At 38.3% G+C, this 135,422-nt stretch overlaps 2 protein-coding genes and 1 non-coding gene across 3 annotated transcripts in view; 1 reads left to right on the forward strand and 2 right to left on the reverse strand.

The window, feature by feature from the left end:
- LOC145992183 (serine/threonine-protein phosphatase PP1-gamma catalytic subunit B) overlaps positions 1-191 on the forward strand; it is a 15,117-nt gene extending 14,926 nt beyond the window's left edge. Inside the window, exon 7 of the mRNA XM_083128503.1 lies at positions 1-191. This exon is cut by the window's left edge and continues 888 nt beyond it. The gene's annotated coding sequence lies outside the window, so the exon portion shown is untranslated.
- A 3,913-nt stretch (positions 192-4,104) lies between these two features.
- On the reverse strand, positions 4,105-105,906 carry Parp1 (Poly-(ADP-ribose) polymerase). The gene is made up of 20 exons (XM_083128504.1): positions 105,737-105,906; positions 101,354-101,495; positions 99,144-99,286; positions 91,768-91,964; positions 72,805-73,009; positions 67,815-67,897; positions 66,143-66,268; positions 65,688-65,774; positions 64,284-64,447; positions 60,231-60,376; positions 59,363-59,420; positions 52,970-53,177; positions 30,847-31,045; positions 29,015-29,137; positions 25,516-25,722; positions 23,525-23,755; positions 18,794-18,913; positions 17,659-17,819; positions 14,784-14,963; positions 4,105-5,219 (listed from the first exon to the last, which is right to left on the reverse strand). The coding sequence occupies exons 1-20, from the start codon at positions 105,857-105,859 to the stop codon at positions 5,147-5,149; spliced, it is 2,976 nt and encodes a 991-aa protein (XP_082984630.1). The 5' UTR covers positions 105,860-105,906; the 3' UTR covers positions 4,105-5,146.
- Positions 53,252-53,377, reverse strand: LOC145993025 (small Cajal body-specific RNA 8). Its single transcript, XR_014442237.1, has one exon.
- Positions 105,907-135,422: the final 29,516 nt, after the last annotated feature.

The raw sequence follows: 135,422 nt of genomic DNA on the forward strand, positions 1-135,422 counted from the left end.
GTATGAAATAAAGTGTAGAATATAACGGTGGTTGTTGATCATTGGTTAATATTTGCATTGTACTTCTAGCATGGTGATAAACAATCTAGAAATAAGCAAATTGTTAATTATAAGAGGCTTAGCTCTTCTGAAAATTTCTGATGGCATAGCTGTAACATTTTTTCTTTGTAATGAAAGGAAAGCTAATTGGAGACTCATTGCATAATAGTTTGCTTTAAACTGTAGGTCCAATTATCCTATTTGAGCATACAGTGAACTTAAAAACAACTTTCTAATAGAAACTAAGGCAGCTTTCACACCTAAATGGCAAGTGGCATATAACTCAGACTGGACGTGCTTTGTGTCATCTTGGTCTGTTGGTAGATTGGTGATGCCAATGTTGTTTGTCACTTAGGCCTGAAAGCTCCTTAACTGAAGTTTGCACAGGCTACAACATACTAAAATTTTAATACCCAAAAACAGACTATGTAGTTATTAGAACAAGGACTTACAATGCAGTGGCATATTCTGAAAAATTAATCTGCTTTGCTGCAACAATTCTTATTTATTGTATATTAATTAGATACAATAGAAATAAAACACCAACACAGGCAGTCTGACAACTTCAAATTTTATATATATATACAGTAGGCACCCTCTAATTCGGCTTCGGTTGGTTTGGCGTGCCCCCACCACCTTGCTGGCGACAAGTTTTGTTTGTCTAGCACTGGAAAGTATTGTGCTGTACAGATCAGTCGTCTACAGCTCTTGCTCTTGTTTTTTGTACAGTAAAATACACTTAAACGTGGTTTAAAAAACTCAATATGCTGACCAAGGCAGAAATTAATTTTATTATAAAACCTAAACTAAATGTTATGTTTAGTTTAGTTTCTTTTATATTAAAATAAATTGGTCAGCATATTGAGTTTTTCATATCATGGAAACAAGGCTTAATGGTGTTATGATGTGGTTTAAACTACCATATAACTAATTTTAATGTATGGCCGTACCAATTATAGGATTTATCGGTCTTTTTTGCATTACTTCGGTTCGGTCCCGAGATGACCGAACTAGAGGGTGCCTACTGTATGTATAAATGGATAAAAGCAAGGAGGGCTAAATAAAAATCAAAAAAGGAGAAAGGACGCACACACTCGCCAGAGAGTAAGAAGAAAGAGATGGAACCGGAAGTTGGAGCCCAGCAGGGTTGCCAGGTCCCGATCGAAGAGGGAGCAGTGCGTATAATGGAAAAAACACTGTTCCGTCACCAGACTCATTGAAAACTGTGTGGGATGGGAAGGAGCTTTGGATGAGGTGGGGATGTTACTAGGTGGCCTTGTTCAGGCCAGGTGGAGTGGTTGCACTCATGGCTGATGTATAGGCCCTCTTCCATCTTTTGCAAACAGAGGTGTTGGCTGGTTGGGGTAAGAGATGGATGATCGCAACCCAGAAGCAGTTGAAAGGGATATTGTGGGTGGAGGAGCAGTGGTTATTGATGCGGAGGTTGAGGGCAGTTGATGTTTCCCCCAGGTAAAACTCACCACAGATGTTGCAGGTGAGGATGTCGATCAGCTTTGAGGCGTGGCAGGTCCCTTTGGGGTGGAGGGTAAATTTGCCAGTGGTAGTGTGCACCTGGAGGGTGTGAGGTGATGAGGATGGGGCAGGTTGCATTTATGGGCAGGGACCAGGAGGTTTGGGGGGCATTTGAAAACAACTCTGGGCTTGTTGGGAAATATGTTTTTGGTTTTAGGATCACTGTGGAGAATGGGGAGAGGAGAGTGTAGTGTGAGCCTGATTTTGCTGAGGTGGGGATGAGTGCAGGTGAGTTGGTGGTAGTGGTGTGTGAGGCAGCTCGCGATATTGGTTTGGTGACCAGGATGGAGGAATATCCACGGTTGACCAGGGCTTGGTTTAGGTGGAGGTTATAATTCTGGCAGGTGGGTGAAGTGTTGAGTTGCTGTCCCCGAGGGCCAGGGAGAATGGAATGGCTTTTTTTGTGTAACGGGTGGGAGCTGGAGAAGTGTAGGCAGTGCATGTGGTTGGTGGGTTTTATGTGGATAGAGGTTTTCAGATGTCCTCCCTTGATGTGCATGTCCACATCCAAGAATGTGATCTGGTTGCGGGACTGTGTCTAGGTGAATTTTATGGAACTGAAGTGATTAAGTTGGTCCAGGAAAGCTGATAAGGATAGTTGTCCATGTGTCCAGAGCATGAAGATGTCGTCGATGAAGCAGAGCCAGAGGAGGATTTGGGTATCCAGGAACTCATGCCAAACTTTGCCCATGAAAAGGTTTGCATAGGATGGGGCCATTCTGGTACCCATGGCTGTACCTCGGATCTGTAGGAAATGTTGGTTTTCAAAGGTGAAATTGTTATATGCGAGGACAAGGTGGGTCAGGAAGTTGGTGCTGAGGTTTGGGTCTGCTATTGAGGTAGAATTCTATGCAGCAGAGACCATGGGAGTGAGTATGTTGATGTAAAGTGAGGTCGATTGTGTTTGGGGGCAATGGTGGAAGGGTGCTGATTTTCTGAAAGAAGTTGGTGTCACGGAGGTAGGAGGGCAGAGCTTTCACAAGAAGCTGGAGATGGAAATCAACAAAGGCTGAGATTCTTTCTGTGGGCAAGATATAGCTGGAGACATGATTCAGAAAAGGAAGAGCTTATATCATGATCTAAGATATAATATTCTGTGTAATAGTGTCTACCAGGGTTGCCAGGCTTGTGAATTTTAGGCGAATTTTACTTATGGTAAACAAGATAACGGGTGGGGAACATACGCAACTGCTATGAGAAATTCATTTCAAAATGCCCACGTATAGCATTTAGATATACTTAGCAGAAATCTTGCATCACAGTGCTGTAATTCATACACCATAACACATCCCACTTCACGCCAAAAGAAGCAAGTAAGAAATCTTAAAAGAAAAATTATGAACAAGGCATCCACCTATCATACAAAGTGGGTACCTGGAGGAAACTGGGGAGGAGGGGGGTAAAGACAGTCAGGTGCTGATCACATCACCCCCATCTTCGGTCCTGATAAAAAAAATTTAGTCAATTGCAAATATAACTAGTGAAATTGTCCACTGCTATTTTAACATTTTTATTCTACATCCTATGTTTTAAGGAATGAAACTGTTTGTTCAAAGCAGGCATTGTTCTCTGCTTATTGACATTATTTCAATTCATTATAATCCCATTGTGTAATAGACCGAATGAAAATGGTGGTGGACAATTCGCCTCTCTTTTGCCATTGGGTGTACACCTTCATAGTTTGGTGCAAAGCACAGGGTACTTTTAGAGATATTCTATAATAGTGTGTCAAATACATTACAGTGGAACCCAGATTTTACATTTTCCCACATTATACATTCAGTCTTCATAGTCCCAACGTAGCAAAATGTTATAAAATTTTCCCAGATTTTAAGTTCTTTCAGCTTGGTCTCCTGAAAAATGTAAAATCAAGGTTCCACTGTATATAGAAATCGGCTGGTGTAAGTCCACAGACTACTAAGTACCCTGCAAAATGAATGACTAATACACTGGGTTTCACAAAGTTACTTGTCTATATCATATACAGTAGGATGCAGAAATATTGCTCAGCAAATTGTACACTGCCATTTTTCATTACATTTTCTTTCATCCTACATATTTTTAAAGGATTACATACACTGGTGAAGAGGTTCTCAGCAGCTTGTCATTTTTTTTTTCAATTCCTGAAGTGCTCACGGACAATGTGCTTGATATTACTTATGCATCATGCTGTGCAGTCCGACACTTCTGGGTTGTAGCACATCTATTGACTTTCCATATGATCATTACAGTGTGCAAGACTATTAATCATCTGCACAGGTGAGCACGTTACCTGAAAGAGTCCAGTGACAAAGTACTCTAGATGTGACAGTTGCAATGCTAATAAGGCAATTTCCGTAAACAAAGTTCCTACCATGGTAGAATTGCTGCAGTTCAAAAGATGGGGATAAATATATGAAAACACTGATTGCCTGAAACCTATGGCACAGTTTCTTGGAAGTTTGTCCCCAACATTATGCAAGGAGGAAGAGGATTTAGAATCTGGTGTGTATTTTTCTTCCCCTTTGCTTACGCTTTGAATAAAATTACTGGTTATTACTTGACATGCTTTATTTAACATCTTCAAGAGCTGCAGAAGCATTTTTTATTAACAAAATGACTCATTTCTTTTGCATTTAGCTGCAAATAGCAACCTACCATGTTCACAAATTTCTTCATGAAACCACATTCTGACAAGAGTCTTATGAAAATATATTTTCTTGGTTTCATAAGAATATTTGTAATGAGCACTCATTGAAAGATTACATAAATTACACTATCAAAATATAAAAATGATTGTAATCATGCATAAAAGTGCACAAATTCTCATTCTGCATACACTTAAAATTACTTTAAAGCAACTCCAACTTGAATTAAATGTAATTTCCGTAAAAATTACAATACATAACCTGATTTAAAAACTATCCAAAATGCAACATTTATGGTATGGAGGTTCAAAAACAAAATTCAGATAAGGAAGAGCTTATATCATGATCCAAGATACAATATTGTGTCTAATAATTTAACACAATCTGCCTTTTATCCAATATTTGAAATTCTGTCATTCTTAAACCAAGGCACAGGGTATTTTTTGCACAAAAATTTAACAAAATGAACTAAAACAAAGCATGTAATTTGGATGAACTCATCTTTCCGCATGTGTTCAGGTTTTTCTCTTTACGTAAGACTACATAAGCAGTAGTTTGTTAACAGCAAAATTATAAGATATGCCGCAACACAATTCTACATAGAAAATTTAAAATATTTATTATGAAATACTAATTTGTGATGCAAACATACATTTACAAAAGCAGCAACAAGTAACAATGCCACATCATCGAATATAAACCAAATGGACAAACGTGACTTCATAACAAAACCATACTGCTGCGTTTATTATGAAAGACAAAATATCTAATAAACACATGTAACAATTTTCTTTTGAAAAACATTCAAACAAATTTAGGCAACTAATAAAATGTATACATATATGAAACATTACATTTTATATCATGTGCTCAATATATCACACACACGTGCATACTGTTTTGAGATTACAGTAGTAAGCAAGCAATACTGCATGGAATGTTGAAGTTTAGTATTTGTACTTGAAATTCATCTTCAACAAATATTTCATGTTCACTTGTGCAACATCATACACGATGTACCTGAAATAATGTTAAGGAAATATACATGAAAAAACTTTCCTGAAAAAAGGGGCTGCTTTGATTGTGAACATAACAGCATTAAATGTTTGGAAACATCACACACGTGTCTCTGGAATTTGTAGGGCAAGGCCACAGGCACAAGAATAGACAAACCAAGTGGGTGGAGTAAAGCAGTGCACTGCTGCAAATGACAGGTAGCTGCACTCCTTGAATTCAGTTCCCCTCACATATTCATTGGTTGAATCACTACTATACGGAAATGTGAAAAAATATGAAGTAGAATTAATTCTGAATTGTATGTTTTCCAGAGGATTTTCAGGCAACAGAAGTCACTGCCATCATGATCCATCTAGCACTAAAATCTCCCTCTCATAAGGCATGTGCATGAAAAGTCTGCCATTATATAATTTAATTTGCCCCCTGAATGAAAGAAAAGATCATAATAAAGTTTTACCTCTTTTGTAACATATGTATATGCAAGTGTCCTTTCTGATAAAGATCATTCACTTTTAAAAAGTTAGGGCAGCTAAACAAATACAGCCCTACGGAACGTCAAATTAAACAGTTCATAATTCTGTGCAAACTGAAGGGAATTTTCTGATTGACCCTGATCCTTCTGGAAAAATAATAAGATACCATGGAAGGGTTAAAACATGGTTAACCTTTTCAGTCCCAAGGCCATTTTCACAAGTAAGCCTCTCTGTCCCGAGCCAATTTTGAGCAAAATGCAGTTTCAATTAAATGAGTGTAGATTGGAGACTAATTGCCCTAGAGAGATGAGTGATATACCGTTGTACGCGGAATGAACCAGAGATTCAGACTATATGAAATTTATGCAAATTCGGCACATATATGTGGTGGGGGAGGGGGCTAACTCTCAAAATTCCAAAATTTCGGGAAAAAAAATTTGGTTCCCCCACCCTCCACCCAAGAAAAAAGTACATGACAGTGTCGACATGCAGGAACACACAAATATTTGCATTATTATCATATGACCAATGTAACTTGAGTTGTACCCCCAAAAGGAATGGTCGGCACGCCACTGATTCAAGCTTCAAAATGCAGTGGTACCTTGAAATGACTATAGCTCAGAAACTAAATGCCCTAGAGATATAAAAGATATACCATTGTACGCAGAATGAATCACAGATTCAGACGATATATAATTTATGCACATTTGGAATACATATGGAGGGGGAAAGGGGGGAAATCCCCTCAAAATACTTTTCTTTAAAAAAAATTGTGTTTCCCCCCTGCCCCCTTGAAAAAATGTCAAAATGCAAAATTTATGCAAATTTGGCATATATATGGAGGGGGAAAGGAGAAAACCCCCAAAAATTATTTTAAAAAATTGTCACTTCACCCAAAAAATGTCCTTGCACTTGGGCACAAAAGACACCTACGCACAACATTCACGGACGAAAAGCTACAACGCAGTGAAAGATGAGCGCCGATTCTTGCAGCTGCTTGAAATTCTATTTTTAGACAATGCAGGGTAACCCCTGTCGGAACTTGTGCTAAAAAAACAAAGGTTTTCTTCAGCGCGCTTCGAAATTCCATTCTCACAACGCAGATTCAACAACCAGTATTCCCCCTCCCCCCACCCCTGCTTGCGCCCTCACGGAAAACTTTCATTTTGACATCGGATACTGATAAACAAGCTTCCTTCGAATGCAGTTCAGTCGGGAGTGAAAAGCATTGCCTTAGAACTAAAAAGCTGGTCTTACTTTGTCGGCAAAAATTTGACCTTGAAAAGAGAAGTCCCTTTTCCTGCCTTTTCCCTTCCATTTTCATGAAGACAAAAAAAAAATAATGAAAAAAAAAAAAACATTTCTGTTAAATACATTGTTAGGAACAATATAAAAAAAAAATAAATTCTAGCCAAAAATAGAAACGTTATAACGTAAAAACTACGACCTTGACACAGCTTACTTTTGGGTATCTCGATCAAGACACTTGGGACTGAAAAGGTTAAAATACTAAACATGGATTTAAATTATAGAAAAACTTGATGTCTAGGGCTGGAAAATGGTCAGTAAATTCTCTATCGCCAGAGGCATGCAAATTTCGTTTTTGACAAAAACACGAAATATGTAATAACATGTTGTAATGTTCATTTTTCATGTTTCTGAAAGGTGTGAGGTGCATTTTTCTACCTGTTTTTGTCACGAAATAATGTGAAATGAACTCTTAAACACGAAATTTACCATTTATATACAGACACGACCCTTTCTGAAGTCTGAAGTATCCTGTGAGTTATGTAATTCACGGAAAATTAATTAATTCTGCTGTAAATATTTGATATCCAAGCACTTTACACAGGAATAAACTTAATACTCTGATAACTACATAAATGTGCTATTAGAAGTGAAATGTTAATTCTGTGGAATAAGTGTAGTTTTTAAATCAAATTTAGGATTATATTCACAATTTTAAACCCTAAATGTCTTTTTATATACCACTTTTCATCCAATTTTTCACCGCTATAACACCGAAATTTTATTTTATTTACTGCTTTTGAACCTGAAATCTACTCGTTTTTGTACCGAAATTTTGCTTTTTTATTTACCAAAAATATGTGCCTCTATATATTGCATAAGTAGAGGCATGCAAATTTCGTTTTTGACGAAAATATGAAATAACATGCTGTAATGTTCATTTTTCATGTTTTTGAAAGGTCTGAGGTGCATTTTTCTACCCTGTTTTGTCACGAAATAATGCGAAATGAACTGCAAAATGCAAAATTGACTCTTAAATACGAAATATACCATTTATATACCGACGCGACACTTTCTGAAATCTGAAGTATCCTGCAAGTTATGCAATTCATGGAAAATTGATTAATTCTGCTGTAAATATTTGAGAAGCAAAAATAAACCCCTTTACACAAAAATAAACTTAATACTCTGGTAACTTCATAAATGTGCTATTAGAAGTGATAAGATTATTTTGTGTAATAAGTGCAGTTTTTAAATCAAACTTAGGATTATATTCACAATTTTAAAACCAAAATGTCATTTTATATAGCACTTTTGATGTGAATAAAATTTTATTTTATTTACCACTTTTGAACCCGAAATGGACTCTGTTTTTGTACAGAAATTTTGTTTTTTTTATTTACGAAAAATATGTGCCTGTATGCATAAGAGACCAAGGTTTATCTTGTTAATATGACAGGAGCTCTTACAGATGTCAAGAGCAGGTCATGTTCATTACAACAAAATTGTGATGAGCAGAGTGCCATTAAAGACTATGAGCACAGGGAGAAAGAACTGAATGACTATGAAAAGAATAGTATACAAGAGAAAAAAGCAATGCTGGGACAAGAACAGAATGAGAAGAGTAGTCACCATGGTACAGTACAGTGGGATGCATAAGGATTGCTTGGCAAATTGCCCATGACTACTTTCACTAATTTTTCTCTTGCATCCTACGTGCTTTAACCTTTTGTGTCCCAAGCATCTCGATCGAGACACTGTGTCAAGTTCGTAGTTTTTACGTTATAACTTTTCTATTTTTGGCTAGAATTTCGATTTTTTTTATATTGTTCCTAACACATGTATCTAACAGAAATATTTCTTGCACCTTCTTTTTTCTTCATGAAAATGGAGGTGAAAAGGCGGGAAAGGGATCTCTCTTTTGAGTCTCTTTTCAAGGTCAAATTTTTGCCGACAAGGGAAGACATGCTTTGTCTCCCGCCTGTTAACTGCATTCGAAGAAAACTTGTTTATCAGTATCCGATGTCAAACTGAAAGTTTTCTGTGAGGGCGCAAGCAGGGGGTGGGGGAAGACTGGTTGTTGAATCTGCATTGTGAGAATGGAATTTCGAAGTGCGCTGAAGGAAACCTTTGTTTTTTTAGCACAAGTGTCCACAAGTTGCAACAGGGGTTACCCTGCATTGTCTAACAATAGAATTTTAAGCAGCTGCAAGAATCGGCGCTCATTTTTCACTGCGTTGTAGCTTTTCGTCCGTGAATGTTGTGCGTAGGTGTCGTTTTGTGCCCAAGTGCAAGGACATTTTTTGGCTGAAGTGACAATTTTTTAAAATAATTTTTGGGGGTTTTCTCCCTTCCCCCTCCATATGTACGCCAAATTTGCATAAATTTTGCATTTTGACATTTTTTCGGGGGGGGGGACACCATTTTTTTAAAGAAAAGTATTTTTGAGGTGATTCCCTCCCTTTCCCCCTCCATATGTACGTCGAATGTGCATAAATTATATATCGTCTGAATCTGTGATTCATTCTGCCTACAATGGTATATCTTTCATATACCTAGGGCATTTAGTTTCTGAGCTATAGTCATTTCAATGTAACTCTGCAGTTCGCTCAATTCCGAAGCTTCAGACAGTGGCGTACAAGCCTTTCGTTTCAGGGGTACAACTCGCGTAATATTGGTCATATGACAAAAATGAAAATATTTTTCTGTTTCTTACATGCCAGCGATAATTTCTATGTGCATTTTGAACTTTTCATATCCTTTTTTTGGGGGGGCGGGAGGAGAAACTCCATTTTTTTTAAAAAAAAAATCTTTAGGGGATTTCCCCCCTTTCCCCCTCCATATATACGCCGAATGTGCATAAATTATATATCGTCTGAATCTGTGATTCATTCTGCGTACAACGGTATATCGTTCATATCTCCAGGGCAAATAGTCTCTGAGCTAAAGTCATTTCAAGGTACCACTGCATTTTGAAGCTTGAATCAGTGGCGTGCTGACCATTCCTTTTGGGGTACAACTCAAGTTACATTGGTCATATGATAATAATGTAAAAATTTTTGTGTTCCTTACATGTCAGCGATCATTTCCATGTGCATGTCGACACTGTCATGTACTTTTTTCTTGAGGGGAGGGTGGGGGAACCAATTTTTTTTCCGAAATTTTGGAATTTTGAGAGTTAGCCCCCTCCCCCGCCACATATACGCCGAATTTGCATAAATTTCATATAGTCTGAATCTCTGGTTCATTCTGCGTACAACGGTATATCACTCATCATTAGTCTCCGATCTACACTCATTTAATTGAAACTCTGCATTTTGCTCAAAATCGGCTCGGGACAGAGAGGCTTACATGTGAAAATGGCCTTGGGACTCAAAAGGTTAAGGAATGAAATTTATGAATGCTGGTCTGCATGTTGTTTCGTTTCAACTCTGAAGCTCTTGAGTGCATAAAACAAAGTGAATATTAAACATGGGGACAATTTGCTTCACAATACTCATGCATCCCAACTCTACATCTAATGCAGGAACGGGGAAAGCAATGGAAGAAGAGAATGCATGCCGGTCTATGACATCATATATATTACTATCACCTGATCGTATTATGTGGTCAAATGGACACACGGGAAAGAATTTCCGTTTGTTGGTTTAATTTTGGACATTAGTGTATATACTCTTCTCACCTGAGGTGGGAAATCATCGAACCAGTTATGGGGTGATGATTTCCCACCTCAGGTGAGAAGAGTATATCAGTTATGGGGTGACCCCACCTAGTGGTTGCATGACCTTGTAGTTGGTGGTGGGGTTTGCGTACTCTGATGATCCACTAGGCTATACCAGCGGTAGCATAGCTACTGGTAGGGTCTCCCATGCTGGGCAGGCTAGTGGTAAAGAGTCAGACTAAGAAGCAACCTACTGGTCAACGGCTCCAATGGCGGAAGAAGATGGATGGCCATCTCAACGGCGAAGGAGGCAGAAGAACCAGGAAGCAGGAGGAGTAACACCTCTTTTTCTTAAAAAAAAACTTGGGCCATCTGGCACCGGCTGGTAGTACCTTGTAAGGGCCCCTTGCCAGGGTTACGGTGTAGACCTCAACGGCAACTATGGCGGAGAAGGAGACCTTTGGAACGGCATAGATGGCGGAAGAGGCACTCATTCTCATTCTCATGAGAAAAAGCCACTGTCTTGTGGAGGAGGGATCCTAAAAGACTAGGGGAAAATACCCCGACAGAAAATTAGCCTGCTTGGAGGCTCAGGTGGCAGCCCCATCACCAAGATCGGGTGCTGTGGGCCAATAACCCGCACACTTTAAATCACACTATTAAAGAAACACCAACAAGAGAAAGCCGAACTGATTCTAAGGCGACGACATTTGGCCTGAAAAGGACAATGAGAATTGGAATATGGAATGTAAGAACCCTGTGGGAGTGGAAAACTACGGCAGGCAGTGGCCTGCATGAAGAGCTATTGTCTGAGCATCCTAGGTATAAGTGAAGTCAGATGGTCCGAGTTTGGAGAGGTAAATACTCATGAAGGAGTTACATTCATATATTCCGGAAGACCTGGGGGTGAAGGTGTGAGTCGTGATGGTGTGGGTATATTGATGGACAAGGAAGCAAAAAGGAGCCTTATTCAATGGTATCCAGTGTCTGCGAGGATAATTGTGGCACATTTCAAAACCAATATCAGAAACATCGTTATGATTCAGTGTTATGCACCCACAGAAGTAGCAGAGCCCGAAGATAAACAAGAGTTTTATAGGCAGCTCAATGAAACAATAAAGAAGCAAAAAAGGAAGGATATCATAATAATTGGAGGAGATTTAAACGCAAAGCTTGGGCAGGACAACGAAGGCCTTGAGCATGTCATGGGTAAACATGGTTTAGGAGAGCGAAATGAGAATGGACAACTTTTTGTGGACTTCTGTGCTAGCCATGAATTAGTTATTGGTGGTACTATATTTCCTCACAAGAAATGCCATAAGGTAACGTGGGTATCACCAGACCATAGAACAGAAAACCAGATAGACCACGTGGCAATTGGACGGAGGTGGCGACGTTCGCTACAGGATGTAAGAAACAAGAGAGGTGCGGACATTGGGAGTGATCATCATTTGGTAGTGGCTAACTTTAAAATGAAAATTCAAGCTCAGAAGAAGAGAATGGAACAGACAAGGAAGCGGTATGATGTTAGTAAGTTGAAGGATAAGGATCTCCAGGAAACCTTCAGGATTGAACTGAGAAATTGGTTCCAAGTATTGACCGATGAAAGTGAGCAGAATGAAACAATTCAAAGAGAATGGACAAAAATTCGATCTGCCTTCGCAGAAGTAAGTGAAAAGGTTCTGGGCTTTAAGGATAGGAGGAAAAAAGATTGGATGTCTCTGCAGACCTGGAAAAGGATTAGTGGGCGAAAAGTAATTAAGGAGGCAATGAACTCAAGCAGGACAAGGGCAAGGAAGGCAGAATTGCAAACAAAGTAAACACAGAAGGATCGAGAAGTAAAGAGTAGTGTTCGTAGGGATCAAAGAAATTGGGTAGACAATCTGTCTCAGCAGGCAGAGGAAGAAGCAAAAAAGAGGAATCTTAAAGAACTATACAACATGACAAAAGTTCTGTCAAGGAAACAGATGCAGCGAAATCGACCAGTGAGAAGTAAAGATGGTACCCTCCTTACGAATACTGAGGACCAACTGAAACGTTGGAAGGAGCACTTCTCTGCAACCCTTAATCGCTCTGTGGATGCTCAGATAGACCAGGGGGAAGAGGAAGATGATAATGATGGTGATGTTGGCCCCAGTGTAAGAATTAGGACGGATGTTCCAACAGTAGGAGAGATTAAACAGGCTCTGAGAGAGGTACGTAATTGTAAAGCAGCTGGTGTCGACAACATACCATTGGAAGTGATGAAAAGTGATATAAGCACCACAGTAAATATGTTGCAGCCCTTATTTGAGAAGATATGGATAGAGGGAGTGATGCCTAAGGACTGGAGGAGTGGCCTGTTGGTGAAGCTACCGAAAAAAGGGGAAGTGTGACAACTGGAGAGGTATAGCACTTCTCTCCATTCCGAGTAAGATCTTCACTAGAGTTATCCTAAACAGAATTAAGGAGCATGTTAACTTGAGACTCAGAAGAGAACAGGCAGGGTTTCGACCAAATCGCTCCTGTATTGATCAAATTAACACCTTGCGGATAATTTTGGAGCAATGTATAGAATGGTCATCTCGTCTCTATACAGTTTTCTTTGACTTCGAGAAAGCATTTGACTCGGTCAACAGAAATGCAATGTGGAAGGAAGTGAAACGATATGGAGTGCCCACAAAAATTCTTGATCTTATCCGAGAAACTTATCGTGATTATACATGTAGAGTTATACATGAAGGCCGTGTATCTGAACCAATAGATGTGCAGTCTGGAGTGAGGCAAGGTTGTATATTATCACCTACAATGTTCCTGATCGTGATCGATGCAGTGATGCGAAATGTAATAGGAGGGAAAAGACGTGGTATCCAATGGGGATTGAATAACAGACTAGAAGACCTTGATTTTGCAGACGATTTGTGCTTCTTATCTGAAGCACATGGTGATATGCAAACAAAACTAGCAGATCTGATAGAAAGTGCAAAAAAAAGCAGGACTTGTGATATACCAAGAATACCAAGGCACTGAGGATTAACTCCACAAAAACAGACCCTTTTAATATTGGTGAAGAGATTATTGAAAATGTGGATAGCTTTACTTACCTGGGTAGTGAGGTGGCAAAAGACGGAGGGGCTACACAGGATGTTTCTCAACGAATCCAAAAAGCAAATGGTACCTTTGTGAGGCTCTATCCAGTATGGAAAAACAAGAAGATATCTATGAAGACCAAACTTCGTATTTTTCGAAGTAAGGTTAAGTCTGTACTGTTGTATGGGTCTGAGACATGGAAAGTAACAAAAACGATTACCTCTAAATTACAGACCTTCATCAATCACTGCCTGAGAAAAATTTTGAATATCTTTTGGCCAGAAGTGATTCAAAACCAAGAACTTTGGAGAAAATCTGGAGAAACCGAGGTGTCCACACAAATAAAGCGGCGAAAATGGAATTGGATAGGTCATACATTGAGGAAGGAAAATGAGGCTCTTGAGAAGGAGGCACTAGACTGGAACCCGCACGGAAGAAGGAAAAGAGGGAGGCCTAGACAGATGTGGCGAAGATCTGTTCACGCTGAGGCCTTGGAGGAAGGAAAGAGCTGGAATGCAGTGAAGAGAATTGCCGCCAGTAGGACCAGGTGGAGATGCTTTGTTGATGCCCTATGTTCCACAGGGAACAACAGGAATTAAGTCAAAGTAAGTCAAGTTATGAGGTGAGGTGTGGTCAGCACGATGAACCTCCAGTTGTCGTAGGTTTTCATGACCAGGTTATGCTACCCATTTGTAGCTCCCAAACTTTCCCACAATGGTGGGCAGCCATCAGTCCCATACACAGGCCAAAATCTCAGAAAAGTTGTTATGCTTCCCCGAGAAGACTCAAACCTGCACGTGTCTTATAGTCAGAGCACAAAGCATGATGTCTTAGACCGCATGGTGTGGGACTAACAACTAATGTGTCAACTTTTTTTAGACCAGAAAAATGTATGCTAAACTGTTACGAAGAAATGAGTAGATTTTGGACTAACGGATATTCAATTTTAACATATATTCACAAGTGTTCAGTGCATCATAATCTTGCACCAAAAATAGTTTACCTAGAAAGAAATGATTTTTAAGTAACGGTGATACTCTGATATATCAATCCATTATTATCGTGTGTAAAAAAAATAAAATATTAATCCTAAACACAATGCATTCAAAAGGATACTCATTGTACAACAGAGAGACCCCCGATTTATTTGCAGATATGCCTTTCCCAACAGGCACCTCCACTCCATCAGGTAACTTAACAGATTGCTTTGGATCAGGATGTGTCATTCCCAAGCCTTTCACGCTGTGTTTTCCTTTGGGGAGTTTCGCAATGTAATCAGCATGGGGTCTTTCATACCTGAAATGAAGGACAGCAGGGTAACATTCCAATTTAACAAAATAAGTCTATAACAAGCATATATATCTGTGTGTGTGATATAGAGTGAATGAGTGTGAGAGAGGGAGAGAGAGAGAGAGAGAGAGAGAGAGAGAGAGAGAGAGAGAGAGAGAGAGAGAGAGAGAGAGAGAGAGAGAGAGAAAGAGAGAGAGAGAGAGAGAGAGAGAGAGAGAGAGAGAGAGAGAGAGAGAGAGAGAGAGAGAGAGAGAGAGAGAGAGAGTGTGAGTGAGTGATAATGTGTGGGGGGGGGTGCAATATTGCTATAACATTTACACGTGACATATTGGTAATATTTATAAAATTTAGAACTGATAATGATAACAGGATGGCTATTCACCGGAAATTCCTAGAATTCTGCTTGAAATTTTCTCTGTAAACGTGAAAAATTGCAACTTTTATTAATCCAAATCCCATTGGATTTATACATATTTATAAATGCCCTGAGGCAAGTTTTTCCCAGTTTAGCTTTTTTTTTTCCGAAAAGTAAGAAAGCTGTGTGGAAAATAAAACAGAAGATTATTGCAAAATAAGATATCTTGAAGTTGATTACGTAAATTTGAAATTCTTACTCAATTAACAATTTTTAATAGATTGCCATATTTCATAACATTTGTGACTTGTGTTGGTAGATGTATTTCTAGTCTGTGTATGTGAAATGGCAAATGTAAACTCCACACCTTAAGTTAAAAATATATACAGTATACAGTTCAATTGAACTGAATTAGAAATGTTGGATACATTGGAATTGCACAGACCCTTTACATCGTTAATATATTTGAATGTGTGTGTGGGGTTGGGGGGCAGCGAGAGGGGATAATACCTAAGGTTGAAATAGAGAAAACATCTTATTGCTAGAGGCATGCAAATTTCGTTTTTGATGAAAACACAAAATAACATGCTGTAATGTTCATTTTTCATGTTTCTGAAAGGTATGAGGTGCATTTTTCTACCCTGTTTTGTCGCGAAATGAACTGCAATATGCGAAATATACTCTTAAACACGAAATTTACAGTTTACATACAGACGTGACACTTTCTGAAGTCTGGAGTATCCTGCGAGTTATGCAATTCACGGAAAATTGATTAATTCTGCTGTAAATATTTGAGAAGCAAAAATGGACCCCTTTACACAGAAATAAACTTAATACTCTGGTAACTACATAAATATGCTATTAGAAGGGATAAGTTTATTTTGTGTAATAAGTGGTTCTAAATCAAATTTAGGATTATATTCACAATTTTAAAACCAAAATGTCACTTTATATAGCACTTTTGATGCGATTATTCACTGCTATAACACCGAAATTTTATTTTATTTACCGCTTTTGAACTCTGTTTTTGTACCGAAATTTTGCTTTTTTATTTACCAAAAATGTGCGCCTCTACCTATTGCACCCTTGAATTTTTGGAAAGTTTGCCTTGAAAACCGGGAATTATAGTTGAATTTTATCATGGTACTAGAGTAGCCACCTTGGATTATTGTTAGGTCTTGTGTGCAACCAGGATGCCACAGCCAACAAGAACATCCCACGGAGAATAAATATCTACCGAAGTGCAAGTAACAGTTAACGACACACCTGAGTAGTAACTTAACTGTGTACACCAGAAAAACAATCGTTCACTGAACAACGGCAACAGCAGACTGAGGAGACATTACACAGTATAGAAAATATGCTTGTGACAAGTGATGTCCGAGGCATTCCAGTGTGAATGAAGCCATGTTTTTTTAGCAGAACTTACAAAGTTCACACATATTCTGCTCGACACATTTATTGAAATTGTAACATATGGACTTATGGTTATACATGCTGGGACAGACAGCAGTTGTCCCAGCCGGTTGTAGAGATTAAACTGTAAGTCTGTAAAACTGTAAGAGTACACGCCTGACGAAGTCATCAGACAGGTGGCAGAATCGATCGCGAAAGAAATTTACGTGGAAAAATGAAAAGTAAGTTTATCAGAGTTAATTACCTATCTCCGCGTAACCGCCAAACAGATACATTTAGAAACAATCTGTAAGTCTGTTCTGGATTAGCCTATCTGAGCATAAAGTGTATTTCAGTCAAAAGTTTAAATTTTTACAAAACTAGGGTGTATAAATTATACTGCCATATTCATAAAAAAAATAGCAACGAAGTGGTGGCCAATATGTTCACTAAGTTAAAGATACATCACACTGGCAATTTAACCAATAAACCAGTTGATGTTAAGAGTACTGGAGCATAGTACAGATCCCTACACTCTAAATAGCATATGTTTAGACAAAATGTTTAACTTTAAATCTCTCCCTCTGCATTCCACATTTGCTATTCTCTGTCCTGGGAATCTCTGGAGCAAGGAAAGCAAGTGTGACTCGAGAGGGCTCGACCAATGAACATGTGTGAGGGAACAGAATTACGTGGAGGGGGAAAGCAACTGCAGCTTTCAGCTGTTTGTATCAGAATGTACTACGCTTCGCTGTGCCCACTTCCTTCCTATCCTTCTGCACAGCCTTGCTCCAGAGATTCGCAGGATAGAGTGTAAATGTGAAATTCATGAAACAAGACCTTAGAAGATCAGCTGACAGGCCACTGAAACTGACCACGAACAGCTATTCTTTGATCCTACTAACACAAAAAAAATTTCATGCTACAAATGTACTTTTCATGAATACTTACATATCTCCTAAAGCCACTTCACAGAGCAGCATCAATCCAGTTGGGTTCATAGAAGATGTAGCACAATAGTTTGCAGACTTTGAAACCATGTCTGCAAAGTATATACCTTTGCCAAACATGTAGCCTGTCACTGGAGCTTCTGGTGGAGCAATTCGGAGACCCTGCAAGCATTCATAACACGTTACTTGACAGCATCAGATCTGGTAAGACTGGTTAACATGTATAAGGGTTGGCCAAATGAAACTAAGACTTTTGTCATAGCGTCGTAGCTTAACTACATACAGTTGCCTCACTTAGTAGTGCTGCAGTCTGCTTCTTTATACAACATTTTTGTCCAATGTCAGTGGATCCACTTCGAACCAGCCACAAAACGGATGAGTATGGAATGGAGACATCCCAACTCACCATGCCCAAAAAAGGCTCATTCCTCCTTCAGAGCTGGAAAAGTGATGCTCACTTTTTACTTTGACGAGAAGGGTCCACTGCTTTTGGATTGACTGGATGCAGGTGGCACTGTCAACTAAACTACATACTGCACTACCCTAAACAAACTGAAATCGGGTCTCAAGAGTAAGCGACCTGGCATGTTGTCAAATGCGGTTCTTCTGTTGCACGACAACGCACACCGTCATGTTGCACAGGTGTGCCGTGATCTGCTGCGGCATTTCTGCTGGGAAGTCCTGGGCCATCCTCCCTGCAGCCCCGATCTCTCGCCCTGCGACTACCACATCTTCGGGCCACTAAAAAAACATCTGAAGGGCCGCTGGTTTACCAATGATGCTGAAGTCCGTGACGCCATTGAAGATTGGTTCCGCAGACAACCACGGACGTTCTTTGCTCAGGGTAACCATACCCTTGTGACGTGCTTGGACAGTTGCTTGAACAGACAAGGTGACTATGTGTAGACGATATGTCACCCATGGATCACTTTTACTTCCTGTACGTTCATATATTCCAACCAATAAATCATTACAAAAAAAACGAAGAGTCTCACTTTCATTTGGGCAATACTTTATACTAAACGAAGACTACAGACTTGCAAACAAATAATGAATATTAGGGATGGACTAACATGATTTTTTTGCCAATACTGAGGATAAATCTACAGTGAAGTGAATATATAAAACGATCTTACCTGAGATAAAATTCCAGCATAATTTGTAACACGGGAACCATGCCACAACAGTTTTCTATTGTGCAGAGCTCTAAATGGCTTGAATCGTTTGTCTTCACCATGACGTTTAATTTGGAATGCCTGGGGACGAAAAAAATAAAAAGTTTTAAAATCACACATCTTTTCTGTCAAAGTTAATGTATCAAGTCCACAACTACACTACAAATTCATAATTGGTAAAGAGAGATGCTGAAATTCGCCGACTGTCTCACACGAGCAACAACAAAGAAATAAGACTGGAAACCACTCTACCACCTGCTAGGTGGGAACATGCAAAGGATAACATCAAATACACGCTGCAAATCTTGGAAAACCACAAAACGAGGTCTCTCCGCAACAAACTTCACCACCTGGGAGGAACATGGCCAAGTGAGAATGTGATCAACCAGGATGGCAGACAAGGAAAAACATCATAAATCTGTCGAATCTCTCGACCCCAAACAAATTCAAAGAACTCCTTGCCTACGGTGATAAGTTTAACGTACAAAACAGTAAGCCCCCCCCTCGACCTCATATGTGAGGCAGAAAAGCAGCTTGTTTTGCCCCCAAACCCCAAGATAAAGAAAATATCAGAATGTCAGCAGCCAGAATTCTTCAAAAGTGATGAACAACAGTGAAACCAGGAAACCTAATCCAGTGCACCAAGAAATCTCTTCTGTTCTCTCAGAGTTTGGCAAATTGCTGAACACAAATGAAGTTTGGTGTCTAAAATCTGACAAAACGAACCAGTTTGTAATCACGCACAAGGGCGATTACTCTACGAAAGTAATAGACAAACTAAACAGTGACTCGTAGTGTCATCGAAAAGGACCCCACAGACAGGTACAATAGAATTGTGAAAAATGCAGTGAACTCTAGTGTCATAGTCAGTGAACAAGACCACAAATTCCTTTTCAACCCTCACCCTTCACCTGCCATTGCCTTTGGCATTCATAAAACTCATAAACCTGGAATATCCATGCACTTCAATTACCCCACGGTCCACCTAACAAACTGGCTAAAAATCAAAATATCTCATTTCAACCACAAACTAACATATGTGTTCCGCAACAGTGCCGATGCTAAAAATCTTCAATAGTGCAAGCTGACAGTGCAAAATTAGCCAGCATTAAGAGTCGCGTTACTTTGTAACCGAAACCTGTACATACATAAGTCATACACCAAATGTTAGCCCTGTCCAAGTAGATATTTTTAAACATAGAAACAACAAACGGGGTGCAGTGTTGTTCATGCAGTGTTGCCAAATGTAAGTGAAAGTGTAAATTTATTTTTCCACAAAGCATGGAAAATTGCATGTCAAACATTCATACGGAAATTTGGACGTCAATTTCCACCTTGGGTAGGTGGACTATTTCGCCATCTATAGTTCAGAGAAGAAAACCGATCGTTTTCGCGTATAGCCAATTCTGAAATGCCTCGTAAAGGCGTACCGGTCCAAATGGGTGTTTTAAAAAAATTATGAGGTATAGTGGCAACACTGTTGATGTTTGAAGGCAACAAAAGGTGTGTTTAGTGATGGTCTATGACATGGAAATACTGGAAACAGGAAAAAAAGAAAATGAAAATTATGGTGAAAAAAGTGTTACTTACCTACTCCTGGCAACCATGCAATGCGATAAGAGCGCCCACCGAACGAGAACAAAAGAATCAGTTAGTTGTGTACTCAGAACTGTTTGAGCCGTGCATTTCGCATTGTTCGTAGGGGAAGATTAGAATTGTTCTGTGAAATGAAGTACTCTTTGGAAGAGAGGGTGTTCATTGTGGAACATTATTTTTGTTCAAAATCGTACGCTAGTGTAAAAACTGTGTTTCGCGAGAAATATCCGAATAACAGTGTTCCAGAAAATTCGACGATATATCGACTTGTTTCCAGATTTCGTGAAACAGGATCAGTTAATGACAAACCCTACCACAGACAACCACCAGTTTTGACACAAGGTGTGCTGCAGGATGTGGAGCAGAGAATATCACAATCTCCCAGGAAATCTGTTTGTAAACTTGCTGCACAGTCAGGTGTATCAAAAACAACAACTCACCGAGCGTTAAAACAATTGCACCTACGTGCATATAAGGTACAGGCTGTGCAAGAACTGAAGGAAGCAGACAAAGGTGCACGTGTACGATACTGCCAGTGGTTTAGAAATTTTATTAGAGACAATGGTGTGAATATTTTGGATAAGGTTTTTTTCACGGATGAAGCATGGTTCCACTTAAATGGATATGTCAACAGTCAAAATTCTCGACTCTGGTCAAGTAACAATCCCCATTTGTTACATGAACAATCACTTCATCCACAAAAGATCGGTGTGTGGTGAGCGATTTCGCGGAGAAAAATAATCGGTCCATTCTTTTTCAACACAACAGTTGACGGAATAGTTTATCGTGACCTTATTACACAGTTTATTTCTCTGTTGGAACGTGATGAACGTGATTGTTGGTTTCAACAAGACTCCGCAACATGTCACACATCTAATGAAACTTTAGACATGTTGGCAGAGTTTTTTGGCGATCACATTATAAGCAAAAACTTATGGCCCAGTCACTCCCCGGATCTGACGTCTCCAGATTTTTTTCTGTGGGGTTATTTGAAACAAACAGTTTACATTAATAACCCAAGAACACTTGATGATCTAAAAATAAACATTTGCACAGCCATTAACAATATAAACCAATCAACCTTGCATAAAGTTGCTTCCAACATGATAAAACGTGTTGATGAATGCCTCAGGGAAAATGGTTGTCATTTTCAACATCTTTTGTAAAGCTACACTGCCTGTTACGCGCATTGCATGGTTGCCAGGAGTAGGTAAGTAACACTTTTTTCACCATAATTTTCATTTTCTTTTTTCCTGTTTCCAGTATTTCCATGTCATAGACCATCACTAAACACACCATTTGTTGCCTTCAAACATCAACAGTGTTGCCACTGTACCTCATAATTTTTTTTAAAACACCCATTTGGACCGGTACACCTTTACGAGGCATTTCAGAATTGGCTATACGTGAAAACGATCGGTTTTCTTCTCTGAACTATAGATGGCGAAATAGTCCACCTACCCAAGGTGGAAATTGACGTCCAAATTTCCGTACGAATGTTTGACATGCAATTTTCCATGCTTTGTGGAAAAATAAATTTACACTTTCACTTACATTTGGCAACACTGCATGAACAACACTGCACCCCGTTTGTTGTTTCTATGTTTAAAAAATATCTACTTGGACAGGGCTAACATTTGGTGTATGACTTATGTATGTACAGGTTTCGGTTACAAAGTAACGCCACTCTTAATTCCCAGTTGCGCCGTTCGTGGGACACCCTGTAGATATGTACAGTTCAATCCCCATAGATCTAGCGCTGCGTTCAGTTGAAAGATGGCTGACAACAAACAGAATCCCTGCTCTAGAGGTACAAGAGATAACCAGGCTATTGGAAGTTTCTCTAGAACACAACTACTTTCAGTTTGAGGATAAATTCTACAATCAATCCGAGGGCCTTGCGATGGGCAATCTGCTATCAGCTCCTTTAGCCAACATCGTCATGCACCTGGCTGAAAAAGAGATACTCCACACTCCAGAACTACAATACATCCGATATGGAAGGTACGCGGATGACACAATAGTCGTATACAAAAAGACAGAAGAACTCAACCTTCTAGCGAACAAGCTAAATAGCATCCACCTCAGGCTGAACTTCACCGTAGAACAAGAAAAACATGGTAAAATCAACTTCCTGGACATCACCATCAGCCGTACACTTAACAAATTCACAACCACTGTCTACAGAAAACCGAATGCAGGCAACCAGTACATACATAAAATAAATTACAGGTAATTAGTACTGTCATAGACAGTGGTGGCGATTGGGTTCCAAAATTGAAGGGGCAAGGTGTCAAAACTTGGGGGAAGAGGGACAAGGACCGTTTACTTTCCCTTGGTAGATAAGGTTTACAGTAATGCAAGGGCAAAAGTGGCAAAAAGTGTGTGTGTGTGGGGGGGGGGTAACTGCTCCCCATAACCCCCCCCCCCCCAATTGCTGCCTCTGGTTGTAGAATAAGCAATCAAGAGCCTGACTGGACTTGATGTCCCATTCCATAATTTAATTCACAATAAAGAAATGGATATATCTGAGAGTTTTCTGAATTTTTGTAGTTTATAATAATTTCCATATTATTAGCATTAGTACTAATTTGTAGTACTAACCCACCTACTAAGAACATGTTACAAATGGAACTTGTATTGTTAAAAATGTGGCTTTTCTGCCACTTTTGGCTAATTGCGACGATGAGGATGAGTGATGATTGGATAAAAATGATGAAGGGGACACTTCCAAATAACACCTATGCCCTGGCTGGGACTCTAAACTTGGGAACTATCATTTAATGCGTTCGGTCACAGAGCCGGCAACATGTCCAGTTACACTTCTCACAAATGTTTTCTAAATTGAGTGGCTAGGGAGTTAAACGTGATAAGCCACACTCAGTTTGAAACCGAGTTAACATGGATGCAGTTGCTGCACAATGGTGAACAAAGTTTATTCAGTAGCTGGTGATAGAAATGCATGCTAACATCTGTACAACCACTACGCCACAACGTCATAGATGAACTTTTGATTGCTTTCCTTCAGTTCCACACTTTCGTGGGTTATCAAGTTGTACTCCCGAGCCGCTCAATTAATTTGTTTTCTTTCTTTACCTCTTCAATCTCCAGTTCATATGATGCATGAGTTTTGGCATGGGTGTTCTTAACATACTTTTGCAGGAGTGCAAACTCCGGAGATTTCTTATCCAAAACTTCGATATCAGTCTGAAGTTTCCTGTAGTTGACATCACATATATGCTCATCTCCACCCTCCTTCTTCGTCGACTTCATAATGCTGTAGGCTATCTCAATCTCCAGTAAGCTCTCAAGCATTTCTATCTTCAGCTAGAAGCAAACAAGATCAATTAGAAGAAACTTAAAAATTCACAGAACATCAGATATGGTCTACTTCTGTTGTATGAGTCATATTTTTTTTAAAGTTAAATTGTGGTACCATAAATTGATTGTATGTCTTGGAGAACATGGCACCAGTAGGATGTGTACATGTCACTAGAGGACAGTGGGATGTACAGTTACCCCACAACGGTAATTCATAGAGGCATACATATTTTGATTCTGACAAAACCACAAAATGTGAAATAACATACTGCAATGTTCATTTTTCATGTTTCTGAAAGGGTGCATTTTCCTACCCTGTCTTATCACGAAATGATGTGAAATGAACTACATAATGCAAAATACTCTTAAACATGAAATTCAGAGTTTTTGACGCAACACTTTATACAGTTTGAATTATGCAATTCACAGAAAATTCATTAATTCTGTTGTAAATATTTGAGAAGCAAAAATGGACCCCTTTATACAGGAATAAACTAAATACTCTGGGTACTACAAAAATGTGGTATTAGAAGGTATATTATTTATTTTGAGTAATAACTAATAAGTGCAGTTTCTAAATCAAATTTAGGATTAAATTCACGATTTTAAAACCAAAATGTCATTTTATATACAGCTTTTGAAGGGATTTTTCGCAGCTATAACACCGAAATTTTATACTATTTGTTGCTTTTGAACTCGAAATTGCATTTTCGTATCGAAATTTTGCTTGTTTTATTTACCAAAAATATGTGCCTCCTAATTCACTGTTGAGGCAATTGCCATGCAGAATAGATGTGACCAGGCATGAACAGAATTCGTATATTTAAAAAAAAACAGCCACTCTTCAAGGAAGAAATAGCAGAGAATGCCACAGGGAGCTGGTGGAAGCTGTGAAGGCCTACTGTTTCTTTTGTTCCTGTAATGTTAATGTATAATTTGCGACTAATTAACAAATGTTGTTAATGGTTGTTTACTTGCTGCCCTGCCCTGCACCTGGTACACATGATCTGCATTGCTTATACATTACACAGTACAGTGGGATAGATAAGTATTCCCAAGCAAATAATCCACTGCCATGATGAGATCTTCAAGAATTGAAACAAAAAGGCCAAACAAGCTGCTGACCAGCAGAAGTAAAAACTCAGTCCTTAAAAACAAGCAGGATGCAAAACAAAACTCAATGAAAATAGCCATAGTCATGGACAATTTGATGGGCACTTGTGCATCCCACTGTACCATACACTGCCGCCTTCCATTTGTATATTTCAAATTCCTGTGCTGACCATGCTTCTTTTTTTTAAAAAAAAAGGTTGCCATGACTTTTCAGATATTTTTACTGAATAGGTATCTCTCTCAAGTTTTTTGAAAAAAACACAATACATGAAATATTAACAGACACTTGAACATCATTTACCACAGAATAATTAGAAAAATATTTGGGCATCTATTGTAATGTAAATGCAAATTGATAAGTGAAAGAAACAAAGAAAATTGAAATTACACGTTCATGTTTCCTGCCTATTTTGATGCTTCTTTTACTTTGTAATGCCTATTTACATTATTTATTTATCATTCGTCACTAGAAAAGCTTACTTTATTTTTGTGCATATTTGCCTATTTCAGAGGATTTTAGTACCTATAAATGCACCCCCTGGTGATGATGGAACCCATGCAGACTGCAAGTTGAACTCGGAACATTTGGTGGCAAGATCATGAGCTATCCTTTCAAACTTGAATCTCAAAGCAAATAATTGTAACAAACTTACCTTAATAATTTCTTCATTGTTCAGTATGGGTGGTGTTTTCATTCCAAAATCATGAGGAATCAGGGTATAGAAGCGGTTAGATGCATCTAGAAACTTTGAATCACTCCCACCTGACTTTATCAAATCTTGAAGTTCAGTTAAGATAGTATATGCCTGTTGAATCTGTTTCTTGCTCAGTTTGCCCAGAGGCATTTTCTGAAGGTCAATCTGAAAAGAAAAAGTTACTCAAGTAAGGATGAAAGTAAAACAATTACTTTGATATCACAAGGAATTAAGATCTTTAGCAATAAACATTTGGGTCATGTCTAGATGTCAAAATCAAACTAATACAGTAAATGTAAGCATCTTAGTGTAGGAGATATGACTGTTGCAAATGACTGACAAACTGATCCAACAAGAACTAGAACTATATTGTGTGGAGAAACTGTATTTTGTCATTACATAAGAGGTATTTTAATACAGTGTAACCTCGATTTTACGTTTTTCAGGGAACCAAGCTGAAAATGTAAAACCAAGGAAAATTTTATAACATTTTGATATGTTGGGCCCATCAAGATTGAATGTATAATGTGGGAAAACATAAAATCGGGGTTCCACTGTATTCTCATCTAATTCTTCAATATTTTGAAGCAAAAAAACTGATAAAATGATGCATACAATTGAAACAAAATGCTTGCACACTAATATTAATCAATATTTTTAACAACCTTTAATTATGACAATTTTCAAGATAGATATCACTGAGAATCAGCAAGAATTTGGGCATCGGTTCAGCCATAATTAGGACATATATATGTAATATACATATACTAGAGGGTTATCCAGAAAGTAAGTTCTGGCGGATTATTAAGAAAAAACAAGAATATTAATGTACACATGAAACATGCTTACGCATCCGTATACAGTAAAAACCCAGATTTTTACGTTCCCGCATTATAAGTTTTCCCGCTTAATACGTTCATCCAGTCAGGCCCCGCCAAAGGGCCATGTTAAATAATAGGACATTCACCTCGATCTTACGTTCGTTCTAACTCCCGTTTCCTGCTCTATATGTTTTCCGAGCCGTGACGATGTCTTAAAATTTGGCAGAAACCTGTTCTGTTGACCACGAGAGTTCTTTCTCCCTCAGTTTTCTTCCTTTCGAAGCTGTTTCATCCCCCACACGCAACCTTGAACTTCTAGATGTAAGGCTTTCATGCGAGAGGAGGGAGCAAAGAGGCATGGTTCAGTGAAAGGTGGGGGGGGGGGGGGCAGTGCACAGCTTGAATTTGTCGCACCTTCCTTGACAGACAGGAAGGGAAAATGGCACTTCTTGCATTCCCGGTAAAGATACAATGGGCCGATTCTTCTGCCTCAGGATCAGACAAGTGCACTGTTGCCAAACAGATTCTCGCTAAATGGTGCCTGCCTTACAATTTGGACAACGAAAGTTAGCCACTTCTTTGCCCACAAAGATTTGTGGAATTCTTCCTAGTTGACGGGAACCAAAAAGGAAAGCAAGAAGGTGGCTTGTTTGTGAAAACGTTTCCTTTCTTCTTGTCTGCAGCGGTGGACTAGAAAAAAAATAAGAAGGGTTTGCCAATCTCCGCCATCTGATACTGAATAAGAACTGCACTTCTCTAATGGGAAGTTGTTTAGATTCCTAAAGCATTTGGATACCATTGGATCTAGTCTATATCTGACTGTAAATTATTTTTAATCTGAAGTTTTTACACAAATGCTGTCATTTGGTCATCAGAATGAAGCTGAAGCTAACGTGATTATTTTTTTCTATGGGTAGATGAGCGATATTTTACTCACTAACAGAAAAATATTCTTGTCAAATCAATTGTTTGGGGGAGGGGGTGAAGTTCGTACACATGTATTATTCTGCATGGGGCAGAGAATGGATTATTTTATGCAGATTATGTCACTCGCGTGTTGTACAGTGACGGAGTCGGGTAAAAATGAGTGGATAAACGAGGGGTGTGTCAATATTCTCTAGGAGCAGTAAAATTTAGTGCATATCTAAATACCATTAAAATGCTTATTTGGGCCAAAAGATCATATATTTATTTACTTTTTCTCATTCGCTGGGGAGCTGTGTACAGCATCTTGACTGCCGCACTGGATTGATTGATTGATTTAGTTGGTGTTTTAAGTCCACTTTATGCACAGTAAGGCTAATCGGGACTGGACGTACAGTTTAAAGTGGGATCTGAACCACTTGTGCCTCCACCGGGTATTGAACCCGGGACCCCTTGGACTGTCGCACTGGAAACCCAGGTTTGATTCCCAGGGTGGGTGATCTAAGCTGCCTCATAAAGTGGCTCTGGAGCTCACCTAGCCTCAAATAAATGAGTACCTTGGGGCAATCCTGGGGGATAAAGGCTGCTCAAGCATGGCGCTGACCACATCACCTCCAAGTTGGCCGAGATCGAAGAATAGGGAGGGTAAAGGTGGCCACAGCCTGATTTAAATTTGATGAGTCTTTTTTAAAAGAATCGCTGATTTAAATCACTTTAAAGTAAAAATTTATAGAATAATGTACAAAAGGAATTTGTAGATATCAGAATTACTTTTGCTGAAAGTACATTAATCTCGTCATCATTGAATGGTGTTTATTAGGATCTAAGAAAGGAAACAAAATATATGCACGGATGGGGTGAAGCTCATATGAAATGAAATTAAATGTATTGTGAAAACTGTAAACACATTTAAATTTCTCTATATTTAAAATTCAATAATTCTCATACGTAAAAATAGCAAAAAAAATTGTGTAGAACAACATACAAAATATTTTTCATGTTAAACTGTAAATAATGTCATTATCATTAAGCCGTAAATAAACATGGCAGCAAACCTTCATTCAAAAAATCACCAAAATGCAGCTAAAAAAAACTATATTTATCCAGAATGTTTTACTTTCACTGGAAGAAAAGTTACTGAAATTATTATAGTTTCATTAACACACTCAATAAAGATTTTCATAGTAGGTTTATATATACAGTATACGAAACAGAAAAATATTTACATATATATTTTTTTTTATTTCCTTTAAACAAAGTGTTCATATATTTTAGAGGGCTGTTTACTAGAAAAAGTCTTTCTATAAAAAAAAGATACATCTATATGTAGTGTCAAAAAACATACAAGAAATTTTAAGCATGTTTTATTAAAAAAAGACTGTTATCGACCCTGGTAAAAATGGATGTGTGATGGATGGTAGTGCAAAGTTGTAATATTTTAACATCCATAAGTATTAGATTTTTTTCCCAAAATGTAAAATAGAAGATTAAACTGTAATTAACAACAATGTCTTGTTTACAAGAAATAGTGACTGGAAAAAACACAAAAAACAACAGTATGGCTAAGCCTATACTAGTAATCGCAGTATTTGATATCATGGCAAATACTTCTCACAGAATACATTTTTTTTCCCTTATCCAAATGAGAATGCTCGTGCATGCAAATCATTTTCAATTTTATAAAAAGTTGAACAATTCCTAAGTGGACTCACCTCGAATTCCTTCATCACATTCTGCATAGCTTTTTCATCAAATATCAAATTTACGAGATCTTGGATCACTTTCTCGAGCTTTGACTCTGCATTGGATGTCTTAACATCTGCATCAGTTTCATCCTGAAAGAATTTACAATAAAATGATGTAGGGCAATTTTAATATGAAGTACAGTCGGTAAATTCTTCTTTATTAGGGATGGACTGACAAGAAAATTTTCTCAATACCAATTAACTATCGACAGACTTACGGCTGAGCAAAAACCGATACCAGCCAATACAAGATGTATCGGCACTCAGAAGCACTCACCAGAAGTGTATGTGTCTTGCAGAGTCATATGACACTTTCTCAAGAGTCTAAATATTATGAAAATATGGCAAATGTTCAATTTAGTCCAATTAAGAGTGAACATTGTGTGGTGTAAGTTGACTCCTTACAACTGTTTGGAAGCAACAGTTACTTTTTGTAAGTTTCAAATTACGGTTTGCTCAAAAAAAAAAAAAGTTAAATTTCACGTGTTCTCAAGCAATATAAAGGTTCACTTTAATTTTTTTGCCACTATAATTTTCACACAAATATTTGAGAATTATTATAATTAAAATTAGTGGAAATTTTATATGGTCATTAGTAAAAGAAAAAAAAGACAACCCGTTTGCAGTACAGATGGCCATAAAATCCGGATAACAGATATCCAATTTTAAATTATCCAATATGTATTTGAATGCACCAGATAATCTGAATATCTGGATAATTTGGATAGTACAGACTTGATGAAGGATTTGTAGAAAATGTGTACAGTGAAATAACAATATGAATAGAACATAAAAGAATATGTGGATAGCCTGTAAAATGGATAAATGATAAAACTGTACAGATATTGCACACATATCTGGAGATTTCGGATAGCCCGAATATCTGGATAAAATTGTTTGAATTTGGCCTTGCTAGTTTGCAGTTGACACATACAACATGGTCTACAAGCCACCTTGACGAAAAAGCAACTGTAACAGAGTTCCATTTAAAAAACAAGTTAACTCCCAAACACTGATCCATAATTAAAGACATCTATTACCTACGTGAAGTTTCGTGTTTCCACGTTGCATAATTGGATAGCGGGAGAGCTCCACTCTGGATGCCGTACCCTCAGTAAATGAAGGCAGTGAGCCTTCGAAAATAATTTGAAATAACTGTCCAACTGTGCAATGCAAAAACACAAAACTTCACGTAGGTGACACTTAAACTGCGTTTACCGCATCCATGACATCTGTTATAATAATTATTATCTCATGTAAACCCACGGATATTATTAATCTCAACTCTAAAAAAGGTAAAGTGTTCCCCTGTGCATAGCACCATGCCATGAAGGCGTATAGGGGGTGTGGTGGTAACGCCCCACACTTTCTTGATCCGGTCGTGAGTGGGGGTGATGTGATCAGCATCACGCCCCTGACTGCCTTTACCCCCCAGGGTTTCCCCCAGGTACCCATGTTATTCGACGCTGGGTAGGTGCCGGGACTGCTTCCACCGTTAGAAAAGTTCCCAGATTTGAACCGGCCGGGGATCGAACCCGGGACCTTTAGCATGGTAGTCAGACGCGTTACCGACTGAGCCACCGCGGCCACCTTAATCACAAGATGGAAATGGTTTAGTTTAGTGATGAAAGCAAAACATGACATTTGCATTCTGTTTGCATACTCAATGCCAAGTTTAAATTGTTAGTGCTCACCTATTGGTGGGAATCGGTGCAAGTTTAAGCAATGGTAACAGCTCACGCTTTCTAAAAAGTGGTAACAATTACAAATTAATAAATACGAAAAATCTTTCTACAAACCTCTCCATAATCAATGTCCATTGGAAAGAAACGACCAGGCACTTTGACAAAATTCTTCCTGTTGCTCCAGCGGTTGCCCGTTTTCTCCTCATACAAAGATTCAAACTGTGTGATGGCATCCCTCTTATCCTCCATGTTCTCCAATTTGTTCCCCCCTATAGTAGTGCCAATTCTCCCCCACGATCTGAACACCCAATACCTGAAAAAATTTACAATAATGATTTGTTGAGATAAATTAAATCTTAATGCACAATGAAGACATAAGAGAAATACAAAATAGTAATTATGTTGCCAAACCATGCAAAATATTAGGGATGGGCCGATATGAAATTTTGGCCGATACCGATAAAGTACCGATATAAAATTTACCGATACCGATAACCGATATTCTACCGATCCGATATAAAATTAGACATGGTCTTTGAAGAACCTGAAAGGTTCATTGCCCTCTTTAATAAATGTGTGTTTCAAGGCAACTGCAGTGCAAAAGAAGTTGCATATTTAGACATTTACTTTTAGAAAGTAAGGCATGGCGATTATCCATAAAAATTACAACAAAATGGCAGAATTTTGCACTAAATTATCAGATATTTATCAATATATCGGATCGGTAAAATAATCGGTAATTTTACCGATACACCGATATGCCTATATCGGCAGATACCGATAAGAGTACCGATTAATCGGTCCCATCCCTACAAAATATGTACAAATAATCTCTGAAGTATGTAAAAAAAATAGAGATGAGATTAATTGGTACTGTCGGTATCAGCCAATATGGGCATATCGGTGCATCGGTAAAATTACTAATAATTTTACTGATTGGATGTATCTATATCTTACATTTTTATAGATATAAACATATAATCGCCATCCTGTACTTTTCTTAAAAGTTAATATCTAAACATGTGGATTCTTTTGCACTGCAAAAGCCTGTTTCATCTAATAATATTAATTTATTAACCATTTGTAATATTATTTGGAGTGGTAGAATATCAGTTTTGGTATCGGTTAATTTTATGTCTGTATGTTATTGATATCAGCTAAAATTTCATATCGGTCCATCCCTAATAAATATCTTACAGTTTAGTGCAATATTCTGCCACTGCATTATAATTTTTATGGATATAAACATATAATATCCATTGCCCGCTTTTTAAAAAGTCAGTGTCTAAATATGTAACTTCTTTCGCATTACAGTCATCTGGTAACAAACATTTATTAAGGAGGTCAGTGAACCATTCACGTTCTTCAAGGACCATTTGACATTTTATACTGGATCAGTGTAATATTGGTTTATCAGTATCAGTAAATTTTATGCCAGTACTTTAATCAGTAGAGGCATGCATATTTCTTTTTTGACAGAAACACAAAATATGAAATAACACACTGTAATGTTCATTTTTCATTATAACCAACCAAAGGTTGGGTATACATCCCCAATACATACAGGCAGCACTCCACTCCAACCAAAGTACAAGGCCAATTCAATTCAGGTAGAATTAATAGGAATAGACATTCCAAGATAGGTTAAGATTAACAGAAATTAGGCCTAATTAGTAAAAGTATGATAAAACATCAAAATATTAAGTAAATAATAAGCCCCAGACCAAAATTCATTGGTTATAAAAAAAAACAACCTTTTGTTGATTGATAGAATTCAGAGAGCACATGTTACTTTTCATGCAATTTTTTTATTAATACAGATATTTTCAGGATAATATTTGTGCAAGCACAAATTAACTTGCTTTCCCTGAAAATAACTGCAAGTCATAATTATTAGTACAAATAAACCACAAAAACATCAAAAAATCGATGTTTTTGGACAAAAGACAATCGGTCTCACAGCACCAGAGCCATCTGGTGAGAGTCAGTGGAACTAGCCCTGACTAGACTGCCATCTATTGGGCTTCTCAAGGTACTTGATAAAGGCAAGTAACCCAAGGTGCTGTGAACCAATCAGAGGGCCTCATGGGCGTGGCTACCAGACAATGAGTCTGAGATAGCTTTTAACATGAGAGGAAGCCATCTTGATTTCACTTCTTGCTAACAGTTGGTACAGTTAACATCGCTCCAAGTTTTGGGCCAGAGTAGGCCAGTGGAGAGAGGACAATGGAGTCACCATTGTGTGAAATATCTAATAAGTGCTTGGGAATAGTCCTGTAGTGTATAATATGGACGAATTACAGCACTTGAAGTGCCTTAAAGTGCATGGAACCAATATCCATGAAAATTCTGAAATTCTCAAAACCACATGGTGAGGACAATGAGCCCTCAGGAAACCATGATGCTTTGTATCCAAAGACATCCATAATTAATAGGCACATCCTTTGTCTTACAGCTCCCTGAAACAGTTCATGTTCAAGCCAATACCCATATGCATTAAGATAACGCTATATTTTTAGTGCAAATTCATTGAAACCCCCCATTTATAGTTGGAGTGACAAGTGTGTGCAACAAGGCCCAGGTGTGATAAGGTGAATGCAGAATATGTAAGTACCATGTTTTTGTTACCCATTTGTTGGTTCCATATGTAAAATCAAACCTATAAGTTTGTGCAGTGCTTGTATATAGTTAAATGTAACAATACCCCGAATATTAAATGTGTCTTTCCAACATCTTGATTTATCAATTCATGTTTGGGCGGGTAAGTCCGGGAAGCGTACCTCTCGCTCCGGAATAACTAGGCTGAAAGTCCCTATGATAAACCAGCAATCATTCCTCGGAATGGATGTTGGTCTACTGGGGACATCCTCCATGTTAATGGTCACTGGAGGACAGCGTAGAGCTGCACGGGGATGGGTGCATCCAGGTTGCACAGCAGAGTAGTTTCATAGGTTCAATCAAGCCCAGAGTGGGTGAGTAGGTTAGGTTAACCTATCCTATCGTTCGGCAACGTAACCTGGAGGCACGTATCCCTGGACCAGCCGCGTAGACGAAGCCATTCGACTCCCGAATATATCATCTGTCTTTTGTCTCTCTCGCTCGCGTGGATCGCAAGATTATGAGACTCAATACCGGCACTCCCCAAATATGAATACCAGATCAAGGTCGTTGGAACGGCCAGCAGGTCGTGGGTTCCCACCCAACAGTAGTGCAAGTACCAGTAGTAACCCCCAACTTGACCTCATTGTGGCAATGCTCCAGGAGCAAGCGAAAGTCTCTGAAAAGGTTAGTCAGAAACTTGATGCGCAGGGTCAGAAACTTGAAGCGCAGGGTCAGAAAATTGATGCTCAGGGTAGGGAATTTGCCAAGGCATCGGCGGAAGTAAATAGGAAACTTGAAGCCGTAAGGACGGAATTCCAGGCCAGACTGGACTCCATCCACAATGCCACCACGAAGACCTCAGAATTGTTAACCAAGCAAGTAGCGACCAACACCAATAGAATTAACCAAATAGAGATCCAATGTAATGACTTAGAGTTAAGGTTAGAAAGGGATTTTACACAAGTGTCAGGCCAGATTTCGCAACTGAGGGAACTCGTTGGCGAAGTGCAAGGCGGTGACAATCAGACCACCACAGCTCAGATTCTAGGGAGGTTAGATGCCCTAGAAAATATATGCAGAGAGCTCACTTGCAGTGACCACATGGTCACGATCGAGAACAGGGTTCTCGAGCAAGTGAGGAAGGAAATGCCGAACTGCCAGGCAAGTACCACCCACTTGGTAACTCCCCGGAATCCAATTCCGAAAGCTCGGACGCCGAAGTCCGCAGCCAGAGGAAGAGGAAGAACCGGAGGAGGAACAAGAGCAAACCTAGGGTTAGGTTTGCTGATCTCAAACAGCTCCCAACCTTTAACGGGCAGGGGAACAGGCTGGCCTCCGATTTTGTGCAGGAGCTTGAGAGAGATCTCACTCTCCTGGAGGTAGATTTGGCGGATGCCCTCCAAATAATCTCGTTCTGTCTACGGGACGAGGCAGGGCAGTGGTACGAGAGGAACGAACGAAAGTTCAAGTCCTACTCAGATTTTAGAAGGCAGTTCCTCTCATATTTCCAAGGAGATGGGTGGAGAGCTTCTTCCCTGGCGAAGGCTCTCAATGAAAGGTACAACCCATCCCAGCATAGATCAGTGCACAAATATTTCTGGCGCCAAGTCAAAATGATTAGGCTTGCGTTGCCAGAAATCGCCGACAACCAGGTTTTCACCCACGTTGTGCAACAGCTGCCGCGCAGCTTGAAGGACCAGTTAATCCTGGCTCCCTTCATCTCTCTTCAGGAGGTGGCCAACTCCATACTTCGGTATGAGAGTGTGCAAGTGCCACAATATCCTGAGAGGGAAGTTGCAAGGCCAGCACGACCCAATTATGGGAAAACCACGACTCGCATTAACCGGACCTATGTGAGTCGTGGTCAGGGTGAAGCGAGCGGTTCGTCCAAAAAGGAGGACGCTCACATGTGCAAATCTGCGAGGGGCTCCCGGCCTAAGGAGTACCCGAACAGAAAGGTAGACCGGAGAAAGGGTGGAACGTCCCAGCGTAAGAGTTCCGCCAGCTCACACGGGTCTTCTGAGCATCTCGCTGAGGTGCATCCAAATGTGCACAACCAGGGAAACTAGGTAGGCAACGTCCTGACGTGGGGAAGGGCGATGCCAAACCTAAACCTATCCCACAATGTTCAGATTCATGCAAGCACACTCCACTGATAAATCAATATCAGGCAGTAGGTGACTCAATGTTGTCACGTCTTGCGCAAAGAAAATTCGGGTATCCTGTCCAAAGAGACAGTGATGGTAATTACCACATCGGACTTTGCATATCTGGACAAACCTCAGCGCAGTTGCTCAGTGCTTTGAGAAGGGAAAAGTGTGTTCATGAAAATGTGTTATTAATGGTATCCACAAATGATATGCTCCGAGGGAAGGACACCAACCAGGTGTTCCGGAACCTCCAGGATATCATTTACACCCTAAAGAGGAAAGGTGCTCAGAAGGTCATTGTTCTGACTCCTCCACCAGTTCCCAGGTTAGCCAATGAGAACCGACACAGGTTCTGGGCCATGTATGACTCACTAATTGCAAAAATATTATCCCTTGATGATAATAGCAATGTAAGGGTTCTGGATTCCTCATCGAAATTTGTGCACAAGGGCCAAGAAATGAACATGTCGCTGTTCGAAGAAACCATGGGTTACGGTCAAAACATGAGACCCGACCTGGTTCACTTCAGCCCACGAGGTATGGATACCATACTCAATGCACTCGATGAGGTAAAATGGTTCACCAAACCAGGTCACACACCCAAGGGTAAACAAATGGGATCTCAACAGAGTGAGATGAATGCCATTCTGCCCTACGACCAACCCTCGGGAAACTAGCCAGTGCTGCTCTCGCAGGGGGTGATGGTGGCCAAGGTGTAACAAATCCTCCTAGGTTAGTAAATATAGCATTTTTGAATTTGGATGAATACGACTCAATAGAGAATGAGTTCTGTAGCTCCAGTAACAATTGTGTAGTCCCTATAAATAAGCATAACAATAGGTATGGTACGGTAATACAGGTGACTCTGGTGGATGTACCTACCAAAGCGCTTGTCGATTCTGGAGCTGAGGTATCTGTGCTGAGTTCCAAGATGTGGAAACAGATCACGCACAATGCATCCCGGCCCAGACTCATTAAGTGTGACAATATCAAGTTAGTAGATTATTCAGGTGCTAAAAAGCAAAAAATCCTAGGAACTGCTTCAGTAGGTGTCATTGTCGAAGGTACGGAGATTTGCGTAGAGTTCGTGGTCGTAAACGAACTCAGCATAGACTGTATTTTAGGTTTAGACTGGTTATATGGGATTAATGCACAAATAGATTTTCATCCCACCAATTAATGTTCAGAAAAGGGTCACACTCCACGATCACTAAGTTCTTGCCGATAGGTCCCGATGCAAGTCAAGACGAGGAAGCACAGATCCACAAGCTGGATATATTTCCCCTGGATACCTTCCAGAAGTCTGACATGGCATCCATACCCGAGATACGAGATGTCGCAAACAATGCAACCAGTATCTCCCAAGCTCAAAAGGAACAGTTGTTTGAAACACTGTGTCAAATGAGAACTGTTTTCAGTGACCGCCCAGGCAAGTGCAACATTCACGAGCACAAAATTACCCTCCACAAGTCTGAGTATGTAGCTAGAAAAAACTATCCCATCCCTGTAAAATACAAAGATGGTGTAGCGGAGGAAATCAAACAGCTCATTGAATGGGACATAATTGAGCCCTCAAATTCTGAATATGTATCCCCAGTTTTGGTAGTACAAAAGCCTAATGGATCTCTACGTCTCACGTTAGACCAACGAGAGATCAACAAACTTATCCTGCCTTTAAAATTGAAACCCCTCAACATGGAGGAAATTTTCACACAATTCCAAGGTAAAAAGTACTTTTCAACCTTAGATATATCTTCTGGTTTTTGGCAGATAGGCCTAGAAGAGGAGTCTAGGAGGTACACTGCTTTTACTTTCAATGGCAAGATGTACCAATTTAAGCGACTAATCTTTGGTCACATCAATAGCATGCAGGTGTTCATTGAAGTAATGAATAAACTGCTGAGTGGTACTGAGGAGTTTGCCTTAGCATATGTCGATGACATCACAATCTTCTCTGCCACCTTTGAAGAACATTTAGTCCACATTAGTAAGGTACTTGCCATTTTTCAAAAGGCTAACATGACCCTTAAATTGTCCAAATGTTCATTTGCCAGAGAACAAATTAAGTTCCTAGGGCACATAGTCAATTCCAAACACATATCCATGTGCCCGGAATATGTGGAATCCATATCCAACCTGCAACCCCCTTGCTAATATCAAACAACTGCAGAAAATATTAGGTTCTTTCGGGTGGATTCGTAAGTTCATTCCCAGCTATAATGAATACACCCAACCTCTTTACGACCTGCTACGAAAAGGATCCAAATGGCAGTGGGACGAGAATGCCCAACAGGCATTCGAAGCACTGAAGTCAGTAGTCCAGGAGGACTGCAAACTATTTCACCCCAACTTCTCAGAGAAGTTTTACCTCCAGACAGACGCCTCAGGATCAGGGGTGGGGGGATTCTGCTTCCAATATTGCGAAGGAGAGAAGAGGCCATTGGGATACGTTAGCAGATCTCTGAAGAATTACGAGTTAGGATATACCTCCACAGAACTCGAACTCCTAAGCATCGTATGGTGCATAGAGAAGTTCTCATTTTTATTGCAAGGTCAGACCTTCACCATCCTATGCGACCACAAGAGTCTATCGTGGCTCAACTCAGCCTATTCATGGAACGTACGCCTCACCTGGTGGTTCCTCAAACTCCAGAACTACAAGTTTGATGTGGAGTATGTGGCTGGTCGTATGAACTGTCTAGCGGATATGCTATCCCGCATCCCGGAAAGACAGCAAGAGATGGTTAGACGTGTCAACCGAATTCAAGTGTTACCCCAACCCATAGCTAATCTGTCCGGAGACGATCTCCAGAGAGAGCAAGAAAGGGATCCCAGGTCCAAAGCAATCATAGATTACCTGCAGGGGGGGGAACAGGATAGCAATCCTAGGTGCAGAAATTGGAGCAAGCAATACCAAATGGTCAATGACCTGCTAGTGGTCAAAGACTTTCACTTTGCCGATAAGTTCAGAATATACATTCCCGAATCTTTAGTTTCACAGGTGCTCACAGCATATCACAATGATGATGGGCACCCAGGAGTAGACAAAACACACAATAAGGTGTTCCGTAGTTTTTTCTGGCCAGGTATGAGGCGAGGAGTCAAGGCTTGGGTGACTGACTGTGTTCAATGCCAGCAGGTGAAACCGAACCTTCATCCCCCTCGGCAAGTCTTGCAGGCCCACCATGTCAAACAGTTAGGAGCAACCCTGTTCTGCGACCTCGTAGGCCCACTCCCAACCAGTAAGCGCCAAGAGAAGTACATCTTCACCATTCTCGAAGGGTGCTCAAGATATATAATGGCATACCCACTCAGAAATTCCACCACTCCGTTAATATTGAGGAAACTCATCGATATATATTTTGTACATTTTTCACTTCCTCAAAGAATTGTAGTGGACAATGGTCCCCAGTTTAGGGCCAAGCAATTCACTCAAACCCTTGAAAATATGGGAATTCAGGTTCTGTTTATACCATCGTATCTCCCATCCGCCAATCTAGTTGAGAGGACGCACCTCGAGATGGGAAAGCTCTTAAAGCTCATGTGCAATGAAAACCATAAAACATGGTCAGATAAATTACCAGCAGTGGTTAGCATTATCAATCACCCGATCAATGACACCACTGGGTACGCACCAGCAGAGCTTAGGCTACATGTTTCACTCAGGAACCCCGTTATGGAACACTTCCATATTCCTACAGGTGAACAAACCGAATGGGATCAGCAATTGTTCATGGCTGTATCCCGGACGGCCGAAAGGCGAAACAAAGCCAACAATAAGGTAAATGAATCACAGCAAAACAGGACTGTGATCAAAGTGTATGATTTAGTTTTTCTTAAATCCCATCTCCAAAGCAAAGCTCTAGAGGGACAGACCCACAAATTGTTCCACACCTTCTTCGGTCCATTAGTTTGTAGTGATCAGGTGACGGATAACATATTTAATCTTGTTCATTGTGTTAGCGGTAAGAGCCTACCCAACCAACATGTCAATAACATGAAGTTGTGGAGGTGTAGCTATAAGGTGTATAGTCATTACATTGAGAAGCTCAGACTACTACATCCGGTGTTAGCATCGAGAGTACCTCAAAGAAGTTAATTCAAGCCAAGGGGCCTCTGAATTCAACGAGGACTCAACCTCAATCCCGACGGGGTGCAGCCGTTTCCCTACGACTTGCTTTGTCTGTTGGTAAGACGAGTAACTGCGCACAAATGGCTCCACCCTCGTACCCTTGTGATACTTCCCCATGGAAACTGTAGATGTCTGCTCGTCAGCTCTACGTTTCTTCCTAAACCCGATATCAGTAGGACCTAGGAGAGAAGTACGCGACGGTACGGCTCCTGCGCTATAGTATTAGTCGCATAAGAGGTATTGGTATCCCTCTAGTGCATCCAGGGTAAGACGCACGGATAGGAGTGTACAACAGGTACAAGATGAGGAGAAAAAGCTACACATTTTTTGAACACTAGTATTAATATATGTTAAAGGTCAGAGGTTTTGTGGATGAGGTTCTGTCTGGTCTGTGACATTCACCCATTTGTACATAGGGTAGAAAAACTTTTGTCAAGATCATGTAAGGGATTATTTTATCATTGTATGCAAAAGTCAATTTCATTGTTGTATGCAAAAGTCAATTTCATTGTTGTATGCAAAAGTCAATTTCATTGTTGTATACAAAAGCCTATTTCATTGTTGTGTACAAAAGTATTATTTCATTGTTGTATACAGAAGCCTATTATTTCAGTATTATATGCCAAGGCAATTTCATTGTGGTATAAAGGGTAATTTCATTATTGTCGACCAGGGCCATTTCGTTGTTGGACACAAAAGTGAGTCCAACCGTCATATAGAGATTTATTTCCCTATGAGTACAAATCTAGGCTAGATCACTCACTACCAATCAAGCAAAATATTGTTTAGCAATCATTGGGTATTTGCACTACCGATAGGTTAGGTTCGACCAAGCCAGGGTTAGCGGTAATAGAAATATGCAAGCACCCCCAAACATATAGGGTTGTTTATGAGGAACAACCCAAAACCAACAAGGGTAAGGTCAAAGCCTGCGTGTGAAGTGGGGCCAGTGAGTACATCACTCCAACTCCCCCTCAGTGTCACCACAAAACCCCGGAGCAAACATACAAAAGTGCATGGTGTCATGGGCAGCAGCAGACCCCCAAGCATATTATACCAGGAACTAGAGACAATCTTTTCAGCGTTCCAGCAATATGGGGAAGCAGGGAGTGTGTCAGGGGTTCGTAATCGAACATTGACATCCAGAAACGAACCACCATGACAATCCTACAGACTTCACAAAATGAGTGCATTCCACAGATTGTACACAATCCCAATGGGCAGCCAGGTCGAAGCATTGCTCGGCCAAGCGAGCAACAAAGACTTTTGATGGCAACGCAAAGTGCACAAAGCCAGGCGACAGGGATCTCCACCTAAGGAGATATTGAAGAACAATTGTGAGGTGATCAAATGTGGACAACATACCAAGGTGTATGGTGAACATTTTTTGAAGGTACTGCACCCTCAAGTGAATGAGGGGCAGATACATTAGATACGTACCTAAAAACTACTAAGCAATTCAGTTCGAATACAAAAACTGTATTCAGTGCGACAAAAAGCAGACATAACATGGATAACTAAAATCATTTATTGAAAACTTTTAAGTGTGTGTTATATTAACCATGTATATACCGTCTAGAAAATCGTTCGATATATCGAACAGAACAATATCTCAAACATATATCCAAGTGACGGGCAAGAATAATTGCAAATTTATTTTTCTTTCATGTATATGTTCTTTTCGGACCAGCGTGGTCATAACGATTCAGTGTGTATATAAATATTTTTGTGTATGTATTTGGGTATAGTGTAGTAAAGGGTAAAGAAAAATGATCCGCTTCACGTATCCTTTTTCTTTTCCCGAGGGCCCGGGATATGTATAACCAACCAAAGGTTGGGTATACATCCCCAATACATACAGGCAGCACTCCACTCCAACCAAAGTACAAGGCCAATTCAATTCAGGTAGAATTAATAGGAATAGACATTCCCAAATAGGTTAAGATTAACAGAAATTAGGCCTAATTAGTAAAAGTATGATAAAACATCAAAATATTAAGTAAATAATAAGCCCCAGACCAAAATTCATTGGTTATAAAAAAAAAAAACCTTTTGTCGATTGATAGAATTCAGAGAGCACATGTTACTTTTCATGCAATTTTTTTATTAATACAGATATTTTCAGGATAATATTTGTGCAAGCACAAATTAACTTGCTTTCCCTGAAAATAACTGCAAGTCATAATTATTAGTACAAATAAACCACAAAAACATCAAAAAATCGATGTTTTTGGACAAAAGACAATCGGTCTCACAGCACCAGAGCCATCTGGTGAGAGTCAGTGGAACTAGCCCTGACTAGACTGCCATCTATTGGGCTTCTCAAGGTACTTGATAAAGGCAAGTAACCCAAGGTGCTGTGAACCAATCAGAGGGCCTCATGGGCGTGGCTACCAGACAATGAGTCTGAGATAGCTTTTAACATGAGAGGAAGCCATCTTGATTTCACTTCTTGCTAACAGTTGGTACAGTTAACATCGCTCCAAGTTTTGGGCCAGAGTAGGCCAGTGGAGAGAGGACAATGGAGTCACCATTGTGTGAAATATCTAATAAGTGCTTGGGAATAGTCCTGTAGTGTATAATATGGACGAATTACAGCACTTGAAGTGCCTTAAAGTGCATGGAACCAATATCCATGAAAATTCTGAAATTCTCAAAACCACATGGTGAGGACAATGAGCCCTCAGGAAACCATGATGCTTTGTATCCAAAGACATCCATAATTAATAGGCACATCCTTTGTCTTACAGCTCCCTGAAACAGTTCATGTTCAAGCCAATACCCATATGCATTAAGATAACGCTATATTTTTAGTGCAAATTCATTGAAACCCCCCATTTATAGTTGGAGTGACAAGTGTGTGCAACAAGGCCCAGGTGTGATAAGGTGAATGCAGAATATGTAAGTACCATGTTTTTGTTACCCATTTGTTGGTTCCATATGTAAAATCAAACCTATAAGTTTGTGCAGTGCTTGTATATAGTTAAATGTAACAATACCCCGAATATTAAATGTGTCTTTCCAACATCTTGATTTATCAATTCATGTTTGGGCGGGTAAGTCCGGGAAGCGTACCTCTCGCTCCGGAATAACTAGGCTGAAAGTCCCTATGATAAACCAGCAATCATTCCTCGGAATGGATGTTGGTCTACTGGGGACATCCTCCATGTTAATGGTCACTGGAGGACAGCGTAGAGCTGCACGGGGATGGGTGCATCCAGGTTGCACAGCAGAGTAGTTTCATAGGTTCAATCAAGCCCAGAGTGGGTGAGTAGGTTAGGTTAACCTATCCTATCGTTCGGCAACGTAACCTGGAGGCACGTATCCCTGGACCAGCCGCGTAGACGAAGCCATTCGACTCCCGAATATATCGTCTGTCTTTTGTCTCTCTCGCTCGCGCGGATCGCAAGATTATGAGACTCAATACCGGCACTCCCCAAATATGAATACCAGATCAAGGTCGTTGGAACGGCCAGCAGGTCGTGGGTTCCCACCCAACAGTAGTGCAAGTACCAGTAGTAACCCCCAACTTGACCTCATTGTGGCAATGCTCCAGGAGCAAGCGAAAGTCTCTGAAAAGGTTAGTCAGAAACTTGATGCGCAGGGTCAGAAACTTGAAGCGCAGGGTCAGAAAATTGATGCTCAGGGTAGGGAATTTGCCAAGGCATCGGCGGAAGTAAATAGGAAACTTGAAGCCGTAAGGACGGAATTCCAGGCCAGACTGGACTCCATCCACAATGCCACCACGAAGACCTCAGAATTGTTAACCAAGCAAGTAGCGACCAACACCAATAGAATTAACCAAATAGAGATCCAATGTAATGACTTAGAGTTAAGGTTAGAAAGGGATTTTACACAAGTGTCAGGCCAGATTTCGCAACTGAGGGAACTCGTTGGCGAAGTGCAAGGCGGTGACAATCAGACCACCACAGCTCAGATTCTAGGGAGGTTAGATGCCCTAGAAAATATATGCAGAGAGCTCACTTGCAGTGACCACATGGTCACGATCGAGAACAGGGTTCTCGAGCAAGTGAGGAAGGAAATGCCGAACTGCCAGGCAAGTACCACCCACTTGGTAACTCCCCGGAATCCAATTCCGAAAGCTCGGACGCCGAAGTCCGCAGCCAGAGGAAGAGGAAGAACCGGAGGAGGAACAAGAGCAAACCTAGGGTTAGGTTTGCTGATCTCAAACAGCTCCCAACCTTTAACGGGCAGGGGAACAGGCTGGCCTCCGATTTTGTGCAGGAGCTTGAGAGAGATCTCACTCTCCTGGAGGTAGATTTGGCGGATGCCCTCCAAATAATCTCGTTCTGTCTACGGGACGAGGCAGGGCAGTGGTACGAGAGGAACGAACGAAAGTTCAAGTCCTACTCAGATTTTAGAAGGCAGTTCCTCTCATATTTCCAAGGAGATGGGTGGAGAGCTTCTTCCCTGGCGAAGGCTCTCAATGAAAGGTACAACCCATCCCAGCATAGATCAGTGCACAAATATTTCTGGCGCCAAGTCAAAATGATTAGGCTTGCGTTGCCAGAAATCGCCGACAACCAGGTTTTCACCCACGTTGTGCAACAGCTGCCGCGCAGCTTGAAGGACCAGTTAATCCTGGCTCCCTTCATCTCTCTTCAGGAGGTGGCCAACTCCATACTTCGGTATGAGAGTGTGCAAGTGCCACAATATCCTGAGAGGGAAGTTGCAAGGCCAGCACGACCCAATTATGGGAAAACCACGACTCGCATTAACCGGACCTATGTGAGTCGTGGTCAGGGTGAAGCGAGCGGTTCGTCCAAAAAGGAGGACGCTCACATGTGCAAATCTGCGAGGGGCTCCCGGCCTAAGGAGTACCCGAACAGAAAGGTAGACCGGAGAAAGGGTGGAACGTCCCAGCGTAAGAGTTCCGCCAGCTCACACGGGTCTTCTGAGCATCTCGCTGAGGTGCATCCAAATGTGCACAACCAGGGAAACTAGGTAGGCAACGTCCTGACGTGGGGAAGGGCGATGCCAAACCTAAACCTATCCCACAATGTTCAGATTCATGCAAGCACACTCCACTGATAAATCAATATCAGGCAGTAGGTGACTCAATGTTGTCACGTCTTGCGCAAAGAAAATTCGGGTATCCTGTCCAAAGAGACAGTGATGGTAATTACCACATCGGACTTTGCATATCTGGACAAACCTCAGCGCAGTTGCTCAGTGCTTTGAGAAGGGAAAAGTGTGTTCATGAAAATGTGTTATTAATGGTATCCACAAATGATATGCTCCGAGGGAAGGACACCAACCAGGTGTTCCGGAACCTCCAGGATATCATTTACACCCTAAAGAGGAAAGGTGCTCAGAAGGTCATTGTTCTGACTCCTCCACCAGTTCCCAGGTTAGCCAATGAGAACCGACACAGGTTCTGGGCCATGTATGACTCACTAATTGCAAAAATATTATCCCTTGATGATAATAGCAATGTAAGGGTTCTGGATTCCTCATCGAAATTTGTGCACAAGGGCCAAGAAATGAACATGTCGCTGTTCGAAGAAACCATGGGTTACGGTCAAAACATGAGACCCGACCTGGTTCACTTCAGCCCACGAGGTATGGATACCATACTCAATGCACTCGATGAGGTAAAATGGTTCACCAAACCAGGTCACACACCCAAGGGTAAACAAATGGGATCTCAACAGAGTGAGATGAATGCCATTCTGCCCTACGACCAACCCTCGGGGAAACTAGCCAGTGCTGCTCTCGCAGGGGGTGATGGTGGCCAAGGTGTAACAAATCCTCCTAGGTTAGTAAATATAGCATTTTTGAATTTGGATGAATACGACTCAATAGAGAATGAGTTCTGTAGCTCCAGTAACAATTGTGTAGTCCCTATAAATAAGCATAACAATAGGTATGGTACGGTAATACAGGTGACTCTGGTGGATGTACCTACCAAAGCGCTTGTCGATTCTGGAGCTGAGGTATCTGTGCTGAGTTCCAAGATGTGGAAACAGATCACGCACAATGCATCCCGGCCCAGACTCATTAAGTGTGACAATATCAAGTTAGTAGATTATTCAGGTGCTAAAAAGCAAAAAATCCTAGGAACTGCTTCAGTAGGTGTCATTGTCGAAGGTACGGAGATTTGCGTAGAGTTCGTGGTCGTAAACGAACTCAGCATAGACTGTATTTTAGGTTTAGACTGGTTATATGGGATTAATGCACAAATAGATTTTTCATCCCACCAATTAATGTTCAGAAAAGGGTCACACTCCACGATCACTAAGTTCTTGCCGATAGGTCCCGATGCAAGTCAAGACGAGGAAGCACAGATCCACAAGCTGGATATATTTCCCCTGGATACCTTCCAGAAGTCTGACATGGCATCCATACCCGAGATACGAGATGTCGCAAACAATGCAACCAGTATCTCCCAAGCTCAAAAGGAACAGTTGTTTGAAACACTGTGTCAAATGAGAACTGTTTTCAGTGACCGCCCAGGCAAGTGCAACATTCACGAGCACAAAATTACCCTCCACAAGTCTGAGTATGTAGCTAGAAAAAACTATCCCATCCCTGTAAAATACAAAGATGGTGTAGCGGAGGAAATCAAACAGCTCATTGAATGGGACATAATTGAGCCCTCAAATTCTGAATATGTATCCCCAGTTTTGGTAGTACAAAAGCCTAATGGATCTCTACGTCTCACGTTAGACCAACGAGAGATCAACAAACTTATCCTGCCTTTAAAATTGAAACCCCTCAACATGGAGGAAATTTTCACACAATTCCAAGGTAAAAAGTACTTTTCAACCTTAGATATATCTTCTGGTTTTTGGCAGATAGGCCTAGAAGAGGAGTCTAGGAGGTACACTGCTTTTACTTTCAATGGCAAGATGTACCAATTTAAGCGACTAATCTTTGGTCACATCAATAGCATGCAGGTGTTCATTGAAGTAATGAATAAACTGCTGAGTGGTACTGAGGAGTTTGCCTTAGCATATGTCGATGACATCACAATCTTCTCTGCCACCTTTGAAGAACATTTAGTCCACATTAGTAAGGTACTTGCCATTTTTCAAAAGGCTAACATGACCCTTAAATTGTCCAAATGTTCATTTGCCAGAGAACAAATTAAGTTCCTAGGGCACATAGTCAATTCCAAACACATATCCATGTGCCCGGAATATGTGGAATCCATATCCAACCTGCAACCCCCTTGCTAATATCAAACAACTGCAGAAAATATTAGGTTCTTTCGGGTGGATTCGTAAGTTCATTCCCAGCTATAATGAATACACCCAACCTCTTTACGACCTGCTACGAAAAGGATCCAAATGGCAGTGGGACGAGAATGCCCAACAGGCATTCGAAGCACTGAAGTCAGTAGTCCAGGAGGACTGCAAACTATTTCACCCCAACTTCTCAGAGAAGTTTTACCTCCAGACAGACGCCTCAGGATCAGGGGTGGGGGGATTCTGCTTCCAATATTGCGAAGGAGAGAAGAGGCCATTGGGATACGTTAGCAGATCTCTGAAGAATTACGAGTTAGGATATACCTCCACAGAACTCGAACTCCTAAGCATCGTATGGTGCATAGAGAAGTTCTCATTTTTATTGCAAGGTCAGACCTTCACCATCCTATGCGACCACAAGAGTCTATCGTGGCTCAACTCAGCCTATTCATGGAACGTACGCCTCACCTGGTGGTTCCTCAAACTCCAGAACTACAAGTTTGATGTGGAGTATGTGGCTGGTCGTATGAACTGTCTAGCGGATATGCTATCCCGCATCCCGGAAAGACAGCAAGAGATGGTTAGACGTGTCAACCGAATTCAAGTGTTACCCCAACCCATAGCTAATCTGTCCGGAGACGATCTCCAGAGAGAGCAAGAAAGGGATCCCAGGTCCAAAGCAATCATAGATTACCTGCAGGGGGGGGGAACAGGATAGCAATCCTAGGTGCAGAAATTGGAGCAAGCAATACCAAATGGTCAATGACCTGCTAGTGGTCAAAGACTTTCACTTTGCCGATAAGTTCAGAATATACATTCCCGAATCTTTAGTTTCACAGGTGCTCACAGCATATCACAATGATGATGGGCACCCAGGAGTAGACAAAACACACAATAAGGTGTTCCGTAGTTTTTTCTGGCCAGGTATGAGGCGAGGAGTCAAGGCTTGGGTGACTGACTGTGTTCAATGCCAGCAGGTGAAACCGAACCTTCATCCCCCTCGGCAAGTCTTGCAGGCCCACCATGTCAAACAGTTAGGAGCAACCCTGTTCTGCGACCTCGTAGGCCCACTCCCAACCAGTAAGCGCCAAGAGAAGTACATCTTCACCATTCTCGAAGGGTGCTCAAGATATATAATGGCATACCCACTCAGAAATTCCACCACTCCGTTAATATTGAGGAAACTCATCGATATATATTTTGTACATTTTTCACTTCCTCAAAGAATTGTAGTGGACAATGGTCCCCAGTTTAGGGCCAAGCAATTCACTCAAACCCTTGAAAATATGGGAATTCAGGTTCTGTTTATACCATCGTATCTCCCATCCGCCAATCTAGTTGAGAGGACGCACCTCGAGATGGGAAAGCTCTTAAAGCTCATGTGCAATGAAAACCATAAAACATGGTCAGATAAATTACCAGCAGTGGTTAGCATTATCAATCACCCGATCAATGACACCACTGGGTACGCACCAGCAGAGCTTAGGCTACATGTTTCACTCAGGAACCCCGTTATGGAACACTTCCATATTCCTACAGGTGAACAAACCGAATGGGATCAGCAATTGTTCATGGCTGTATCCCGGACGGCCGAAAGGCGAAACAAAGCCAACAATAAGGTAAATGAATCACAGCAAAACAGGACTGTGATCAAAGTGTATGATTTAGTTTTTCTTAAATCCCATCTCCAAAGCAAAGCTCTAGAGGGACAGACCCACAAATTGTTCCACACCTTCTTCGGTCCATTAGTTTGTAGTGATCAGGTGACGGATAACATATTTAATCTTGTTCATTGTGTTAGCGGTAAGAGCCTACCCAACCAACATGTCAATAACATGAAGTTGTGGAGGTGTAGCTATAAGGTGTATAGTCATTACATTGAGAAGCTCAGACTACTACATCCGGTGTTAGCATCGAGAGTACCTCAAAGAAGTTAATTCAAGCCAAGGGGCCTCTGAATTCAACGAGGACTCAACCTCAATCCCGACGGGGTGCAGCCGTTTCCCTACGACTTGCTTTGTCTGTTGGTAAGACGAGTAACTGCGCACAAATGGCTCCACCCTCGTACCCTTGTGATACTTCCCCATGGAAACTGTAGATGTCTGCTCGTCAGCTCTACGTTTCTTCCTAAACCCGATATCAGTAGGACCTAGGAGAGAAGTACGCGACGGTACGGCTCCTGCGCTATAGTATTAGTCGCATAAGAGGTATTGGTATCCCTCTAGTGCATCCAGGGTAAGACGCACGGATAGGAGTGTACAACAGGTACAAGATGAGGAGAAAAAGCTACACATTTTTTGAACACTAGTATTAATATATGTTAAAGGTCAGAGGTTTTGTGGATGAGGTTCTGTCTGGTCTGTGACATTCACCCATTTGTACATAGGGTAGAAAAATTTTTGTCAAGATCATGTAAGGGATTATTTTATCATTGTATGCAAAAGTCAATTTCATTGTTGTATGCAAAAGTCAATTTCATTGTTGTATGCAAAAGTCAATTTCATTGTTGTATACAGAAGCCTATTATTTCAGTATTATATGCCAAGGCAATTTCATTGTGGTATAAAGGGTAATTTCATTATTGTCGACCAGGGCCATTTCGTTGTTGGACACAAAAGTGAGTCCAACCGTCATATAGAGATTTATTTCCCTATGAGTACAAATCTAGGCTAGATCACTCACTACCAATCAAGCAAAATATTGTTTAGCAATCATTGGGTATTTGCACTACCGATAGGTTAGGTTCGACCAAGCCAGGGTTAGCGGTAATAGAAATATGCAAGCACCCCCAAACATATAGGGTTGTTTATGAGGAACAACCCAAAACCAACAAGGGTAAGGTCAAAGCCTGCGTGTGAAGTGGGGCCAGTGAGTACATCACTCCAACTCCCCCTCAGTGTCACCACAAAACCCCGGAGCAAACATACAAAAGTGCATGGTGTCATGGGCAGCAGCAGACCCCCAAGCATATTATACCAGGAACTAGAGACAATCTTTTCAGCGTTCCAGCAATATGGGGAAGCAGGGAGTGTGTCAGGGGTTCGTAATCGAACATTGACATCCAGAAACGAACCACCATGACAATCCTACAGACTTCACAAAATGAGTGCATTCCACAGATTGTACACAATCCCAATGGGCAGCCAGGTCGAAGCATTGCTCGGCCAAGCGAGCAACAAAGACTTTTGATGGCAACGCAAAGTGCACAAAGCCAGGCGACAGGGATCTCCACCTAAGGAGATATTGAAGAACAATTGTGAGGTGATCAAATGTGGACAACATACCAAGGTGTATGGTGAACATTTTTTGAAGGTACTGCACCCTCAAGTGAATGAGGGGCAGATACATTAGATACGTACCTAAAAACTACTAAGCAATTCAGTTCGAATACAAAAACTGTATTCAGTGCGACAAAAAGCAGACATAACATGGATAACTAAAATCATTTATTGAAAACTTTTAAGTGTGTGTTATATTAACCATGTATATACCGTCTAGAAAATCGTTCGATATATCGAACAGAACAATATCTCAAACATATATCCAAGTGACGGGCAAGAATAATTGCAAATTTATTTTTCTTTCATGTATATGTTCTTTTCGGACCAGCGTGGTCATAACGATTCAGTGTGTATATAAATATTTTTGTGTATGTATTTGGGTATAGTGTAGTAAAGGGTAAAGAAAAATGATCCGCTTCACGTATCCTTTTTCTTTTCCCGAGGGCCCGGGATATGTATAACCAACCAAAGGTTGGGTATACATCCCCAATACATACAGGCAGCACTCCACTCCAACCAAAGTACAAGGCCAATTCAATTCAGGTAGAATTAATAGGAATAGACATTCCCAAATAGGTTAAGATTAACAGAAATTAGGCCTAATTAGTAAAAGTATGATAAAACATCAAAATATTAAGTAAATAATAAGCCCCAGACCAAAATTCATTGGTTATCAAAAAAACAACCTTTTGTCGACAGATAGAATTCAGAGAGCACATGTTACTTTTCATGCAATTTTTTTATTAATACAGATATTTTCAGGATAATATTTGTGCAAGCACAAATTAACTTGCTTTCCCTGAAAATAACTGCAAGTCATAATTATTAGTACAAATAAACCACAAAAACATCAAAAAATCGATGTTTTTGGACAAAAGACAATCGGTCTCACAGCACCAGAGCCATCTGGTGAGAGTCAGTGGAACTAGCCCTGACTAGACTGCCATCTATTGGGCTTCTCAAGGTACTTGATAAAGGCAAGTAACCCAAGGTGCTGTGAACCAATCAGAGGGCCTCATGGGCGTGGCTACCAGACAATGAGTCTGAGATAGCTTTTAACATGAGAGGAAGCCATCTTGATTTCACTTCTTGCTAACAGTTGGTACAGTTAACATCGCTCCAAGTTTTGGGCCAGAGTAGGCCAGTGGAGAGAGGACAATGGAGTCACCATTGTGTGAAATATCTAATAAGTGCTTGGGAATAGTCCTGTAGTGTATAATATGGACGAATTACAGCACTTGAAGTGCCTTAAAGTGCATGGAACCAATATCCATGAAAATTCTGAAATTCTCAAAACCACATGGTGAGGACAATGAGCCCTCAGGAAACCATGATGCTTTGTATCCAAAGACATCCATAATTAATAGGCACATCCTTTGTCTTACAGCTCCCTGAAACAGTTCATGTTCAAGCCAATACCCATATGCATTAAGATAACGCTATATTTTTAGTGCAAATTCATTGAAACCCCCCATTTATAGTTGGAGTGACAAGTGTGTGCAACAAGGCCCAGGTGTGATAAGGTGAATGCAGAATATGTAAGTACCATGTTTTTGTTACCCATTTGTTGGTTCCATATGTAAAATCAAACCTATAAGTTTGTGCAGTGCTTGTATATAGTTAAATGTAACAATACCCCGAATATTAAATGTGTCTTTCCAACATCTTGATTTATCAATTCATGTTTGGGCGGGTAAGTCCGGGAAGCATACCTCTCGCTCCGGAATAACTAGGCTGAAAGTCCCTATGATAAACCAGCAATCATTCCTCGGAATGGATGTTGGTCTACTGGGGACATCCTCCATGTTAATGGTCACTGGAGGACAGCGTAGAGCTGCACGGGGATGGGTGCGTCCAGGTTGCACAGCAGAGTAGTTTCATAGGTTCAATCAAGCCCAGAGTGGGTGAGTAGGTTAGGTTAACCTATCCTATCGTTCGGCAACGTAACCTGGAGGCACGTATCCCTGGACCAGCCGCGTAGACGAAGCCATTCGACTCCCGAATATATCGTCTGTCTTTTGTCTCTCTCGCAAACGCGGATCGCATCATGCTTTTGAAAGGAATGAGGTGCATTTTCCTACCATGTTTTGTTACAAAATGCAAAATGAAGTAAAAAATGTGAAATAAACTCTTAAACATTAAATTTAGAGTTAATTTACTGATGTGACACTTTCTGAGATCTGAATTATCCTGCGACTTGCGCAAGTCATGAAAAATTGATTAATTCTGCTGCAAATATTTGAAAAGCAATTGACCTTTATACAGAAATAAACTTGACATGTGCAATACTGAATGTATTCAAATATTATTATAATCCACAGCATACAGCCCATGCGGGCCAGTGACTGCCTGCCTACCGACCTCACTCCCACCAGAGGTGGACAATCATCTAACCAGTTACAAGGTAACATGTGGTCAGCATGACAAACACCCAGTCATTTTGTAGGTTTTCTATGACCGGGTTATCCTACTCATTCGTAGCTCCCCAATTTCCTCACAATGGTGGGTGGCCACCAGTCCTACATAAATGCCAACATCTCAGGAAAAGTTGTTTTGCTTCCTCCAAGAAGAGACTCGAACCTGTGTCCATCCCATAGCCGGATCCCCAAGTTTGCACGTTAGACCGAAGATTGGATTTAACTTAATAAAAACAAACTAACAAATAACTGTGTGAAAAATTGTTGATCTTTTGAACTTTCTTCTGAGAACAATTCTAAATACAGGTGCAACAATATCTGAAAAACATTACACAAAAATGCAGAGAGAGCAGAGTTACAGTAACACCCTGAGCTTCATAGTCATAAGTTTCTACCCACTTTAGAAGAAAACAGGTACCAAGGATTGTGGCTCGACTCTACTTACCTTTTGGCATAGTCTGCTTCAAGAATCTGGAGCTTGTAATAAGAATTCTTCTTGCTTTGCAAGTCAACTTGATTCAGGACTACATTATAGATATCTCCTCTCTCTTGAAAAACATGAGCGGAGTCATCCATTCCCGAATCAGGATCAACGGCTGCTCCTCCCTTCACTTTCAACTTCACCTTTGATGGAACGTTGCTTGTGAACACACCTAATAAAATTGACAAAGCTTAGCATGTAAAAATATTTAGTACTTGGTTTACACACAAGATCAAACTTATGTAGCAGTGTTAGCCCCGTATCTGTCTGTAAACAGGCACTTATCATATTACAGTCATCAGAAGGCTGTTGATATTGGGAGACTTAGTGTCAAGCACTACATTCTTTACAGTGCTCGAGTATCTACTCCCACAATACAAACTCACTAGTATAGATATTATAAACAGCAAAGAAACAAATACAGTAAAATCTCGTTAATCCAGACCCCGATAAGCTGGACTTCGCTTAATCCGGACAGGCAAAAGGCCAAAAAAGAAGAAGAACAAAGAAGAAGAAGCAGAATGCGTGGCTACAAGTCAACAAGAGAACTTTCGAAAGAAAAGGCAGTCAACCGCTGATGAAATTCTGTTTCCCGCAAACTTTGTACTGCACTGCATAGTGTATTTACACCTATACCTTTAAATACTTCATAATAAATGTGTTTTGTTGCTATAAACGGAGTTTTAATGCACTTTCTACTGTTCTTTTAGGTTATTTCAGTTAATCCGGACTTTTGTAAAACCAGTCAACTTGTCCTGCCTTTAGTCCGAATTAATGATGTTTTACTGTATTATGGCCAATCATCAGGGGTCAAAATTATTGACTTGCTTAAGGTGAGGAGGTACAATTTCGAAACCAGTTATGCATTTATTTAAATAAAATGGGCACTGCTACTAAAGAAAATCCACGCATAATTTGAGAGTATGAATTTCTCCCCATGTTGCAAGTGGAAGCGGTTTTTAAAGTTGATTATTAAGCTAGATACCATGTTTGAAAAATGTGATGAATACGTATTTACAGAATCCCATGTATTCCTTATGGACATAAAACTTCAAATTGAAGTTACGGCTAAACAAATGGGAGTTTAGACTATTTCTAGCGCAAAGATCATCTTCAATGGATCCTTTACCCGATCATATATTTTTTTCCGCCATCGGAAGCTTGATATCTCCAAGAAAACGAGTAAAATAATTCTCCTATAAGCGTAATGCATTTCTCCTTGCCTCCTACAGCCATCCTGCCAGTGTTGCCAAACCTGATGTCCATAAAAGAGCTAAATTTCACCTTAAATTGAGCTAAGTTGACTTTCAAGGAGATAGATTTACGAAGGCTGGACAAAGTGCCTCCCATGGTAATTTTAGTTGTCAAGAGGGCGGGGAGGGGGTGCTGCTATTACCGGTAACTTTAAAGTGATGACAATCTATTCTTAGTTTTCACCTTCTAGATCTGACGGCATCACCCATCTTAAAAATAGACCGATGGTTGTATGAATCAAAAATAAAGGATTACCGGATAACAATATTGTCATCTTCACCTCAGTCAAGGCACTATATAAAAGTAGCTGGGAGGTAAGAAAAGGGGGGGGGGGGGGTTGAGACGACGCAGCCAATATAATAATATCACGTCACGTGCATGGCAAAATTTGGTCTATGTCCGGGGCTAGTGATGCATAGTGGGACAGGGGGCGGGTGCCACAGTTCACAGCCAAGCGAGTGCACGAAAGAGCCAGATCTGGCCTCAAAAGACGTAAGTTGGCAACAGTGCTTGCAGCTGCCTCAGAGAGAAGGGCCTAGGGGAAATTGTCCCTCTCCCCCTTAAACAAAATATATACAAGGGTTGATCAAATGAAAAGGTACAAAATGACACTGTCGGTGTAAATGAATACTTTATTCAAAGTATCCTCCATAGGCCTGAGCACATTGATCCCATTGATGAACGAGCCAAATTATTCCTTTTTCCCAGAATTCCTTTGGCCGTGACGCGACCCAGTCCTTCATAACATCCTTGAGTTCATTGTCCGAGGTGAAGCGCTTTCCTTTGAGATGCTTTTTCAGGGGACCAAACACATGGAAGTCACAGGGGGATAAGTCCGGACTGTAGGGCAGATGGTCTAGCTGCTCCCACTTGAACCTGGCCAGTTCCGCGTGTGTGACCCTGGAGACGTGTGGATGTGCGTTACCATGGAGCAGAACCACACCCTCCGTGAGCAGCCCCGTCGTTCGCCTTCCCCGTAAACGTTCACCATCCGGCGATGAATATTGGCCGGTTTAACACCTTCAGCTGTCAGAAAATGGATAACACCTCGCTGCTCCTCAACAGTCGAATTTGCCAATGTTAACGCCATCCTGTCCGAACACGCACTGCCGCGTCACTTGGACGGCACTCTGTATCGGAGCCTCTGCTCTCTCCTGCGCATGCGCGTTCCCCTGCATGCTCCGATGCCGCGTGGCGACTCCAATCTCACCCCTACATATCACGCTACGTTCTCCCATCGCGGCATCGGTATTATATAAACGATTCCGTTGTTACGATGTTTCATACCTTTTCATTTGATCAACCCTTGTACATGAGGGGCATTCCATTTTCATGAGTGGGACACCCAGACCATATTTTTTACATTAAAGCAACTATTCTACTGATAATTAAGCAACATTTATCTTATAGTTTCTGTGCAATGAATTATGAAAGTGAACAATATTGTGTCATGGGTGGAACAGATAAAATACTGTCTCTTTACTTAATAAGAAATTTATTTTAATTTCTGTGAATTTTCACATTATGAGAAATAAATTATTTAAGACAAAGAGAGAAGGCAATTGACCTCCCAATATTCTAGTGGAGTTGAAGGAAAAACGTAACAATAAAAGGATAAATTAATTGTATTTGGTGTCACAGGTGGGACAAAATACGAAAACATTTTGTGAATAAAAAAGTTAAAATAACACAACAATATGTAAAATACATTCTACCTTTTAACTTATTTATGTATCATAAAACAACACTCTTGAGTACAGTTTACCACAATGAATAATACCAAATCACGGTGACTCAACATATTTTAATGGTTATTTCCCTTGTAGTCTACGGTTATTACAAGCATAAGAAAACAGTTTTTCGTTGTGACGTTTAAGAACACACACTCCCTTCATCACACATTTATTTTTAGTTTGATTAAAGATACAGTTATAACAATGGTTAAGAATTTTTTAAATAAAAAGAGAGAATCCGTTATACAATGGATGTTGTCAATGTTACATTGTTATAATATAGCAGCATAACTGTGAAAAAACAAGCAGTCTGTTTCATTTTTATTTCAGATAAAAATTTTGAACACATTATTTTTATTAAAAAAATATTATGAATCCCAAATATCATCAGGCAATTCAAAAACATCATTGCTTTCACAGAGCTTCTTGATGTTTTCTGTTACATTAAATTTTAAAGATGGTGGCATACTCCACTTATGAAAAAGAAAACTCCATAGTGAGTCTATGTTACTATTTTCATTATTTACTTTATCCCAGTGTTCTTCTGCAATAAACGAAGCTTCCCAGACATTCATATCTATGTTTCCCCTTACTCTTTTTATAACCCTTCTCTTCGATGATGTGAGCTGACAAACCTGTTCTTGGGTTTAGATTTATAATGTCTAAATCGTGTTCGTGCCATCTTATTGCCATTTTCCTTGCTGTTTGTCCTACATAATCCTTTGAACATGAACAACTTATATTATATATTCCTGTGGTTTCCACATCTGGTAGAGATTTTGTATTCATTAAATGTACATTCCAAACTTCTTGGTGATCTAAAAGCAATTTTGAAATTAAATCTAAAAAATTTTTCAATGAGAATCCCTTGTGGAATGGAATGCACACAAATTTATTTTTAATAGATAACTCATCTTTGTCCATATTTCTCTTTTCCTTTAGTTTTCTTGAGACTTGTTTTTTTATTTGATTTTTACATTGTTACAACTGTATCTTTAGTCAAACTAAAAATAAATATCTGATGAAGGGAGCGTGTGTTCTCCTGAAACATCATGACGAAAAACTGTGTTTTTATGCTTGCAATAACCATAGACTACAAAAGAAATAATTCTACAATGCAAGCAATACGTACATACAAGAAAAACTAATATTTTAATGGTACCGGGATCGAACCAAAGGATGTACAATTAACATAATCTAAACAACACTGAAATGAAAGGTGGCACACACAGATTGGTTTAAATACCTTTACGACTGAACCAGCACAGTCATTTTCAATAAAAGGGTTTACCTGTCTCTTGCAGTAGGTTTTATCAGATGGCTGGTCCTTAATCTCACACACACAGAAAGTCTATTTAACTGGTTGTTGATAACTTAACTCCAAATTACATCTCCCTGTTCTCAAAATCGTTAAGATTCTAAAACTGAGTTTTCCTCCTGAACTTTAAATGACAGACTCACTCCCAACTTTTCCGGAAGATCAACTTTTTCTCCCTCTCAATCTCCAAAACAACAACTGATCTTCTCTCCAAAAAAAAAAAACACCACTTCTTAACCTCTCCTGCTCCAAGCATTCTGTCATTCCCCTCAATTAAATTCTCCCTTCTCCTCTTACCATTCAACGCTCCTAACAATGTACAATGCCTCCAATCTTAGTTGGCACATTCTTAACTTTTCTGCCAGCTGCAGGACTGAACTACATAGGAATGTTTAAGGAAGATATGGTATAATACCGGATTTTTTATCCAAATGGAAGTTACAGCATTTATTTTAATTTCAGAAATTGAGATTCAGGGGCACTTTTGACATGGAATGTTCCATATACAGGGTGGGTACAGTTGCTTTCCCCAATAAATGTATTTCTTCATTTATTGGGGAAATTGACTTTGTGCCCACCCTGTATATAAAAAAAGCTGACTAAATACTAAGAATGGGACCGATTAATCGGTACTCTATCGGTATCGGCTGATATAGGTATATCAGTGTATCGGTTTATCGGTAAAATTACCAATTATTTTACCGATCCGATATATCGATAAATATCTGATAGTTTAGTGCAAAATTCTGCCATTTATGTTGTAATTTTTATGGATAATCTCCATGCCCTACTTTTTTAAAAAGTATATGTCTAAATATGCAATTTTTCTTGCATTGCAGTCACTTTGAAACACATTTTTAAGGAGGTCAATGAACCTTTTAGGTTCTTCCCGGACCATTTCTAATTTTATATCGGATCGGTAGAATATCGGTTATCAGTATCGGTAAATTTTATATCGGTACTTTATCGGTATCGGCCAAAATTTCATATCGTCCCATCCCTACTAAATACCAATTCAATTACAGTTTATTGACAGATTAGCACAACATCAACATTAGTGGCGTATACTGAATCCAAGATCTGGACTATCTCACTGTCACGTGGTCCTAGGCTATGAATAGAAATAAGTTTACCAGGTCCTAAGAAATCAGGGTGCCAACTCATAGGAAATCAGGGTGCCAACTCATAGGAAATCAGGGTGCCAACTCATAGGAAATCAGGGTGCCAACTCATAGGAAATCAGGGTGCCAACTCATAGGAAATCAGGGTGCCAACTCAGAGGAAATCAGGGTGCCAACTCAGAGGAAATCAGGGTGCCAACTCATAGGAAATCAGGGTGCCAACTCATAGGAAATCAGGGTGCCAACTCATAGGAAATCAGGGTGCCAACTCAGAGGAAATCAGGGTGCCAACTCATAGGAAATCAGGGTGCCAACTCATAGGAAATCAGGGTGCCAACTCATAGGAAATCAGGGTGCCAACTCATAGGAAATCAGGGTGCCAACTCATAGGAAATCAGGGTGCCAACTCATAGGAAATCAGGGTGCCAACTCATAGGAAATCAGGGTGCCAACTCCAGAATCACCATCATCATCTCACCGATATGAATCATTTTGATTACAATTTCTGATCAATTTTTCTCCTGTATTTTATTCTCTAGACTCCAGGCTTCGCAGACAGCCTACAATATATGCTCCTGATCAACCTCCAAATAGTCAGTCAGCCGAAACTACCTACTGACTACCGGCACCACTCCCACATGCCTAAGCAGACTGGGCAGACAATCTCCAACCAGTTACAGGGTGACATGTGGTCAACATGACAAACAACCAGTTGTAGGTTTCTCTGACTGGGTTGTGCTATTCATTCATAGCTTCCCAATTTCCTCACGATGGTGGGTGGCTGGCTACCGGTCCCATACACTTGATGAAATCTCAGGAAAAAAATGTTGTTACACTTCAGGATCAGGATCGATATTGGTTCAAAATGGTTACTTAACGGTTTTCTAACAATACATTAAAGTAATATATTTGCAACAAAATGAATACTTACTACCACTTTTCATGCTGCTCTTCTTGGCTTCTACAGCTTCAAGTACTCTCTTATGAGGCTGAAAAAAAAAGATTTAAATAAATCCACTTCAAAGAAAATGCTAGAATTTGTCCATAACCCCACTTACCCCATGGTACAAAAACACACTCTTGATGCTTGAAAAATTATTAGGCCATTTTAACATGTCATGCGCAACAGAACTTACTTATATATATATATATATTACAGCGAAAGCCTACACACCTGTCTGAAGAACAAAATAGACATTTTGGGTGAAATCCATGCTCTAAGGATCCTACAGAATAAGACAGCTTTGTGTTTGTAGAAAGTTAAAAATTAAATAGACATTGTACAAATATATTTTAAATACTACGACTGAGCCAATACAGATTACAATGTATTATTATCAGCCAATATTATTATTGTTATTGACAGCCATGAAAAGATGCAGGTATGGCATACCGCTGTGTACTACCACAAAAAAGGACTGGTAATACCAATATAAGTATGACGTAGATAGTTATATTATGGTAACACTGTTTAGCCTTGTTTCCATGTTAATAAAACATTAAAATGCTGACCAAGGCAGAATTTATTGTGAATCTTCGTCTGAAGACCCTGTTAGAGGCTGGAAATGTTACTTTTTAGTGTATATTTTTATACAACATATTTTGCCATATTTTGTCAGCCAAACGCAGCATTTTAATGTTTCATAAAGTTATATTATGTATTTTCCTGTGAAATTCAAAATTAAACATGCAGTTCCCATGTTCGACATGTACAGAGGATTTAGTAGTTACATATTTCCAATAGTGAAGTATTCTTTAAAATTGCATTAAATGGTCAGGTTTCCAGCTGATATACTCACATCGGAACCCCAGCTGCAAATATTTTTCTTTGTGATCATCAAAATTGCTCCTCCATTTTTCACTTCCTCCAGATAATCTTCGGAAACAACATGAATCTCCAATTCCTCAGCATCCTTGATCTTCTTGCTCATTTTCTCTACTTCATCTGCAAGAAATTAAAAACACTCACTAGAGTGCTGCAGTGAGGGATTTTTGCTCAATCGTCTAAGAGTTTGGAAGGATGCTAGATAGCTTACAGCAGTGACAGCTTCTTCCCACAACTGAATAACGTTTGAAAAAGCAAAATGATCGGTACCCGCTCGATGCCCAGTAGTTCATGTATAACAGTAATTTGTCTGTAGTAGTTGGTCCTCATATATGGATCGTGGATTTAAACACAGAGTGAAATAGCAATCTAAGCAAACACAGTCATCATATCCATGTTAAAATGTATTTTAATCCATCTTACCAATACATGAAAATGAAATAGTTGATTATGGGCTGAAACTCACAGGGTGGATTTTTATATATATTTGTATGATTATCGTCAGATTGAAATGATATTGGATTCTATACATTCAAATGAAGCATGCTGTGCACATTCTCAGATTCACATCTGGAACTATCGAAGGAAAGATCGCAAGTTCAGCACCTTCTTTTCTCCTTATTCCGCTTGCATTTTTACCTTTCACGCTTTAAATACACTATGTATTATCATTAAAACTTTCAAAAAACAGTTGTTAGTATTTTTCATGCTTTCATTAGTTGAAGAACATGCAAAATTTATTAAATATCTCATGAACAGAAAGGTGTAGAACATGAATCAAACCAACTATCAATATCAAATACACCTTCACCAGACTCACTATGCCTCCAAACCAAAAAATATTTTGTGTACATTTTTGTCACATTACTTGTCGTTGATCTCGTTATAATTTGTACAACATGATTGTTTCCATGCAAAACTAGTTTTTATACATTTTTCCCACTTAACTTTTCAGGTTTTTAATTGATACATCATGATTGTCTCGATATCACAACTGATGAAAAAATAAGTTACATGCAGCAAAGCAACATTACAAATATGAACAAACACAGCAGGCAACACACAAAGAAAAGATCAGCAATATTTTTGCACCAAAGTTCCCACGGAAGTAGTATTTAGTGATTTCAAATAAAGAAAAAAAAATATGACAATTTGTCAAAATTGTGTTCTAAACCATTCTGTCATAGGCTAATTCATTGCTATAACATGATAATGTGAATTACAGTCCAAAAAACATTTACAGTACAGATATAGAATTCCATATATTGTCTACCATGGATAATAGAGGAACTCCAACTTTATGTTAGATTTTACATTTTCCTGCATTATGTAAGGTGCCATCAAATGAAACGGTCCATTTCCATATAGAGTATATTACTGACATTGACTACACATATTCGCCATATGAGGTAAGGCACTTATCCCGCTTGAGTACCAACTGATGAATGCCTTGGTAGAAGAAGTCCTTAGGTTGTGAGGCAAACCATTCTGTCACTGCCACCTGCAGATCTGCATTCAATGCATAGCATTGTCCTCTGAGGTGTTTCTTCATTGGGCCGAAAATGTGGAAATCACATGGACTCAAGTCAGGACTGTAAGCAGGGTGGTCGAGCACTTCCCAATAACGAAATTTAATGGTCCTGTGTTTGATTGGCAACATGGGGACGAGCATTATCGTGCAGTAAAATTATGCCTGTGCTGAGCTTGCCGGGTCGCTCATGCCTTATACGATGCACGACGCAGTGTTTCGCAGTACGTGTCGACATTAATGGTGTGTCCTTTTGAAAGGAACTCCACTAGTAGGTCATTGAAGAATACGGTCACCACGATTTTATGACCAATCAAGGATTGGCCATACATTCCCAAATACAAAGCACCACACTATTCCATTCAAGTGCAAGACTCAAGGCTACCATGACAGAATGAAATGGGAAGCCATTTTGTGTAGTACCAATATTAGCGGAAATTAAGAGTAATGCCTAAAAACCCTAATAAACAGCTTAAAATCATGTTAATGGCCAGAACAAAATAAGTTGTTTCCAACATACCCAAGCCATTTTGCATACATTTTGCGAACATTTGTGCAGGTTCAGAATAACCCCCTTTCCTTGAAAATACCATTCATTTACCCCAGTTATAATAACTGGGCTTAAGAAACCCCAAAAATCAATGTTTTTTGGAGTAAAACAATCGAGCAGTTAAAAAGCTCCATCCTAATCTGACACCTGGTGGCCAGACTTGGAACTGCTTGAACCAAGCTGCCCATGACTTGAGTTAGCCAATGGAAGCCCTCCCAGCCACAACGTCATGGCCTAGATGGAAAACTTCCTTTATTAAGTGTGTAGGAAGTCACCTTGAATTTCTATTCTGTACTAGCTGACACCTGGTGGCCAGACTTGGAACTGCTTGAACCAAGCTGCCCATGACTTGAGTTAGCCAATGGAAGCCCTCCCAGCCACAACGTCATGGCCTAGATGGAAAACTTCTTTTATTAAGTGTGTAGGAAGTCACCTTGAATTTCTATTCTGTACTAGCTTTCAAGGAGGAAAGATCGTGTCCAAGTAGCGTGTTATGTGGATGCATAGTGAGTGAGCACAATGACCCGGAAATCACGGGGAACTGCCGAGATAGTGATTCAGAGTCCCTCAAAGGCCTAGTATGGGCTCAAATGGCAGATAGCAGCCAGGAATGTTATCCATGCCAATAAACGGGATTCGGGCATGCTAAAAAGTGACAAAAACTGAAAATGCTGATTTTCTTTGTCACGAACATTCCGTGCATGGCCACGTGGCTGTATTAGGTGAACAATCATACACTTAGAGACAGGAATCCATCTCAATCAAAGAGTGCAACACCCATCTATCCTCACCAGTACCCTAAATAGCTTGGAGAAGGTTCAGGAAGCACGGGATTGTGTGTTTTGGTGGTGCCAGCCAATTAGGTTTCCCCCCCACTAAGCAGAGCCATCATAATTCAAAAAGTGTGTGTGTGTGTAACAAAGGGTCCAAAGTCTGGTTTAATGTGTGTGTCACCATAACAAAGATGAGTTCCAGATATAGTAAGTAAAATGCTACAGTGCTGTGAGCGTAAACATGTATGTAAATGTTTGTTTTTGGTTGCGTAAATTCAAGATGCTTGTTCCAAGCCCAAATGAACAATAAATTTGTCATTCCAACGAGTTGGATCTAATTGCATCCCTGACTGTGATATACTGCGAGTGCTCCACTAGTATAACCGTTTAGATTTAGACAAAGTTCCTACAGATACCAACGAGTCATCTTCCGAACACTCGCTGCTAACTGGGAACACCACACATCGCACATGGGAGATGTGTGGCTGCGTAGGGTAACTTAGGGAGACATATTTCTAGGTTCAGTTGTACCCTTCTGGATATTAGGTTCAGTTGTACCCTTCTGGATATTGAAGATAAGTAGATAACCAAATTTCTAAACCTAGAAGTATAGCTCCCGACCCATTGCAATTTGCAGGCTGAAGTTGTTGCCCGACATTTCTTTGGTTGGGTGACTAGGTGCTTCCACTGCATACTGTCACGCTTGTCACTGTATACAGCCTGCATTCTCCGGTAAATGTCCACTGGATGCGTACCTTCAGCATGCAGAAAGCGTATCACACCATGCTGTTCTTCCATGGTCACTGTTCAGTCACCAGTACCTGGAGGGGAGAAGGAGAGGTGATTGGCCAACCACCCAACGACACCAGAGTCAACATTGCACATACACCTATGGGTATACACAGCATCCAAAAGAATTGTCACAGGTAATATGTATATCGGGATATTTTCCGTCGGACCTTTTCATTTGATGGCACCTTATACATTCAATTTTCATGGTTCCAATACAGCAAAATGCTATAAAATTTGCCTAGTTTTACATTTTCTGGCATAACAAGCCTTTTTCACCTAGGTCTTCTGAAAAACATAAAATCAAGGTTTCACTGTATTTACCTATATTTGTGAATCTATATCTAGATTACAACAAAATTTGTCAATATACAAATTGTCAGTTACCTGGTGTTGAAATCACAGCAGCAACAGTTTTGTCAATGTTAGAAACAACTTTTCCACCGAGTTGTTCTATTTCCTTCTTCAAAGCACTTCTGGATTTTTGTACCTTTCCTACAATAACGAACTTCATGTTGGTTAAAGGTGGACCTGCTCTTTCCACTTTGGGTCTGAAATAAAATATGCCTCCATTACTAATGATACATACAAACATTCAAACAAGTCTACACTCACCTCATATAATTTATCAATGAAATTGGCATAGAAACGTATCAGTTGAGAAAATATGCTGACGGAGTAGTTGCACACAATAGTTATCACTGGAGTGAGCCAACACCGATGAATTTGTATCATATTTTTGTTATTAGTAGAGGTACGCATATTTCGTTTTTGACGAAAACACGAAATGTGAAATAACACATTGTAATGTTAATTTTTCATGTTTCTGAAAGGTGTGAGGTGCATTTTCCTAACCTGTTTTGTCACGAAATGATGCAAAATGAACTGCAAAATGCAAAATAGACTCTTTAAACACGAAATTTACTGTTTATATGCAGACCCAACATTTTCTGAAGTCTGAAGTATCCTGAGAGTTATGCAATTCACGGGAAATTGATTAATTCAGCTGCAAACACTTGAGAAACAAAAATGGACCTCTTTACACAGGAATAAACTTAATATTCTGGTAACGACGACTTTATGTGCTATTAGAAGGGATATGTTTATTTTGTGTAACAGAGCAGCTTTTAAATCAAATTTGAGATCATATTCACATTTTTAAAACCAAAATGTCATTTTATATGCAGCTTTTTCACTGTTATAACAGCGAAATTTCACTTTATTTACCGCTTTTGAACTCTAAATTGACTGATTTGTACCGAAATTTTGCTTTTTTATTTACCAAAAATATGTGCCTCTAGTTATTAGCATCATTTTTCTGTCACTTTTGGCAACTGTAATGATGAGGACGAGTAGTAATGAGATGAAATTGATAAAGGAACACTCACAAATGACATCGAAGAACAGGCTAAGACTTAAACCTGGAAATTTCAGTGGAAAGAGAAAGTTAGCACTTATATTGATGTATCAGCAATACTGGCCACAGTGTCTTGCAGAGCTTACAGAAATATCAAAATTTAGCATACCCTACGCAATCCAGTTTCTATTGTGACAGTTACAAACAAACCTAAAATTTAAACTGCCTCAAAATACCAAATATATATCCAAATCACTAAGAAAGCTGTCGTTGAGCAGAAATTATTTTGCACTGATGAAGAGTGAGAAACAAGAGGTAAATTGGTTCATCATTTTCATAAGAACTGACTAACAAGAAATATGAAGAAACAGCACTACAAATAACTGAAATAAAAGTTAGAAATATAAATCTGAACTCTGATAAAAGCAACTCACGTGATTTTTGGTTCGCTGCCATTTGTTGAGGTAGAGGGTGCGTTCATGGGAATGACTCTCGTCCTAGGAACATATTTATATTTTGCTCTGGAAAGAAAAAATTGCATAACTATAATAAATTTATTAATACAAGGTTTACAACTAATAATGCCTCAATCCAAAATCTGCATTACTGAACTATACAAAAAATACAAATGGATCCTGTATGAAGAAATGTTGATTTCAAGGGCCATTTCTATCTTTCTTTCTCTCTCTCTCTCTCTCTCTCTCACACACACACACACACAGAAAATACATTGGAGCTGGTCCAAAGGTTTTTGGGGAATACACAAGAATCAAACAATTTTCTGCTTCTTCACATCATTACTAGAGGCTTAAAAATTGTCAAACAATCAAATAGACAAAGTATTTCATTACAAACATTACAAATGTTTTAAAGTATTTCAAATACTTACAAGAAACTATATTTTTCTTTAAGCTCATCAGGAACTTTGAAAGCCTTCCTTTGAGGTTCTTTAGTTGTATTTGTACATTTAGTCCATTCTGTCAAGTTCCCTATACACTGATAGCCAACACCACTCCTGGAAATAAATATGAAAAAGGTTATTTAATTACGGTTGAACCTGAGTTACACATATGTCAAGGTTAAGACAAATAATAACTATAACTCAGAATTACTTACAAATCAGATTTACACCCCCCAACTTACTGTAATTGTAACTATTTTGAGCAACAAGATATACGAAATACAGGTTAATTCTCATAACGTGGTAAATTAACGTATTTAAAAGTTTCATTCTTAAATACATTACATTTTCCAATTTATTAGTGAACATTTTGATACTGAAATATTACAGTAGACACTATAGTTTTACTACCCAATTTTAAAATATCGTCCAAAATAGCATTTCTTTTACTAATAACTGTGCAAAGTGTGGTATAAGTTATGCCCAAATCAGCAGCTATATTAGTTTTAGTTTTATGTGCATACTTCCACTTCCTGCATAAATTTAACTTTCTGGTTAAGCGTGTAAGTTTTCCTCTTTCTGTTGTCCATGGCCGACCAGTAGCAACTAGAAACTGTCACTTCTATGACATTGTTGTAGCTTGGTTATGTACAAATCAACTGTATTTTATGAAAATTAGTAGGCATAATGTTTATGAAAAATAGTAGGCATAATGTAACACCAAATTATGTATAAATGCATTATATTTTGCCAGGTCCTACAGTAATTTACATATAAAACAGAATTATGCTGAACTGAGTTACATATAAAGCAGTCTCAACTGTATTTCACACACAGGCCAGAAAATGTACAACTTTAAACATAAAATAAAACTTTTATTTTCTAAACTAACAACTGTCAGAACTTCAAAAGTAGTACAGGTCTGCTATGCAGCTTTTATATTATCACATAAATGATAGGTATGCCAAACTATTACTGTTACTTCTCATTTGATGTACATTGTAATAACACCATTTCAAAGTAGAAAACACATTTTGCATAAATTATGAATTCTATAAATTTTTAAGAAACAAGTCATGCATTTTCATATTTTTTCACCATGGTGATTAATAGTGGCCGCGGTGGGTCAGTTGGTAACGCATCTGACTACCATGCTCAAGGTCCCGGGTTCGATCCCCGGCCGGTTCAAATCCGGGAACTTTTCTAACGTTGGAAGCGGCCCCGGCACCCACCCAGCATCGAATGACATGGGTACCTGGGGGAAACCCTGGGGGGTAAAGGCGGTCAGGGGCGTGATGCTGATCACATCACCCCCACCCATGACCGGATCAAGAAAGTGTGGGGCATTACCCCCACACCCCCTATATGCCTTCATGGCGTGGTGCTAAGCACAGGGGAGCACTTTACCTTTTTATGGTGATTAATACAGAAAAGCTAGAGGAAAATACAATATGCATTCTGCAAAATAAATTGCAGAAGACCGTAGTGATTTACAACAAAGTGACTGAAGAACTTATCTAGCAAGCTATAATGTATTGCTTCTCCAACTATACGCCATATGGATTCCTTAAAAATATAAAATCAGGTCCTCTGTATATTGATTCCGAAATACATATAAAACACTATTTACAAAGAAGATATAGACTAAACTATTGAATACCTGTATACAAACTGCCCTCCTTTGCATTCTGTACAAGGTTCTAAAGCACCAAATGTCATGATATCAGCAAGCCTGTCCAATGCCTGAAATTATAAAAGCAAACATGTATTTTATGAAAATTAGTAGGCATAATGTTTATGAAAAATAGTACATATGTACATCCCTGTTCCATATTAATCTCTTCAGTGCCATTTATTAAATGATGTTCAATAAAAAATAAAAAATACACGTCCACTGAAAATTAACAAATGTAACGAATCAGCACATACATCAGTAATTCCTAATTTTTCATTCCAAACCATACTGCCTTAGGAAAAACATTATAACAACAACAGTTGTCAGAGTATATCATCATCATCCTTCGCAGTTTCCTACCTCTGCCTGGGTCAGCATACAAGTCAAGCCTCTCCATTTTCCCCTGATTTTCCACCACTCTTCTCTTTCCACCCACATCTTGATCTCCCCCTTGGCCTTATTCCCACTCCTTGTGCATTATAAGCTCTTACTGGTAGTCTTTCTGCATCAATCCTCTTCATGTGTCCGAACCATGTCATCTGTGCCTGATCTATCCTGTCCTGTAGTTTCACCACACCCACTGTCTGTCGGATCTCCTCATTCCTTATTCTATCCCTTCTAGTCTTCCCCAATATACTCCTTAAAAAAGTCATCTCCACTGGCTGCATCTTTCTTTTGTCTCTCTCTCTCATTGTCCAAGTCTCTGCTCCTTATGTAATTATTGGCACATAGTATGTATTATACATTACCTTCTTGCATTTCATATGTACATCCCTGTTCCATATTAATCTTCGAACACTTTGGTATAGTGCACCACCCATTTGTCATCTTCTGTTAAAGAGTATATACAGGAAAACCTCGTTAATACGAAGTTCAAGGGACCAAAAAATGTCAACTTCGTATTAAACGACTTCGAGTTATCCAAACTTTTCAAGATGGCACCTGTTTTCAGGTGTAAATAAAGTAGAGTATAAATTACCCCCACAAAGGATGTTTTATACTTTGTGGTAGCTCAGAAAATAAGCTTTATATGTACTATATAATAGGGATGGGCCGATATGAAATTTTGGCCGATACCGATAAAGTACCGATATAAAATTTGCCGATACCGATAACCGATATTCTACCGATCCGATATAAAATTAGAAATGGTCCTTGAAGTACCTGAAAGGTTCATTGACCTCATTAATATATGTGTGCTTTAAGGTGACTGCAGTGCATATTTAGACATTTACTTTTTTAGAAAGTAGGGCATCGAGATTATCCATAAAAATTACAACAAAATGGCAGAATTTTTCACTAAATTATGATATATTTATCAATATATCGGATCGATAAAATAATCGGTAATTTTACCGATAAACCGATATGCCTATATCAGCCGATACCGATAGAGTACTGATTAATCGGTCCCATCCCTACTATATAATAATATTGTACGTTTTAAAGAAAGTGTAAAAAATGTTACACAAAATGAGAACACGGAGCTTAACGTGGACACAAAGATTCCAAGGAGACGGTTAACACCATTTATCCTGCCTAGCTATACAACCGGTTATGCACGGGATGCATGTTGTGGCAAAAAGTCTTTAAAAAAAACTGTATTTTCTTTTAATTGTGCAAAGTCGTGCTCTTCCACGAAATTCTTACAATTTTTGTTCATAAGAAACCCGTTTGCACGAAGACCTACGGAAAGGAAAATAATCTCGTTTATTGCAAGAAGTGAAACTCGGAAGAATCTTGACAGTAGTGACAATGGCGCGAGCAAGAGACGGGAGATAATCGGACAGAATGTATATTGGATTTTATGTGCGTTCACTAGAACATTGTCCGTTACAGGATTAACTGGTAAGAGAAGATTCTCTTGGAAGAGAACACAACCTTTAACTGGCACAAAACAAAACAAAAAAAACGGGGCTGTAAATTTCGTTCTGGTTCGGCTGTCTAAAACACATCCTAAAAAAAAGTCACGTATTCTTTGCTGCAGTTAACTTCATATTCGCCCCTCCCCCCCCTCCCCCTTTGCAGGGATCAGTTCAAACTCTTCCTCAACTTGCATTGTAATCCACTCTGAAAAAGTGAACACACAACTTGCGATCTGTTTGCACCGAATGTGTATCCTAGGACACATTAAACAGTGCCGCACTCGATAATCACTCTGGTTTGGATCCCACTTTAAAGTGTATATTTAGTCCCGCTTAGCTCATCAGCATAAAATGAACTAAAAACAAGCTTTACGAAACTTGCGTATTTTCAGATTAATCGACAATTTATTGTAGGTTTCAGGAGTATTCTGGAGGTCAAACACTCGCTCCGCCAAAACTTTTCCTCTCGTACTCCTACATTGAGCATTTCAGGTTGTTTTTTTTAACAGCAGCACGCTATTGGTTCTGAAGAAAAGCGGGGATTATATGGCTTTGCGACATTCAAAACAATGAGGCTTATTCCTTCGCACTGGATGAGTCATTGCAGTTATCGGCAAGCAAGCGAGAGCTTTCCAGACGCTAGACTAAACACTGGAGCCAGCTGCAGCGTAAACACAATGAGACCGGCTGGAAGTTAGAGCAGCAGGTGGCAGAAGGGAAATCATCGGCATTTTAAAGATAACGCAGTTGTCGAAGACCGAACTTTTATTAGCAGTGTGAAAAAATAAAATTATCCTTGCATTACCTTTTACCATGCAACAGACAATAATACGGGCAATATTTCCTATCCAGACAGCTGCATTCAAACAAGAAAGAGGGACCGGAATTCTGCAATTATCACATTACCATGCACACCAGTGGCGGATAATGAGCTGTTGTAGGAGAAGGAAGGGGGGTCACTTTTCTTTTACTTATCATGCGGTTTTTGTTCGTTTTGAAGAAAGTATTCAGAACTGTTTGCTTTTCTTTTAGACGCCAAAGGAAAGGAGCCCGTGTGCGCACACGAGCAAGAAAATCGTGGCCGAAACAATTAGCAACGCATATTGTGTTAAATGCATTGTTGCATTAATTGGAAATCTACCGTAAGTACATTCCTGATCTATCATAGACCAAATTACTTCGATGAGTTTTTAAATATTTTTGAATGCTTGAAGTTTAGATATGTACTTCAATTCAAAAAAAGCCAGAATAATGTAAATTTAATTTTGGGCAAATATAAACAACAAATATGAATTTGAATCTTAGATTTTACATGATTGCATTATTTTATTTTTATAATGGTACACATTACGGTACCGTTAGAGGAACCCTGTATCGAATTATAGCTAGGAAGGAGTGAAAGACTGAATCGATTCTAGAAAGTTGAGTGTGACACGCCATGGACCAGACAGGAGAGCAGTATTCTACTATTGGGGAAATGAATGATTTGAAATATAAAGTAAGGGCTGAGATGTCACTAACTTCAGTGAAAAGATACAGTAAACCTAAGAGATGCAAGGCCTTTTCTGTTGTGCCTGTTATGTGTTCTTCAAATGCGAGTTTTTGGTCGAAAACAATGCCTACATCTTTGTGAGAGGATACTGCATGGATGTTATTGCCAGAGACGGAATAAGATGACTTTAACAGGTTCTTCTTGAGAGAGATGGTGAGAGTAGTACACTTTTCAGGATGTAATGTAAGGCCCATGTCAGACACCAGGAAGTAAATGTTGTTATGTCATTCAGAAGATGATGACTATCATTGGAAGTGGAGATTTCTCTGAAAACTTGTCATCTGCGAAGAGAAGGTAATTTCAAGAGGGAGCTGTGAGATGGTCAGTAAGGTCATCGACAAATAATATGAATAAGAGAGGTTCTAGAACACTACCCTGTGGAACTCCAGCGGACAGGAAGAAAGTTAGATACGGTTCCTGGAAGAACGACATGTTGTTGGTAATCTCTAAGGTAATCTGTGAGAAGGGTTAAAAATTTGCCATGAATGTTGAATCTATTGCATAATTTGTGAATCAGAAGACGGTGACTAACAGTATCAAAGACTTTGGCCAGATCAAAGTATATTACATCTAATTGAGAATTGTTGGAAATACATTTCATAGCATGTGAGAGAAAAACCGACAGGTTTGTAAGACAGGAGTTACCAGGAAAAAAAAAACTTAAGGAGAAACAAATTTAAACAGTCTGTCTTTGACTCGTTTTTCACAGATGATGGACAAAGGAGAGTAAGGAGATTGGTCGGTACGAAAAAAAATATTTTTGTTGCCACTTTTGTGAATCGGTGTGATGTTTGCTTGTTTCCAAGCTTGAGGAAAGACGCCTTCCGAGAAACATCTGTTCAAGAGAATGGAGAGGGGATAACACAAGGTTGCACTGTTTTCCTGAGGAACACTGTGTTGATATCCTCCGGTCCTAGAGCACGGCGAGCTGCCTCTAGTTATGGGGTCATTCCATACCAAACCATCCAAATGGTGTTTGCACCATTTTAGAAAAAATCATTTTTAGTACATACATTTGTACATGTTTCTATATATGTGTGAAATCTCATTTCTACTTTATTCCTGTGTAAAGGAGCCCATTTTTTGCTTCTCAAATATTTAAAGCATTTTTTTATATTTGCATCAGACTTAATCCATTTCAGTGATTTGCATAACTCAAAGGATAATTCAGACCTGAAGGTGTCGAATCGGTAAATAAACTCTAAATATTGTGTTTAGTTTATTTCGCATTTTGCAGTTCATTTCACATCATTTTGTGACAAAATATGGTAGCAAAATGCACCTCACACCTTTCAAAAATGAAAAATTAACATTACAATGTGTTTTCATTAGAAACAAAATATGTATTCCCCTAGTTATAGTTCTTGTACTAAAATAGTTCGAAACCCTGGAAAAAATTATGAATCACCCTGTACATAAGTGGAAATAGTCTTATATGCACGAAACACATGGGGAACAGCTGCTCTAGTCCAGTGTTGATTGATTTGGTACTGAAACTACAGAAATTAAACCAAATGGTACAAAATTACACATTGATACCAGACAGTAACTGACTTACCTTACTTTCACCTTCTGGGACTTCTTGTTCATTGTATTCTAGCAATGAATAAAGCTCGTTCTTTGTAACTTTATTCTTTTGTAAATTATCTCTGTGTGAATACATCAACTTGGACTGTTTCTTCAGCTCGGCCTCGTCTACTTGGTCTTCCACTTTGATCTTCTTCGGTTCTGGTTCCTCCACTTCCTCTTTAGGTTTCACCATTCTGGGAAAAACAAAATATCAACGTAAACATAATGAAAATTACATCTCTTCACACACACAGGTATGAGCTTTCCTGGTAATGAGATTCAACAAGTGATCTCTGTTTATCAGAAAGGTTAAGTCAGATTTCTGGTAACACAACACTTGTTTGGATCGCAGGGTGTCTATAATTTCATAAAAAAAAACCAGACCAAGTCATTAGAGGTTTCATGTACTTAAATATGCATGTAAGAAGGTTACTACATTTTAACTAAATACTAGACTTAGAAACCCACTTATTCACTTCACATGTCAAAAGAAATAACAAGAAGGGAAACTGAACAAAAATTAACTGCTGGATAGGGACATCAGAGGAGAGCTTTTACATTATTTCTTGGTAAACAAAGAATTCTGTTCTTTTATAAAAATAACAATTATAGCATAAATAATCTATCACGACCTTCTTTCCTCGGCTTAGTGAAATATACGGTCGAGATGAAATTCACATTAAAAAAAATAAAGAAAATGGTTTCATAATTTTACATGACAAAATACGAGAAGTTCAAGTTTTAAATTTTCTATGTTGCAAAATTACTGGCAGAAATATGTATTCACATTTGAGTACTTAAGGAAAATTACCAAGATCGAGCATTAACACACTATATATTTAAACAAAATTCAACAACTGAGTTTAACAAGTTCATACATAAAGAGTCATTCCATGTGAAATCACCCAATTTTAAATCAATTGGTTGCTTGACCATTTTGTTAATTTTTTATATTTTCACCATAGGTGGTCTTGCTAGTGACCTGCTCAAAAAGATTTTTTTTAAAAAAAATCTTCCGCCATCTTGGATTTCTGCTCATTTTTCGTCACTGCGGGAAGCAAAAATGAGTGTTTACAAGAGTTTTGAAAAAAGGTTGCTGTGTGATTTCTATTACAGGTGGAATGTTCTAGTTTTCACTGCCTGAAAGTAGAGATTCTGGCCTTTCAGAAAATGTATATATATGTAAGGTAAGAATTCAGTAACTGGGACTTTAATGGGTTTCAATATAAACATCGTAACGGGAAATTTTGCCAATTTTAAAGGTCTGTAAAATCAAAAGGGCTTGAAACCACAGGATGGAATTATTTTTGCAAAAACTGTGAGTGGAAGGCTTTTCAGCCATGGTGAAACAAATCAGGGGTTGTAAGCCCTTCTGTCCGATTTTTAGTTCCGAAATCCGAAAATTCCCAAAATTTGTGAATTTCAAGGTCAAATATCTCTAAAGGGGGACCTGCCAAAAATTAGAAATTTTGGCCATGGATACTCCTACTAGTACTTAGTAAAACCTGTGAATTTCATTTTGGGGTTCACACCGATGTTCATGTTACAGGCTGTCAAATATCTCTAAAAATGACATCGTGAAAACATAATAATAAGTAGGCTTAAAGTGACCTGATTTCCATTATTTTATAATCTATTTATTTTATAAGGGTAAACAGAAATTAAAATAGATAAACTAGTTAGTTACTAGTTGATATATTTCAATATATACTTAGTGTGCTTTTGTTAATAAAAATCAAATCAAATCAATATCACTTTTTGGATTGAGAAGACAAATGTTAGTAAACAAACAAGAGTACTATTATGTCAGTAAGTATATACAAGTTGCATGCACATGTTTCTTAAAGGTTTATGAATATCCAATACTATCAAACCTTACTCAATACATTCACTCTGGTACATAACAATTGTATGCGAAATATAACATAATATATAAAACAATTGTCTGTGAAATATAACATAAGCTACCTGTAAAATATGACAAGCATTTAAACGCTTGAGAATATACGTATTCAAGTTCTTCCTCTATTTTTTGTATTCCAGTTACATATACCACTATGATATACACAGTTTACAATTACAATTACACAAGACTTAAAATTACATGAACTGAATCCTGATTTGGACAATTCTGATGATGACGAGAAAAAAATTACTTACAAACAATGGATAACAACAGATCGTTGCAATTTGATCACTGTTGTAGAAACAATTTCAGAGTTTAAAGAAAATTTAGTCACCATGATGAAGTTTATCCTTTAATATTTTCCACACAAAACTCATACATGTCCTTTGGTGTAAGAATATGGCCCTCAGTTGGTCGCTGCAGACTTGACTTTGCCACAAGTCATTTTACCGTCCCACCAATCCCATCACAAGGACACTTGCCATGGCTTGTGGCAAAAAAATGCCACTCAGCAGCCACGCCGAAGTCCTGTTTATGCTTACATAAGTTAGAAAACTTCTTTCTGGTCTTATATTGAGCTCCTGAGCCATCTGAGAAATAATAAATTTTCTTTAGATTTGGGATGAACATTTGAACAAATGGAATCAGCTGCTTTTGGAAATCGTAAACAGCAGTTGTGTTGTGTACAATGCAGTCACTTATAATACAAAGACGTTTGATGCATAGAACATCTGAAGAATTAGTCTTAAAGTAGACACAAAAGGGGTGGACAATAACTTGAGCATTAATCCAGTGGTAACTCTGGATTTCATCTTGTACAACAAATGTGAAGTTTTCACAGAAATCACCAATCACTACACATTCATCCGGAGATAGACTTTCTTTCGTTCTTTTGCAAAATTCTGATTGACTCTGAGCAATAAAGTGGTGACTTTTTAATTGCAGTAACTTGGAAGCTAAATTTTCTTTAAACTCTGAAATTGTTTCTACAACAGTGATCAAATTGCAACGATCTGTTGTTATCCATTGTTTGTAAGTAATTTTTTTCTCGTCGTCATCATCAGAATTGTCCAAATCAGGATTCAGTTCATGTAATTTTAAGTCTTGTGTAATTGTAATTGTAATCTGTGTATATCATAGTGGTATATGTAACTGGGATACAAAAAAAAGAGGAAGAACTTGAATACGTATATTCTCAAGCGTTTAAATGCTTGTCATATTTTACAGGTAGCTTATGTTATATTTCACAGACAATTGTTTTATATATTATGTTATATTTCGCATACAATTGTTACGTACCAGAGTGAATGTATTGAGTAAGGTTTGATAGTATTGGATATTCATAAACCTTTAAGAAACATGTGCATGCAACTTGTATATACTTACTGACATAATAGTACTCTTGTTTGTTTACTAACATTTGTCTTCTCAATCCAAAAAGTGATATTGATTTGATTTGATTTTTATTAACAAAAGCACACTAAGTATATATTGAAATATATCAACTAGTAACTAACTAGTTTATCTATTTTAATTTCTGTTTACCCTTATAAAATAAATAGATTATAAAATAATGGAAATCAGGTCACTTTAAGCCTACTTATTATTATGTTTTCACGATGTCATTTTTAGAGATATTTGACAGCCTGTAACATGAACATCGGTGTGAACCCCAAAATGAAATTCACAGGTTTTACTAAGTACTAGTAGGAGTATCCATGGCCAAAATTTCTAATTTTTGGCAGGTCCCCCTTTAGAGATATTTGACCTTGAAATTCACAAATTTTGGGAATTTTCGGATTTCGGAACTAAAAATCGGACAGAAGGGCTTACAACCCCTGATTTGTTTCACCATGGCTGAAAAGCCTTCCACTCACAGTTTTTGCAAAAATAATTCCATCCTGTGGTTTCAAGCCCTTTTGATTTTACAGACCTTTAAAATTGGCAAAATTTCCCGTTACGATGTTTATATTGAAACCCATTAAAGTCCCAGTTACTGAATTCTTACCTTACATATATATACATTTTCTGAAAGGCCAGAATCTCTACTTTCAGGCAGTGAAAACTAGAACATTCCACCTGTAATAGAAATCACACAGCAACCTTTTTTCAAAACCCTTGTAAACACTCATTTTTGCTTCCCGCAGTGACGAAAAATGAGCAGAAATCCAAGATGGCGGAAGATTTTTTAAAAAAAAAAATCTTTTTGAGCAGGTCACTAGCAAGACCACCTACGGTGAAAATATAAAAAATTAACAAAATGGTCAAGCAACCACCTCTGGGTGATTTGACATGGAACGACTCTATATTGAAGCATAAATATTGTTTTGCATTAACCTGTTCGCATGTTACAGATTTATCTTCAAGTTTATCACGTTAAGTCATTTATTATCAAGAAGAATTATTTCCGACCTTGCGTAGATCTTTACGAAGAAAATCGGAACCAAATGCTCGATAATCAGCTAAGAATCAATTACGAATTTTGTGTATTTATATGTTCAATCGACTTTTCACATTCCGAATGCACACTTTTTGTATATTTGCAAATATAGGCCTTTCACTTATGTAGGTACATGCATGTAAGATACTTATCTCATTATTCCACACTAAGAGAAGATGGCTGCCATTTTACGTGATTCCATCGGGTCACAGATTTAATGTCCTTTGGACCTTTTAAGCACTTTTCGACGCAATTTCAATTATTAAATGCGAATATAGTAGTTATCTGCTCTGCTATATCACATTATATCCACAAATCTTCCTGTTATTATTCAATAGTTCCAATTTCAGTTTCCGAAAACTTTTAGCGACTTCATTTCCGTCGAGGTTGATCTTATAGATGAAGCAGTGTATCCGAACTCACACTGTTACAACTTTTTTCACAGAATACAAACTTGCGAATATATTTCAAATGACAAATTTTGAATTGCACAGTTATTATACATTAAAATGCTTGTAAAATAGTTTAGATGCAATAAAATAGATATTACAATATTCAATTACATGTTTACGTATTTTATTTTCACCCTTTTCAGTTATTTTAAGTTTTACAATTTTGGTGGGAAAAAGGTTATTTACGCGCAACTTAGATTTTTCCCTTTATGTGAGTTGGCTATGTTTCCAAGTTTAGGATTACTTCACAGCTTTAGGATTACTCTTCAAGGCACTCAATTTATCAAATTGTATCTTTATCGTCGAAATTCTGCCAAAAGTTATATTAAATGGTTTGTACATGTTAGTAATACATTTTAAATACATGTTCATGCCCAAATAGTTATGAAAGAACAAATAAAAGCTATTGAAACCAAACATATGTGCGCTTATGCATGAATTGGCAATTTTCAGTAAGCATATTCTTGATACATCACAAGCCAAATTACATCGCTGAGATATAAAAATATTTTAAATATTTGAAGTTTACATACGTACTTCAGTTATAACTAGGCCAAAGTGATGCAAATTAATTTTCTGCTAATATAAAGCACCAAATACGACCTCAAATCGAAAATTACGAGTAATAAAATTATTTTAATATTCACATTATGATGGTACTCATTTTGATACCGTCATACTGGCGCCCAATGGGCTTACCCACGCCAAACTATAAATTACAATTTACTAAACTTGTAACACCACATGAGATCAAAATATGATCTATTTTTTTTTTTTAAGAAACCAAGATAATTAGAAGAAAAGAGTAACCATACAACAGTGTGTGAAGCTAGCGTGCATTTATGTTTCGATATGTGAAAGATATCATTAGAGTAAAACGTCTTAGCATGTTCTAGAGCAGTGGTTTCCAACTTCAAAAGGTCCGAGGGCCAAAATTATATCCAGCAGTTGATAGGCGGGCCGCATTTTTTTTGGGGGGGGGATTAAAAATTACAAAAATTGTAAGTACTGAACTGAACATGTAGTACTTTCGCATGACCTAAATTTCTAAAATGAGGCAATAAAACAATGGAATTACAAATCAAAATTGTATAATTACAATTTATTTCACAAAAACCCAATACTTATTGATGAATTGAAAGAAATTAAAGACACACCATACAAATAAGAATACTTCATAGTAAGTGTTCAATGTGAAAATTGAGCCCGATCTGCTTATTTTATTAAAGTTGTATTTGAATTTCTGTATTTGAATGTCTCAGAAGGTGAAGGAGTGAAGAATCTGCCAGTCTGCTTCTGTAGCGGTTCTTGACAAACTTCATTGAAGAAAAAACACTTTCACACGTGTATGTGCTGCCGAACATTGATGTCATTCTTTGTCCAAAACTACGAAGGTTTGGAAAGCGTTCCTTTATGAGGTATTTGAAAAACTCTGGCCCCTTTTCTTGCCTAGTTTGAAGGAACACATCGCCTTGTAAATCACGCAATTCAGGTTCGAGAGAAGCTATTTTCATTTTCAATCTTACGTTTTTGGAGATATTGCTTATTTCGATATTTGCACAAACTTTAACAATCAGTCACAGTACAATCCGAGCTGGAAATCTCTTCGTACTTCGTGCGTAGTGAAACAGATCTCTATAGCGCCGCAGTTTGTTTCTAAACACAAAGAGTGAAGCCTTCGCGGAAGCGGGGGAGTTCATTCCACATAGAGAAGGGGTGGAATGCATTGTGTGAAGAGAAAGTTACGTCACTTTAGATTCTTCTGATGATCATTATTGACTGCAAAATCAATTCTACCTGTGATATGGTCTTTCTTCACAGAGCTTCCGTTCCTTCAATAAAATAAATAAAATTAACGTATTTTGCAAACTGGCTTCGCGGGCCGCAGAAAAAGGCAACGGGGGCCGCATGCGGCCCGCGGGCCGCCAGTTGGAAACCCCTGTTCTAGAGCGTACCTCTCCTTATAACATAAGTTAATGTGTGGTGATGTGTTAAAACTATAATATCATCATATTAGTGAGTTATAGAGTGTGCTCATGCGTGCTTCTCCCCGTACCATGGATTTGTGTAAAGTGTTGTGTTGCTAACAATATTATATCTCTGTATCGGTATGTAAGAGGGTGTCATAAGCATACTTACTTCTCGTCTTATTAGTTTGTGTGATGTGCGGTGTAATTAAAACTATAATATTATCATAATAGTGTGTTTGAAGGTGTATTTAAACAAACATCTTTCTATATCTTGAGTTAGAGTAATGTGTATCCTTGCGACACATGTTCAACTAAGCAAGGAAGACAGACTAACAAATCGTCCGACAATACCTAGTCTATGTCTCACGATGATACAATAAGAAAGCAGATACAAAGAAAAATGGTACATCACCATTCCACTTCTTGCATAAAGAAGTATAACTTCGAAGTGAAAGTAATTAGTGTATCATTTCGTTCCGTTGTGATCATAATACTACAAGACTGGTGTGTTTGATGAAATGTGATAGTGAATGTTTACAGTGTCCTATGTAAGTGTAGTACATGCTTGTTTAACATTTGTCAGACTAGATTAAGATAACAGAATCTTAACTTCTAACACCAAACATATGATCAAAGGTGTCAGAGAATTATGTCTATGTACCCTGATGACATCATCAGGCAACAAAAACAGAAGAGTGTGACCATGTCACTGGATGAGATTATCCGAAAGCAAAAACATAAGTGTTATCATACTGACACAAAATGGTTATACACTTATATGAATACAACTAATGAACTCTTATATCAATACATAACTATTAAAACCCTTCAGAACCAAACCGTTCACAAAGACCATGGTATAATGATATACAAAATTGCATGAAAACTGTAGTTCATATAGTATTACATTATTAGTGTGATGTGTAATGATGTTGTAAGCATATTATCTTATAAAGTGAAACATCAGAGTGTATGCATAAGTTAGCATCGTGTGGTATCATGATGTTAGTGTGTTATTTTGTGTTGTTAAAATCACAATACGATCAGATCATTCTGTCTGAGAGTGTACGTATGCGAACGTGTACTTGAGTGAAATTCTCATGGTAACATGAGTTACTGTGATGAATCATGACATCACTAGAACAAAACGTTTGAGTGTGTACATATGTAAGTGTGTACTTCGTATAATCTGTGTTAGTGTGTTATTAAGTGTAGAGATAATCATAACATTACTAGAGTGAAGTGTTTGAGTGTATACATATGTGGTTCTGTAATCTTAAACAAGACATCACAAGATTGGAATGTGATAATGTGTACATAAGTGAACGTGCACTATATATCTCTAGGACACCCGTTACTCAAGACGAGAACGAGAAAATACTGTTTTCAGGAACAGAATATACACTAACACGAGCGTCTGACACAATATCGCCTATGTCGCTGGACAAAATCATCAAGCCATAAAAACAGAAGACTCTGACCAAATATCGTCAAATTCACTAGACGAGATAATTAGACAACAAAAGCAGAAGAGTCTAAACAAAACAACAATGAATGGCTACGTGCCTATAACCTATATATTAAGAATTTTCCAGCTCATCATTTATGTGAGAGTGAGCTACAAATATCATATAACCATATTCAAGTTGAATAAATGTAAAGAACAAAATTAAATAACTTGTATATTAAGAAACTTTAACATGTTTCTGAGTTGAACCATTATTAATGCGATATAATGTTATACTAAAATACACGAAAAATGAAGTTCAAACTTCGAAGTTATGGTGAAGTTCAATAGCATATTAAGTATTAGGTGTCAAATGACAAACAAAAGCAAAGATTAGTACGTTGACACATTTGTAGCTACTACCTTTATAGTAAAGTAAGCTACAAAAATTTATACATCAACACTTTAGAGAAACGAATACAAAACATGAAATTATTACAATCCATCGTTTATATGACAGAATACCCACAAACTTCACCACTCAAGATAGATGGTTAATGTTCATTACATATAGACAAACAAGAAATACCTATCAGATCTACGCTGTTCCGAACAAACGCTTGTTGAGAGGAACTTCACACTGCTGTGGACGTGAGAAAACTTTCGATTGAAACTTAAATCAGCATTTTAGAGTATACTTAATGTCAACACTGCATACACTGCTATCTCAAGTAGCATGACCATTTATCAGATGCGAATGTTACTAATTTGAGCAATCAACACACCATTGAGCCAGGTACTATTGAGTATGCGATACATTTCATGAAGTCAATCTTAACGTTCCAGTACTACCCATCTGCCTAGTACAAATAATGTCTTATTATTCACCTAATCTATCCATACAAAAAGAAATTGCTTGAGTAAGATTTCAACTTGAGAAGAAAATGTACCATCCAATATCCTATGCTAATAAAATTATACACTTTTCATATTAAGTATTTTGTCAATCTTCGCCATTTAAAATAAAATGGTTACTGCTCAATAATATTGACAAAAAATATTAACAACATTTTTCATATTCAGTTTCTTGAGTGGCACTATAGGACTTACTTATTGCCTTTTACGTGAACCTACCCCAAGTTTTTATGCTCTATGGCATATCAGCATGTGCAACAAGCTCGGATCAATTCATGGATCTCTTTGCTTACCTTTTGCAACATAATGTGAGTATTTGATTCAGCTTATGAAATCAAATAACTCAAAAATAATTCACATTCAAATTAGCATTTGGATTTTTGGTACAAATCCCTAGGTGTTATTGACTAAAACTTGATTAACTTGTACCTTAGACACTTAAGCGAGATGTTATGGGTTAATACAGTTCACTTAACAAGTGTTTCTAGAGTGTGACTTTGATGCACTTTATTGTTGTGCATTTATAATTAAGTATCCCACAGTCCATGAGGTAAATCCTAACAACGAAATGTAATTATTACTATAATAAAATATATTCAAAGCACGACCATTTATAGGCCAACCATTAAAAAAAATATGGAATAACTATAAGAGTTACTTAACACATTAATATTTTATACGAGGTGTACTACCAATTTTAGGCCAACCTCATTAATGGTAAGTTTGTTTCAAGAACAAACTGTGCACACATCTGTAATGACAGATGAAGAAAAATCACTTTTTTCTTGCATTGTTTGATCTAGTATATGTTGCACCACATCTTTATGTGTGCTACTTGCATCTAGCAAAGTATTCAACCAAGAAATTTTCTTGTCCTTGGAACATTTCCACAATTTTACATGTTCAATAGCAATGTTTTCCTGAAGAATCCCATCACTGCAACGTAGGGCAGATATACGAGAGTCACCAAAGTTTTTTATACATAAGTATGGACCTTCGTACAGAAAACAATATTTTTTAATTGGATTATCATCCATATCTCTTTGTCTATTTCGAATAAAAACAAGATTTCCAGAAGAAATTGATATTTTATCTAGTTGCTTACAATTCAACTTGTTTAACTTATTAGATCTAGCTGCATGACTTTTAATTTGAGCCATAAGCAGTTTGTCATTCCATGACTGATGTGTACCATCATCAAATATGACATTTCCTATTTGTAGGTTAGGTTCCTTATTTAATCTTAACTCTATCGGAGCGAAACCAGTTTGTGAGGAGATAGTATTGTTTAACCAATGCAAAGCCATGGACACTTGCTGGGGCCATTTAGCATGGTTATCGATGCACAATACTCTCATTAAACGGTTAAGTTCTGAATGATACCGTTCAACCATGTTGGATGAAGGGTGGTAAGGTGGAGTAAACATAAGTTTGACACCATATTCTTTCATTTTAGTATTGAAAAGACATGAACGAAACTGTGGTCCATTATCCGAAATTATTTTTTCTGGAATACCCAGATGTACAAAATATACATGACACAATTTATTCAGTACCGTAACAGCATTGCTGTTTGTCACTGGATATGCCACCAAATACCTGGAAGCTGCATCCAATATAGTAAATAAGAAACGTTCATGTTTAGGACCCATGGTGAATGGACCTTGTAAATCAATGAACAATATTTTCCCAGGCTTGTCGGTAATATGTACTTTGGCTAAATGTTTAGACGGATGCTTATTCGGTTTAGTGCGAATGCATACATCACAGTCTGCTACATATTGTTGTACATCTCTCTTCATACCTTTCCATTGGAAGTATCTAAATATTTGAGAAAGTGTACGACTAGCACCAAAGTGTCCCGATAAGTCATGAAATTTGTTCAAAATTGAACCCACTAATGTAATTGGAACACAAATTCTAACTTTTTGAACGTTATGAAAGTCTCTAACACACAAAATATTGTCCCTTAGAAGATAACGTTCATTCCAAGTCCTACTTCTTGGATTATCATTAAGAATTGAAGAGTGCAAAATATATTGCCTAATTTCTTTCAATTCATCATCTTTTTCTTGTGATACAATCAAATCATCAATATTAATGAAAGATTCTAATATTTCCTTAAACTGCAAAGAATTTACATGATACAAGAGGCCTTCTTGCATCGGAAATGTTCTACTTAGAAGATCAGCAATTATATTTTCTGACCCTTTACAGTATTGAACCTGAAAGGAATACTGTTGTAATTGTACAAACCAACGAGTTAAACGTGCATTCCATGTGTGCGCCGTTTCTAACCAGGTAAGTGCCTTATGGTCAGTTATGATAATGAAATGTCTGCCTTTTAACAGAGAACAGAACTTATCAATAGTAAACAATATGGCTAAAACCTCTAATTCTGTAGAAGTGTATGATTTTTCATAACTCCTGAGCAATCTACTCACGAAACCGAGAGGTTTGATGTTACCAGCAATCAGTTGATAGCAGTATCCTGCAACACCTATTATTGATGCGTCGGTTTGAACATAAAAAGTGTGTGAAAAGTTAGGAAAAGATAAAAGTACTTGTTCACTAACTTTATCTTTTAGTGTTTTAAAAGCAGTAGAAGCTTGGTCATTCCATTGCCATTTCTTACCAGCTTTCAACAAGTCATACATAGGTTGTGCTATGATGGCATGATTTTTTATGTATTTACTCAACCAATTTAAACAACCTAAGATTTTTTGCAGTTGCTTAACCGAATTGGGCACAGGCAAATTCACAATGGAATCCACATATTTAGGATCTTTCTTATACCCCTGCGAAGTAATAATGTGACCTAAAAATTTTATTTCTGATCTACAAAACTCACATTTTTCAAGTTTCAATGTCATACTAACAACATTACAGATATATCATATTATCATCTTAGAAGTATGAGGTATACTAGCAACAATGGGCTAACCTCATTAGTATTGAATAACTATAAGAGTCATCAATCTAAAAATATTTTTATTTCATGCATAAGGTATACTACCACTTACGGGCTAACCTTAAAAGCATGGAATAAACAAACTGATAATATTTATCAATTTTACAGTTTGCATTTGTGGTTGATTTATCTCAGCTTTGAAACTGCAATGTATTCTTGACTTATCATGTCAAGCTACATAACTAATAGCTACACCACCCACAATTTCTCAAATCAAGATATGTATCGATACTGTCACATTGAAAGTATTCTAGTTAACCACTCTTTCGCTAAACTGCATGTTTCAAATTCACTTACTAACAAAATTACGTATGTTACATAACATACCTTTTACCAACATGTACAATCCCTAAGAGTGTACACCATTTTCAGTTCATTATTCTTTAATTCTGAACTTACTCCTAGACGATAAACACTATGCATGTTACACTGTTTACCCCTCCAAAATTTATGTCACAATCAGGTAAAATGTAATAAGACATGACTGCACCTTGCAACAATGCCCTCGTTAAGATACTTTAAAGGTAAGTTATCCGATGCTTAAATGTAAGTCTACGACATTACAAGTGTGAAGTTAACTTTAACTTCATGACACCATTGCGACGTCTTTTGCATACATGTGTACGATGCATGATCAAGCATGACTTGACAGTCAATGCACAAGTATGAGAGGAGAATGCAAAGGAAGCATCAAGACAAATTTGTCTCCTCCATAATTTCAAACATTTAGGTCTGAACAGTCTTTTTCTTACATGTTTAGGATGAGTTACTATTTTTCGTTTTGCACCTGTGCGGTTAGACAAAACCTTCTTAGTCCTAAATTTCAGTTTTACCTTAATACACCTTTTAAATCTATGTCTCAATTTTAACCTAGTACTCCTTGAAAATCTATGCCTCAACAGGACTTTCGGTAATTTACGATGAGATAATACCCTGTTCATACCCTTACAAAATCTACCATGCAAACAATTCTTAAGATACTCACAAGTAACACTCACTTCAGGATGAGTACTTTTGTTACAGCACATTGTTTTAGTGTCATTTGGTACAAAGTCAGTATTCAAATTAGTGCTGTGACCGAGCACATTTTGTTTGAGATTACCATAATCTACAGTATGATCATTAATATCTACAAGAGTGTTGTTCGTAAGATTATCACCATTAGAGTGAAAGCTCAATGTGTGCATGACACTTCTCTGTGAGTTAACTGGAGAATTTACTAAACTAAGACTTGTGCAGATCAAATCAGGTATACAAGTTCTATTTACTGCAGTCACACTACTCACATTTATATCTAATAATGTATTAGTCATAAGCTGTATGGCAAAGTCACTACCATCTTTCATGTGTGCATCATGTGATCTGAGCAATCTTACCATACCATCATGAACATAATCGTGTTTTGCACTATAAGTACTTAAGCGATGACTAACAGAACTGTTACGAGTAACATCGTACACTAACATGCATGTAAAACCTAAGCACCTTGCACTATTACTATAATTTAAGTCACATGCATTCAGCTGAACACTTTCAGTTCTCAAGTTCACATGTGAACTTGTTACGTTAACATGTGGAATCTTAGATTCTAACTTACTTTCTACACATCCAATACATGCACAATCTGTAAGTAGGTTAGGTATATTATTCAAATGTTCACTCTCGTAACCTTCGCTAACATCACCAATGCGTGCTTCTACATGTTCATAATTGATATTGCAATCAGTTTCTGAATTATTACTTGCACCTAAAACATGTGTGCTATCACTGTAGTTACGTGGTATATAAGTAACACTAAGCCCCGCGACAGGTTAACCTTGCAGCAACTTTTCGCATATATAGACCCAAACGTGCGCGCAGAAAATAGTTCCGCTGCAATACTGCGGATTTTCTCACTGTCTGTGATATGAACAGCTCAGCGGTTAAGGTGAGACTGGCACAGGGATGCTGAGTGCCGCTCTAGAGTGGATTGATACATTAAACCTGCTGCAAACTTAACCTGTCACGGGGCTTAGATTGACTTTCACTTTCCTTGTTTCTGAGACCTACATTTACTTTGTCTTCAACAGCATGCAAATCTTTTACCGACTTGTCATTACTAACTATAGATTCATACCTATACTGATTTATTTCAATTTTGAAATCTTTGAGCTCCTTTATGTGAGCCTTACATGCTTCGGTTAATGCATTCAAAGTTGCGTCTACCTTTTTATTTTGTTCTGCTTGTACTTGCAAAGCAGTCTTAATATCACCATTTTGTTCTGCTTGCAGACTATTTTGTTCTGCTTGCACCTGCAAAGCAGTGTCTATTTTACTATTTTGAGCATTTATTAACCTCACAATGTCCGCCAGTGTGATATTACTCTCAACAGTTTCGGTCATTGTTAAAATATTGGAATAGACAAGCAAGTTAAACACAAAATTACACAAATTAAATATATTTTTGACAATTTACCTCTTATAAATTAAGAGACAAAATGAGTCTCTATAATCTATCTATCACGACCTTCTTTCCTCGGCTTAGTGAACTATACGGTTGAGATGAAATTCACATTAAAAAAAATAAAGAAAATGGTTTCATAATTTTACATGACAAAATACGAGAAGTTCAAGTTTTAAATTTTCTATGTTGCAAAATTACTGGCAGAAATATGTATTCACATTTGAGTACTTAAGGAAAATTACCAAGATCGAGCATTAACACACTATATATTTAAACAAAATTCAACAACTGAGTTTAACAAGTTCATACATAACTTCAGTACATGTTTATATATATACATATATTGAAGCATAAATATTGTTTTGCATTAACCTGTTCGCATGTTACAGATTTATCTTCAAGTTTATCACGTTAAGTCATTTATTATCAAGAAGAATTATTTCCGACCTTGCGTAGATCTTTACGAAGAAAATCGGAACCAAATGCTCGATAATCAGCTAAGAATCAATTACGAATTTTGTGTATTTATATGTTCAATCGACTTTTCACATTCCGAATGCACACTTTTTGTATATTTGCAAATATAGGCCTTTCACTTATGTAGGTACATGCATGTAAGATACTTATCTCATTATTCCACACTAAGAGAAGATGGCTGCCATTTTACGTGATTCCATCGGGTCACAGATTTAATGTCCTTTGGACCTTTTAAGCACTTTTCGACGCAATTTCAATTATTAAATGCGAATATAGTAGTTATCTGCTCTGCTATATCACATTATATCCACAAATCTTCCTGTTATTATTCAATAGTTCCAATTTCAGTTTCCGAAAACTTTTAGCGACTTCATTTCCGTCGAGGTTGATCTTATAGATGAAGCAGTGTATCCGAACTCACACTGTTACAACTTTTTTCACAGAATACAAACTTGCGAATATATTTCAAATGACAAATTTTGAATTGCACAGTTATTATACATTAAAATGCTTGTAAAATAGTTTAGATGCAATAAAATAGATATTACAATATTCAATTACATGTTTACGTATTTTATTTTCACCCTTTTCAGTTATTTTAAGTTTTACAATTTTGGTGGGAAAAAGGTTATTTACGCGCAACTTAGATTTTTCCCTTTATGTGAGTTGGCTATGTTTCCAAGTTTAGGATTACTTCACAGCTTTAGGATTACTCTTCAAGGCACTCAATTTATCAAATTGTATCTTTATCGTCGAAATTCTGCCAAAAGTTATATTAAATGGTTTGTACATGTTAGTAATACATTTTAAATACATGTTCATGCCCAAATAGTTATGAAAGAACAAATAAAAGCTATTGAAACCAAACATATGTGCGCTTATGCATGAATTGGCAATTTTCAGTAAGCATATTCTTGATACATCACAAGCCAAATTACATCGCTGAGATATAAAAATATTTTAAATATTTGAAGTTTACATACGTACTTCAGTTATAACTAGGCCAAAGTGATGCAAATTAATTTTCTGCTAATATAAAGCACCAAATACGACCTCAAATCGAAAATTACGAGTAATAAAATTATTTTAATATTCACATTATGATGGTACTCATTTTGATACCGTCATAAATACATAATTATAGTAAAATTTAGTAATATACTGTATTAATCTTAATATCAACCAAACAACTCCAATTTAGTGGTAAAGTCAGTTACTGCAGTAAATTTCTACATAAAAATAGTTCAAAACATGATCTTCCTGGAGTATTTAATGATAGATTTCTACTGTAACTACTGGTAATAGTCAGTATACCAGATTGAAGTATAGTTTGTCCACAACAAATTTCAAATTTCTTGCTTATCCTTTTAATTTGTTCAGAAACCTACTTCTAAAGCACTACTACAAAAATTTTGATTTTTTTCCAGGACAGTAAGTTTACTTGACATTTCCATGACTACTCCAGGTTTTCCAGACTGGTAAGTACCCTGGGATTAACATTTAGTTGTGCACAAAGCAGTTAGTACTGTTCGCTAAAAATTATACAATGTTACACAAAATAGCTCCTGTGCCTTGGTGCATAAAAATGGTTGTTTCATTTAAAAGTTTGTTGCCTGTAAGAATATGCTGTAAATTCAGGATTTCAAGCAGCATAAATGGAACAACTCAATTATTACCCCCTGCTCTTCATGTAAATATTACTTGTCTGCGATATATGTACTGCTCTTCAAATTTGAAAATGCTGCAAATGCAGTGTTAAAAATGCCCATGTACCCTTGCATGAAGTACAGGGTATGTATATATAGTTTCATTACTGAGAATGAGCCAAGTTAGCACTTTGGCACAAAACTTGGTACCAATTGGCTAGTACAAAGCTGCAAATGCTAGGAATACAGAAATTTCGACTATCAGGAAAAAAAGTATTTTGGTCTAGGAATTAATTTGTGTGCCTGGACAAGAGATGGCGTAACGAGCGTATCGTCCCACAGTTTCGTGTATCCACAGATGAGTTGAAAACTCCTGTCAGCGTGCATCGTTCGTAGTATAGGGCAGTTGATTGACGCGTCAACAACAGCATTTTGTAGTCAACTGAACATGGCGCAGTTCGTGCCAGATAAAGTGTTTTTGCGGGGTGTTCTGCTTCATTACTTTAACATGCAGAAAAGTGCTACCGAAAGTCATCGTATTTTGGTGGAAGTGTATGGTGACCATGCGCTAGCTGAGCGAACGTGTCAGAAGTGGTTTGCACGGTTTAGAAGTGGTGATTTCGGCCTGGAAGACCAAGAGCGACCTGGACAGCCAAAAAAATTTGAAGACGAAGAATTGAGAGCATTGCTCGATCAGGATTCGTGTCAAACGCAGGAAGAACTTGCAGAAGCATTAGGCGTTGATCAAACAACAGTTTCCAAACGCCTCAAAGCCATGGGAATGATTCAAAAGATGTTGCATTGGGTTCCACATGAATTGAAAGACAGAGACGTTGAAAGACGAAAAACCATTTGTGAATTGCTGCTTCAAAGACAGAAAAGAAAGGGGTTTTTGCATCGCATTGTTACTGGCGATGAGAAGTGGATCCATTACGAGAACCCGAAACGAAAAAAGGCCTGGCTGAAGCCAGGTGAACCAGGTCCATCACAACCAAAACGAGATATTCACTGTGCAAAGGTTATGCTGTGCATATGGTGGGATATGAAAGGTGTGGTGTACTATGAGCTGCTGCAACCGGGTGAAACTATTAATGGAGAACGTTATCGACGACAATTAATGCGTTTGAAGCAAGCTCTGGCCAGGAAACGACCAGAATGGGAGAACAGACATGATAAACTTATTTTTCAACATGATAACGCTCGCCCACATGTCGCAAAACCGGTCAAAACCTATTTAGAAAATGTCGGATGGGAAGTTTTACCCCACCCGCCGTATTCACCAGACGTTGCTCCTTCGGATTACTACTTGTTCGATTGCATGAATAACGATTTGATTAGACAGCGGTTCACTTCTTCAGAAGATATCAAAAAATGGGTCTCTGACTGGATCGCTTCAAAGGATGAGGACTTCTTTCACCATGGAATCCGTAACTTGCCTGACAGATGGGCAAAAGTGGTGGCTCGCGATAGACAATATTTTTCTTAAGGTATTTATGTATTTTGTGTTTGAACTACAGCTTCAATGTGTTTTTAACAACCACACGAATTAATTCCTAGACCAAATACATTAAGCTGAAACCTTGGCATGAATGATGAAAAGGACAAGATAGTCATCCTAACATATACTGGAAACCTCTCCAGAATTATCAGCCGCAATCTTGTTAACCATTCACAACCCACCGCCAAAGATCGGGGGACTACTTTGCAACCCCAATAAATACAAGGACAATTTAGGCCTTAAAATGCCGAGAGTTGATGGTATTGCCTGCAAATCTGATAAAGCTGGACAATTGAACAGTGGTGCAGAGAACACCAAAGATGCATATCAAGAATTTCCATCCGGAGAAGTCGGGACTAGCCGAACATTCCATTAACAAGGGCTATAGAATAGATTTCAGTAACACCGAAATTATTGCCAAATAATCAAACTATTGGAACCACATCATCAAAGAAGCAGAATCTGAATCGCAACACGGGGCTCGAACTGGACCCAGTTTGGCTAGCAATAGTAAACCAGCAGTGCAGATGCAGCAGACAGGGCTCCCGATTGGTCCACCATCTTCAAGTGGAACCTCCATCACCAAACACACACACCGGGTTGACACTAAACTTCTACAGTGAAGATGAGTGACGTTAGCATTCCAAAGATCGGAATCTTTTCCACAACTCACCTGGTTGACAGGCCGAGATGATCTTCTGATCATTCATCGCCAAGAAAACTTCAGGACTTCCCTTGGTACGACTGCATATACAGTTAATAAAAATGTAATTAATATAAAACTTACTTGGGTAGCTCCTTCTTCACCATCTGCTGGTCTTCCTTCGAAAGGGTCTTGATACCTGGGAGGTCAGACCCTTCTTCATAATACTCCAGCTCAGCACGGAGTTTAACAAAGCACTCGACATGATGCCAACGATCTGCTGGCCCATACCTCATGGCTGTTTCGCTTTCATAGTCCTTCTTGGATATCCTCACCTCACCCTGCAGCACAAAAGTGTGATTTGTACAACTTGTTAAGAATATATTATTTGCAACTAGTGACCAAATTTGACTGAATAACAACTACGAGGAGCGTTCAAAACGTAATGCCCCACATTTTTTCTCAGCTAATATTTAATTGACGTTAATGATATTGCTACAGAATATTGTTGTATGTATCCTCTATACATGTTATTTTTCAACATAATCTCCCTTCACTGCTACGGCCTTATGCCACCTTGGAACAAGGGCTTGTATGCCATCCCTGTACCAGCTTGCGGGCTGTTTCTTCAACCATGTTTTCGCAGCACGAACCACACTCTCATTGTCCTCAAATTTCACACCGTGCAGTGCAGTGGTCCGAAGAGATAGAAGTCGGAAGGAGCGAGATCAGGGTTGTAAGGTGGGTGAGGGAGTACAGAGAACCCCAATCTGGTGATTGCCTCGGTGGTTTTCAAGCTCGTGTGTGGTGCAAAAGCAACACATCCATCACATTTCTGTCTGGTCTCACTCTCCTGTAGCGTTTCTTCAGTTGCTCCGTGTTGATGTACCTGTCACAATTTACTGTTTTACCTTGTGTCAAAACATCAACAAGATTGACCCCAAACATGTCCCAGAACACTGTGATCATCACTTTACCGGCAGAGGATGTTGTTTTTAACTTCTTCTTTCTTGGTGATTGTGTGTGGTGCCACTCCATCGATTGTTTCTTTGTCTCTGGTTCGTAATGGTGTGCCAACAACCAGTTTGTGAATATTCACCACACTTTCGTTCTCAGCCACCAAGAATTCAATTACTGCTCTCTGTTTGTAACGAGTGTCACACAGACACACCATCTTTACTCACTGCTAAACTGCTACTACCACGTATCGGTCGAACGTGAAACTGCACACAAACTAAGGAAGCATCACAGTCGGACTGAGGAACAGGACACTTCAATATCTTGAACCAGTAATGAGGAAAAAAATGTGGGGCATTACTTTTTGAGGGGTCCTCGTATTAAAAGCGGGTGCATTTGTAACTAAAAAACAAATGTTAAGATTACAACTATATGTTCACGAATGCTGACACGTGCAAGAAAGCAAAACTTATGCTAACTATAGTATAAAAGATGATAATCTCAGAGTCCTCCAGAGTCCGTGACTTTGGGTTTTCCCATATTGTTCTTCACAGTTCCCAACAGGTTGATATATAAGGGTGTTAAATCAGGAGACATGGCTAGATATTCGACACTTCTTACGTTGTTCTTAAGAAAAACTGCTCACCGCTTGGTGTACAATAATGCATATCGCCTGAAGGGCTTTCACAGAACTAAAAACAACGTCTACACCCGCTTACACAAACTCAATGCAGCTTCAAATACAAAAACTTCAGTCATCTTTAACAGTTTCTCTGTTATTAACATTCAAAGAGTGTAAACACCATTTTGAGACACTGTATGTATGTGGTAAAACTGAGTAGACAGGGTGGCTACAAACAAGCAGAAATGAAATTCCCTGACTTTTCCAGGTTTTCCAGGACAAAATTTACATTTTTCCCTGACAATTACAAACTAAATAAATCGATCCTTTTGCAAATAGAAATAATAAACTCACACAGGTCCACGTATGGTTTTGTTAAGTACCAATATTATCTTCTATGAAATTGACGTAATTTCTCTATTCTCTATGATTTGAATTCAAACTGCAAAATAGTGAATTTTGAAAATTATTACAATTCACAAGCAAGGGAAGGATTATGGAATTTTGTCATACGCAGTAAGTTTAAAATAAAATACTTGATTATTTTTAAAGTTACGACTAAATGAGATAAGAGTGAAGAGTGAATGATTAAGAAATACAATTTGTAATTTATCAGTCTCCTTATACATTCTCGCTATTATATGTTGATATTTCCACTGAGGTTTGGAACCCTCTGATTGCAAGAACCATGAGTGCAGACTCATTTTTTAATGCATAAAGCTACTTCTCTCTTCCCTGTAAAGCAAACAACTTAACTCTTGCATATAAGTGAAACAATTGAATCGAACAAAATAAAGTGTCATATTTCCTTACATTATCAATGGGATTCTGCTTCAATACAGTATATCCAAGTGAAGTACTGTGAAACTGACAACATGCAGTTATACCATTAATGCTGATGAAAAGGGTACGTAGGTATAAGAAATTAAATGCAAGGAATTTATAGAATTGCATTGTATAGGTACCTGATTTAGCTAACCACACATTAAAACAGGAACACTCTAATAATGAAAGCTTCTGAAAGTTCATATACGAGGGGCATCCTGAAAAAAGCTCCAATGGTGTCTATACGCAGCAATAGTGGTCGGAGAGGACACACACACACATGCAGGCAGGAAGAAGTGGCGTGTAGCTGTAATCTGGTACAGTTGCAATGCAGCCGTTTTAGGACAGTTCTAGGTTAAAGATTGCAGCTCTCATACAGTCTCCCACCGACTGCGATGTAGCCTACATTGCACGCTCAGAATCTGGCACAGAGCCACCAGCAATCTTGTGAGGTGTGCAGACCGGATGTTGTGAGTGATAGTATGGTCAGACGATGGTGCAGACAATTCACGGAAGGCCAATCGAATGTGCACAACCCCATACAGCTGAGTACACACGGGCCCTTTGCATCACTTCAGGTGAGAGATCTTGGACAACTCCCTGTACAGCCCTGGTCTTGCATGTACCGACTTTCATCTCCCTGTTTAACTGAAGAGGTTTCTGGCAGGGCAAGGATTTGACAGATACACTGAGGTAGAGATAGTTCCAGTCTTTGCTGTCAGACACATATGCCATGGGTATACAAAATTTAGTGTCATGCTAGGACACATGCCAGAACAACGGTGGTGATTATGCCGAAAATTAGGTTAGGACTCATTGTTACTAATGCAATAAATTAGAACTGATATTCTTATTTTATTTATGCCTAATCAGTAGGGACCTTGATATTTTGTTATTTTTTTTTAAATTGGTGTATTTTCTTCTTATTTTTTTTTTAGTATAGTGTTATTTTTCCCAAAATTCACATTTTCAGTTTAGCGCATTTTCTGGCAAATATCTGAAATTATACCTTCATGGTGTTTTTAAACTACTGTTTCAAATTGAAAATTACATGGCTTACGCCTCTTCGTGAGAGTTTGATATGTTGAAAGTTATTTTGGGAAAGTTACTTTCCATACAACTTTTTTTAATTTTAAGGTAAGGATTTTAGCTAATGGAATTTTCCCATTATTAACTGAAGAATGCATAATGACCATAAGTGGCGACGCACCCAAAAAAATTAAATCAATCAATCTCACGTGACAGATACGGATATATTATGGCACCAAAAATTGGCATTATCTTTTTTTTTACTTCTTTGTGTTACGTTTCCCAAAATTCGCGTTTTTGTTTTAGAACATTTATCTGACAAATATACCGAAATGTAATACTCCATTGTGCTTTTAAACTATTATTTTAAATTGTAGGTCACATGGTCTACGTATTTTCGTGACAGTTTGATATGTTGGAACAGATTTTTGAGGAAGTAAAAGTAAAGTGCTCCCCTGTACTTTTCCATGAAGGTGTATAGGGATATGGAGTTAGGGCCCCACACTTTCTTGATCACAGCTGAAGGCATGGGTGATGTGATCAGCACCACGCTCCTGGCTACCTTTATCCCTCAAAGTTTCCTCAAGGTACCAGCTTCATATGATGCTGGGTGGGCGCCGGAGCAGTTTGAATAGGTGGAAAACATCCCGGTTCTCCCCCGCAGGGATCGACCCTGGGTCTCTCGCATAGTAGTTAGACGCCCTAACGACTGAGCTCCATTATTACTTGCTCGACAAATGCCGATGGTGCACACTTAGCTTGGTAATTCAAAACATATCTCGCATGACAAATACTGTAGATGTGGCTCCTGTGTGACGGTAGATACGCACTCGATCTCCTGTTAGAACCCTGCCACTTTGCTCTGTGATGCAAATGGTTTTGATAGAAGTTGAAAAAATCGTGGGAAATACATGATTTAATGTGGCTGTCGGAATTAGTCTATGTACGTAGCACGTATCCTAGGTGGAGATCAAGTGGGTTGCCCACCCCCCTTCCCAGGTAAATGTTTCAGTATACACTATAGTTTACTCTTGAGTAAAATGTTGGAAAACTTGCATGTTCTATGTACACAAACATGGCCTAGAAAAGACAAGAATGGATTTCATGGAATTTTTCGTTGTTTTAGGACATTTCCTTTTAAAAAATCGCTTAAAAACGACAACAATTCGCATTTTATGCCAAATTCCCATTATTTCGATATTTCGAAAGGGCGAAAAATGTGTCCAGACATCACTGAACATTCCTAACTTCGCAGCAATTACCATTTTTCACGGTTTTCGCGTTTGAGAAAAATGAATGTCCCTACTAATGGGAAATTACTTTCTGGCCACCCCTCGTATAAATCAGTAGATGGAAAGTGAAAATTTAGCAGGGCTGGCAGAGAAAAGTCAATTCTTGAAGAAAGTGATTTGCTTTTATGATTGAATGATTCGAGAAAATATGATATTAAAATATTTACGTATTTATTATTAGTATTTTATTTCATAATTTTGGACATTAACCTTACTCAGTGAGAGATTAATGACCATCTCTCACGAGTTTAAACAGACAGGACAGAGAGTTTTGTTAATTTTATTGCAATACTAGTGTTGCAGTAAATTTGAGGTTGGGAGCCAATTTTTATAACGTTCACCAATGCAGATTTATGTTTCATTTTTTTCCTGATAGTATTCAATATATATCCCATTTGGTTGGATTCTTCTTGATATCTAAGAATAGTGCAATGTCATTGCAAACGTATGTTAACTTGTGCGAAACCAGTAATACGTCAGGATGATGAAAGAAAACCTTCGTAAGCACTGCTACATTAAATAAGGTGAAGTGAGCCAGAAGAGTAATAAAATTTCAGCAGCATATTTGATGTCTAAAGCTCTTCTTGTTTATGCATGCGATTTTTGTTGGATGTTGCAGTCCATGAAATTTCTGTCGCATGTTGTAGTGATATACTCTGTCGGGTGGCGATATTCGACAAAAATCGTATGTATCAATGGAACCTAGTTGTTTCCATGTACCTTCAGTTTGCCCAACAAAATGCCTTACTACGACGTCAGACAACTATCGGACGGCCCCACCCGCTCGTATCCCCTCCATCTGTTGACAAGTCCCCTTACTACTCCAATACGGACAAGAAAAAATGATAATTCAATGCATTTTCCACGTAATATTTAGAAGCTTAACCTTTACTCCCCCGATGATACCATATGGTATCATGAGAGTAAGGTCGTACTCGCCCGATGATACCATATGGTATCATGGTGCTGATTACGAAATGGATGTGCTTTTTGGACCTTCATACTCTTAGGTTTGGGTGGAAACTCTGACACAGGTCTGGAGCAAGCCTAGGAAATTCATATTGATGACCAACCTCCCCCTCCGCAACATATCCATGCCAGATTTCCGAACAGAGTTTCACATTTTGGCTCATTATTCAACTTTTATGGCACCCAGGAACATGAAACATGTTTCAATCTCTTTGGAAACGTCCATTCTTTGAAGAGAATACTAACGTTTGCGACAAACTCCAGATTTTTATGTTTTTTTTCATTGAAATTCAGTGGTCACGCCCCCAAATCCCCCTTCCCCGGCGTTCTGAATTGTACACGGTTTCGTGCTATGATACTTTAGCTCCACAACAAAACTTATCCGTAGTTTGCTCCCATAGTGCCAGAGTTATAACAATTTTCCTCAAAAAATGCAAATTACAAACAAAATCACTTTTTGGCTTATTATTCAACTTGTATTGCACCCAAGAACATGAACATGTTACGTTCTCTTGAGAAATGTCCATTCTTTGAAAATAATACTAAAGTTCGCGCCTTCTTCCCAAATAGCGGGAGAAGAAGGGGCAAACTCCAGATTTTTATGGTTTTTTCATTGAAATTCGGGGATCGCGCCCCCAAACCCCCTTCCTCGGTTCGGCGTTCTGAGTTGTACACGGTTGCATGCTCCGATGTTCTAGCTGCAAAACAAAACTTATCCGAAGTAGATTGCTCCCATAGTGCCCGAGTTATAACAATTTTCTGAGCAATATGCAAATTACCTATTTTTCGTAAAAAACAGAGTTTCACATTTTGGCTTATTATTCAACTTGTATGGCACCCATGAACATGAAACATGTTACGTTCTCTTGAGAAATGTCCATTCTTTGAAAATAATACTAAAGTTCGTGCCTTCTTCCCAAATAGAGGGAGAAGAGGGGACAAACTCCAGATTTTTAAGTTTTTTTCATTGAAATTCAGTGGTCACGCCCCCAAATCCCCCTTCCCCGGCGTTCTGAATTGTACACTGTTTCATGCTCTGATGTTTTAGCTGCAAAACAAAACTTATCCGAAGTAGATTACTCCCATAGTGCCCGAGTTATAACAATTTTCTGAGCAATATGCAAATTACCTATTTTTCGTAAAAAACAGAGTTTCACATTTTGGCTTATTATTCAACTTGTATGGCACCCAAGAACATGAAACATGTTTCATTCTCTTGAGAAATGTCCATTCTTAGAAAAGAATACTAAAGTTCGCGCCTTCTCCCCAAAATAGCGGGAGAAGAGGGGACATACTCCAGATTTTTATGTTTTTTCCATTGAAATTCGGGGGACGTGCCCCCCCCCCCCCAAGCCCTCTTCCTCGGTCCGGTGTTCTGAATTGTACACGGTTACATGCGCTGATGTTTTAGCTGCAAAACAAAAGTTATCGGAATTAGATTGCTCCCATAGTGCCTGAGTTATAACAATTTTCCTCCAAAGAGTGTTCGAATTTAAAATTCCCGCCGAGAAGCCCGGGCAAGAGAAATTTAACTCTCCCCCCCCCCTCCTGCCATCACTGGTTTCTGGCGCCGTGGTTGTGTTGCGCATAAAAGGGGCCTAAAAGTTGAGGCCGAAACTTACGAACGAGATTTCCTTTTCCCGTGACGATATCTTTAAATAAATAAATAATATAAAAAAAAGTCAATGAAGACGAAATTCCCTGACATTTCCCTGACTTTTTTTGACACCTCAAATTCCCTGACTTTTCCCGGTTTTCCAGGTTTTCCAGGTCTGTCGCCACCCTGGTAGATAAACATTGGGAAATAGCTTCGTTGCATTCCTTACCTTACTGATCTTCTGATCACAACCCCTACACATCGCTCTGCTGGACTTGGCATATTCAACAACAAAGTCTTTAACCAATGAATTTTGAGCTCCTCTTTTCTTTCCCTTTCCCGTTTCAGGTTCACCGGCCGATGGTCCTCCAGCTGTGAAAATCACGCACAGTATATAACATGGTTACTTGAGATTGATTTAATTAACACAGCGTATTTGTACTGTTAGGATATGTGTGACAGATGGAAGCTAAGGAATAAGAAAGCAACATTTACCTGGAATGACTAGGAAAAACCTTAGTTGAAATAATTACTCATAACTATTGCTTGAAAGTTGATGACTTATAAGCGGTAATAAAATAACTAAAAATAATATTCGCTCTGAAAATGAAAGTTCAATTTTCTTGATTACAAGCCAGTAGTTGAATAATTCACCCTTGTTTTGTGACGGAACTACTTAAGCAAAGGGAATGAAGTGCTAATATAGCTCTCCTAAATTTTTTACTTCGAGGTTACATGAAATACACTGCAAGGTTTTTCCATACAAGTCATTCACATCCTTTCAAAAGTGGCCTTCCACAGTAGTCGGCCAACATCTGAAAACACAGTTGTGTTTTGCGAACATCAGATTATAATTATTTTTATATGATGACTAACTTTATTTTGAAACCACAGATTAAAGTGATAATTGTGAACACCAAAGGAATCTCAAAGTAGCTTCACACAAAGCATTTTAATATATTGCCAAACACTTAGGTTAAAAATAATATTGCGCTTTTCCATGGACCGTATTTTCGATTATGGTGAACTTGCTAAAAGGACTGTGTAAGGAAATTTAAAGATGTAAGTTATGCTAGCAAATGCATTTAAAATTCACAATAAAACAGGGGCGAATGAATGGTGTTTTAAGTTCACTTTATGCACAGTAAGGCTAATTGGGACTGGACCTACAGTTTAAAGTGAGATCCGAACCACTATGTGCCTCCACCAGGTATTGAACCCGGGACCCCATGGTTACAAGGCGATAACACTACCACTGCACCATCGGGAAGACCCTACAACAGGGGAGAAAAATAAACCTCAAAATGTAGAAAGATGCAACATAACCAGCAAAAAATACTGAAAAATCACCTAAAAACAAAAAAATAATAAAATAAAAACAATGTTTTCTGGTTCTAACTGAAAGGAAACTGGCTGATATTAGGTTTAGTATTGTTTTTAAGGTTCAGAAAAAAACATGATTTTCCAACAACTTCAAAGCCCCACTTATAACACACGGTGCAAGAGCCATTGAGGTCTACCTACGCTGCCAGCCTCACACTCCCACATGCCCCTGCAGAGGTTACACAAGGAGACAAGAGAGTATTCAGCTTTCTGGGGTGGGATACTATGTCGAGGATATGTTGCATGTTACAATGGAGTTACTTAGATTAATGTCTCGAGATGGTTCCCATGAACCACATTGAATTTGGATGCTACTTTTTCTGACATGCTTAACACCTCAGTTTATATAAAAGTGATTGAAATCTGTCAGACATGCATTCAGTTAAATTCTGTTTTTAATTACTGTATATTTCCTATTATGTTGGTCATTAAATCTTTAAAAAATGTACATGTACAACTTTCAGCCAAAATAAGCCTACCTCAAGGAAGTTTATACATATTTTAATGGTCCAGATACACAAAAGACCTCCCAACACTGTGAAAAATATATTATGTAAAAAAACTAAGTATAATGTGTCAAATTGTTACATTAGAAAATAAATAAAACTTGATAAAAAAACTTAATAAAACTTGGACAGAATGCATGTCCACCATATGCTTCATGAACAAAATCTAATGGGAATACAGTAAAACCTCGTTAATCCAGACTAATGGGGGGGGATAAGTTGACTGGTTTAAAGCAAGTCCGGAATAACTGAAATAACGTAAAAGAACAGTACAAAGTGCATTAAAACTCTGATTATAGCAACAAAACACATTTATTATGGTGTATTTAAATGGCATAGGCCTAAATACACTATACAGTACTGTAAATAGTCTGCAGGAAACAGAATTTCATCAGTGGCTGACTGCCATTTCTTTGGGAAGTTCTCTTGTTGACTTCTAGCCACATTTAAAACTTTGAATTCTGCTTTTCTTTCCTCCTGCCTGTCCGGATTAACGAGGTTTTACTGTATTACCTCAAAAACATTATCTACAAAGGTACTTAAAACATACCTATTTTCTGCTTGATCTTTTCCTGATCTTCCCATCTAAGTGATTCATAATGAGCTATATCACCAACAGTCTTGGGCCTCTGTCTCCCAAAAAAGCACATATAATGGAACCAATTGGGAACCTTTCCATCGAACATGGGGGACTGCAATGTTAAAAAAATAACAATAGTAACAAAACATCATCACTGCATTGAAACTTCTTCTAGCTTTCTTATCTCATTTTACTTCACTGCCATGTTTCGCTAACTTACATGATGAGGATGAATGATGATTAAATGAGATCGAAGAACAGAGAATCAAAGAGAAACATGACCAGAATGGGACTTGAACATGGAACTTTCCTGTGGCGAGGTGGTTGTGTCGATCACTAAACATTCTCACCAACCAAGGCAGTTTTTCTCTAAACTGAGGGTATACTTTGACTGTCTCAGAACAAAGAAACATGCAATGTAACGTATCATTTTATATTTAATTTTTTTAGAAAAAAATCTTAACTATTATTATTATAATTAGCCTGGAATTAGTGCATTTTCACATGTTAAGCATAAAGGTGAGTTAGTTGCAGTGGTAAGAACAGAACAGAGAAAAGAATGCTTCTAGAATATTGAAGATGACTGTGCAAATAAGTTTCAAGTTCTGGGAAATTATGAACAAGTTGATGGCATTACATACTTAGAATGTATTATACGTAGACCACCAAATTGTAGGCGAGAAAAATAAGTTTAAGGCATCTAAAATAGGCTTCGAAAGTAAAAAATTAAGCTCTAAAAATAGAATTATGACATGAAACAATCCTTTCAAATAAGTTTACCATAATGCAAAAAAAAAAGTAACTGTAAAACCTCACAGATCAAAGGATTTTTTTATTCTATCAACAAATGTTTGTCACCAGATATTTTAAATCAACATATTTTACAGCATCTACATTTTTTTCCTGATATCTAAAATTATTGAAAAAGTTAATTTTCATTTTTTATATTACAATCATATTTTAAGTTCTATCCATGTGCTCCATTAGATCACTGAAAAAAATTCAATGATGTTGGATTACTCAATTTTTATGTTTTTTCCATTGTGGTAGCACAATTGTACCAAAACAGGTAAGTTGAAAAATATCTACGAGTTTTCACAATGGATGATATTCAGCGAACAACTTCCCCCACAATTCATTGCTCGAAAACACACCCGCCGCCTGATTCAAAGTACAAATATAACGATTACATGCCAAATGTAGTCTTTCACATTTTGCTAAGACTCGTAACAATGACCGGAGTATCTAAAAAGATGCTATTTGCCACAAGATAACGTTGTATAAAGGTACGTAACATACAAAAGAAATAACAGATTATGGAGCCTGTTTCTCATGGAATTAATCAGGCCTATCCGATAGTGCAGTGGCTAATACTATCGCCTTGCAATCGAAGGATCCAAAATTCGATTCCCGGTGGAGGGAATTTAAAAAAAATATATACAAATATATTTTCAAGTCAATTAAAAACAAAATTTTTCTTGTGAAAATGATAATTTATAGAAAGTACAAAATTGTGTACTATATTATTTTTAAGGCCGTAATGTATCATTGTCACTTTTCATATGTGTATTAAGACAGGCAAGAAGATATGCTGAAAAGTGTATATAAATATACACATACTGCGAACGCATTCACTGATTGATGAGCAGTATTTCAAATTTTCTGTGAACATTATTAGAGATCGTACAGCAACCACACGCGTTGCAAAGCCTGCGGATGTAAAGAGTACCACAAAATTCAAAGAATGCTAGCCATAAACACAGTAGGTACTTGGCTTTCAAATATGATTCATATTTCACCCTGCATTGGAAAAATCATGCCATGTTAACCATTGAAGAAACTGTATAAAGGTATGATGTTCTCTCACAATTAATACATAAATAATGATACACAATAAAAAATGTTAAACATTGGGTCATTTTCATGCATGCAGCATTTGCTTCGCTTCAGGCTTGCCAGACCGAGTGCCTGACCATGCAGTTTTGCCCAATTATCCATCATGCATTGCGCTGCTGTCATCACATGGAATATCATCCATTACAGGCTTTCTGTAATTGCCACCATTAACTGCATCAAGGCATCCTACTTATATTGTACTACAAATGCACAATACAGCATTCAGAAAACAACAACAGATGAATGTCAAACAAGTAAATTTTACATAAATATCAAAGTATGCTTACATTTTTGGTAACAGTTCGTTATATCGGACACACATTAAAATCGGATATTTTGTGTTTCGCATGGTTCGTACTTACCAGTTGTGTATTGCGGAACATAGTTCAAGGTGCCATTATGCTTTTTACATGAAAACAAACACAATTTTTCACATACAGAGTGATTTTTTTGATTCCTTTCTTCGCTTCTGCAACACACAATATGGCGGGTACATTTTGACTCATGTTGTGGGTATGCAGTGTTTCCAAACTTCTTCACCAACAAATACCTACTACCAACAAATACCTACTATCGTGTTTATCACATGTGAAAATGTTACATTATGCACGGGTTCAAAACACTGACAGGGGCTTACGTCATCAAACGTACGCAGCATGCAGTTCACGTATAGAAAGCAATGGCACGTCGGTGAGATATTTCTCTTGAAAAATACACGATTTCCCGGTCAAATATATTCCACGGTGAAAGAAAATACCTCGACGAATGTTGATAAGGTTGGAGAAACTCAGGCTAGACTCTACTTTACGTCCTTATCTGCATGGTGATTGCTTCTTTGCGTTCGCGGTGCGCTTTCGTGATGCGGCAGCCGGCATCTCTTCGGGTAAGTACCTTTTTCTTTTTACACTTTCTGTTCATGACAGCCCCACTAACCATTCACGGGGACGAGGTATGGCTACGAGGTTAGGTTAGGCCTGTTAGGTTAGTTTCCATTAGCACTCATTTCACCTGTAAATATGTGCTTCATCATCGAAAAAATTCCTCAGTACATTCAATTACGCATATCTGGACTACATCGGTTTTTCTCAATTTACTCCTCCAGGGAATTTTTCCTCGCTTTGGGATTTACGTTGTTGAATTTCTTATAAAATACGCTTTAGAACGATATATGACACATATTCCTTACGAAAAGGACGTAAACTAGAGTCTTACCGAAACTCATTTTAGTAAGTAGTTTCTTTGGTAAAAATGAAGAAATGTCTCTCCGATATAACGAACTGTTACCACATCTTTAATCATGATTGTGAAATATTTGTAATGTGATTCCTGAAGAAAAAGTTAACAAAAGATGTATAAAGTACTTGGTAATTTATAAATTTCGGTAACAGTTCGTTATATCGGAGACACTTTTCTTCAAATTTACAGGAGAAACTACTTACGGAAATCAGTTTTTGTAGCATTGTCGAAGTTCTTCGAGGTATTATCTTTCAATCTATTTGAGCCGGAAATCAATTCCCTTTGCTTCAATTTAAGCGAAAACGTAACCATGCCGTTTTTAACTATGTTTGCCTAACCTAACTGAACCTAATCTAATCTTCTGTGGATGGTCCATGGGACTTTCCGGGAATGGTTTCTGAGGCTATTCGTGGATGGTTATACGGTCCCAAATGGTTTTGGGGGCTATCCATGAATGGTTTGTGGGGCTCGCACCATGACGTGCATTCCGTAACACTTCGAGAAATGGCTTAATTTAGTGTAAAAAATGTTTCTAATCGTGTGAAAACCTTAATGGCACCTTCAAATATGTTCCGCAATACACAATTGGTAAGTACGAACCATACGAAACACAAAATATCCGATTTTAAAGAGCCTCCGATATAACGAACTGGTACTCAAATTTCGATTTTTCAACCGTAATAGCATTCATCTGGCAGGCATGGAAGAACAGCGAAAAGAATGCCAAGAATTCGAAACAAGCAAAACGCATTTAGAAAACTTGTTTGCTTTCGGATCCTCTCCTTGTTGTGAAAGTTTAGGTATTGTCGTTGATGTACCGCGACAGCCTACACAAACACCCAGTCCCCTCAGACCATTTACTGGATCCGCAACAATAATTGAATGTGCCACTATATCCATATGTACACCATATTTCTACATTCCAGCTCCTGATACAGAAAGGGAACGAGATAACATGATCCATAGTTGTAAACAAAGAACGATTAAACTTGTAGAAGAAATGTACACACACTGCTGAATGTGTCATATGTGACTAGTATAAATAAAAAGCGGATCAATTAAATAGTAATTTCTAGTATACATTACATACTTCAATAAAAAAGCTGCATATATACAACATTCCAATGAAGATAAGGGGAGGGCCGGTGAATGGCGCGAATATCCGATCTTGTTTAACCTGTATATTTAATATTCACAAGTAATAAATATTCAATAAATTACCTGAACCATTACAGCAAGACGAAGTGACTCTTTTGCTATGTTGCCTTTGCATCCTCTACACGAGGCACGGCCGCTTTTGGCATATTCAGCACGATAAGGTAAATCTTCCGCCATTTCTGTCATTTTGCTGGAATCAGGGGTACCAAATCATTCAAGGTCCAACACAATTCAATACAAAACAACAACATCTCTCATTTGTGAGCAATTCTACTTGAGGAGAAAGTCACAGTAGTGGTGCAGTATCATGGTGTTATGATGGTATCATGGTATCATACAGAGCATGGAGCTAAGAAGGGAGAGGAGCAAGCATCGCGCGATTTTTCTGAAGCCGGGTTCGTGACAGAACCGGAGAAGTCAGACCAAAACATTCGAGGACGCCGTAAGAAAGCATGTAATTTTGTGTACTTTTGAATAAGATTTAGGAAGCAATGGTGTCTGCTCAACACACGGCTGTACAGTGGGATCCATGAGTATTACCATGCAAATTGTCCATCACCATGTTCATGCATTCAAAAATTAAAAGAAAACTCAAACCAAGCTTTTGACAACTTCTGCACCAGCATACATAAAAAAACATCGCTTAAAAACCCATAGGATATAAGATAAAAATGAATGAAAATAGTCATGGACAATTTGCACGGTAATACTCAAGGATCCCACTGTACCATAGAATATGGCTGTACTAACAGAAGCGACAGGAAACCTGAAGGAATAATATTCCATAAACAAATAAAGCTAGTTATTGTATTTTTTGTAGTATTTAAGTGTAAAGTAGACCTCAGAGTTTTCGTTTGTAGTTGGAGCCTACTTCCATGCTCCTTTCAGCCCGCGTGCGCTTGCAGCAGCCGATGCGATGTTTTTCTGTCTGTTAAGTCATTGGTTGAAGTAGATGTGGCCATCTTACGCAGGCAAACTTAAGCTCCGCCCACTGGCTTCAAAACGAAAGTAACGAAAGCAAGGAGTGATACGAGACTGCATGCACCTGTTCCAGTCCCCCACCCGTTCGATTGAGATTTGTTGCGTGTTGAAACCAATGATATATATATATATATATATATATATATATATATATATATATATATATATATATATATATATGGGTAGATAGCTGACTCCGCCTCTCCCCAACGGTCGCGGGTGAAGCCACTCATGCGGGCAGCCATGTACGTCAGGAAGAGCGGAACACTCCATTAGCAGCTATGCTTACGAATGTTAATTTCGAGGGTTTTTTTTACAGTTTTTGTTGTGCGAAGAATGTTGTAACGATGAAAAATGAATTCGTAACACATTGTGAGTTACTTCTATGCAATAAAATTCATTCACTGCTATTGAATTAATCGAAAGTCAGAGCAGGCTAAACGAACCACTGCCTTAATGCAACATAAACAAGGACGTATTTAAGGTCTTCCAGGGGTCCGAACCCCCCGAAAGACTTAGCAAGTACTAAAAATACTGAAAATGTGCTTGTTTACCACTTGTTTATTTATTTCCATCGAACTTACTGGAGGGCAAGGTTTAAATTGCGTTGCGATCATACGGCTTTGCATGGCAGTGCCAAAGAAGATTTATGCACACTACTATTTATAATAAAGTGCATAAGATATTATTCACGAACTTTACTTTTCGTTAATTGAATCTAGCATAGCATTTTTGCTTTTCAATAAATATTCCATTTTGTATCTTTTTAAAAAATATTCTATTCTTTATTTTTTTGTTCCTTACCAGAAAAATTGTTTTAACATAAATTTTGTCGATCTTAACTATCCGCAAGCTAGATAATGAATACAAGAAGAAAAGTGGCTAGTAGCCCTCTAAGTAGTTCAAAGGGCGTGTAAAAAGGCACTAGTGTGAACGTTCGTACGGGCTGATGTGCAGAACGATGCGATTTCCCAACACTTTTGCTCTTGGCACTTACAACGTTTACCACTTTTAGTCCTCATTTGTCGCCATGAAAAATGTCATGCCATGAATTAAAAAGAAACACTTGTCTTCCTTGCCTTTCTCTGATGATTTCACACACACAAAAAAAAAACTTCGATCTCAAGTATAGTGTGCCGGATCCTGTGGCTGAGTGGTTAGCATATCGCGCTGTGACGCCAAGGGTCCCGGGTTCGAATCCCGCTCGGGCATGGTTGTTTGTGAATGTCCATTCATCAATTTCATCACTCATCCCCATTTTCGCAAATTAGCCAATAGGCACAAAACGCGAAGTAAAATAAATCAAATCAAGTGTAGTGTGTTGGGAAATACCACCTCCATAACATATACGTGGTTTGTCCCCAGAAGCCGTAACTTCATATAAATATTTGGTGGTGGTGGTCAAGAGTGACAATATATTTTTTTACGCACAATGTATATACTTCTTGAGGAATTGAGGGGGCAGAAAGTCAGCGCCTATGCTTGTTCCATAATATAAAGGTATTCAAATATGTAGAGCAGGGACGGCGACAGGGGTGGGCACGGGTGGGCAAGCGCCCACCCAAAAAATCCTGTGCCCACCCAATCAAATTCACTAAGTGCATACACTTGGGGATATGTGAATGTTTCAATAAATAAGTGTATTCTGGTGTTCATTACATGTATATTTTACTCATGAATATTATCTATACTTGAAATGTTTACATATTATCATCCCATAAAAAGCTGTCTTAACTTTTTTATTAGAAAGCAAAAGGAATTACTAGAGAACTTGAAACAAAATAAACTGTCATCAATTGAATACTTCTATGATTAGAAGCAGCTAGTAGGCTTAGGAGGTGCAAAATTATGCAGGGTATGGTAAAGATTTAAGGTGACCTTGACGGCTGCAGCTCTGGGCCTTCTCTGGGGAAAACTGCTTTGAAAAGTACTGCATAAAGAAAAAAAGGAGGCACTACAGATGTGATGAAAAAATGTAGAAATATGTATAACTAACCACCTCATGTAGCTTAGCGAAAAGTTATAACTGAAACTGGAGGGGATTGGGGTGGGGTCTTCGTGTTGTAAGCTCCGGGCCTTCACCCCGGCCTGCGCATGATTAAAATAATCTCTAAATGAACCAATAAAAAAAAAAACTTCTTAACCTTGCTTCCTCCAGCAACACAATACATTATTTCGACTCTTTGTAATTACGTCTACATTGAAATTCCAGAAGTGTCTCTTTCCTTATTTCATTACCTTTTTTATACATGTCATCTTCAAATATCTACGTTGTATTCAAACAACAACTTTGTATTCGTTCTACTAATGAATACTAAAAAGAAGTAATCACAATAATCACTACAATACCGAGGTGTATAAATTTTGATGTAACAGTTATGTGGGTTTGGAAAAATCTACAGAATTATTGAATTGATAATAGCCAATCAGTTACGTAATGATGCGATTTTTCTTGTGATTAACTTACGTAGAATTAAAAGAAGAAAGAGGTTGGTAGGAAAGCTTTGTTTTGAGGGCGTCAGAAAACTAATCAATCACGATGAGAATGGTTTAAACTTTAGAAGCATCAGAGGTTCGGCCGAAAAGGTCAACAGAATCTGTAGATGCAGATGAAGTAAAGAAAAAAAGGTGTCACGAAGTATCCATTAGAAAATTTTGTTTCTTTGTTTTTAAATCCACTTTTATGCTCAGATAGGCTAATCGGGACTAAACCTACAGTTTAAAGTGGAGTCCGAACCAGTGCGAATTGTGCTCCCACCAGGGGAGGGGGTAATAGAAGCCAGAACCTCTTCAATATAAGGCAACAATGTTATGCCATTCGAGAAAAAATATGCATAAAGAACTCACAGAAAACGTCTCATTTTATCACCACAGAAGATGCGTTCATTTAAGAGGGTGTATTGAGAGAGAGAAATATTTGAGATTTTCGGAAAACAACTTTATTGTTCACGGACTTATCTGCCTTGATCCAAGAATGAAACAATGTGAAATTGAAACTACCACCTCAACTTTCGAAGGGTATGAACTAACGAAACTCCACTTTTGAAAAAGTAAGTTGTTGCTGATTCGACTGATTTGTTCTATGTGAAGTCACTTTTCTGCTAACTTGGCTAATGGCGACGATGAGGTTCAATGGTGATTAGGTGAAAGTTACGAAGGACGAAAACAAATACACGCAGACACTGAAAATACAACCCACCACAAATTATTATTTTGACTGTGGTTCCAGGCGCCAGAGATTCGTTCACCTGCAGGATTAAAGTTTCCAGAGTATGCTGGGCAGGATAGAGGTTGACATTTGAGGGCTTTCGAAAAGGTCGCGCAATACAACCTAAGTCATCTGTGAAAAAGAGATGAATTACCGGGTATGTTGATCAATTTCGATTAATTCCTTGTGTCCAAAATCACATTCTACAAAATGTAAACTATTTGTTACCTCAGTGCATGTGTTCATCTAACCATACGTGTGTTACTTCACCCCCATGAGTAACGAAGACTAACTTCAGAAAACGAATAGCAACTTAACAAATAATCTCTTCAATTCTTAACAGATTTTTTAATGTTACTTGATTATTACTTTTGGGCGGTGTCTTGTCAAAATATCCTTTCACAAGCCTTGGGATACTTTATGCAGATTGAAGAAATAATTATTTTTTCCGTGTGCGTGTGTGTGTGTGTGTGTACATTCCCAATAAGACATTAATTTTAATCCAAATATCCAGTGGTGGCGATTAGGAGGAACAAGGTGGGAAAGTTTCCCCCCCCCCCCCGCCACATTTTGCCACTTGTTGCATCCGCACTATGGCCTCTTACTGCTAAGACTTTTCTACCAAAAAAGTAAACTGTCCTTGCCCCCAAGTTTTGGCACCCGATCACCGTTACTGCAAACATACATTCAGATACATTTGTCATTAACCCCTAAGTTTCAGTCAAAAACTCATATGATGAAAATAAAATGATGAGGAACATGCATTTAAATTACGAGAAAGTAATTTAATTCTTCAGCATTGTCTACCATCACACTTTCTATCACTGTCGCCGGATAGCTATATAAAATTGAGTATGTGCCTAGTAGTTTTTGCACTTGAAGGACAAAATGTGATGCAACCGATTCACATTTATTTCCCTACATAGACATGAATGAAAGAATGTGATTAGAATGTATGACTGCGCGCACACAAACACTTCCTTGAAATAATTGTGTCCATCGGAGACAAAGAAGTGGAACAAGATGCGAGAATAGATTAGAAAAGAAAGAGGAAAGACACCAAACACACACACGTGTGTTCGTGTGCCAGTTAAGAGAAATACTTGAAGAATGCAACGAGATAAAGTGAAAGGGAGAAGGAGGTAACAAGCTGAGAAAGATATGAGAATGCATTAAAGAGTAAAAAAGAAAAGATGGAAATTAAAGGGAATAGAAGTGTAGGGAAATCGGGAGTGTACGAGAGGAGGGGATACATATTAATATATACATACATATATGTATATGGCCATACATTTATTCCTGCCCACCTTAATCTATCAATATACAGCTTCTGCCCACCCGGTGAAAAATTTCTGGCGCCGCCCCTGATGTAGAGCGAAACGCAAACTGGTTTCCTTTCACGCATTCTCACATTTCTAGTAAGATATACAGAAAATAGTTACGTATTTCACAGTAGAAATGTAGGTACACAATTAATAAATACATATCTATGAAAGGAAACATCCGATCCTGGCTTTTCCAGGGTTATGCAGTGATATGTACTGCAAGAAATAACCATATTTACGGCTACCGCGCATACAGCCAATGGGTTCTTGCCGTACACGGAGCCCTGCTGTGTGGCTTCACTCGTCCGCGGCGAGACAGCTATCTACCCACATATATATATATCATTGGTTGAAACCAGTTGAAACTTGTACCCACAGTACTTCTCAATTAAATACTGCACCTTCGTATCATTAATGAGCAACTATACACATTTCTGCGGTGATATCATGGTGGTATTGTAAACTCCCACACAAAGCTAGTAAAATATAGCCCCTATCACACGGAACTGGATTTCTAGTAGGAATGACCTATTTGGCGCTGAACTAACTTTCTAGGTAGCAATCATGGCCGCCTGGCTGACTGCTTGACTGGTTGGGAGGAATATGTTCTAATTGCTACTTGCTTTCCTCGACTGGATTCTGTGGAACAGGCAATCAGAGCAAAGTTTCACCATGTGAAGATAATCTGTGATTGTGCAAAGGAGCGCTTTTGTCTGTGGTTTCCGAGTGTTAATCCAGCAATGTATAACGTATACAGCATGGAAGGCGCGTTGAGTTACACCATCTATGCTGAGTGCACGGTGTTTACATTTGAAACAACTAAATTATTCTTCCATACGTGTACAGTAAACGTTGTAAAGTATGTATTTAAGTAGCGCCATTGTTTTGTACCTAATAACGTTTTATACGAAACGTTATTCCTCTCGGTTGAATAGTTATCGGCTTTTAAAAATGTGAAGTGATACATTGTTTATATCTCACGCGGCCGCCATTACAACTTCACTCGTGACCAAGATGGGAACAAAAGCATAGCTATGACAAAAGTCTATCCACAAGTACGCTGAGTAAAGTATTTTACGCACAAGTAAAATAGGTTTTATAAATAAAGTGAAGAATGTGAAAATTCCTATTTTGCACTACATAGGTTACGGTAAATATCGATAAATATAAGTTTAAAAAATATTTTTGAGTGTCTGGTCAGCAACCAATTTTATAAGCAATATTTTTCGCATGGCCTGAGAACGCACGCAGCTGAACACTTTCATTTATCTTGCACGTGAGCAGCACGGATATTTCATGGAAGAATGATCATTACAAAGCATAGCTTTCATTTCTCCCATCGCTCCTTCTTCCATTATTTAAATCGGTACAGATTTGTAAAACTGCTGCACGTGTTCACTCACCGTGGGCTACCCATCCGGAACTGGACGCTCGAAGCAGACGACAAACGAGCTCTCCCTAAGGAGTGACGTAGTAACATGGCGGCGGCGTGTTTTCAGCGCAACGCTAACCCCGCAACTTTGGAAGTCTCGTTTTTGCCTTAAACTGGACGCAGAGAAACGCGAGAACTTGCAGGGGTCATTTTTCCAGGGTGTAGTTTTCAAAATTGTTGTAAAAAAAATTGAGTGGAAATGTCCATTGTGAGAGGCGAAAACTAGCAAATTGGTAGTCAGTCCAGCGCCAACTAGGGCATACCTACTGGAAATCCAGTTCCGTGTGATGTGTGGATTTTCCTAGTGTCCGAAGACGAGGCCCAACATAATATATGTTCATTTTGGGTCATTGTAGCCAGAGAAAGGTGGGTTTTATTTGTCCTTTTTTTTTTTTTTTTTTTGCCTTTTTCGGCTTTTTTGGCTTATTGGTTCTTTTTTAGCTTCTTTCTTAGGTCTTAACGGCTTTTCTTGCAACTTCACCTTCTTCTGTAACCCTATTTCTGTAACCCTAGTGTGGTTAGGCCAAATGTGATTCTTCAAATATGATTTTTCAAATTATGTTAATCTAAAAAATATATAATGTCTGAAAGAAGATGCATTTCATTCATATAGTTTTTTCGCACTGCGTGTTGCATACCACCAGAATTTTGTATTTTCTTTATTCGTTAAATATGTAATTAAAACTGGTTATTAATTAATCTGGATCACATTTATACGTCCTTTTTTCCGTTTTTAGGTCCTTTTTTTTTTAATATTTTTAGGTCTTTTTATAGGTCTTTTTTTGGCAATTTATAGGTTTTCAACTTCCGAGCCCTAATCATTATATATCCCATATTTGAAAAAAAGATAAAAGAAACCATAACATTTTTGTCTGCACATAATACAAGTACGTTCCCATTCATATACAAATAAAACTACATCCCATATTAGCATACATGTTGTACAACGTTTAAAAGGTAAGGCACTTTAAATCCTGTAATTTGTCCATATTGTACACTATTGGACTATTTCCAAGCACCTAGTGGGTATTTCACATGTTGGAACACAATGGCCGCTCCATTGTCCCTCTCTCCACTGGCCTACACTGGCCCAAAAAACTGGAGCGATGTGAACTCTTTCAGCTATGAAGAAGCAGGGGGTGCTATTCCGGCTTCCCGCGCTGCGGCGGCACGTGAAGGTCTTCTGCTAGAGTGACGTCAAGAATGGGAACCCTCAGCTGCGGGCCGCTTAATAACATGTAAAATCATACAAGTTTATCGCCTCATGGAGGCGATTATAACTCTTGGGAAGCAATGTTTATAACATGTAGTTCTTCTTCACTGCTTTCCCGTACCTTCTCAAGTTAACTGAGGATGGCAAACGAACAAATTCATGCTGAATTCAGCAGAAAGGGAATCCATGTCTTTGGTTCTTTAACACTATTTGTCTACACTTCTACACGCAGCAATAAAGTTGGTTGGTTGGTTGATTGGTTGATTTGGTGTTTTAAGTCCACTTTATGCACAGTAAGGCTAATCGGGACTGGACCTACAGGTTCAAGTGGAATCCGAACCACCATGTACCTTCACCGGGTATCGACCCCGGGACCCCTTGATTACGAGACACAGCAATGAAGTTAAATGATTATTAGATGAGAGTCTCATCTTGAGACGAGCACAATAGATAGAACACCCGAAAAATCGTAAAGTGAAACAATTTTAAATGCCTGTATGTGCTGGAGGGGGGTGGGAGTAGAGTCTCGTGCGCATGTTTTCATGTAAATAGTTTACTAACTTAATTAATTATAACATGGACATAACTGCAACAGGATCGAGAGAGTAAGATTGAACGGAAAGGATTAAGCAAGTCCCTCTATATGTATATAACCGGTCTCCATGACAGCATAACGCTTTAGGAAGCCAGAGGCCCCAGTTTGAACAATAGTAAGGCATATAGCAATGTTTGTCTCATTCTCCACTCATTAGTTCATCATTCATCCTCAAAGTAGCCATCAACCCAGTAATTCGTCTTTAAATGAACGACACATACACACATATTGATTTGTTATTATTTCGTTTTTCTGCTACTTCTGGCTAATCGCGAAGATGAGGATGAATCATGATAAGATGAGGTGGTTGAAGGGACAATCATAAACATGTAAGGACAACACAATATGAGCACCACCAAGGATTTTAATGGCCACGAGTCCAGACGCCAGAGCCTCGCTAGTCACTAGTATGTAAAATACAGTCCAGGGTGTACTACGTGGAAATTAATACAATTGGGCATTCAGGATATATATTGCGATCCGCGAGACGCGAATGGTCCGGGGATACGTGCCTCCAGGTTACGTTGCCGATAATAGGATAGGTGAACCTAACCTATTCACCAACTTTGGGCTTGATTGAATCTACGAAACTACCTGGCTATGTAACCTGGACGTTCTTAACCCCGTGCAGCTCTACGCTGTCCTCCAGTGACCATTTACATGGAGGATGCCCCCAGTTGACCAGCATCCATTCCGAGGAATGATTGCTGGTTTATCATAGGGACTTTCAGCCTATTTATTCCGGAGCGAGTAGCACGCTTCCCGGGCTTACCTGCCCAAATATGAATTAATAAATCAAGATGTTGGAAAGACACATTTAATATTCCAGGAATTCTCACATTTAACTATATACAAGCACTGCACAAACTTATAGGTTTGCTTTTACACATAGAACCAACAAATGGGTAACAAAAGCATGGTACTTACATAGTCTGCTTCCACCTCATCACACATGGGCCTTGCGACAAATCACTTATCACCAGTGGCGTATGCTGGTTCTAACGAGTGGGTAATCTCCGACCATTTGATCCTCAAACTCCAAAAGTTTCCGTGCAATTTATGTCAAGCTCCATATTGGATTTAGGAATATTGTGTCGGAATGTTTGTTATTGCTACGATCACAATCAATTAATTCTCGTTATTGCAGTTTACTATACGTGTAGAATTTCAAATAATAAACCAAGACAGTATTATAAAGCTATAAAAAACAGCCTGTGAAATATAAAATGAAAGACGTGCACTAGTGAAATATAAACCCGCAATATTAATTTAAGTGCAAAATTCAACTTACTCCAGGACCCGATTACTTGTGCCGTACCACATCCAAAGCACGCTATTTGTCCAGTTCACGTCAATACGTGTCTGTGCGAAAGATTGCAGCTTAACAAAGGAAGTTATGTGACTTTTGGATTTTTCATGTTTGGCACAAGTGTTGCAAAGATTACAGTATCAGCCACGCGTCCATACATTCTTTTCAGCCCCGAAAAGTAAGCACGGCCAACAAAAATGCAAAGCTTATTAACACTTATACTTCCTGTCAACCATGGTGTTTTGTCATAATTTGCTTGCGAAAATGCCTCACATATTCCCGATTTTTGTCTTTGTGTGTAGAAATAAGTTCAAGCGATGACACTGGCCTACCTGTATTAACAATTTGCAACTTCTCCTGAAAAGATCTTGTTCCAAAAGGTTTCACCAGCAAATCTTGTATGACATCCATTACACCTAAATAAATAATAAACACGAAGCACAGCACGAAGCCAACGACTACACGCATTCAGTTTCACGCGCCAAACTTCTGTTGTTGTGTTCCTGGCTCAGAATGAAATTCCCTATGAATGATAAAAAAAAATCCCTTTCCGAGCTCGAAATGACAGGTTTTTAAAAGTTCGAATCATTGCAGGTCAGAGCCAGAATTTTATTTCGGGATGGGGATCATCCCTTATTAGCAGCCGCCACATAAAGTTGAAACAGTGGGGTTAGAAGTCCTGAAGATGAATCTCAGATTATTACAACGTATTATGCAAAGTGTTTAATCCTGCTAATAAAGTAAAATTAATTACCACTATACACTTTTTAAATTAGATATTTGTAGGATTTCGGGGAGGGGGGTTTCAGCCCCCCCCGAGTCCTCCACCTGGTTACGTGCCTGATGTGTTTTTTTCGTTTTATGTTTAATTCGTTCATCTTCATCACTATTAATCTAAACAGGCGGAATATATCAACTTAAATTAACTAATATATATATATATAAAATTTATTTTTGATATATTTCCCTTTAAAAAAATATTCAGTTCCGTGAAAGAAGTATTCTCGCTGTTTTTGAAGATTAGAGAGGAGAAACAATTACTATTTTTGTAAATACAAGGATGGGGGGAGTCAGCAAATAGGTGCTTTAATTGCTTAAGCTTTGAATTTTAATTCAGTTTGCTTCATCTTCAATATTTAAGCTTTCCCCTTTTGATAAATTTATGTTCAAGTAACAGAAATCAGCAAGACAGAAGCAAATGTAAAGTGAAAATTAGCGTAGAATTGGTTTGCCCATGTTATTCAGTTTTCCTGTTCTTCGCACTCTACCGGGTATGTTTTCCCTAGTTCAGCGGAGGGAACGGTAAAGGCTCTGAAGGTTGAGAGTGCGACCGGTGGACTCTCACAAGAAGGAGCTTACCCTGGGCACGGAATCACCGCGCCTGAGAAGCAGTGTTTCCTCCCTCTCTTTCCTTTCTCCTCCCTCCTCGCCAAGGGTTGTAAGGAAAGCGGGAGGAATGACGTCAGGGTGAGATTCCCTGAAGTCATTCCACCGGCTGGAGAAAGGTTCCCGGACATTCGGCGGCAAACGATTGGAAGTATTCGCGCGCTGGAAGCAAGGAAATGTATGCCTCGAAATTGGTTTGGAAGAATATTGCCAAGAAATGTGTGTGTGTATATATATATATATATATATATATATATATATATATATATATATATATATATATATATATATAAAGAAATACAACCGGGTCATCTGCGATTACCTAGATGACCCAGAGTATACGCCGCTGCTTATCACTCCAACTGTAAATGGGGGGATTTCTGTGAGTTAGCACTAAAAATATAACCGGGTCTTAAGGCAGATGGATATTTACTTGACAATGAACTGTTTCAGGGAGATTTATGACAAAGGATGTGCTCAATAATCATGGATGTCTTTGGACACAAAGCACCTTGGTTTCCTGAAGGCCCTTTGTCCTCACCATGTGGTTTTGAAAAGTTCCGATTTTTCATGGATACTGGTTCCATGCACTGTAAGGCACTTTAAATCCTGTAATTTGTCCATATTGTACACTATTGGACTATTTCCAAGCACTTAGTGGGTATTTCACATGTTGGAACACAATGGCCGCTCCATTGTCCCTCTCTCCACTGGCCTACACTGGCCCAAAAAAACTGGAGCGATGTGAACTCTTTCAGCTATGAAGAAGAAGTGAAGTCAAGATGGCGTCCTCACATGATAAAAGCTATCTCAGTTCTATTGTCTGGAAGCCACACCCAGGAGGCCATCTGATTGGTCCACAGCACCTTGGGTTACTTGCCTTCATCAAGTACCTTAAGAAATCCAGTAGATGGCAGTCTAGTTTGGGCTAGTTCCACTGGCTCTCACCAGATGGCTCTGGTGCTGTGAGACCGATTGTCTTTTGTCAAAAACATCGATTTTTTGATGTTTTTGGGGTTTATTTATGCTAATAATAGTGACTTGGAGTTATTTTCAGGGAAAGCAAGTTAATTTGTGCTTGCACAAATGTTATCCTGAAAATATATGTGTTAATAAAAAATTTGCATGAAAAGCACCATGTGCACATTGGATTCTGTCTACACACACAAGGTTGTCATTTTGATAACCAATGAATTTTGGTCTGGGGCTTATTATTTACTTAATATTTTGATGTTTTATCATACTTTTCCTACTTAGGCCTAATTCCTGTTAATCTTAACATATCTGGGAATGTTTACTCCTATTAATTTTACCTGGAGTGAATTAGCCTTGTACTTTTGTTGGAGTGGAGTGATGCCTGTATGTATTTGGGATGTATAGCCAACCTTTGGTTGGTTATAATATTCTGTGTGTGTGTGTAACGACCCTATATTTAGGCTTTTTTGTAGTCTTTGGGTCCTGTCGAGTTGCATCCACGGGAAGCTCCAAAATGTCGGTGTTGTGTGTGTGTGAGTAAAACTATTATTATTATGAAGTTACAGTTACGCAATAATAAACTTCTAAGCCGTATGAATGCAAATATTGCCATCAGTTTCAATAATACGAATGTCTATAACAGTATATTTAATTTTTATTTAACACGTAGTTTTTTCTTTTGATACGGAAGAAACATGCATCAAATTATGTCAATATATTGTACATATATTCAGGTAGTGTTGTATTTTAAAAATTTCCAGCAGTAGAATTTCAGCAACTTCTTTGCAGGGGCGATTTATTGTTGACAAGAATTAATTGAAGTTACTGCTGCATAACATAATAAGTACGAGTATATTGCAAAATCATAGAGAAAATGTAGTGGGCGGAGGATGTCTATGCAATTTATCCTAGTGGGGGAATTTTCTTTAAGAGGATTTTCTTAACTAGAGAGATAGCATTCCAAAACCTTTCCCTCTTTGAACACTGCTGCCTCTCCTGTGAAAAAGTCTTGCGGGCGTTCTTGTCAAATTGCGTCATTACGAGGCTAATATTTTTTTTCTTATTTTTTGGTTGCTTTCTTGTAACTTTTACCTAATTGGAAGGCGAGGATGAGTAATGAATAGATGGACACCCGCAAAGGGACACAATGTCCAGGCGGGACTCGAGCCTTAAACCTTCGCTGGGTAGCGAGATCGTTACTGAACCAATTAACGTTCTCATCTATTTCTATTTTGAGGGCTTCCCGGATGGCGTAGTGGTGGCGTCATCGACTTATAATCGAGGGATCCCGGGTTCGGTATCCGGTGGAGGCACGTAGTGGTTCGGATCCCACTTTAAACTGTAGGTACAGTCCCAATGAGCCTCAATGTGCATAAACTGGACTTAAAACGCCAATTCAATCAATCTGTTTTAATATTTCACGTCGCTTTTTGACATATAGAGCAAACTAGGGCAATGAAATGAAAATGAAAGATGAAATAGATAAGACACACAATGATACACACACATGCCTCAACCAAGGTTCGCTTCTGAGTTCATAGAGCGTTACGCTAGCGATTTCTCCAGGTAAGGGATGGATATACGATAGACGATTTGACGTACACCGAGGGGGTTCATACCTGCAGTTAGGAACATTCAAATGGAAAGTAATTGCTTCCAGTTTCCGAAAGCGACATGGCTTTCATTGTTCGGTATAAGCCAACTTCGAGGCACAGATTTCTCCCAGATGTCAGAAAAATCTGCAGGTCCAGTAGTAGCGATCAGGTTTTCGTTTACAGAAGTGCTTGTGCTGTTTGTCTTGAATACGAGTATTAAAGCTAGTAATTTTAGGTCGTATTACGTGTATTCGGTGTCTGTACCATGAATAAGCGTGCCAAAGGTAAACATTCTTGTGCTCCCCGATGGCGTAGTGGTGGCGTCATCGCCTTATAATCGAGGGATTACGGGTTCGGTACCCGGTGGAGGCACGTAGTGGTTCGGATATGGAAAAAGTTATTCAATTTGAGATTGTGTTTGCATCCTTCCATGGGTCAACTGTTTCCAAACAACATAAAGTTATGGACACTCTAAAGACAGTACTTCAGTCAAAATTTCCTGAAGTTAACGAAAAGATTATTTCCCTGTATGTCAGAACAAGAACTTTTATTAGAATTCGACATTTGAATAAACTAATGAAACTCAAGTCCATGGAAGCAAGTGCAGCGAGAAAAAGACGACAGTGGGTAGCATCGTCTTTAAAATCATTAGTCTCCAGGAAGGGTAAGTTGTAATGAATTTTTATTCTTACTGATATTTATTTCCGCCTCGGCCGTATAGTGATTAACAAATCACATTGCTAAACCAAGACAGAGGCCAGGCCTATTGTTCATGTATTTGTTATTTGACGTCGCTTCTTTACCACTTTTGGTTAATCGCGGCGATGAGTGTTGATCACATAAAATTGATGAAAGGGCAGGCACAAAGAACATCAATGCCCACGACGTGACTCCAAGTCTGGAACTTCAGTGATGGGATTCAAAGTCGAACACGCGGTTGACCAGATTCGCCATCGAGCTGGCACGAGTTTCTTTGAATGTATTAAGGGATTACGCTTTCCAACGACATTGCATTTTATCCATTTATTATTTATTTATTAATTTCTAAAAAACATATTTTGATGTTACGGTATTTTAAACACAAATCATTTTAGGTAGAATATTTCTACAATTTTACCATAGTGTAAACCTTAATGTAAGCGAAAGCATGTGTGCATCACTAGTTAAAGATTTTCACATCTACAAAAAAAAGATATCCAAAACCCATTTCCACCTCACTCAAGGATTATGTTAATTCAATTCAAATTGTACGCGGGTTCAGTGCCATGCAGGCCCGTAGCCAGGAATTCTTATTAGGGGGGGCAAAGTCAATCCTAGAGGGGACAAATTTTTAATATACTGTGTTGCATTGGCAGATATAGCAGGGTACAGACGGGCACTTGTCCCCCTCCTCCAAAAGTGATATTTAACAGGAAAGGGATGATATCTTGGAACTCCAATGAACAAAAAAAAAGTTCGAGCAACATCAAATAACAATATTTCGATAATGACTTTTCGGAATACCAAAGAATACAAAGCTAAAGTTTAACATAAATAGCGACTGTATCTACTTTATATTTACAGGTCGAAAAGGTTAATAGACGATTAATATGTACCAACAGTTTTGGGCTTCTCTGCAGAACTGATTAAGGAAGTCCTTTATAAATCGTACTTCATAATGTAGTACTCAAGTTTCCAGTATGCAAGATTTTTACGCACAAAGGAATCTAACGAGAATCCAACAACACCATTGTGTTGTGTTATGCAAGAAAATTCAAATTAATTAAATAATAATGGTTACATATTATCTACACTTTGATGAATTGTGTAGGTATTTAAAGTTTCTTTAATATATATATACGTACATGTGTTGCTATGAAGTTTGAACTGCTTAATCTTTAGTCACTTCTCTGTGCGAACAGTGATGCAAGCGGCAATACTTCTTTCATTCGGCACCAGAGTTCAGCATATACAAAGGAAATATATATATATATATATATCTTATTTAAATACATTACATGATCAATTCATACGCCAAATTGTCTCTCAAATGTGCGCGCTCCTTTTCCTCAAAATAATTGTTCGTGCATTTAAGCAGCAACAATCTGAAGTATATATTTGGCCTTACTTCTCTCTCTGGTAATTTAGAATGCATTACAGAGAAGAATCATATTAAAATCGAAGCGAGCAGGAAAATCTTTAGATCAAAATATTTGCAAACTGAAAACAATATTGATTTAATAGGGCGCAAATAATTTCACGAGGTGCCATGGCATTCTCTTTAACATTTTTTTTTCAATTAGATCGTTTTGGCTCCCAGGGCTTTGGACTATAAGAATAGTAGAATTCGCGCTTACGAGCGAAGAGAGCAAGGAAATTTTACGGAATGTACTTTTATTTGTATAAAATTTGAAAGCGATGGGGCAATTTCCCCTCTGTGCCCCCTGCAACTGTCCTTTGGGCGTCTGGAAGAAAAATTCAAGAAAAACTTGAAAACTAATTCCATCTTGAGTATCCATTTGTACTGCTATCTTAGATTCTGCTAGTCATGTTTCTTTACTTCAATGTTTGCCCCCTCCTAGATTGGACTTCCGACCAAAATTGGGAGGGGGGGATAATTCCCCTTCCCCCTGCTGTGGTTGCAGCACTGTTTGTGTGTGTCTCTTCATCAATTTCACGTCATCACTCATTGTCACGATTAGCTTGAAGTGGTAGAAAGGCAACGCTAAGTAACAAAAATCAAATATACACTCCCTCTCTCTACCACATGAATCACTATTACCAATAGGTAGACTTCGGAAACTAAAGATTAAGCAGTTCAAACTTCATAGCAACACATCCAAGAAAAACATCCAAACACATTAGGCACCTTTCATACAAGACTTCTCAAAATGTCACAACTGTTCTAGATACTACAAATTACGAAATCATTTCCGAAAATGTGAATCAGGAAGAGATTTTCTCCCCCTAATCCTAGTACGACATTATTTGGAATCCCACACACCTTAATAAATCACAAAATCATTAAGTCTTTTTGTTATGTTGCTAGAGTAATAGAGGATATAATTGTAACGATTAGTGAGAATTCCAGGTAGAAATATGTTCTGTATTTTTCACAGGGGGGCAAAGCAGGCTCTCAGGGGGGGCAGTTGCCCCCCCTGCCCCCCTCTAGCTACGGGCCTGGTGCCATGAATCTAACCTTTACTCAACAGAATGAGAATGGTTCATAGAATGTATCGCCGAAAATCAATTTCGCTGATATCCCGTTGTCGCTGTTCTATTTTCATTAGATACGCGCTCCAATTACCATTTTAATCCTTCGTTTTAAAAGCTATCCAAACACAAAAAAAATTATCGGGGGTCATTTTAAAGTTTTTTTTTACTTCATTACTGTCTTCATTTGATTCTTTTATTTTCTAAGAATTTTGGCGGGCTGCAGCCCCTTAAGCCCCCCCTGCGTACACCAGTGCTTGCCACACTCATCTAGCCTACGCTCCCATCAAATTTATCATTTCATCATTCATTTTTATTGTTGCGGTTACCCTAAACACGTAGAAAAGCGACGTCATATAACAACAGCGACAGCGACATCCTATGTATACTAGATATATAAATTATAATGAACAAATTATTAATAACAAACATCTGTGAAAATTTGAAGGTATGAAGGATAATAAGTATTGGTGTGGTAGCGAAATATTTAATACGTAAAATTGTATTTATTTACCCATACGCAACTTCAGATTTCAATGTAGGGGCGATATAAGAGGATAGTCGAGATTACTTTTTGTTTGATTTGTATAACGCCATTTATTGTAATTGCGTGCTGTAAACTTCTTCATATTATTGCCTAGGTCTTATTCCTTGCGTTTTGCTTATTATTCTGCTGCAAATGGTCAATAGAACCAAGATATGGACAATTAAAAATGATAATATTTCCCGTAAGCTTCCATTGCTACGCGAGCCTCGCCACTTGACAGATCCCCTTGGTCACGTCAGAGCTCGTTGCGGCTTCTGGCCAATGGTAGAGCTCCGTGTCTCGGAATGCTCTTCCTAAAATACTTCTATATTCCTTGACATCGAGGGACGAGAAGCTCGTGGAAAGAAGTGTTGCATAAGAACTGAGGCTTCAAGACAATAAATATTGTGATTTGAAAATAACTAGAGACGTGAGATTGATTGATCTATCTCTGCTAGACTAGCTACTCCTCAATGCACGTCACTGGTTTTAAGGAATGAAACTATGTTGGGTCGAAGCAGGCATTGTTCTCTGCTTATTGACGTCTTTATTTCAATTCATTCTCAGACAGAATTAAAATGGTGGTGTACAATTCGCCTACTGTTACTTTCGCTGTTGAGTGTACAGTCATGGAAAAAAAACTCTTCCCCCATATTGAGACATAATACCAATAGTCTTATGGGGGAAGTATTTCTTTCCACGACTGTACATACAGTGGTATATACGAACCAGGAGTGTGCGGGGACATTTGGAATTGAGCACTAAGCACAAATATGTCATTATTGTTGTTGATATCATCATTATTATTATTATTATAAAAAGTATCACCGTGACATTACTGTACACACAAGTTCAAACCTGTAAATCAAATTATTTAGAAGCACTTAAGAACCTTTACGATTGTCTGTAGTTATTCCAGTTGTATTTTATTATAATTAGTATGTTTAAAGTAAAATATTACCTTTCTAAATTTTAGATACCAAATTATTAAAATATCCGCACGGGATGTAGCTTTATAAGTAGGGTACCAACCAGCAGGCACGTAGCCAGGGGGAGGGCTAAGAGGGCTGAAGCCCCCCCGAAATCCTATAAATATGTAATTTAAATAGTGTATAATTCTGTGAGAACTTTTGAAAATTCACAAGAGTAGTGGTATTTACGGTAGGGACAGTGCCACTTACAAGTGTAGAAAAGGCGAGGCTATTTGATTGAACAATCAGATTTGCTTACACTTAAAACAATGCCAAGATGGGGCCTGTACCCCAATTCTTCAGGTGTGATATGCTCTGATTTTTAAGAAATTCTGAATTTCTAGTGTAGAAAAGGCGAGGGCTCAACAGATAGATTTACCCATACTTAAGACAATGGCAAGAGGGGCTTATACCCTAATTTTTCAGGTGTGGAGGTTTGGGTTTAAGTCCTCATAAAATATGAAGCCTCCCCTGATGGCAAAATGATAATATTGTTGTCTTGTAAACAAAAGGCTCGGGGTTCGAGTCCTGATAAAATATTTAAGATTGAAATACATGTGGCAAAATAATATGTCCACAAGTGAGATTTTGAGAATAATTACTGCTAGTTGATAGCCCCCAAATCTGAAACCCCCCTCCCTCCTCTGCTCAGACAGATTCGGCCATGTGTGTAAAAGCTATATCTGTGTGATTGTTGTTTATAAACTTGTCAAAAATATGGCTTTTTTGTATGAAAACATACAATCCTGAATACAATTCTGGTTTTGTATTGTTCTGTTAATATAAACACAAGTGAGACTTACAGAATATTTATTGCACAGTTCAAAATCCAATTTTGAATTGTATTTAGTTGATATAGAGATGAGGTTTTAAACCTGGTGAAGTGTGTTGTACATCAGCAAAACTATCACCAAAACCTAGTTACTGCTGTTGTTTGGGTATAAAAGCACCAGCTCAGCCACTAACTGCTGAACCCAACTGATATTTTTTATTAAGTATAAAGTTTTGAATTGAAGCCCAGAAAATCTTATATAATAAACAACAAGAAAAAATGCCAAAACAAAAATATTGCAATCGGTGTAATAAAAATATATCTAGTTCTCATTGGGCTAGGCATTGCCGTATTTGTAACTCTAAGAAATGCAGAAAAGCCACAAAAATGTGTCCAAGATGCCATAAAATATTAAGCAAGGCATATTACAAATGGCATAAGTGTAATTCTTATGTACAGTCATCAGCATTGCCCTCACAACCATCCACATCTGGTCTGAAAAGGAAGCATGAAGCACCTGTTAATGCTGGACCAGCAAAGCAGCCACGCTATGAACCTATCCATAGCAGTTTTAATGCCCAACTTAGGGATTATCGGTTTGTATCAGAGCCAAGATGTGGCATTAAGAATTTTTTGAACAGTAAAAAACCTGATATACAGGCAATTCTAAATGCACAAAATGGCTCTTATAAGCTGTCCCTCAAATTGTATACTCAATATAAGAAACCAAATGGCACAAAATTTACACAGCCCCACATAACAGAAACTGTACCGGTATATTCAAATGCAAATTCAGACACAATAATAAGCAGTTTAATAGATCAACTGAACATTAAACACTCTGAATTTGCGGCAAAAGAGTCAGGATGGAGCCTATGTGGCTCTCCGCACAAGTTATATGTTAATATTTCTGAATTCAGCCCATTAAAAGGTTCTACATATCTGCCATTACCTGCTAATATCAAAAACAAAAGAGCCGTGGTCAATATAAATAATAATGACCAGAAATGCTTTTTGTGGTGTATTTTAGCTGCTTTGTTTCCAGTTTCAAGGAATCCTGAGAGAATAACTTATTACAAACAACATGAACATGATTTTGACGATGCAATGGAGGGTTTGGAATATCCAATGTCTGTTCAGAATATTGATAAATTTGAAAAAAGGGCCAAGCACATCAATGGCAAACAATTATCTATTAATGTATTTATTTGTTCTACTGGCAATTGCCCGATAGCACCTCTCAGAATCAGTACACTTGATGATGAATCTGCTATTCCGATTGATTTGCTCTTAATTGAAGGGGATGGTACATATCATTACACTCTGATACATAATCTTCAAGCTTTAGTGAGAACACAACTAGACAAATCCAATACAATATTCAAGTTGTGCAGAATATGCTTAACTGTATTTGATGGTCAAAAAATGGTGAAGGGGGTTCGGGAAGAGAGTGCAGAAATTGCAAAAAACAAGTTAATTGAGCATCTGAAATACTGTGGCAACCATAAACCTGTTCATATGGTGATGCCCAATCCAAGTGAAAATTGCAAATTCAAAAAGTTTGAAGCCTTGTTGGAACACCCAGTATATATTGTCTGTGATTTTGAATCGAACCTCAAACCTCTTGCATTCTGCAATCCAGATCCCGAAGAATCATCAATTACACCATACCAGCGACATGAACCTTCCAGCTTTTGTTGTGTGGTTATACGGGATGGTGTTGTTATTAAAGAATATTCATACATGGGACCAAATGCCATCAAAATATTTGCACATATAATAGAAAATGTGTGCCGTGACATAGCATCTAACATCTTATTAATATCAAAGCCTATGTTGCCTTTAACAGAGAAAGAGATTGAGGATTTCAACAATGCAGAAAAATGCCCGGTATGTGATTGTGAATTTTCAGATACAAATATCAAGGTGAAACACCATTCTCATACAGATGGTCGATATAAACAGGCCCTGTGTAAAAGCTGCAATATTAAGATCAAGAGACCAAGATTTATCCCCATATTTTGCCATGGAGCATCCAATTATGATTTTCATCATCTGATCAGGTACGAGGGGTTTGACAAGGAGAATTTAAATATTTTAGCTGAAAATGATGAGAAATATATATCTATTAGCAAAATAATTAAAGTTAATGGTGTTCCTATTCACATAAGATTTCTTGATTCCTACAGATTTCTGTCGGCTAGCCTGCCTACACTGGCAAATCAATTATCTGATGATAAATTCAAAAACACAAGTGCCTCGTTTCCAAATCTGGACCTGAAATTAATTAGGCGGAAGGGTGTATATCCATATGACTATGTTACAGATTTTTCTAAATTTGATGAGTGTTCCCTGCCACCACAAGAAGCGTTTTACAGCAGAATCAGAGGATCTGGAATCACTGATGAAGATTATCACCATGCTCAGTTGATGTGGAACAATTTAAATTGCCAGACACTTGGTGATTATCACAATGCATATTTAAAACTTGATGTCACCCTCTTAGCTGATATAATACAGGCATTCAGAAAATCTTCAATGCAAAATTATAAACTGGACCCAATATATTTTTACAGTGCCCCGGGTCTAGCATGGGCTGCAACGTTTTTGAACACTAAAATGCAATTGGATCTGATCCCAGATCAAGATAAGTATCTGTTTATGGAACAATGTATAAGAGGGGGGATGGTGCAATGTTCTCAGAGATATGCCAGAGCAAATAACAAATATATGCCTGATTATGATCCAGCACGGCCATCAAATTATATAGCGTATGTAGATGCCAACAGCCTCTATGGTCATGCCATGATGCAAAAACTGCCATATGCAGGGCTTGAATGGGTTGAAGATTTCAATATTGAGAATCTTAAGGATTTTGATGACAGAGATTATGGCATCTTCTTAGAGGTTGATCTGACAATTCCTGATGATTTGCACAATAAATTTTCTGATCTGCCCCCAATTCCCGAGGTTCAGTGTTCACCTGGCTCTAAACAGAAGAAGCTCATGATGACACTGGAGCCGAAACAGGGCTATGTCATATATTACAAAAACCTCCAGTTCCTGATGAAACATGGTGTTCAAGTGACCAAAGTTGGCAAAGTTTTGAGGTTCAGGCACTCAGAATGGTTGAAACCATACATTGATACAAACACGGAGCTTCGAACATCTGCAAAAAGCCAATTTGATAAGGGCTTGTTTAAATTGATGGTTAATTCAGTGTATGGCAAAACTATTGAAAATGTCAGAAAACATACCGATGTTAAAATAATTACTGACCCCAGCCTGAGCAAAAAATTGGTTGCAAAGCCGAACTTCAATTATAGAAGAATTTATGATGAGCACATGGCACTTTTCAACATGAAGAAAACAAAGATCAAGTTTGATAAACCTATTTATGTAGGGGCTGTGATATTGGAATTGTCCAAATTACATATGTTAACATTGTATTATGATGTCTTGAAACCTTTTTATGGTGATAATATAAAATTGATGTACATGGACACGGATAGTTTTATTCTTGACATTAAAACAGAAGATGTTTATCAAGATATGTCACAGCCTGAATTGTTTCAATACTTTGATACCAGTGAACATACAATAATTCAACCCCACAACAAAAAGGTGCCTGGCAAGTTAAAAGATGAGACACTTGGTGATGTTATTGTGAAATTTGCTGGGTTAAGTGCCAAGGTGTATAGTTTTAAAACATGTAGTGCTGTTGTCAAAAAGGCCAAGGGCATTGGCAAAGTAACTGTTGAAAAAGACCTCCAATTTGAAGATTATGAAAATTGCCTCAAATCAAGTGGCACAATTAGAACATCAGAAAATAGAATTCAGAGTGTGGATCACTTGCTGACTTCAAATATTGTAAGAAAAGTAGCCCTGGACCCACATGATGATAAGAGATGCATTTTATCATGTGGCATACATACTCTACCATGGGGTCATTGTGATTTGAAAAATGGAAATCAATGCCCAATTACAGAGCATGATTTGAAATAAATAAACATGCCTATGAACTTATTTGGGTTCAAAAAACAGGCTATTATGGATCTGCCGACACCACAACCCTCTCCTGATATGCTGTCTAAACTGAGTGGCTTGTTAATTATTCATCTGAACAGCATACTTACAGATGTTGATGATGAAACAGGCAAAACATTGTACATATTTAACAATAATTTAAATCATTACCAATTACCTGTAGGTGGTCAATTGCAATTTATTACAACCCCTGAGGGTGATGTCAAGATTTCAGTGGGGAGAAATATTTATAGAATTAAGCACTCAAACATGATTTCTGGCACTGTTTATACTGTTTCTGCTGGTGACTGCTTATATATTGAGGTCCCTGGATCCTATGACAAGCTTATACCTTTTTTTATAGAATTAAGAATTAGATATTCAATAATAAATAACCATTAAAATAAAAATGCCTAATGATATATTTGGCCATACAAGACATGAAGATCACAGTGATGAGATTCTGATGCTTGATGTCAGAGTCAAGAAATTAAGAAGTGATTTACAAGCTTTACAGACCACACTCAATGCCAGTCTTCAATTAGAAATTACAAATTTACAATCACAATGCATGGACCCTCTTCTTAAAATTGATTCTGAACTCAAATTGCTGCTTCAGAAATATACTGACCTGGCTACATTGGATAATTTTCAAAGTTTAGAAGAAGCTGTAGCAGCTCTTCAAGCCAAATTTAAGACCCAGGCCACCAACTCTGAGCAATTGAAACAACAATTGGAAGAGCAGATAAATAATGTCCAGGCACAGCTCCAAACAATTGTCAAAAGCATAAAATCACAAGAAGATTTTGATCTAGTGATTTCCACTCTAAAAGAACAGATTCAGTCACTCCAAATACCTAATCTGGACCCTCTGAACAATGCCATAGCCGAGGTTAAAGAAAAAATTGAGACACTTGAAAATTTTATGAACAACTTGCCATCTTCTGATGCTTTGAGTGCAATAACTCGGAGTGTTGCAAATATTAAGCTGCAACTTGAAACATATGAAGATTTTGGAAAAATTCAAAGTTCCATAACCCATCTTGAAGGTACAATAGCAGCAGTGCAAAGTGATTTGGCAAATGTACTAGAATCCCGATTGCCCGGAATTGTAGACACACTTGTCAGTGTCCAGCAACAAATCACAAAGCTTGAAAACCTCAACACTGAATCTGAGCTATCTCATTTTCATCACTTGATCGATGATATCCAAACAAAGCTTGAAATTTTACAACAATCCACACCCTCTCAGGCAGATATAGCCCTGCTCCAAAATGCTATGCAAAATGTGGCTGATGCTTCTGAATTAAACAATGTGAAATTGGCACTTGAATTTTTGCAAAATACAGTATCAAATCTTCCCACATCACAGGAACTTAAAAATATTAAGAGAGCAGTGAATCGCATATTGAAATCAGAAGATATCAAGAATATCCAGGCAGAGATCAAACATCTCACTCAGACAGTGGCCACTCTACCAACTAATCAACATATTAATGAACTGCATGCCCTGTTTGAGGATATCAGAAGACAGGTCCATGATCTTACTGCTCAAAATTCAAAATTGGCAGTTGTTGAAAATTTACAGCAAATTGTAGCTAATATCAAGCAACAGCTAGGGACCATGGAATCCAATCAAGCAAATGCTCTGTCTGTTTTTGCCACCCAGCTTCAAGAGATTGTGCAACAATACAAGAAACTTGTTGTGGACATAAAGATCAAGCCAGGCCATGATGATGTTGTTAGGACCATCAATGAGCACCTTGAATCTGTAACAAGTAGATTGCTTACAGCAGAAAAAGAAATAACAGGCATAATCGAGAATCCAAAACATACAGTAATTCTTGAATTGTACAGCATCCCCAACAAAGAATATGATTCTCCATTTACACCAGGTGGCAAAATATATATGCTGTCCCCTGCACAATTTTATTACCAATTTTTTGTTGGGGGCACACTTAGACCAATCAAGATCAAATATTGGCTTCAACCACAGGCACACCACTACCCCACCTTATCAATAACAAATGCTGACAACAAACCAAAAATCACCAGTGTAGAGTTAGAGGATTTTACAGATCCTAATACATTAGAGACAGCCTATACTGAAGATGATGGCACTCTGGAATTTAAAATACAAATAGGGGACAAATTGTATTTAGAAAATCCTGCAGTCTCAGCTGCTGAACACCCTATAGTTGCAATATTCTTGTTTTCATATTATGTCTAGAGAAATTATTGTTGATGAATTACACAGACAAGCCAGACATAATTTTAAGAGACTTCCAGTAGTCACAAAGGGCATAGATGATTTATGGCAGAGCGACTTGATTGAGTTGTCAAGTGGACAGTTGAAAAACTTAGACAAAATCAACAAGGGCTACAAGTATCTACTCACTGTAATAGACACATTTTCAAAATTTGCCTGGGCTGTGCCACTCAAATCCAAGACTGGAACATGTGTTACAGAAGCCTTCAGGACAATCATCAATCAGAGTGGAAGATCACCGCGCTATTTGCAAACAGATAATGGCAAAGAATTTTATAATTCAGTGTTTCAACAATTTATTAAAAGCCAGTCAATAAAACATTACTCGAGTTACAGTGATCTCAAAGCCTCAATTGTAGAGAGATTCAACAGAACCTTAAAAAATCTTATGTATAAACAATTTACACTTCAAGGTAATTATAAATGGATTAATATTCTTCCAGAACTTCTACATAAATATAACAACTCGGTCCATTCCACAATCAACATGAAACCCTCTGAAGTAACTTCATCTGATGAGCAAAAATTGATCAGGACTGTTTATTATCCTAGATACCAGCCAACAACAAGAAGGGCCAAATACAGGGTGGGCGATCAAGTAAGAATCAGCAAATATAAGCACTTATTCAAGAGAGGCTTTACAAGAAACTGGAGCACTGAATTATTTACAGTGGTTCAAGTTAAACCCGGGACCCTTAACACATATATAATAAAAGATCACCGAGGAGAAATTCTCAAAGGCAGGTTCTATGAACAAGAGCTCAGCAAAACTAAACAGCCTGACACATATCTCATAGAAAAAATCATCCGCAGAAAAGGCAACAAGTTATTTGTCAAATGGCTGGGTCATCCGGAAAACAGCTGGATCGATGCAGACAAAATAATAATATGAGTACCTGGGATGTTATAAAAAGGCTGCCAGAACCTGAACAGCAGAATAAGAGAAATGGCAACTTGCTGCCTGATAATATTAGGTGTCTTATTGTTGGGCCATCAGCTTGTGGTAAAACTACACTAATGGTTGATAATTTTTTATTGGCACCCAACTGGTTAGACTGGAAAAACAGGCACTTGTATGTCTTCTCTAAGAGCTTGGAACAATTAAAATATCAGCAGCTGATGAAGCTATATGATGGATTGGATATAGCCACTTTTGAACCAGATGTTAAGCCACTTCATGAATGTCTCGATAATTCTGTTGTTGTGTTTGATGACATTATACTGGATAATCAAAACAAGGTTAGAAATTTCTTTACACAGGGCCGGCACAAAAACATTGATTGCTTCTACCTGGCACAGACTTTTTCAAAAATTCCCAAGCAGCTGATCCGAGACAACAGCAATTTTATATGTGTGTTTCATCAAGATCATACCAACCTCAAACACATACATGATGAATATGTAGGTGGGGACCTGAGCTACAATGATTTTTCTAAGTTTTGCAGCAGGTGCTGGAACCAGGACAGTTATGGGTTTGTCACAATTGATATGACAAGAACACCCAATAGTGGCAAATACAGAAATAAAATCAACGATTTTCTAGACGTTGAGACATAAATAAATAACCATGAAAAGGCCAATCATTGATGATCTTAAATTAAGAGATTATCTTGTAAAAAGATTTAAGGGATGGAAATCAGAGAACCGTGGAATTTATGAAAAACACAAACAAACAGAACAGCCTGTAATTGATGCTATTAATAATTTAGGTAAGAATATCAAAACTGTTACAGAGCAAAATCAAAATTTGATCACAGAGCTTGTACCTGTAGCTGCAAGGAACATATTAGATTATCCAATCACCCCACTTTCCAGTATTCATACACCTAGTCCTGTTGCTCCTAGAAGAATTGAAGCTACTCAGGATCCTATTGAATTGGGTCTTCTTGCTCAAAAATATTTAACCACACCTAAAGACAACAAAGATGAGGTGTTTGGCTTATATGCTGACACAGAGCTTGATGGCAGTATCATACATAGAATTGGCAATTTCAGAGTAACTTTTATGGGAGATGATCTGATTGTTTATTCAGAATCTCGTCTCGGAGAAAAAGGTGCTTTTGTTAAGTACCCCGGAACACCTGGATTGTGGGAACTGATGACTAGGAAAAGGCCTGGCAGCTATACAGATCAAGATTATGAACATTACAAAGAAATATTAATAAAATCAGATGCTCTATACCAGAACAATGATCCCACACAAAAAAGAGTCAAGTCTAGCAGTGGGGCAAAATACAATAATTTAATCAAGCCCATATGGTCACAGATCAAGACAGGCAGTGGAATCAAACAATACAACACCCTGCCTAAAGAATTTGTGTGGGTTGATGATGTCAGGAAACTTGTAGATAGGTTGCTGGTGATAGCTGGGGAGGAAAATGCTGGCAACCACAATTTTTACAATGAAAAAGTTGGAATTATGGACATGATAAGCACCAAATTGTCTAATTTTATAGTGAATGACCCTAAGGGGATTGGATATCTTATAAAAATTATTAATACTCTACCACCTAAATTTTGGAATATTTCTGAGGGTCGGGGCCTGGTTAATGACATTATAAACAAGCTGCCATTTGAACTACACATTCCAGGCTATCAGTATTGCGGTCCAGGCACAAAATTGGACCATAGATTAAACAGAGGTGATCCTGGTGTTAATCCCCTAGATGCTGCTTGTAGAGACCATGACATAGCATACAACACAGATTCTGATCTAGACAAGAGACATGTTGCAGACAAGAAATTAGAAGAGGCTGCATTTGGCAGATTTGTAAGCAAAGATGCTTCTTTAAGTGAAAAAATAGCAGCATTGGGGACCACCATAGCTATGAGCACCAAACAAAAACTGGGGTGGGGGCTGTGAATATGTATATAATAAACCTACAATGAAGGCCAAGGGTGTTATGTATCAAATACCTTATGCAGGTCTTAAATCTCTTAAAACTATTGACAGTCTTTTGACCAAAAAGCAGCGCAAGAAAAAAAGCTCTTGTGTTGCAAAGGGCCATGGTATGAAATTGTTGCTTAGTACCCCCCCAATTAAAAAAATTACAGCAATCAAGAAAAAAATCACATGTGGGGGGATTCATATTTACTATCCCTGCCATCTTAGCTGCTCTCGGGGCTGTTGGGAGCTTGGCTGGGGGATCAGCCGCCATAGCAAAAACAGTAATAGATGCCAAGAAGAATAAGGCAGAATTAGATGAGCAGAGGCGCCATAACCTGGCCATGGAGAAACAAGGCAAAGGTGTTAAGAGAGCCATGAATAAGTTTAAAAAAAACAAGAGCCGCTTACAAACCAAGATATTGAAGCTTTAATCAAGCCACTGGGCATCAAACATTTTAGAGGAGTGTACATGTCTGATTCTTTACCGGAACAACCACTCAACAAAGAGTGTGGCATTGTTAATTTGGATAAGTACAAAAATCAGGGCACTCACTGGATTTGTTATCTTAAATATTTAAACAATGAGGCATTTGTGTTTGATTCATTTGGAGGTGTTCCTCCTGAAAATTTAATAAAATATCTAAATTCAGCTAATCTTTATTACAATAATGCCCGTGTTCAAAACTTCAAAGATGTTAATTGTGGACATTTGTGTTTATCTGTTCTCAGATATATGTCTCAAATAAATAAACCATCAATTGAAGATTTTCAAAAGGCCTTGTGGTATTTAAAACATCATGGGGGTATTCCATCTCACCAGCCAAAATTCTATATTGAAACTCAAATTGCATGATGATATAGTGTATCCCAAAACAATAGCTCTCAGAGCATTTTACGGCATGTACCTGATCCCCAATATTACACACCACAACAACACAATTGCAGTAGGGGATCAAAAAATTGTCATCACTCCAGGGCAGTATAATCTATCCACTCTAAATGCTCAATTACCCAGAGGTGTAGTGTTAAGTCAAAATTCTGTCACTCACAGAGTAGAAATTGTATCTGCTACAGAAACAGTGGATCT

The sequence above is a fragment of the Lepisma saccharinum genome, chromosome 9 (assembly GCF_977018435.1).
Source record: "Lepisma saccharinum chromosome 9, izLepSacc3.1, whole genome shotgun sequence".
Taxonomy (NCBI): Eukaryota; Metazoa; Arthropoda; class Insecta; order Zygentoma; family Lepismatidae; genus Lepisma; species Lepisma saccharinum.

What these genes read in the sequence shown, in the direction of transcription:
- Parp1 (XM_083128504.1), bottom strand. Translation starts at nt 105,859, where the DNA reads ATGACAGAAATGGCGGAAGATTTACCTTATCGTGCTGAATATGCCAAA. An exon ending in TCCCAGAAGGTGAAAGTAAG is followed by an intron (nt 67,898 to 72,804) that starts GTAAGTCAGTTA and finishes TTATAATTTCAG; the next exon opens with GCATTGGACAGGCTTGCTGA. An exon ending in ATGAACTGGAGATTGAAGAG is followed by an intron (nt 18,914 to 23,524) that starts GTAAAGAAAGAA and finishes TTTCGTCCCCAG; the next exon opens with GCATTCCAAATTAAACGTCA.